Consider the following 131,110-nt stretch of genomic DNA (forward strand, 5'->3'; position numbering starts at 1 on the left):
CACCAATATGGAGGTGATGTGCAATACAACACCTCCATATCGCTGCACATAACCAAATTCATGTGGTGTGGGAGGGACTCAGGGCTGAGGTGCAGGGGGCTGAGAGCTCCGGCTAGGGGTGTGGGCTCTGCGGTCAGGCTGGGGATGAGGAGTTTGGAGTGCAGGAGGGGGCTCAGGGCTGGGGCAGAGGGTTAGGATGCGGGGAGTGGACTCTGGGGCCAGGGATGAGGGGTTTGGGGTACAGGCTGCCCCAGTGCTGCGGTGGGGAGAGAGAACTCCCCCCCCTCTCGCTGCAGCAGCTCGGGGCCAGTGGAGAGGTGCCTCTCCCCGGCCGTGGCAGCTCTGGAGGGGCTGGGCTGGGCCAAGGGAGGGGTTCCTCTCCCCCGGCCACATCAGGTCCGCACTGAGGTTGCAGGGAGGGACGCCTCTCCCTCGTCTTTGGCAGGTCCGTGCTGGGGCCGAGAGGAGGGACATCTCTCCCTGCCACAGCCCTGAGCCCCTGCACAGTGCTTAATAGGCAGCTGTGCAGCTGTGCGGCCATGCAGCTTAGAGGGAACTTAGCTGCAGAGTGCATAATATTTAGCAGTTCCAAAATCATCACACCACTGCACATAAGTCTCGTTGCACAGCTACACCATGAGTTAGGGGCTTGCAAATTACATAGTGCACCTTCCTGGATTCTGCGTCAATTATGATGAGCAAAGGCAGTTCATCACTAGTGCTGCAAAAACGGAAGCAGAAAGGCTCCATTCTAAATGGAATTATACCACATCATGGTGGTGGAAATCTCATCCAGGAAGATGATAATATAGACATCAGCACAGAGACCATTGATGGAAAAAATATCTTCTATCCAATGGCTAGAGTGGTATTTCAAGAACAGTCTGTGGGTAGTCCAGCATCACAGTGTGAGAAAGAAAAGACACTCTTATCAGGTGATGGTGGTTGCCCTAAGACTCCATGGAAACAGTTTCTAAACCTGGCATCCAGTGAGCAGTCACATGTCAAATTGCTCTATGAATCTCTGGTTCAAAACACACTGAGAGTGTAGGAGCAGGCCCAGCACACTCTTGCTGGAGGATTTTCCAGTGACGAAGTAGTAAAGACCATCCTTAGGAGAGGTGCAGAAGAAGCCAAGACCCGTACAGGACACAGGAAGAAGTGGACACATGCTATGTGTGCCAGTATTGGTTTGGGTCTCTTGGTGTCAAAGCACCATAGCAATTAGGTCACCTGAGATGGATGTTTTGGTCCTTACTGCTCACTGCCTTCCAATCCACCTGAACGGGATCATTCCCAGCACAACTGACAAATGTTGCTTCACACCTGTTCACGCTATTTGTGACACATGCGCTCCTGACTCCTACAACTTACTTCCTGCTGTACACACCAGGATGGGGAAAAAAATCTTTGTTTAAAGCTGTCAGAACAAAGGGAGCTTACTGCTTCAGAGATCTTGCCAAATTGGGAGAGAGGGGTGGACAAGCTGCAATTTCTGCTTCAGGGAAGTTGGTAGCAGCATAGGCGCCGACTCCATGGGTGCTCTGCGGCTGGAGCACCCCCAGGGAAAAATCAGTGGGTGCAGCCAAGCTCCTCACCCCGCACCACCCCATCTCACTTCCTCTTCCGCCTCCTCCCCTGAGCGCGCTGCATCCCCACTCCTCCCAGCGCTTGCTGCCGCCAAACAACTGTAGCAAGCTCCAGGAGGGAAGGGGGAAAAGTGGGAACGTGACATGATCAGGGGAGGAGGTGGGGAAGAGGTGGGGCCAGGGAGGGGATTTGAGGAAGGAGTCAGGATAGGGGCAGGGAGGGGGCGGAGTTGGGGCAGGGACTTTGGGGAAGGGATTGGAATGGGGGCAGGAGGGGGCAGGGAGGGGTGGAGTCAGGGCAGGGCTGGGTGCAGAGGGGGGTCGAGCACCCACTGGCGCCTGTAGAAGTTGGCACCTATGGGTAGCAGTGCAGTGCGATCAGAGCAAGAAAAAAAAAGGAAAGACAGAGACCTGAATTGCTTGTGCCTCAATCTAGCCGTGAAAAAGGACACGTCACTGGCCAAGCTCCCAGCCTGTAAGGGCAGTTTTCAAGAGTATGTCAAAAGAGCAAACAAAGATATGGACGTCTTTGCTCATAGATAAACCAGATATTTGACAACTACTGCAAGGTGGATTGAAAAATGTGGACGATGAACTATCTTCTATGTGCTTTAAGAGCCCAATGGCATCTCAGTTTCTATAAGACCTTACTTGTGCCTGTCCCAGTAGAGGGTCGCTGCAAAATCAACTGTGTTCGAAGTTGGAACAATCTTCCCTGCACAGAATGTGTCCATGCCAATGCAGTGAAGACTGTGGTAACCCACGCAGAGATCTCAACAGAGATCATAGTGATGAACAAGATAATGATTTTGACTAGAACTGCCACCATCGCTATTACATTTCAATAATACCTGTACAAATCTCAAAGAAATTCAATTTTATGTCGTGAAATAATACATAGAGTCATTAAACTAACAGAAATGAATGCAAACTTTTCCAAGTGGTCATTTTAACGTGTTTATCCCCGTTTCTATGGTAAAGCACCACTTGACAGCTCCACATCATACTTCATCTCCATAATAGGCTTTCAAACGATGTATGATGTGAGTATATAGAGAAGTTGCACTAAGTCAACTAAATCAGTGGTTTGGGATGTCAGCCGCTTGCCTATTAATCAAAATCATTGTCAGTGAAAGCAGGACACTGGTGTGACACTGCACCTCATATTCTTCACAGTGATATGATTATGGGATAATTATGATGCATTTTGTACAAGATGGGGCATGTGAAGTGTCATTGGAAAAGTTACGATTTGCTGAATACGAGTATCCTATTTGTATGCATGTATCATTTTTATATCTGGAGTTATGAATATTGACTGTATCTGTATTTCAAATGTGGTTGCTCCTGGGTGACACCCACTAGTCAAGATGCTTACAGTCTAGATAGGTGGTTGGGAAGGGCCTGTTCAGGGGAATGGACCTTTAGGAAAAACAATAGGCCTTGGGGAACAAACTTATCCCCCCCCCGCCCCCCGGTGAAGAGCTTTTCACTTGTTTTTATTGAATTCATCTCTTTGATTTCAAATCAATTCTCCAATTTGTCGAGGTTGTTTTGAATTCTAATCCTGTCCTCCAAAGTGATTGTAACCCTTCCCAGTTTGGTGTCATTCGTGTCATTCGTTATTAGCATGATCTTCACTCCATTATCCAAGTTGTTAATGAAAGCACTGAGAAATTTGGGATTCTGAGCTATGGAGAACCATAACAACTTGAGAGCAGAACACATCTCACATGGAAGATGGGATGGGTCCAGCTACTGCTATGGAGCTGCATAGCGTCTTCCCACTCTGGGGGATTTAGTGGCTGAGGTTTACAGTGGCACTATCTTCTGTTACGGAATCATAGAATATCAGGGTTGGAAGGGACCTCAGGAGGTATCTAGTCCAACCCCCTGCTCAAAGCAGGACCAATTCCCAGGTAAATCATCCCAGCCAGGGCTTTGTCAAGCCCGACCTTAAAACCCTCTATGGAAGGAGATTCCACCACCTCCCTAGGTAACCCATTCCAGTGCTTCACCACCCTCCTGGTGAAAAAGTTTTTCCTAATATCCAACCAAGACCTCCCTCACTGCAACTGGAGACCATTGCTCCTTGTTCTGTCATCTGTCACCACTGAGAACAGTCTAGATCCATCCTCTTTGGAACCCCCTTTCAGGTAGTTGAAAGCAGCTATCAAATTCCCCCCCATTCTTCTCTTCTGCAGACTAAATAATCACAGTTCCCTCAGCCTCTCCTCATAAGTCATGTGCTCCAGCTCCCTAATCATTTTCGTTGCCCTCTGCTGGACTCTTTCCAATTTGTTCACATCCTTCTATTGTGTGGGGCCCAAAACTGGACACAGTACTCCAGATGAGGCCTCACCAATGTCGAATAGAGGGGAATGATCACATCCCTTGATCTGATGGCAAAGCCCCTACTTATACAGCCCAAAATGTCATTAGCCTTCTTGGCAACAAGGGCACACTGTTGACTCAAATCCAGCTTCAAGTCCACTGTAACCCCTAGGTCTTTTTCTGCAGAACTGCTTCCTAGCCATTCGGTCCCTAGTCTGTAATAGTGAATGGGATTCTTCCGTCCTAAGTGCAGAACTCTGCACTTGTCCTTGTTGAACCTCATCAGGTTTCTTTTGGCCCAGTCCTCTAATTTGTCAAGGTCTCTCTGTATCCTATCCCTACCCTCCAGTGTATCTACCACTCCTCCAAGTTTAGTGTCATCTGCAAACTTGCTGAGAGTGCAGTCCACGCCATTAATGAAGATACTGAACAAAACCGGCCCCAGGACCAACCCTTGGGGCACTCCACTTGAAACTGGCTGCCAACTAGACATGGAGCCATTGATCACTACCTGTTGAGCCCAATGATCTAGCCAGATTTCTATCCACTGTGACAAAGTTCCTCCTCTACCCTGGTGGGTCCTGCGCTTATTGGCAGATTTGCTCACCTCAGTGATCTTCCCCACAGTCTGGATCAACTCCTCCTGTGTCTGATCAGGAGTTGAGAGGTTTGAGGGGAACCCGGGCCCGCCTTCTACTCCAGGTTCCAGCCCAGGGCCCTGTGGATTGCAGCTGTCTATAGTGCCTCTTGTAACAGCTGCATGACAGCTACAACTCCTTGGGCTAATTCCCCATGGCCTCCTCCAAACACCTTCTTTATTCTCACCGCAGGACCTTCCTCCTGGTGTCTGATAACACTTGTACTCCTTAGCCCTCCAGCAGCACACCCTCTCACTCTCAGCTCCTTGCGCCTCTTGCTTTCAGCTCCTCACACGCACTTCCTCTCCTCTGGCTCCCACCTCCCTGACTGGAGTGAGCTCCTTTTTAAACCCAGGTGCCCTGATTAGCCTGCCTTGATTGGCTGCAGGCGATCTAATCAGCCTGTCTGCCTTAATTGGTTCTAGCAGGTTCCTAATTACTCCAGTGCAGACCCTGCTCTGGTCACTCAGGGAACAGAAAACTGCTCATCCAGTGACCAATATATTTGCCCTCTACCAGACTCCTGTACCCCACTGGTTTGAGTCTGTCACACCACCTTATAATCCGATCGTCCAGTCCATACTTCTTTCACTTGCTGGCAAGAATACTGTGGGAGACCGTATCAAAAGCTTTGCTAAAGTCAAGGAATAACACATCCACTGCTTTCCCCTCATCCACAGATCCAGTTATCTCCTCATAGAAGGCAATTAGGTTAGTCAGGCATGACTTGCCCTTGGTGAATCCATGCTGACTGTTCCTGATCACTTTCCTCTCCTCTACGTGCTTCAGAATTGATTCCTTGAGGACCTGCTCCATGATTTTTCCAGGGACTGAGGTGAGGCTGACTGGCCTGTAGTTCCCCAGATCCTCCTTCTTCCCTTTTTTTAAAGATGGGCACTACATTAGCCTTTTTCCAGTCATCCGGGACCTTCCCCATTGCCATGAGTTTTCAAAGATAATGGCCAATGGCTCTGCAATCACATCCGCCAACTCCTTTAGCACCCTCGGATGCAGCGCATCCGGTCCCATGGAGTTGTGCTCGTCCAGTTTTTTTAAATAGTCCCGAACCACTTCTTTCTCCACTGAGGGCTGGTCACCTCCTCCCCATGCTGTGCTGCCCAGTGCAGCAGTCTGGGAGCTGCCCTGGTTCGTGAAGACAGAGGCAAAAAGAGCATTGAGTACATTAGCTTTTTTCATATCCTCGGTCACTAGGTTGCCTCCCCCATTCAGTAAGGGGCCCACACTTTCCTTGACTTTTTTCTTGTTGCTAACATACCTGTAGAAACCCTTCTTTTTACTCTTAACATCTCTTGCTAGCTGCAACTCCAAGTGTGATTTGGCCTTCCTGATTACACTCCTGTATGCCTGAGCAATATTTTTATACTCTTCCCTGGTCATTTGTCCAAGCTTTCACTTCTTGTAAGCTTTTTTTTTTGGTGTGTTTAAGATCAGCGAGGATTTCACTGTTAAGCCAAGCTGGTCACCTGCCATATTTACTATTCATATTTACTGCACATCGGGATGTTTTTTTCCTGCAACCTCAATAAGGATTCTTTAAAATACAGGCAGCTCTCCTGGACTCCTTTCCCCCTCATGTTATTCTCCCAGGGAATCCTGCCCATCAGTTCCCTGAGGGAGTCAGTCTGCTTTTCTGAAGTCCAGGGTCTGTATTCTGCTGCTCTCTTTTCTTCCTTGTGTCAGGATCCTGAACTGGACTATCTCATGGTCACTGCCTCCCAGGTTCCCATCCACTTTCGCTCCCCCTACTAACTCTTCCCTGTTTGTGAGCAGCAGGTCAAGAAGAGCTCTGCCCCTAGTTGGTTCCTCCAGCACTTGCACCAGGAAATTGTCCCCTACACTTTCCAAAAATTCCTGGATTGTCTGTGCACCGCTGTATTACTCTCCCAGCTGATATCGGGGTGATTGAAGTCCCCCATGAGAACCAGGGCCTGTGATCTAGTAACTTCTGCTAATTGCCAGAAGAAAGCCTCGTCCACCTCATCCCCCTGGTCTGGTGGTCTATAGCAGACTCCCACCATGACATCACCCTTGTTGCTCACACTTCTAAACTTAATCCACAGACTCTCAGGTTTTTCTGCAGTTTCATACCACAGCTCTGAATAGTCATACTGCTCTCTTAGGCCTGGTCTACACTACGCGTTTAAACCGATTTTAGCAGCGTTAAACTGATTTAACGCTGCACCCGTCCACACAACAAGGCGCTGCACCCGTCCACACAACAAGGCCCTTTATATTGATATAAAGGGCTCTTTAAACCGGTTTCTGTACTCCTCCTCGATGAGGAGTAGTGCTGAAATTGGTATTACCATATCGGATTAGGGTTAGTGTGGCTGCAAATTGACGGTATTGGGCTCTGGGCGGTATCCCACAGTGCACCATTGTGACCGCTCTGGACAGCAATCTGAACTCGGATGCAGTGGCCAGGTAGACAGGAAAAGCCCCGCAAACTTTCGAATTTCATTTCCTGTTTGCCCAGCATGGAGCTCTGATCAGCACGGGTGGCGATGCAGTCCCAATCCAAAAAGAGCTCCAGCATGGACCGTACGGGATCTGATCGCTGTATAGGGAGACAAATCTGTTCTATCACAGCTCCGTTACAGAAGGCAAAATGACAGAGCATTTGAAAAAATCTCCAGGCTATGATACAGAGTCCACAGCACAGTGCTGCGTGACAAGCATAACGGAAAGCCAAAGAATCAAATGGACGCTCATGGAGGGAGGGAGGGGGTACTGAGGACTTCAGCTATCCCACAGTCCCCAGCAGTCTCCGAAAAGTATTTGCATTCTTGGCTGAGCTCCCAATGCCTGTAGGGTCAAACACATTGTCCGGGGTGGTTCAGGGTATAGCTCGTCAATTTGCCCCTTTCCCCCCGTGAAAGAAAAGGGAAAAAAAACGTTTCTTGACTTTTTTCAATGTCACCCTATGTCTACTGAATGCTGCTGGTAGATGTGATGCTGCGGCAGTGAACAGCAGTATCCGCTCCTCTCTCCTCCCTGCTGGCAGATGGTACAATATGACTGCTATCCGTCGTCATCATCAGCCCATGAGTGCTCCTGGCTGGCCTCAAGTGAGGTCGGCTGGGGGCACCTGGGTAAAAATAGGAATGACTCCTGGTCATTCCCAGTAGATTCCCACCAGAACGGCTGGTAACCGTCTTCATCACAGCAACTGGGGGCTGAGCTCCATCAGCCCCCTCCCTTTCTTGTGTAAAGAAAAGATTCTGTACTGCCTGGATTATCATAGCAGCGGGATGCTGGGCTCCTCTCCCCCGCACCGTTTAACGTCCTGCCTGGACTATCATAGCAGCTGGAGGCTGCCTCCCCCTCATTTTATCTCACTAAAAAGTCAGTGTTTCTTATTCCTGCATTCTTTATTACCTCATCACACAAATGGGGGGACACTGCAACGGTAGCCCAGGAGGGTTGGGGGAGCAGGGAAGCAACGGGTGGGGTTGTTGAAGGTGCACCCCCTAGAATGGCATGTAGCTCATCATTTCTGCAGGATCTGACACGGAGAGGCTGTGCTCTCTGGTTCTCTGGTACACTGGTTCTCTAGTACATTTGGCCCATATTCTAGGCAGGACTGACTCTATTTTTAGATACCATAAAGGAGGGATTGACTAGGGGAGTCATTCCCATTTTTGTCTTTGTGCCCCCAGCTGACCTCAGCCAGGGGAACCCATGACAGCAGCAGACAGTACAAACGACTGATAACCATCATCTCATCGCCAATTTACAATGGCATGGCATATGGTACAGAACAACTGATAACTGTCTCTGCTATCTTGCAAAGGCAAATGAATGCTGCTGTGTAGCGCTGCAGTACCGAGTCTGTTAGCAACATCCAGTAGACATACGGTGACAGTAAAAAAAAGCTGAACGGGCTCCATGGTTGCCGTGCTATGGGAAAAACAACTGAGGAGAGTTGGCAGTTTTTCAAAGGGACGCTATTAAGGGCCCAAAAGCAAGCTATTCCGATGGTTAGGAAAGATAGAAAATGTGGCAAAAGACCACCTTGGCTTAACCACGAGATCTTGCGTGACCTACAAAATAAAAAGGCGTCATATAAAAAATGGAAACTAGGTCAGACTACAAAGGACGAATATAGGCAAATAACACAGGAATGCAGAGGCAAGATTAGAAAGGCAAAGGCACAAAATGAGCTCAAACTAGCTATGGGAATAAAGGGAAACAAGAAGACTTTTTATCAATACATTAGAAGCAAGAGGAAGACCAAGGACAGGATAGGCCCACTGCTCAGTGAGGAGGGGGAAACAGTAACGGGAGACTTGGAAATGGCAGAGATGCTTAATGACTTCTTTGTTTCGGTCTTCACTGAGAAGTCTGAAGGAATGTCTAGTATAGTGAATGCTTACGGGAAGAGGGTAGGTTTAGAAGATAAAATAAAAAAAGAGCAAGTAAAAAATCACTTAGAAAAGTTAGATGCCTGCAAGTCACCAGGGCCTGATGAAATGCATCCTAGAATACTCAAGGAGTTAATAGAGGAGGTATCTGAGCCTCTAGCTATTATCTTTGGGAAATCATGGGAGACGGGGGAGATTCCAGAAGACTGGAAGGGGGCAAATATAGTGCCCATCTATAAAAAGGGAAATAAAAACAACCCAGGAAACTACAGACCAGTTAGTTTAACTTCTGTGCCAGGGAAGATAATGGAGCAGATAATTAAAGAAATCATCTGCAAACACTTGGAAAGTGGTAAGGTGATAGGGAATAGCCAGCATGGATTTGTAAAGAACAAATTGTGTCAAACTAATCTGATAGCATTCTTTGATAGGATAACGAGCCTTGTGGATAAGGGAGAAGCGGTGGATGTGATATACCTAGACTTTAGTAAGGCATTTGATACGGTCTCACATGATATTCTTATAGATAAACTAGGAAAGTACAATTTAGATGGGGCTACTATAAGGTGGGTGCATACCTGGCTGGATAACCGTACTCAGAGAGTAGTTATTAATGGCTCCCAATCCTGCTGGAAAGGTATAACAAGTGGGGTTCCGCAGGGGTCTGTTTTGGGACCGGCTCCGTTCAATATCTTCATCAACGATTTAGATGTTGGCATAGAAAGTACGCTTATTAAGTTTGCGGATGATACCAAACTGGGAGGGCTTGCAACTGCTTTGGAGGACAGGGTCAAAATTCGAAGTGATCTGGACAAATTGGAGAAATGGTCTGAGGTAAACAGGATGAAGTTCAATAAAGATAAATGCAAAGTGCTCCACTTAGGAAGGAACAATCAGTTTCACACATACAGAATGGGAGGAGACTGTCTAGGAAGGAGTATGGCAGAAAGAGATCTAGGGGTCATAGTGGACCACAAGCTTAATATGAGTCAACAGTGTGATACTGTTGCAAAAAAAGCAAATGTGATTCTGGGATGCATTAACAGGTGTGTTGTAAACAAGACACGAGAAGTCATTCTTCCGCTTTACTCTGAGCTGGTTAGGTCTCGACTGGAGTATTGTGTCTAGTTCTGGGCACCGCATTTCAAGAAAGATGTGGAGAAACTGGAGAGGGTCCAGAGAAGAGCAACGAGAATGATTAAAGGTCTAGAGAACATGACCTATGAAGGAAGGCTGAAGGAATTGGGTTTGTTTAGTTTGGAAAAGAGAAGACTGAGTGGGGACATGATAGCAGTTTTCAGGTATCTAAAAGGGTGTCATCAGGAGGAGGGAGAAAACTTGTTCACCTTAGCCTCCAATGATAGAACAAGAAGCAATAGGCTTAAACTGCAGCAAGGGAGATTTAGGTTGGACATTAAGAAAAAGTTCCTAACTGTCAGGGTAGTTAAACACTGGAATAGATTGCCTAGGGAAGTTGTGGAATCTCCATCTCTGGAGATATTTAAGAGTAGGTTAGATAAATGTCTATTAGGGATGGTCTAGACAGTATTTGGTCCTGCCATGAGGGCAGGGGACTGGACTCGATGACCTCTCGAGGTCCCTTCCAGTCCTAGAGTCTATGAGTCTATGAGTCGATAGCTACGGAATAGCTACCCACAGTGCAACACTCCAGAAATCGACGCTAGCCTCGGACCATGGATGCACACCACCGAATTAATGTGCTTAGTGTGGCCGCGTGCACTTGACTTTATACAATCTGTTTTACAAAACTGGTTTATGTAAAATCGGAATAATCCCATAGTGTAGACTTACCTTTACATACAATGCAACTCCCCCACCTTTTCTGCCCTGCCTGTCCTTCCTGAACAGTTTATATCCATCCATCCAGTGCTCAAGTTATGTGATTTATCCCACCAAGTCTCTGTTATTCCAATCACATCATAGTTCCTTGACTGTGCCAGGACTTCCAGTTCTCTCTGCTTGTTTCCCAGGCTTCTTGCATTTGTGTATAGGCACTTAAGGTAACTCGCTGGTTGTCCCGCTTTCTTGGTCTGAGACAGGAGTACTCCCCTCTTGCACTCTCCTGCTTGTGCTTCCTCCTGGTATCCCATTTCCCCACTTACCTCAGGGCTTTGGTCTCCTTCCCCCGGTGAACCTAGTTTAAAGCCCTCCTCACTAGGTTAGCCAGCCTGCTTGCGAAGATGCTCTTCCCTCTCTTCGTTAGGTGGAGCCTGTCTCTGCCTAGCAATCCTCCTTCTTGGAACACCATCCCATGGTCGAAGAATCCAAAACCTTCTCTCCAACACCACCTGCGTAGCCATTCGTTGACTTCCACAATTTGACGATCCCTACCCAGGCCTTTTCCCTGCATGGGGGGGAGGATGGACGAGAACACCACTTGCGCCTCAAACTCCTTTATCCTTCTTCCCAGAGCCACGTAGTCCGCAGTGATCCACTCAAGGTCATTCTTGGTAGTATCATTGGTGCCCACGTGGAGAAGCAGAAAGGGGTAGCGATCCGAGGGCTCAACGAGTCTCGGCAATCTCTCCATCACATCGTGAATCCTAGCTCCTGGCAAGCAGGAGACCTCTCAGTTTTCTCTGTCGTGGTGGCAGATAGATGACTTAGTCCCCCTGAGGAGGGAGTCCCCAACCACCACCACCTCCTCCTTCTCTTGGGAGTGGTGGTTGTGGAACCCCCATCCCTAGGACAATGCATCTTTTGCCTTCCAATTTGTGGAGTCTCCTTCTGCTCCCTTCTCTCAGATATACCATCTACACTCTCCGCATTAGTACCTGTGGAGAGAACATGAAAACGGTTGTTCATCTGTATCTCCATTGCTGGTATATGGACACTCCTCTTTCTTCTTCTGGAGGTCACATGCTGCCAAATTTCTTCACTGTCCCTCTCACGCCTCCACACAGCCTGCTCCGATTCCTCAGGACGTTGTGCCCGTAGAAGCATATCCTGACATCTGTCCAGGAAATCTTCATTTTCACGTATGCAATGCAGAGTCAATACTTGTTGCTCCAGACCTCGAACCTTCTCTTCCAATATGGGGACCAGCTTGCACTTTGTACAGACAAAGTAGCTTCTGTCCTGTGGAAGAAAGATAAACATGGCACAACCTGTGCAGGTTACAACAGCTGAACGCTCACCTTCCATAATTTCTTGCTTCTAAAAGCTTCCTCAGCTGTTGCAGCAACTCACAGAAGCCTGCGAGCTGAAAGCCTCAGTGGGCTCTCCCCAGGCAAACTCCCTCTGTTAGCCTCTGCTGTTCGCTGCTCAGCTGGTTTGCCGCTGACTGCCTTCTTATAGCAGTCAGGCCCACTCAAGGCCCACCTGGAACAAAGCTCTCCCAATTCACACTGTTCAAGCAAACAATCAAGCTATGCCAGTAGCACCTAGAGGCCTCAGCCAATAGCACAGTCCCATTGTGTCAGGTGCTGTACAAACACAGAGTAAGAGACCATTCCTTCCCCAAACAGCTTGCAAACTAAATAGACAATACAGACAAAGGGTGAGGGGAAACAGTGGCTCAGAGAGAGGAAATGACTTGCCTAAGATAGCTCAGGAGCTCAATGACAGAGCCAGGAACAGAGCCCAGATCTCCTAACTCTCAGCCCAATGCCCCAGGCATGGATAGAAAGAGACATGTAGCTGATTACAGTTGCTGATTTAAACAGTATTACTGAGATGCTTTTCATTAGTTTTAGCCAAGTTATTTTTGAGAGGGCCTGATAACTTGGTCCCAGAAGAAGTGGTTTGAGAGACTTTGAAAATGGATATAAGGGGTTAGGCTGCCAGCTGTCCTGCCCAGCAGGAGTCACTGTTGGACAGGCCAGCTTTGAGTATCCCGACTTTTGGGTGTAGATATGGGAGCATAGACTCCTGCAATGTATATGGTCCATCAGATGTGATCCTCCAGTAGACCTAGGAGTTACAGACATTACACCGCCCGCAGCCCCACCACTGTGTATTGGGTTGCAGTTAGAATGTATCGGATAAGTAGCCGGGGGCCTGGCCAGTGGGTGGAAAGGAGACCTCATCTAAGTGCTGCCTATTGTTGTCTCTCTTGAATTAACACTCCACTCTGGTGCTATTGGAGGTCTGTTAAGATTCTGATTGTTAATAATTGATAGCACTTTTCACAGAAGTATGAACGGTGAGTGCTTGTAATAGTTTTCTTACTCCTGAAATCCCCGGTAGTTTCAGTAGCAGATGGTATACTTTGGAATGTCCTTTTTTACAATATTGCATGGTGTTGCCGTGTGCTGTTAAATAGCTCCTGTATTCCACCCCAGAGATGGCTGCAATCCAGTGTTCTCTTGAAGTGAATTGATTAACTTTTGCAAAGTGCTTTGATTACCCTGGCTTAAAGGTACAGTGTTATTATGATTACTCCAGAGTTCCACACGGTGGCGACTGTGTCCCAGCCTCTGGCCTTCCATCCGGGCCCCACTGGGAGAACGTTATTAGAGAGTTTGTAAATAAAAAACCTGGTATGGGATTATTATTGGTGCCTTGTTATTCATGGGGACTTGGGCTGCAACACCAAGTAGAAACAGCATTAGGAAGGAAGGGAAGGGAATGTGAGATTTTATTGTGATGTTACAGCCGCAGGGCACAAAGTGCCTGTATTTTGCATCTTGTGCTGACCCAAGCACATTGTCAGCACTTAATAAAAACAGAATTCATAATAAATTATATAACTTAATAATAAATGAAATTTAGCTATGGCTCAATATTGCACTTTTTATCAGAGGATTTCCAAGCACTTCACACAGGAGGTTGGTCTATTATCCCCATTTTACATATGGGGAAATTGAAGCACAGACAGGGGAATTAACTTGCCCAAGGTCACCCAGGAAGTCAGTGGCAGAGCTAGGAATAGAACCCAGGTCTGCTATGTCCCAGTCCAGTGCTCTAGCCCCTAGAAGTGACCCTCCCCTGAGTGACATTATACACCTGCCCCCCTTAGCATCCACAATGCCCCCCTCCCTCCATCCCCACCAAGATTCTCTCCCAAGCTAGCTAACAACCCCTTGGGCATCCCCACAATCATCCACTTTCCCTTTTGGTGCCCCCCAACCTCTACCCCCCAACTTTTCCCAGCCACCAACTTCATCTGCCTCCATCTTCCTCCTCCCTCTCCCTGGATAGCACCACAGTCAGCTTCCTACCACCAGCCCCCCCACTGCCCTCTGGATACCTCCACAAGCCCACTGTCCCTTAATTGCCCCTGGCTTTCCCCAGCCACCTGTCCCCATATAGTCTGCCCCCAACTTCCCCTAGTTTCCCCCCAGGTACTTCTACAAAGCCATCTGCCCTAGCTTTCTCTCCCAACCCCTCTGCAGCATGCACCAAGCTGCCAAGTTCTGTGCAACTCCCTGCCCTCCCCGGCTCAGGCAGGGAGTATTACCCTTAAACCATAGATTCATACATTCTGAGCCCAGAACTAAGGGACCATTGTGATCATCCAGTCTGACCCCCTGTATGACATGGGCCAGAGACCTGCCCTGAATTCATTCCTGCTAGAACCAGAGCAGAGCTTTTAGAAGAAAACATTCCTGATTTAAAAACTGTCAATGCTGAAGATTCCACCACAATCCTTAGTAAGTTGTTCCATTGGATAATTCCCCTCCCTGTCAAAAATGTACATCTTATCTCCAGTCTGAATTTGTCTGGCTTCAATTTCCAGCCATTGCTTACTGTTCAACCTTCCTCCACAAGACTGAAGAACCCTCTGTTCCCCATGTAGTACTTACAGCTGTGATCAAGTCACCCCTCTTCTTGAGTTAAATAGATTGAGATCATTGAGTCTGTCACTATAAGGCAGGTTTTCCAATCCTTTAATCATTCTTCTGGCTCTGTTCTCGACTCTCTCCAATTTGTCAACATCCTTCTTAAATTGTGGGCACCAGTGCTGGACACAGTATTCCAGCAGTGGTCGCACCAGTGCCAATACAGGGGTAAAAGTAACCTCACTAGTAAAATGTTTTGAATCATCAGTTCCAATTATCAGTCACAGTTTTCTGTTTAAATTCTTTCTCCCAGCTGATATGGCTCATATTGTTTTCAGTTTTGTGAAACTGACCCTTTTAAAGCACCAAGTATATGTATTCCTGGCTTGGACTTTATTCTGTTTGCACGTAATATAAGTCATATCACTTGCATGTAAACTACCACTCATTTTTAGTTCTGTGATAAATTCCTCTTTATCTCTCAAGACAAGCTCTAATATAGAATTTCCCCATGTTGGATGCAACACTTTTTGAATTAGGAAATTGTCATCTATATAATGTTTAGAAATTCTGCAGATTTTTAGTACTGTCAGCATGAGCCCTCCAGCATGTCACTCAGATTGAAGTCCCCCATGATCACATAGCTTTTTTCCCATTATAGTTAGGTGCTTAAGGAGCAGATCGTCCTCTTCCCTAGTGTGATTTGGTGCTTTGCAGCAGACACCAACTAGTACCCCTTGTGATGCTGGCAGCCCAGATGCCAGCTCTTGCCCGGGCGAACTGACAACCTCTTAGCTGGAGACCGGACTAGGTCACCTGTATGTTAGTTTTGCTCAAAATAGGTATTAATCTTATAAGAATGTATTTAGCATTTTAAACTGTGAGCTTGTGTGTTGCTGCCTGCATTAGTCTCACTGATAATATCTATATCCCGTTATAAATTTAAGTGTTTGCTCTGAAAATGTAAACCCTCCCTCCCCAGTCAGGAGAGACGCATTGCCAAGTGTAAAATACTGTTTGGCACAGGAGATGTTATCTTCTGCCCAACCAAAGAAGGCCCATAGACACCAGACAAGCCATTGTGGAACATCAGAGGAGAAAAGGTCTCCTCTGCCCATTCTTGAAGAGGAGAAGTGTATGTGAACTCGTCCCATCATCCTGAACTCTGGGAGAAGGCTCTCTCAGCGCTGTAAAAAATCTACCCCCACAAGGGGAGTAGCTACCAGCTCTGGGCCCAGCACTGGTGCACTGTCTACACTGCACTTTACAGCGCTGAAACTTGCTGTGCTCCGGGAGGTGCTTTTTCACCCCCCTGAGTGAGAAAGTTGCAGGACTGTAAAGTGGCAGCGCAGACAAGGCCCAAGGGCACAGCTACACTTGCCGATGTAGAGCGCTGTGAGTTAAACCCGCCTTCGGAGAGCGCAGCAGGGAAAGCGCTGCAGTCTGTCCACACTGACAGCTGCTTGCGCACCGGTGTGGCCACATCTGCAGCACTTGCAGCGGCATTGGGAGCGGTGCATTATGGGAAGCTATCTCAGTATGCAAGTGACTGCAACGTGCTTTTCAGTTGAGGGGGTGGAGTATGACAGGGAGTGTGTTGTGTGTGTGTGAGGAGACAGAGTGGGTTTTGGGGGGGCTGAGAGCATGTCAGCCTGCTGTCTTGTGAGTTCAGACAGCAGCAGTCTCCCCCCGCCGCCTCTCTCTCTCACACACAGCATTGCACACTAATCGTTGATTTGTCTCGGAGCAGATAAGCAGCCGGCTGTCAGAAATGGAGCTTTCAAAGGGCATTTCCACATTCCTGCACCGATTGAGAAGAATGAGAAGAGTGGCCACTTGACTTAAGGGAATTATGGGACGTTTCCAGAGGCCGATCAGAGTGCAGTAATGCAACACCTTGTCCACACTGGCACCGCGGCGCTCCAGCGAGGTGCAGCAAATGTTATTCCACTCACCGAGGTGGAGTATCAGCAGCGCTGTAGCCGCGGAGTCAGAGCACTCTACATGCCTTGCCGGTGTGGACGGGAAGTGAGCTAGGGCGCCTGGGGCTCCTTTATTGCGTACTAACTCGCAAGTGTAACCAAGCCTTAAGAATAGACAGATCACTACATGCTGTCACTTTTAGGCTCTAGATGGTTACTCATTTGTGTGTATGTTAGGTTGCTTTAACTTGTAAATGACACTTATTCCTTTCTCCTAGGTAATAAATCTTTAGACAGTTTATTACACGATTGGCTACAGGTGTTGTTTTTGGTGTAAAATGTACAGTACCAACTGATCTGGAGTAAGCGACTGGCCTCTTGGGACTGGAAGCAACCTGAACGTGATGTGATTTTTAGGTGACGATTTATCACTAAATCCAGATTGTCTGGGTAGCAAGATAGATAGGAGAGTCTAAGGCAGTGATCCCCAAACTGTGGGGCACACACCCCTAGGGAGGCATGAAGAAATGTTGGTGGGGGGGACTGCACAGCAGGGCCAGGGCCAGGGCCAGCCCCCACAGGAGGTGGGGAGAGACCATCACACTTCCAGCCTCACTTCTCTCCTCCAATCCCATTCAGCCCTGAGTCCTGATGCGCCTCCAGGCCCAGCTCCACCCTCATTCCCTCTCTGACCCCAGCCACAGCTCCACTCCATCCCTCACTCTGCCCTCAGCATTCCCCCTCCACCCTCAGACCAGCTCCACCTCTAGCCCCAGCTCCTCTCCCATCCCCAATTCTGCCCCAGCTCCGCTGCTGAGGAAGCCTTGGCTGTGCAGTGTGTGTGTGTGCGCACGCACACGCAGACAGTTTCTGTTATTGACATGTGGGGGGCACGATTGAAAAAGTTTGAGCACCACTGGCCTGAGGGGACTGTCTGTGACTCATGGTAAGACTTTTGCCCAAGAACTTTCCTAAATAATAACACCTAGCTCTTAGACAGTGCTTTTCATCAGCACAGCTCAAAGCATTTGACAAACTATTTTTTCCATAATCTCTGTGGCATCCAAGACATTTTGAATAATTTTTTTTGTTGTATCAGGCATAGCCCAAGATCCACAGAAGATCTGTAACATGCCCTGCCATTGGGGTTGTTTTAAGGGCTGTGATAACTCTCCACATTTTCACAAAGAACTCCAGATCAATAGAGTTACACATAATTAATAAAGCACATTGAGTAGACATTGGTCTGGAGACTTTATGAAGCATTTCCAAGATTCTTTCCAGAGTGTCTGGCTGATGAATCTTACCCACATGCTCAGGGTTTAACTGATCACCATATTTGGGGTTGGGAAGGAATTTTCCTCCAGGGTAGATTGGCAGAGGCCCTGTGGGTTTTTCACCTTCCTCTGCAGTGTGGGGCACGAGTCACTTGCTGGAAGATTCTTGGCATCTTGAAGTCTTTAAACCATGATTTGAAGACTTCAGTGGCTCAGATATAGGAATGGGTAGGTGAGATTCTGTGGTCTGGAATGTGCAGGAGGTCAGACTAGATGATCATAATGGTCCCTTCTGACCTTAGAGTCTATGAAGTTCAGTATTATTATCTCCATTTTACACATGGGGAAACTGAGGCACAGAGCAGTTAAAGTGACTTGTACAAGGTCACCCAGCAGGCCAGTGGTACCTGCTCTATAGGCAGGAATAGACCCCAGCTCACCTGAGTTGCACCTGAATGCGCTATCCACTCACCGCCTCTCAGGGCAGGTGCTAACCATTGCCTTTAGCGCTCCAGTCATGCTGAGCTTCCCATCAGGTTTCAGTGATATCAGCTGGGTCACACGCAGGAGCAGTTCCAATTCCCCGGGCCCCAAGCAGCGGGGTCCAGCCAGGGGAAGAATTTCTTCTCAGCTCGCCCCTGGGGTCTTCATTTTGCTCTTGACACCCTGATTCTGTGTAAAATGCTGCGCCTCTGTGTCCCCCTCCCCGCTCCCCTTTGGCGGTTAGTTTAATGCCCAGGTTCTAATTTGCATACTTTTAATTCCTGTGCAGAGATTAGGGTGACCACATCGCAAATATGAAAAATCAGGAAGGGGTGGGGGGGTAATAGGAGCCCATATAAAAAAAGGCCCCAAATATCAGGACGGTCCCTACAAAAGCAGGACATCTGGTCACCGCAGCATAGATGCCACCTGTGCACCAACGGGCCGAGCCGAGCCGAGCCGGGCCGGGCGGGGGTCGCTCAGCTCAGAGCCCGAGCCCGAGCCCGAGCCCGAGCCCAGCCCAGCCCAGCCCAGCCCAGCCCAGCTCAGCTCTCTGCTCCCAGTCCCGGCCCTGCGGGAGACACACACACGTGAGTGCCTCCGCGTATGGACGATGCTGGGCTCCATTAGTCAGGCCTGGGCAGGACGGGGCTCGGGGATGGACCAATCCGGCCTGGGGGCGTGGCTGCGGGCCATAGAGAGGGGCTAGAGTGGCTCGGCCAGAGCGGAAGCGAGGAGCGGCGGGCCGGAAGCCGGCGGCGTGGGCGGAGCTGGGGCCGGGTGGCCGTGGAGCTGAGCTGAGGTGAGGTGAGGGGGCTGCTTGTTGGGGGCTGGGCTCTCTCCCGCCCTAGAGGCGGGGTGGGGGCGGGAGAGGAGCCCCCCCCCGGTGGTGGTCCCCAGCCTGCCTCTGACAGGAGCGTCCCCTGCCCCGCCCTGTGCCCCGGTGCGCAGCTGCCAGACGCTACGTGCCCGTCCGGTGCGTCCAGCAGCCGGCGGAGCCGGGAGCCGGCCGCGAGCAGCAGGCGCGGGGCCTGGGAGAGTCTGTCGGTAAAGGGATCCCAGTGGGAGTGGGAGCTCGGCCTCTGGCCTCCCTAGCCCGCTTCTCTGTAGTGGGCAATGCCAAGGCACGTACCCACTTGTGCCAGTGGGGCCGGGGGAGCCCCACTGTAGGCAAGGTTCTAGCAGCTTGGGGCATTTTCATCCCGATCTTAATTAAACCTCTATGTGGAAACACAGTTCCCTAGTGGAAAGATGGTCTCTGGGGCTCCTTGTCCCAAGGCCATGCAGTCTGCATGTGGGGTCATTATCTTATCATGTCCATCTTTCTATATGCAGCCATCCAGACCCATGACCAGTGCTCTCCTGGCGACATGCACAGAAGAAGATGAGGTTTTGCTAAGAACGACCGCAATTCCAAGCTTCTGAAGGGTTGTTGCTAACTGTGAGTCAAAGGTATATATGCTGTTTAACCTGTTGCTCCAGATTACAGAAAGTTCTCAATTGGCTGCAGCCTTCTACAGTCCATATTATTGTCTTTGAAATCCCTCTTTGCTTTTTCATCTTAATGGACTGGAGCTGGAACATTGTCAAGTGGCTGTAGCAGAATAGTTTTGTTACTAATTTATTGTATGGCATTAGCCAAGTCACTGCTGTGTGCCTCCATTTCTTCAACTGTAAAATGGACATCATAATAATACCTGTCTCACAGGAGTTGGGTGAGAATTAATGAATGTTCATAAAGGTCTTTGGGATCCCAAGATGAAAGGTGCTATAGTCATGTGCACTGTTATTAAAGGATAGTGTGGTGTTAATGCAGATAATTGAAAGACTCGGGGCTAAATCCTTCTCCCACTGAATTCAGTGGAAGCAGGATCAGGCCGTAATGTGAAGAAGCAGCAGCAGATTCTGGCTGCATGTGAGTACCCTCATTGAAGTCACAGTCCACCATGGGCTATCAGCACTGTTTGAACCTGGAACCTTCAGCACCAAAGCTTAGATATCTACCTCCTAAGTTAAAGGACTAGGTCCTTTAATTGTCAGCAGTAGTAGGCTGTGCCTCTTCTCTGGATCACTCCCAGAGCGAGAGAGACAGCCTACTTTACAAATGTGTTATAGATTAGGACAGCTCAGATGCTGCTGGGGAGTAGAGTTCTGGTCTGTTTAGGTGCCAGTTCTATAATAGTCTCTGTCTTGAGCCAATAGCAGGGGTTGAAACCCAAAATATAGACCTTTAGCCTCCCTGAGCAGGATATATAACAAGATTGTAAAGTGACAAGGTGGGTGAGTAATTGGTCTTATTGGACCAATTTCTGTTGGTGAGAGAAAGAGAAGCTTTTGAGCCACACAGAGCTGCTCTTATGGTCGCTCTCACCAACAGAAGTTGGTCCAGTAAAAGATATTACCTCACCCACTTTGTCTCGCTAATATTCTGGGCCAACATGGCTACAACTACGCTCCATAAAAGTTTGTAAAGTACCCTGCATTATCTCCACCACCCAGAGTGTAGCTGCTGCCTGCTGCCCCCAGCTAATAGATCTTGTTTTTTAGCTGAAGTACTAGAAGCTGTGCTTTTGTACTGAAAGTCCCAGGATCAAAGGCTGCTGACCGCTTGTGTTGGGAGTCACTCTATGTGCATAATAAAGATGGCCCGCATGTGAGCACTTGTAGTACTGGGGCCTCTGTTTGTAGTGGCTGATCTTCCACATGTGAACAATTTCATAGTAAATGTTAGTGTCTCTCTTGGTACTATGGAGCTTTAAAGAATTGCTACATTAAAAAATAAAAGTAGAAAATTCATTAAAAAGCCGTTTCTGTTTGGGGACAAAAAAATAGAAGAAAATCATTAAGGATAAAGTCAAAGGGAATTTAAAAAAATACACAGCACACCACCAAATGTTGTTATGGTACAAACGCCAGTGACTGGTAATGTGAATTTTAGAAATCTCACTTTCCCTATGTGTGTGTTTGCTGCTGCCTGTAAAAAGCTGCTGTTCCTTCCCTCTATGACTCCAAATAAGTTTGCTCAGAGAGGAGAACCTTGCTACTCTGCATGCCCCCAAACTGGGAAGTTGCTACCTTCTGTGATGAGCAGGCACCAACTTCCCCCTTGTGTTTATTTTCAGAGCCCTTTGGTGACAGAATGACAGTATGGATATTGGGGATAGTCCCCTTCTCCCAGACAGCATCCTCTATGAGATTTTCCTGTACCTGGACCACGTAGATGTGCTCTCAGTGGGGTTGGTGTGTCGGCAATGGCATGCGGTGGCCCGGGATGAGTTCCTGTGGAAGGAGCTGTTCTATAGATACTACAGGGTCTCTCGGGAAGTGCCACGGCACCCAGGTCTGGTATTTTTAACTATGTTTAGTAAGTTATCAATTTTGCGCTGTTGAAAAGGGCTGGGTTAGCTGACTGTTAGACCATAGTCCTGTTAATACCCAAAACAGGAACAGCATTGGCGGCAGCAGCACAGGATTTCCTCCATGCAGCCCTGCCAGTGTGCCCTACTCTGACCTGTAGGGACCCCACCTCTGACTGATGGTATTCTATAAGGGCCCATCCCTGGAGAGCTAAGCACGAAGATGTGTGAGGGACATGCAGTTCCCAGTGGATTATTTAATCCTTGGCCTCTTGGACAGGTCAGATGTGATGTGGGGCATTGGTCCATGTTCCCTGGACTGAAATCTCTAGTTCATGTCACATCAGCCATCACATAGTGACTTAGAGGGGAAAGGGTCTATTGCCCATCAGGCCCTGTTGAAAATCGCGAAATATCATTTGCTGAAAATTCAGTTTTCTCCCCCCCCCGTCTAAAATTTAAAGATTATTTTTTTTAAACCCTTCTGCAGATTGACAGTTTCTTACAGTACTTAGATCAGGCTGCTGAGTGATTATTGTCCCTTTAAGAAGGGCATAAGCAGGTACAATGAATCTTGTGTTTATGATGGTGGCGTATTATCCACTTTTAAATGTGGGTCTCACTTGGTCTTGTACCTGAACATCTTCAATCACTGGTTGAGGACTGGCCAAGGAAGACAACAGTGCTTCTTAACCATGGGTCACCAGGTCATGTTCCTAGTCTAGAAAGACCCTTGTTGCTGAGAGGACTCAGGGACTGGGCACTGCCAACATTCATACTAGTCCCAGATTGGAGGTTCGGGCTTTATTATGACTCTGCAGAACTCTGCCCCCCACCATGTGAACTGTATAGCAGCCATGTGCTCGTCCTCCAGTTCCAGTCCCACGGAAAAGAGTGGGAAATCGAGAGGGTGCAGAGGCAGAGAATGCCTGACTTTCCAGCTGAGTGAGGCAGAAGAGTCATCCTGCAGCCTTTAGGATGTGTAGCTCCAGCATGGGGCTGCTGCCTGTTTTCTGAACCCTGAAGGTTTTCTGTGTCACCGTAGACGCTCGGATAACTGGCTTTTAGCTGTAACCAGAATAAGTAAATCCAAAATGAAAATGTGTTTAACATTTGCGGGTTAGTTTTGTTTGACTTGTGCATGTGCTTCTCTAATTCCTGTTTACTCTGTGACCAGAACTGGCAGACCTGTGTGTTAGATGCTATTAGGTCATTTGAGCCATTAGTGCAGTAGAGTAAGTCCAGGAATTTGGTTGGGTACTTCCCCAGCTCTGCTGGCAGGGGGCTGAAAACAAAGAGCTGGAGCACTTGGTGCACTGGCCTGTGCTGCTCTCCCCATGTGAAATACCTGTGACAAGAGGCTGATATTAAAGGCTACCGCCAACAAAATGAATGGCTGAACTGGAGTTGCAAAGAGATCATCCACTCCTAGGGGACTGATGGAAAGGAGCAGAGCCCCCTGGTCTGGTCAGAAGGTATGTCTGCCCGTGTCAAGCTGCCCCTGTTGAGAAGGGGCTACAATATCAGGGTTCCAGTTCAAACCTAGGGAGAAACATCATATCTGTAGGCTCAGTAAATGGGCTCCAGGGGCTGCCGTGATTAGGAGGTTAGTGGAATGGCCAGATCAGAGCTGTGACCCATCTAGCGCACTCTTCTGTCGAGCAGGGGCCAGTGCTGGATACAACAAAGGAAGGTGGAAGACTCCCTTAATGGATGGTTGTGGAATATGCTGCTCATCGGTTTCTTTCTAGCCCTCAGTTAGTGTCTGCCTTATACCCTGCAGCAGGAGAGTTGATCTCCCTAACTTTTGAGCTCCTATCTGACATAACTATGGAGGTTCTCATTACCTATGTAAATGTCAACTCCTTCTCTGGATCCTTGGCCTTGTCAGTCCTCAAACTGGAACTCACTGCCACAAATTATGCATTTTTATAAAAAAAAAATCTTTCTTTGGAGTCTTAAGCTTGTGACCGTTCATTTTCACTAAATGTCCCCAGGTTCTTATATTGTGAGAGGTCCTGATGTATTTTTGTGTACCTGTCGCATCTCCTCTCTAAATTAAACAGGTTCTGTTGTTCTCAATCCCACTTCGTATAGAAGCCTCTTCAGACCACAGATCGTTTCTGGACCTCTCATATTTTCTCTCATTGTTGACAGAGGGAACAGAGCGGAACTCTATGTTTCAGATGAGGGTCTCCAATTAATGTATATACCTGCCACAACAGTAGAACAATGGAACAGATGCCTAGGGAAGTCATGGAAGCTCCTTGACTAGAGGTTTTCAAAAGGAGGCTGGAGCCATCTACCCTGGATGGGTTAGACACAACAAATCCTGTGTGTTGGCAGGGGGTTAGACTAGCTTCCCAGACTACTGTCCCCCTGGCAAGAGTCTGATTTGTCTTGCAACCCCCAAGTTTCACCCCACTTAAAATCGACTTGCTTTCAAAATCAGACCCAAAAATACGAAAGTGTCACAGCCACATTATTACTGAAACATTGCTGACTTCTCATTTTTACCATATAATTATAAAATAAACCCATTGGAATATAAATATTGTACTTATATTTCAGTGTATATAGAGCAGTATAAATAAGACCTATGAAATTTTAGTGCGTACTTGGCTAGTGCTTTTTATGTAGGCTGTTGTAAAACTGGGCAAATATCTAGATGAGTTGGTGTATCCCCTGGAAGACCTCTTCATAACCCCGGGGTAAATGTACCCTTGGTTGAGAACCACTGGACTAGATGACCCTTGCGGTCCCTTCTAATTCTGTGGTGGTGTAATAGTCTCACTAATGTTTATCCCATTCCTTATGCATCCTAACATCTGGTTTGCACTTAACCTCTGCTCAGGGCTCAGAAGTAGGCATTCATTGGGCTCTCCATGGTGATACCCTATATCTCACTGTGTGGCTTAGAACCCACCAATGTTTCTGAGTTAAAATCCTTCCAGTAGACGTTTCCTTGTACAGTAACTCCTCACTTAATGTTGTAGTTATGTTCCTGAAACAATGTTAAATGAATCCAATTGTTCCATAAGATTTGATGTAAATGCGTGGGGTTAAGTTCCAAGGAAATTTTTGGGGGACAGACAAAAGAGATTATACTGTACAGTAGGGGTCCCCAACACGGTGCCCGTGGGCATCCAAGTGCGCCCACGTACTGGCCGGCGGATGAGCATCCGCTAAAATGCCGCCAAAATTCGGCAGCATTTCGGCGGCGACACCTTTGGATGACGCTGCTTGCCACCGACAAACAGCATCATCCAGAGGCATTGCTGCTAAATTTGTCGGCAGTTTTTCAGCAGATGCTCGTCTGCTGCCACGATCGTCTGGCACCAGATGAAAAAGGTTGGGGACCACTGCTGTACAGTACTGTACTGTGGTTGGGAAGTGCCCCTGGCTTACCCCACACAGGCACAGCCCGCTGCAGGCAAGGATGCTACGAAGCACCTTTGCAGCAGCAGCGGCAGCTTCCCCGGAGAACAGGCTTGGATTTTGCTGGGAATGCTCCAGGCCCACCTCTTCTCACCTCCACTCCACCTTGTCTCCGGAGCACACCACGTCTCCCCCCTATCCCCCTTGCCCAAGTCCTAAGCGCCACCAAACAGCTGTTTAGCAGCGCTTAGGATTTTCTGGGAGGGAGGGAGAGGAGTGGAGACGCAGCGCTTCCCTGCTCTTCCCCCTCCCTCCCAGAAAGTGCTAAGCGCCGCCAAGTTTGGTGGCGGGGCAAGCACTGGGAGGGAGGGGGAGAATGTGGAGAAGCGGAACTTGTACAATGCTCCCTTGTAAGGTCGCTGCTCGTCCACAGAATCTTACAAGCAGGCAGCCAAACGATGTTATAAGGGAGCACTGCACAACTTTAAGCGAGCATGTTCTCTAATTGAGCAGGGGCATTACATTGAAATAACACTAAGTGGGACAATGCTCAATGAGGAGTTACTGTATTTATTAAGCTGCTCAGAGCAAATCTGATTACCAGTGGCTGCGGCTGTGGCAGCCTTGTCTATCCTTGGGCTCCTGCCATTGCGAATGCTAGTGAGAAATGTTAAGTCCCTGCTGTAGACAAGTCATGTGGCTTTATGGCTTGCACCCGTGCTGAGCTTTGACTCCTCTCTCCTCTCTGTATGTGCTGTAGCTGCTGTTTCCTGGTACGAGGACTTCCAGAGGCTCTACGACACCATCCCCTGTGTTGAAGTGCAAACCCTGACGGAGCACAATGACCAGGTCTTACACCTTAGCTTCTCCCACACAGGCTACCTGTTTGCATCCTGCTCCAAGGACTGCACAGTTAAGGTAAAGGGCATGCAGCTGTTGTTCTAAGGGGTAAATTCACTCATCTAGGCTGGCCACATTCAGACTCCAGCTGTGAAACTCTTCCGTTGAGCTTTGATACGCTGCCCCTCTCTGGTTAGTGCTGTCAGGAGCTGGGGGGAGGAGTTTTGGGGCTGAAATGTCTTAATACAGAAAGCAGAGAAGGATTGATGAGCCGGTTGGGCGCATCTGAGTTTGTGGGGCTTCGGGCCATCTGAGCCTCTCAATCTGGCCCTTCGAGTGGCTGGTTATCACTGAGACTTCTGGGACCCCTTTTGCTTCCTTTGCAGGGCTTAGTGCATGGCATGGCTCTCGTCGGTGCATAGAAATCAAGGCGGCGGAGCAGGGTTGTGGGCAGGTTGCACAGTGATGAAGGTTTGGCTGGGGAAGTGGGAGTTGGAGGTAGCTTTGCAAAGCAATCTCTGGACGCATAGACCGTAAGGCCAGAAGGGACCATCATGATCGTCTAGTCTGACCCCTGCTCATCACAGGCCACAGACCCTTCCCCACCCACTCCTGTAGCAGACCCCTTGCCTAATTCCCTCACTGAGATTTCTAACATAAGTCCCAAGCCATGTGCTGTCACCCCAGCGTGGGCAGTGATTGGGCAGGGACTAGGAAAGCAGGAAGGGGACCCAGGAAACAAGTAGTGTGTCAGGGCTCCTGACTCTGCTACTGACTTGCTGTCCCCTAGGAGGAGTCATGTCCCCTCCCTGTGCCTCATCTAGGGGCTCCTGAGTAACGTCTGCACGTTGGCTGGGTTCACTTGGCCCTGACCTGGGGAAAGCTGGCTGGGTGCAGCAGGGTCCAGCCTGACAGCTGAGGTGGCCAGTGGCGATGGGGAGGTTGGAAAGTGGACTAAGTTAAGGCCAGGTGTCCCTACCTAGACACCAGCTCCACAGCCAGGGCCCAGGAGAGTCCTGTCAGACTGCAATGACTTCTGCTAGAATAGCCTGAAGGGCCTGTGGCCCAGCTCCAATCCCACTCGCATTGCACTGGGGCCCAGTGCACTCAGAAAGGAAGATGGTCACAGGTCCCTCCCCCAGCCAGTGACCAGTGTTCCCTCTGTCCGCATGCGGAATGTACTTTGTTATGGGCAGGGTCATGTCACACATCACCTTCATATTGGTGCCCATAACAAAATTCATGTGCTGGGGGTGTGGCTGAGGGATTTGGTGTATGGGAGGGGGCTCAGGGCTGGGGCAGAAGGTTGGGCGGGGGGTGTCGGGGAGGGGGTCAGACTCTAGGCTGGGGATGAGGGGTTTGGGTGTAGGAGGGGGCTCAGGGCTGAAGCAGAGGGTTGGGAAGGGGGGGTGGGCATGGGGGTGGGGCTGGGGATGAGGGGTTTGGCGTGCAGGCTGCCCTGGGGCTGCAGTGGGAAAAGAGGACTCCCCCCAGCCCTCCCTAGCTGCAGCAGCCCGGGACCAGGGGAGAGGCAGTTCTTCCTGGCCACAGCAGCTTCAGTGGGGCTGGCCCGGGCTAAGGGAGGGGCTCCTTTCCTCCGTCCACGGCAAGTCCGCGACAGGCCCACACTGGGATGGGGCCCCTTTCCCCGCCGCAGCCCTGAGCCCCTGCGTGTGGCTTACTGCTAGGCTGCGCAGTTTAGAGGGAACTTGGGATATGACTCTAAAATGAACCAGGAGACAGAACTGAGCTTTCAGAGGCACAACTGTCCTGGGTGCTGCAGAGCACCAGCCCTCTGAGGCTGAGGGAATGACAAGGGCAGTGGACTGATTGGGGCCCAATTCATCAAAGATCTTCATAGCAGTGACTACAGATCCTCTGGTTCCCTTCTGAATGGCTTTCTGGCAGCAAGGCTGGGGTTAGCACGTCTCCAGCCATTTGCTCCTGTGCCTCCGGACTGGTGCTCTGCAAATCCAGGTCACCTAATGACAGATGCTCTGAGTGAAACTGTCCAGGTTTCTTAACAGCCTGCCCTGTCCCCTTTGTCCTCAGATCTGGAACAACGAGCTGGCCATTTCCCTGCTCCACAGCTCCAACATGAGGCTGTACAACTGGAGCTACACCCAGTTCTCTCAGTTCAACTCGGATGACACCCTCCTCCTGGTGTCAGGGGTCTTTGTGGGGCCTCGTAACTCCTCGTCAGGAGAGATAGCCGTCATTAGCCTGGGTAATGCTCGTTTCAGCTTGGCTCTGCCTTGGTGTGAGTGTGGAACTGGCTGGATGGCCGCAGATTCAAATTGGCCTAGGAAAGCTGAAGGTGACAGGACGGAGGGGCTGTGACTTGGCCTATGCCTAGGAAAGGGACTTGATGGGGTTTTCATGTCCCTCTTTAAAAGGGGCTTTTGGCAGACTGTAATTGCCACAGTCAGGCAGCAGGAGAGCAGGTAGCTCAGTCATGAGGCCACCCCATCTCCCAGCTCTGCCCATAGCCCCTGACTCACAAGACCATTAACTGGTCTGTTCCTGTCATCACACGCAGCTTTGCTCATGCACGTCCCTCCTGGCCTAGATTGCCCTCTGCTGCTCCAATCCTGGGTCCCTACTAATCTTGAGTCACAGTATCTCCTGCTATCTCTATCCTGGGTTCCCTACCCAACTGGAGGCTTCTTATAGGGATGGATTGGCTCAAAACCTGTGGGCCCTGTTTCAGTCGACAGTGGTGCTCACCACGTCGAGAAAGAGACAGCCCCTATATGACCTAGGGGAATATCTAGCTGCTAGTGCAGTGGTTCTCATACTTCTGTACTGGTGACCCCTTTCACACAGGGTGACCCCTTTCACACAGCAAGCCTCTGAGTGTGACCCTCCTTATAAATTAAAAACTCATTTTTTTCTATATTTAACACCATCATAAATGCTGGAGGCAAAGCAGGGTTTGGGGTGGAGGCTGACAGCTCATGACCCCCCCATGTAATAACCTTGTGACCTCCTGAGGGTCCCGACCCCCAGTTTGAGAACCCCTGACCTAGCACCACTGAAAGGCAGTGTGTGTTGGGAATCCACACTGATCATAATCTGTAAGAGCGCCCATCCATATTTAGATCCACACTGTGTTAGGATATAGATATTCAGGCCTGTCTGCAAAGGCCTATACTTCAAGAATGTAGGTGTATTCTTATCACTTAGCTAGTTATAGAGGTATAGAAGAGAGAATTAAAGATCACTGTCTGTGTAATGGCCTTCTATTACGGTGACAGGCTAAGGCCTTCAGCTAAGATGTAGTTAGGCAGCCATAAGCTGGGAAGTGTATGGTCACGTCCTCACATTCCAAACTAGTCACATTGAAATAAGGTGCTATTGGACTATTAGGAATACAATCCTGCCCTGATATTCCTGTCGCCTCCAGAGAAAGGGAAGAGCCTAGAAGATGTAAAAGGAAACTTAGTTTGATCGCATCCTGTCTGGCAAGAACTCACTTATCAATAGACACAGCTGGAGAACCCATATGTCTGTATAGATGTAGTTGTGAAATCCTCACTTCTGTATTGTTTTGTATGTTTGTTTGCATGGTCTCTGTCTGGTTCTGTAATTGTATCTGTCTGCTGTATAATTAATTTTGTTGGGTGTAAACCAATGAAGGTGGTGGAATAGATTAAATAACCATGTTACAGTATATTAGGATTGGTTAGTTAAATTTCAGAACAATGAGGAATAGCTAAGCAAAACACAGGTTTTACTATATAATCTGCAGTCAATCAGAAAGTGGAGGGGGAATGGGAACAGGGACTGAGGATGGGGGAATTGGGATCATGTTTTGCTAAAGGGTGAATGGGAACGGGGACAGGGACACAGGCAAGGCTCTGTGGTGTCAGAACCGGGAAGGGGGACACTGAGGAAGGAAACTGGAATCATGCTTGCTGGAAGTTCACCCCAATAAACATCGAATTGTTTGCGCCTTTGGACTTGGGGTCTTGTTGCTCTCCGTTCATGTGAGAAGGACCAGGGAAGTAGGAGGGTGAAGGAATAAGACCCCTAACACACTGCTGCAGGGATCAGCTGGGCCTCTGGCTTGAATCCCTATCCCATGGGTCCTGTCTCCTGCTTCACTGAGCTCCTTTCTATGGAGCTGTATTATCCTTCCCCCTTTCTCCTTCCCTCCAGATAACTTCACGCTCCTCTCCAGGGTGAGGAACAAACCCTATGATGTGTTTGGCTGCTGGCTGAATGAAACCAACTTGATTTCTGGCAACCTGCACCGAATTGGGAACATCACCTCCTGCTCTGTGCTGTGGCTGAACAATGCCTTCCAGGTGCGTCCCAGGGCCAAGCTTCTCCAAGCTCTGGGTTGTTTAATAGCCTGGACAGCTCCCATCAGCTGGGTCTGGGGTGTGAGACACTGACTCTAGGGGTAGCTCTAGGTATTTTGCCACCTCAAGCACAGCAGGCAGGCTGCCTTCGGTGGCTTGCCTGCGGGAGGTCCCCGGTCCCGCGGATTCGGCGGCACGCCTGCGGAAGGTCCGCTGAAGCCACGGGACCAGCAGACACACTGCAGGCATGCCGCCGAAGGCAACCTGCCTGCCACCCTCGCAGCGACTGGCAGAGTACCCCCCGTGGCTTGCCACCCCAGGCATGCACTTGGCGTACTGGTGCCTGGAGCTGCCCCTGACTCGCTGACGTCACTGCTGAGGCCTTAGAGAACCCTGGGCACTGCCAGTGGTTGAGGAACGGAGCAGTCTCCCACCATCATGCCTCCTGTAGTGGGAGTTGGGGTCATTCTGGGAGCAAATACCGTGATAGCATGAACATGGGAGAAGGTTAAGAGGGATGGAGAGCTTAGCCTTGTAGTAGAGTTGGCTCAAGGTGGCCCTTCAGTAGCCCTCTGCCTCTCTGGCACAGCACCCATTGCAGTGGGCACTTCCCATGTGGCTCTGTGCTGTCTGCTCCCATGCACTCATGTCGTGTTCATGGGGATGGAGACTGGAGCCCAGCCCAGGGGCTCATTCTGGAAGGGACCAGAGGATGAGCCATGGTGAGCAGGTGGGTTAAGAGTCATTGGATGCCTTGATGGCTCCTGTGAGAGCTGGGTGCCTGGGGCTGCTGGAGTCTGTCACCCATCAGGGATGGTCTGAACAGTATTTGGTCCTGCCATGAGGGCAGGGGACTGGACTTGATGACCTCTCGAGGTCCCTTCCAGTCCTAGAGTCTGTGAATCAATATCTGGGTGCTTGGCCTTATGGGACACGGGTGCTCGCTGGACAGGGAATTAATATGGCCACAGATGGGCCAAGAATCCTCCTTGCTAAAGGAAATGAGGGAAGTGAATGTCATGTGACATGTTGGAGGAAGTGCCGTCTCGCAATTTACAGCTGCCAATGAGGTGGATCCGAGCACTGTCATGGGCTCGCTGTGATCTGTGGAATTCACTTACCCACTGTGCCTCAGTTTCCTCCTTGGTGAGATAGGGAGAACAGCCCCTCCCCCCTGGATAGGCAGGTTGAGCTCAGTCTGCTTGTTGCGCTTTGAGATCCTCATTTGTACAGCTCTCCTGACTGAGCCTTACTGCAGCAGGCACTGCTATTGGCAGGGGTTCTCCATAGCAGATGGGAGCATTGTTATGTTTGCCACTTGTGCCCCTTCCCCTCAGTTCTTCAGGCTCACGCACGCTCTGTTCCGTCTGCCACTTCTTGCATGAGTTGCTACAGACTGCCCCAGAGAAGGTGGACAAACGCTGCCTGGCAGCCCGTCGCTGTCTTGCTGCTGGCCCCGGCAGCCCTATAGGATGAGAATAGCTCCTTCAGCTTTCCCTGGGTGCTCTGAAACCTCAGTCTTTATTATACAAGCACCAGGGATCGCTCAGTGCTGAGCAAACGCTGAACTATTAACCCTCGCAGCCCCTGAGAGGTAAGGATTTAATTCCCCCATTTTACAGATGGGCGGGGGGGGAGGGGGGAAATGAAGCCTGGATGTTGAGTTGCCCAAGTTGTGAGCCAGCAATAGACCTGCAAGTCCTTTCTCTACCCATTAACTTGTTCTCCCTTTTTAGTGCTGCTGGCAATTTGCATGTCCAAAGAAGTGGAGCACTCATGTCCCTGGCAGCCTGTGTCAGTGCAGATTGCGAGAGGGAGTAGCTGCAGTGAAACCCTCCCAAAGGAAGGAAATGGAGAAACAAACTCTACTAGTACATTGGTGCCTGTTTTTCCGCTCCTAGAATGGCCAGGCAGCTGAACCTGTGGTCAGGATGGAAACTGTTTGTTAGGACGCACAGTGTCAGCTAGAGCAGTAAAGCAGAAAACACTGGGTTCTGTTCCCAGCTTTGCTGCTGCCTGGTTGTTACCCTGCGTAAGTCACTGCCCCTCTATGCCTCAGTTTCCCCACCTGTAAGATGGGACCTGCTGTACTGGCCCATCTCCAGAGGCTCCATTCACCGCCACTTGTGAAGTGCTTTGACAGCCTCTGTTGAAAGACCCTAAAGGGCACTGTGCCTTTTAGAGAGGGCTTGGGGCGCCTGTGACGTCTGTTGTAGAAGTGATCCTGAGCCCTCCCGTGCTCTTTGGTATATTTGGTCACAGCGAGAAGGCACCTGCTCACTCTCTCCCTTCTCTTCACAGGGGATAGAGTCTGAGAATGTGAACGTAGTGAAGAGACTGTTCAAAATCCAGAACTTGAACGCCAGCACCATCCGGACAGTGATGGTGGCAGACTGCAGCCGCTACGATGCCCCGGACCTGCTCCTGGACTACAAGGAGCAGCTGGCGGCTGCTGCTGCTCCCTACCAGGTCTTTGATCTTGGCAGTGACAGTGAGGAAGAGGAGGCGAAGCCCAAGCAGAAAGTGATGGCAGAGCCAGTGGCGCAGGCATCGCCAGACAGTGGGAGCGGGACAGCAGAGGACGGGCTGCAGCAGTTCCTGGACGACATCCTCGAAGGCCGTGTGATGCCCGTCATGAGTGAGAGTGAGCTGGAGACGAAGGTGGCAGAGCTGCTTGCCAGGAACAGGACTAAACCGCCTGAGCTGAACCAACTCCCCACAGAGGCCAGTAACAAGAAGAAATACTTGATCTTCACCACAGGATGCCTCACCTACTCTCCACACCAGATAGGTAAGTGGCAGAGTTCTGCCTTGCTCTGGCTCCTGCTGGCTCTGACTCGCAGCGGGCTGAGGGACAAGGACTGGCCACTTACAGTAAGTGAGCAGAGGCTCTAGTCACCTCCTAGCACGGTGGCTTTCTGCCAGGTGCCTGCTGGAGCCAAGGTTTCAAAACCACTTCCCTTATAACCCCTTCCAAAAATGCTTCCCACCAGGCTGTATTTTTCCAGGCTTGGTCTCTGCCCAGAGGTGAAACTTTCTAGGAAGTTTGTGCAAAATCCCATCAGCTGTTTTTGAGATTAAAAAAAATTCAACTTCCTAGATTTTTTTTTAAAGTAAAAAATCTAGCCACCGCTTTATTTAGTTACAACGAGAGGGGAATGCCTGGGGTTGAGATGTAAATCTCGGCATGGCCATGGGCCTGGCTGAGGGCTCGAGCCATTGCTGGGTTTAGGACCTCTGAGTGCCTGCAAGCTGCATACCAAACATGCACAGCAGATGTGTTTGTGGTGTGTGTGTTGTATTTTTTTCTTTCTTTGGCACTTAACTGGTTGCACCTGCAGTGTTTTATCTGGGAGCTCTTGGCAATCCTGACACCTCCCCATGGCGCTGATTTGGCTTGTTTGGAGATCTCACTGAGACTCGGAGCAGGGTTGGAAGAGGATCAGCTCAGATCTGAGTGCTCTGACCTCCAGCCCATTAGGGCTTTGCACATTCAGCCAATGCTCACTTGAAAGCATTCCCATGCACAGCGCTCTCTAAAGTGTTACGTCTCGAACCCCACTTTTAAGTGGTCTAATTGTAGAAGGTTCAGTGGTTCCCAGCCCCTGCCTCATTCCCTCGCTGAAATGGAGCCACGGCCACTGGCTGGTGGCTGATTGCCGCAGGCCTAGGTGACAGCCTCTTTGGAAGGGGGGTTTCCCTCCACGTTTCCATCCCCCACGCTGGAGCCTTTAGTGGGAAGAGTCCTGTGGTTCTAGGGCAAATGCTCGAGCTGTGAGGAGTGTCCCCACCAGGAAGGGGAGGGGGGACAGCTGATCCTCCCCTCACCCACCCCCCAGCTTCTTTTCGAGAGGTTCCTAAGAAACAGCTCAAGGCCAGGGAGGAACCAACAACCTCTAGTACAAGCAGAAGGGGAGGGAGGGGAAGCTGCTCTCCCTGCTCTGCATCTGTTGTGAAGCCACCAGGGTGAAGCGAACTTTGCATCTTCCTGGTTCCTTCCCCTGCCTGCATTCCCCAATGCAGCCTCCATCCCCTGCTGCTGCTGGCTCTCTTGGCTCTGATCTGATTTTACCACCTGCCTGAGCCAGAGGGGAAGGTTTTCCAGGTTTTAAGGTTGTAGAAAACAGTTAAGATGAGCCATGTGGGAAATAATCTTTGATCATATAATTGAAGCCTGACTCCTCCTGCATGGTATACACAAGGGGCAGAGTTACGGTCGTGTGTCCAACCCTAGCTTTGGCATTTTGTGACTTGTCCTGTGCACTGTAATACTGCAATAATGTAGATCTAGCACATCCATCTCTCGGTACCACCGCAAATTATGTGCGGCCCTTGGGCTCCTGTAAAGCTGCCAGTACAGCCCTCTATGGGACAAAGTTTTGGTGCCTTTGAATTCAAGGGATTTCTTAACTTGGAACTATTGTCCAAAGCAGAGAGAGTGATCCTATACCAGGGCAAACCACCAGCTTCTTCCTCTCCCAGTGGCAGTCATCACAGGACGTTCGCTGATAGGTTTGTGTGTAGAACAGGCCCCCTGCATCGGCTCTCTGCCCCAAGGACTTGGTATTTCAATTTGCTCGCTGCATGCTTGGACCACACCACTCCGATGAATTGGGTGCACTGTCGAAAGTCCGACTTGCCCCACTGGTGCTTTATTGACTCACGTGAGACCAGCGTTCAGTCCTGCTACTAAAGGTCTCGACTTCGTTCATCTGACTCTGGAAGGTGCTTTGGTAGCTGTCCTTTGCGCCCATGCTGAGGATCTCTGCCAGACCTAGGTTTGAATCCGGGAAATGAGCTCCTTAGTCTAATATGCAAATGAAACCCCTCACAGGAGCCTCTCCTTTTCCTAGTGAGGTCCAGGCAGAGTTGTGACCCAGGGCCCTTGTTACAGGCACTCACCTGTGTCTCATTTGGGCTGCTAGGATGGATTTCCCCAGCCACCTTCCAGATGGGGTCGGAAAGCTGGAATTCAGCTGTCATGGTGCTGGGCTCATTTGGTAAAACATCCCTCAGAGAAGATAGGTGTGACCGGGGTCCTAGTGGGGGCCAGCTATGGTCACTCAATTAGGATGACCCCAAAGAATGGGGCAGATAGACCCCAAAAACCTGGTGGATATTCCAATACCTAGATTCACCAACCAGCATAAAACAGCTTCTTTATTACCTCACTGGTTACTCAGGAGTCCAAACTACGCAGTTCCCTTCAAGTGATCCAGTCTCAGGCCTCCAGCCAGGCACCCACGTCAAATATGATTAAAATTTCTGTAAATCGTATTTCCTCCTATAAAAGAAAAGGTTCTACCAATCTCAAAGGATCGGACACATCACCTCCCAGGTTAATGGATGTTTCAGATCTTACCCAAATACACACTACAGCCAATTCTGATTAACTGAACTAAAATGTATTAAAAAACAAAAGGGAGAGAGTGTGTGGTTCAAAGATCAATACACATCCAGACGAGTTCATTTCCTTGAGGTGCAGATTCACAGCAGAGATGGTGACCTTTGCGGTTGCAAAGAGTTCTTTCAGAAATAGTTCATAGGTTATAGGCCAATGTCCAAATATCATAGTCAGGGCATACCAGCATAACTGGGACCTCAGTCTTGCGGCTCACACTTCCCCTGATGAAGCCTAAGCAGATCTGAGATGACAGAATCTGGACCCAAGGATCTTTTATACAATTTCATGTCTTTTGACAAGCTGGCATTCAAAAGGTAATTAGCATGACTTTGAAGGAGGTCCATCACTTAGCCATAGAATTAACATCAGGCAATTTGCTTGTTCCTCCACCATTCACAGTACACTTCAAAGAGAGATGAATATCGAGATATCCCATGTTCACAGTTCATTTAAATGCTAGGATGCCCGTTTGACCTCTGAATGATCAGAATACGGCATAGGCAGGGACTGTTGATTACGTTGTCGACTCTACTCATACATATGTAAATAGACAAACATCTCCCCACATGTCTTATGAGGGTTATTTATTTTGCAGGATGTTGAACCCCTTCTAGCTATGTGTCACAACAGGCCTTTCATGTGACTCTTGTCCTGCCCACAGGCTGATGCACTGTGGGCACAATCATTGAGGTCTTGTAAATTGCCTTGATCAGCATATGAAAGTCACCAGGAACAACCAGTGTCCCTTCATTTAAATAATAACAGTAATGCCAGTTCTTAAAGCACTTTTTCATCAGCAGATCTCAAAGCACTTTACACGCCAGCTCGGTATCATCCCCATGAGGAGTGAACTGTAAACATGGCCTGAAAAGGCTAACAAGTGGGCCACTTTCACACTTCTATGCTTCTCTACACTTTAAAGCACAGCTCTAGCGCTTCATTGAAGATGCTGCCTGTGCCGACAGGAGGAGTTCTCCCATCCGCTCCCTGAGAGGTGGTAACTGTGTTGACAGCTCTAGGTTGATGGGAAAATTCTCCAGTGTGAAGTGTAACTGTCGCTCAGGGATGGGGATTTTTCACGCCCCGAAGCAGTGTAGTTACACCTATCTACTTGTCTAGTGTAGACCGGGCCTCTACCTCTGGAAGGCCTGAAGTGTGTGTCACTGAGAACTAGTGGAGGGGGAGTCGAGTGGGATCGTCCCAGGACTGATCCAGCTTGGAGGACTCAGAGCTGTGGCTAGGGAGCTCTCTGCAAGTTACTGAAGGGGTTGGTGCGAGGTCCTTAGCACAGAGCTGCTCTCTCAACAGTGAGTTTAAAAAAGGTGCAAACCAGACATCTGACTACACCCCCTCCCCCAACTCGGTCTCCTCTGCATACAGGGACCCATCCTGCTATATTTGCCTTTGCAGGACGCCTCTGAGGAATCTGTCACCAATGACTAAGGTTAAGATTCTGTTATAGGTATTTTTAGTAAAAGTCTGAGACAGGTGTGAGCAATAAACATGCACAGAAGGCTGCATCCTGTCCCTGACTCTTACTAAAAATACGCTTCGGGGGGACTGACAGTCAGAGCGCTGCCAGGGGCTGAACTCCGGCAGCTGCTCCAGCCCCACCACTGCTCCTGCGGCAAGAGATGACGGCCGCTGCTCCAGCCCCACGGGTGGATCCAGCCCGGGCCGCAGCTCCAGCAGACAGCCCGCCAGCCAGCAGCTCTGCCCCTCCCAGGACCAGCTGATGCTGTGCAAGAAGTCACAGAGGTCCTGGAAAGTAACAGAATCCGTGACCTCCATGACAGAAATGTACCTTACAACTGAGCTAATTGTTCCTAGGCAGCAGGGAAGGGACCTTCTCTCAAGCCTGCATCAGGAAACCACCCCTGGTCCCGCCTGAAAGGAGGTGTTTTGTGTTTGCTTTGGGAATTGCTCTGGCTGTAAACAGCGGGAGTGAAGGGCCTAAACATCCCCCTCCTGGCTGCAAACCTCACTGGAAGGGCACAGATGCTGCTTTGGGCTGATGCCACAGGAATAGCCAGCAGAGGAGAGTGCCAAGGGACTGGTGACCTGTACTGTGCCATGACTCGGTCAGCACCCGAGCCAGGGTCCCCCGTGTGGGTTCCTCTCTCCTCGCAGCTTGTAATAAGGTTTTGGAGAGACGCTCTGCAGCGAGCTCCCCCGGCTCCAGTCCTTTCACTATTGCATGTTACCGACGACTCGGGCAGCAGCAGCCCCCTCTTGCATAGCGGACTAATCCCCCTTCCTGCCTCCCTTTCCCCTGAAGGGATTAAGCAGATCTTGCCTCATCAGATGACGACTGCTGGACCAGTGCTTGGGGAGGAGAGACGTTCAGATGAGTTCTTTGATTCGCTGGATCATGTCATTGACATCCACGGTCACATTATTGGAATGGGTCTTTCTCCTGATCACAGGTGGGTGAGGCAGGACGCGAGGCACAGCAGAGTGGAGGGTCTGCCATGGGGATGGGGCCACTGGCACTGGACTCCTGGCTGCCAGCTGATCACTTTAAGAATAGTTAGTGTGTGTGGGGGGGGTGGGGTTTCCAGAGCTTGGTGACTCATTTGAGACGAGCACAGGGATTGACCCCTGCCTCCATGGACTCATTAATAGGTGTACACAGGCCCTTGGTGTTTGAGATCCCTTCTCCCGACCTCTGCCACAAAGCAAATTGCATGGAACTTGGTGTGCCCGTTAGCAGGGTGATAAGCCGTGTTGGCCCTGCTGGGGTCTAACCCAGGTGCTGTAAACCATCAGCTATGGCACTGTGCAGAGGAGTCCCTCCACGCCCTGTGGTCAGGCTCAGCACGCGGGAGCTGCTCCATGCCAGGGGCTGCAATAATGGGGCATTGGACCCTGAGGCTGTTTCGGAGCGTAAATGGCTCTTGCGTGTAACCATGGTGATGCTTTGCTCGTGCCCAGAGTTGATCTGGGGTCAGGAAGGAATTCCACACTCAAGCATGTGGGGGAGAGAGTTGAGAGGACTCTCCATTAGCTCAGCTGGGTGTAGCCTTCATGACCTGTCCGCTAGTGCAGGGACCTGGGGAGCTTGGGCTTTCCTTTTGTCTTGTGTGTGTGCATCACCATGTGGGGATTTCCTGTGCTCTTCAGACTCGTGAGGCCTGAAGCCCACAGATGGCGGGGAGGGGCACTTGGTTTAGCCCCCACCAGCGAAGAGGTGGCCAGGAGTCTTGGCTGGAAGGGATAGAAATGGAATTGGGGACCAGCCAGATGCTGATTCTAGTAACTGCATGTAAGAGCTGCCTAAGGAGATGTGGGTTTCCCATATGTGTGCTCTGGCTCTGTAGCTGGGCCAGGCCATCTGAGTGGCTGGCTTGGATTGGAGTTTCCCAGCAGCAAAGGCCCCTTGTTAGGCACTTGGGGGGTTCCTACTTGCAGAACTGAGCAGGGATGGAAATGGCTTAATTGAAATCTTAAAAATAATTCATGTAAACGGGCTGTTTCCAAAACTCCAGCCTGCCCCTTCTTCTCCAGAGTGTGTAACTCAGACACCATGGCTCGGAGCTGTGCTGGAGAGCCGGGCAGTGAAACCAACCGGTGCGCCAGCACAGTCACAGCTGAGAGGTTTTCTAGACTGGATGGTGATGCTGACAGAAGTGACCCAGCAGTGTAACCTCTCCCTTCCTGGCCCCTAGGTACCTGTATGTGAACAGCCGGTCCTGGCCGCGGGACTGTGTGATCTCTGATCCCATGCAGCCACCCCCCATTGCAGAGGAGATTGACCTGCATGTGTTTGATCTGAAGACCATGAAGGAGGTGAAGCGAGCTCTCCGCTCGCACCGGGCCTACACTCCCAACGATGAATGTTTCTTCATCTTCCTTGATGTCAGCAGGGATTTCGTAGCCAGGTGCCCTGTGGGCCTGTCTCTCTTGGCCGCAAAGCTGGTGGGATGAGAGGGGAGAGAAGCCCAGTGTTCCCGACCCCTGTACTATGCTACTTAGACCCCTGGGTTTGTTGAGTTGGAGCTAGGTGTGGGTTGGAGATTCTGCAGCACAGGCCCATCCTCGGAGGCGCTCAGAGGGCGATTCCTGCAGCAGCATGACGTACCTGAAACCCTGTAGGCTTTTACCGAATGGGATGACTGGCAACCACTAGGCTAGCACAGTCAGTATGTTATGCTGCCCCCCCTTTCCCCTCGGGCTCTTGATTTGACAGTGCAGGACTGGGTGAGGGAGCTCTGGAAGGTGGTATCGGGGGAGGAGATAGTCCAGGCTTCTGGTGGTTTGGGATTGTGGAAGAAGGAGCATGTTGATGGGTCAGTTAACTTTGAACCCTAAAGACGACACTGGTGAGTGCCCATTGAACTGAGTAGCACCATTCCCTCCAGCACTAGTGCCCACTCAGACAAACACCCCTGCATCAGTGCCCCTTGGCTCTTTCTGGGAAAGGTTTTTCTCACAGCTGTGAGGACTGGACACAAACTGGGCCAGTATTTTGGGTGTAACCCCAGGCCTTATGGGAGAGGCACCTGTTTCCTCCATACATTTGTGAGGCTTTGGGGGAAGCAGGGTTAGGGCCCCTTTCCCTCTGGCTGGGCTGGGTTCTCACTGGTGTCTTCTGTTCCATGCAGTGGGGCAGAGGATCATCATGGCTACATCTGGGACCGGCACTACAATATCTGCCTGGCCAAGCTGCAGCATGACGACGTGGTCAACTCCGTGGCATTCAGCCCCATTGAGCAGGAACTGCTCCTGACGGCCAGTGATGACACCACCATCAAAGTGTGGCGCTCCCCACGCACTGTGCGCATCCACCATGCCAGGAAACCGAAGCCCCGCAAGCTGCTTTTCTCCTGGCTCATGAACCAGCAGAGCTGAACCAAGGCACCTGTTTGTGCTGCTGCCTCACTCCAGCCACACCCTCTATTGTGCTTTGGACAGTGGGAGCATTGATGGAGAGGAGCTGTGGGCACAAGGCCCTGGAAGGATCCTACCCCAAGAGAGAACCTTGCACTCCCACCAATGGCTCGCATCTGACAGAACTGTTACAGTCAGACTGCCCCCACTGTCGCTGCAGCCTGTGAGTTGGGTCACTGCAGGGCAAACTCCCCCTCCACATCACAGGTGCTGCTAGTCAGTCACGCTACTTGCAGCCAAGCTTTGGTCACTAATCAGCACAGACTGTGGCGGTTCATTTTCTTCGTGAGCTGGGGGTCTAGCCTCAGAGCTGCTGGCTCAAAGGGGAGTGTCGCAGCACTGCTCTTGTCATGACAGGGCTGTTTTATCGCTGTCTGTCTGTCTGTCCCATGCAGGAGGCGCTGACAGTGTTACTGGTCACCCTCCTCCCATCTCCTGCAGCCAGGTCTTGAATGCAGACCGGCGAGCGAGGAGACTTTCCAGAGAGGCTCTTGCTCAAAAGTGCAAAGCATTAGGGCACTGGTGCTGGCTTGGCAGTCTGCTGATGGCAGCTAGCAACTTTCTGCCCCACAGCTCCACCTTGGGCCTACCAGAGCCCTTTGGACTGCAGCCAGCTCAAGGCAAGCCTCTGTTGCTGCTTTCCATTAGCTGTGAGCCTGTGCACCTCCACCACTGGCTTCCACACGGGTACGTGGAGAGCTGGGGAGTCACATAGGATGGGCCTTGGTGAGCTGCTAACTAACATTAAGATGCTCCAGTTGCATTGCTAATGGTGGTGTTTTCCAGGCAATCCACTGCAGTGGGAACCTCAGCTTTGTGGTCACCCCTGCAATGAGGGCAGCTTATGGGCCATGAGAATCTGAGTCCAGCTGTCACGGCATGAGCCACAAACTCTTTGGTATTTGCTCTGCAGGACAGCAGGCGGCTACGCCATCCCAGCTGATGTCTGAGTTGCTCACTAACTGCCACCTGGATGAGAACTGTCCAAGTGCTCTTTCACTGTGGGTGACTTCTCCCTGCGGTGCTACTGGCCTCCCCCAGCGCCTTTAAGTTCTCATCTAAGGAGTCAGTCTTTTCTGTGCTCTGTCATGCTGCACTCTTCGTCTCACTCAAGGCTCCTGGAGCTGGGGGTGATGAGGCAGCCTGTGGAAGCCAAAACTGATGGGGGGGCTTCTAAAGCCTACAGCGGGAGATGAGAGGAAAATGTCTCACTTCCAGTAGCTGGCCCTGGGTCAGAGCTGATCCCTCTTTAAGAACTAGTCTTTGTCTCTGAAAGCATTGGCCCTAGGATTTTAACTTGGTGTTTTGAACTAGGATCCTACATCCATAGGCCTGGATTTCTGAGGTGCTGGTAACCTGCAGCTCCCAGTGACGTCAAGCTGCAGGTGCTCAGCAGCTTTGAAAATAGCAGGCTGGAATTTTTAGGCCTCTGACTTTGGAAGCAGTGGCTCCAGTCTGTAAAACAGAGAGGCGGCTGGGGAGGAAGAGGGTTGTATACTTGTTAGTTGCCTGTACACTCTGCTCAGGCAGAGGCACAAGTCAAACTAAATGGTGCTTCTGCTGCTTTCTGTTAGCCCTCTGGGCTGCAGCTTTCTGTGCTGCATGGCCATGCAGGGTTTTAATTCCTCTTAGGGAGGCTGGCAAGATTCATAGTGTTGCTACCCTCCCCCAGCAGCACACTCCAGAGAGCAGGGACGTTTTGTTTGCAAATGGTTCGGAAGACATGGATGCTTCCCATGGAGCTGTTTGATCATTAAAGAAACTAAATTCACTCACCCTGAGTGGGGATTTTTTAAATAGCTCTGCTTGTGAACCCTTTTCCTGCTCGCTGGCGTTAGGCTTAACGCACAGTGCCCCAGCCAGCTCCGGCCTGCCTGGGCACGGCCAGGCCCTGAGGGCAGCAAGGAGCTTTCTCTTGTTCAAACATTCTGTTCCTCGCTACAGCACTGAGTAAAGGGCCTGCTCTGCTGTGGCCGCAGTGTGGCTTTCTGCTACCCGGGGTTCGAGCTAGTAGCATCAAATTCCCTCATCTCTCAATGAGGTGCAAGCCCAAAACAACCCCCTCTAGCCTAGAGGCAGTGCGCTAGCTGGGTCTGTCCTTGGGATCCAGAAGGGACGGCAGCATTGCACTGCTGAGTGGGGCAGTGCCTGGAAAAAAAGACCCTCCTGACCACCCCCTTCCGGTGAGGGGCCTAGCCTCTATCTGCCCATTCAGCAGCGAGCCAGGCACATCTTAGGCTGAGACCCCCAAAAGCCAGCCCAGGAGGCAGGGACTGAACAGTTAAAAGTGGGCAGTGGTAGCTGCTGCTGGTCCTGCAGTCAGATTTTCAATGGGCCCTACTCACATAGACGAGCCCCTTGCATGCCATTTGCCCTGGTCTGGGGATTGCTGTGGGGCTTAGCATCCGCTTTTTGGGGGAGTTTCATAGATGGCAGTGGAGCCCAAAGGCAGATGTAGGTACCATTTGTGGAGTTTGGTGCTAGATGGGGAGGGGGGTGATGTGTGAACAGCAGGGAGGGCTGGAGAAATGAGCATGGTGGTGGGGGAGGGGAGTCAGAGCTGTGTTCCTGCCCCAGCATGGCCATAGCCCCATGGTGGTAGTTGCTGCCTGTTTTCCCTTCTCTGAAAGGGGCAATGCAGGTACTTCACATCGGCCATTTCGGGGGTGGGTCTTTAGTCAGGTGAGCCCCTTTCTTCTCAGTCCCATATGCACTTGTTGCATCTTATTTCAAAGTAAGTAAACTCAGCAGCGTAGGGTCTGTCTGAACAGCTCCCAACACCTCGGGGACCCAGCATGTGCGATCACAGTTGGGGGGGAAAGGAGGATTATTTGTCCTGTTCTTTAGCAAAGTAAATAGGATGAGGGCTGAGCCCCTCTCCCACAGGAGGCCGTGGCACACAAGGCGTCCCACTTTCAAACCCATCAATTTCACAGAAACAGTTTCTAGTTCCCATTCTTGGGGGTGCTGCATGTTGTCCCATTACTGTCCAACCTTCCCTTGGGATACAATACTTTATTAATGGTCTCACTCATACAACAGCCCAGAGGACATTTCATTTCACAGTTAGCGCCTAGGCCCCTGTGTTTGGACACATCCATGAAAGGTGAGAGCCTAGTGCTTAGTCTAGGGAAGGTGTTGCAAAGCTCCTAATGAAGGCAATATTGTTATGGCTATGCTAGCACACAGCAATCACCAACCAGGTCAGGCCCCTGGAAGACTCATCAGCTATATCAAACTGAAGGCATTTCCACAAGTGCCAAACAACCCGCACCCTGCGTTCTACACAAACATGGCCATGCCTCAGAGGAGACGCCGTAGAAGTAAAACCCCATCTCTGGTTTAGCTACCGAGTGGGGACAACGAAACGTATGATAATGAACCTGGACCCTCTTCTGGAGATGGCTGTATAAAAAAATGGAAGTGTTGGACAACCTTACTGCCGGGCCTCATTCCTGCTTGCCGTTCACCCGGCTGCTGCCCACTGGAAAGTAGTGTGCCAATCCCTGGTGGGAGCTGTGTTAGCATCTCCAGCCAGAGAGCACCCGCTCTGGCTCCATTGGGCTAGTGCAGTTAAAGGGGAGGCAAAACTTACACAGCCCCTCTCACCAAACTTGTTCCTTTATCATACGACCTCCTCCTCTTACCCTCAGCTACACACTGGCTGCCTGCAGTGCATGGAGCTCAGCACCTGAGCCTCTCACGCAGGAGCCTGACCTGCTGCACTTCTGTTGGATGAGCCATAGATGTGATTTGTTTGCTTTTGAATTTTGCTTCTGAGCAACCCTACAACAAACCCTCAGCACTGATTCCTCTCCCATGACAGGTGTACTGGTCTAAGGTTTCTTTCCCTCGCAGGCTCGTGGGTAAAGAGGCTTGAATTTTACAAGAATCCTCTCCTGCAAGGCTTAGCAAAAGATTCCCGTAAATACCGATATGCTGCTGGCCAGGCAGATTTGCTAATGTCTTTCAAGGCAGGACAGGTGGAGCTGTAATACAACTATTGGCGGGGGGGTGTGTGTGAAAAGGGTCATAGGCCATCACTGTTGTATCTCCCAGCTACGAAGCAGGTATCCACAGCTGGCTCAGGGACATACACCTACAGCACATTTTAAGCTGACAGTTCAGTGCCTCCATGCACAAAACAGCACCACAGCAGCAGCTGCAGCACAAGCCTCGTCCATGCATGCTTTACATCCACTGAACAGCAGCACAGGGGAAGGCCCAGCCACACCTCCACTGGCTTTCCAGCCCCCACCTTTTCACAAAGTGGGTGCTGCATGGCACAGGTGCCATTTAGCTTCTCACCCTCTGGGAGTTTGTGGATACAGACCCTGCTGCAGCTGAATGCATCGTAGCCACCAGCAGGGGGCAGCCAATCAATTTCACTGAAGGTAATTGAAAGGCGGGAGTAAGCTGCAGGGAAGTAATTGTGTGGGGGGGGCAGGTCCTGCATGGAAGAGCCGTCAGCCCTAGCACAGCTGGTAACGGAGGAGGGGGGATGGACAGCAACATGAAAAGCAGCAAGTCTTTTCAAGTGACTCCCTCAGAACTTAAGGCCCCTTCTTCTCCCCATCCACACTGCTGAGCCCAACTGTGCCCTCAGCTGGAACAGGCTTGCTCATGCAGCCGGGGGCCCTCTTCCATGAGATGGCTATAACAGGTGGTTCCTCCTGTGCCAGAGCTGGGCTCCTCTGGTCAATATTACAGCCCGGAGGGAACTGGGGGGCCCATCTGCAGCATGGGAACACTGGCTCCGGCAGGAAACCAGTGCAGGCTTTTTGGATGTTGGGTGAATGTATACGAGGGAAGGTGCAGCAGTGGTAACGCAAGCATCCCCCAACACCTTGCATGTCACACAGGGATCAGCAGCGCCTCCACACCAGTGCAGCACGGCGGAATTGCCTGCTGGAGCCACCACAATTTAGGCTTTGAACCTTGGCTAAAAACTCATCCCAACACCTCTCCACAGGGCGGGAGAGCCAGCCAGCCAGCTCTAGCACAGCACCGTGGTCTCTCCTGCCACAAGAACTGTATGGAGCTGGCTTTGGTTCCACCGCAGCCACCAGACTGGATCTTGGACAGAACCCACAGCAGATGCCAATGTACAGTATGTGCCAGAGATGCCTTTCAAACTTCTGGGGGTCCCTGCTAGAGCTTTAGGCCTTTGATAGCCTCTGCGGCCCAGGTCCCCTTACTGCCTGACCGCTCACCCGCCCAAAGGCAGCTGCGCTCTAAATCCCTGGAGCTCGCTGTGGAGGGACAAGCCTAGCAGTGACACTGAGGTTTCTCAAAGAGCCAGCCCCGGCCACTGAAGACAAAGCTAGTACTTCCCAAACCAGGGAGAGCTCACCTCCTCCTGCTGCAGCAGTTTAACTCTGCCATGGCCTTGTCGGTGGACCCTCCCATGGCTCGAGCACAGTAGTACCAAGAGTCAGGCTGGCCCCTGCGCACAGCCAATCAGCGGCTCAGTCTACAGGAACGTGTAGTCTCCAGCCTCCTCACTAGACACCTCGTTTCTCAGACAACGTAGGGAAATCTCTCTTAGCAAGCACCCAAAGGCTCAGGAGAGGCACTGCAAGGGGGATCTGGGGAGTGCACAGAACAGAAGACAGGCTCCTGGCGCCAAGGGGAACAGGCTGGAGAAACAGCTAGTTCCTGAGGGGCTGGGCTCCATCTGGACACAGTGTCTGAAACTGAGCAGCCCCCAGGCCCGTTGCCACTGGGCACGTAGCAGCGCTGCCTCAGGGCAGGAACGGTGGGTGGAGTCTATGCAGGGCTCAGAGAGCAGAGAGACTCAGACACCTTGCTGTGGAGTACTGTCCAGCCTGGGGGTCTGGGGAAGTGCAGCGTCCTAGACAGACTAGGGACTCAGACCCCCGCCTGCTCCAGTGACCCTCCAGTATCTAGATGTCAGTCTTTAAACTGAGCTGATTTAATTCCCTTTGGCTCCCATGGGGCGGCTGTTTTACATCTGTTTATTGGCAGCTGGAGATCATGGAATTGGCCCCTCTTTGGCTGGGGAGTTCTGCACACAGATAATCCTTTCCCCGCCCCCGCCCCCATCCCTAGAGAACCAGCCACCGCTCCTGGCCCAGAAACGAGATACATGTAAATAGCGGTTCAATAACAGTGGCCTCTCAATGGGAGAGTAGTGCCGTACTGGAGACCCCCACCGGCTTACTGCGCTGTGGGCACGCGCCAACTCGCACCCCTTTAGTCCTGCAGAAGCTTCCTGCCACCCTAGCCTGGAATCAAAACTCATCTCCACTGACAGATTTCTGACCCCAGCTGAGGTGTGTGGAAGGGGGCCAAGGGGACTGAAGCAGGCCACTGCCGAGGCTCGACTGGTGGCCTACGAAGAGACAACCTGTCACTGGTCCTAGCTAGGACAGTGTGAAGGCAGAAGTGCCTCAGCTCTGCAGAAGCCCCTGGGCCTGAGCCCAGGTGGGGAACATACAATTTCTCTCTTTAGAGGACACAACAGAGGGGCTATGGCCTTCCTCCACGGAGAGGGCACAATTTCACAATCTTGGATTCCCTTGCATTTGCTAACTGGTGATCGTTCCACAGAGAATTCCTTCCCCTGCACACAGGCAGCCGATCACTCATGTAACTTGAAGTGGGGCTGCTGCTCTCTGGGGGGCTCCAGCCAACCACCTGGAGCACCTCTGGCATAGGCAGCAGGGCCACCCTCTTTGCCTGTCCTCCAGGCCAGAAGAGCAGGGGAAGAGATGGACAGGGCTGGGACAACCCCTGAAGGATAGTTCAAAAAGCAGCTAGCTGGGTGCTTTGGCCAAAGAGAACCTGTGGGTTTGTACTGATGGGAGAGAGACAGAAAAACCACAAAGAATAAGGCTCCAAAGAGCTAATGGCCACTCCAGAGTTACAGGTGACCACCACAGAGTAACTCTGAGGGGCCAGTTAGCCACAATGGCAACACGCTGAGAGGGACCCATTCTCCACGAAACAGAAAGACCAGTGGGCAGCAAACGGGGTCCTGAGAGCAAGGAGCCCGGGGAGGGAAAGCCCTCAGAGCGTTTCTAACTTAGCAGCTGTAGACTGGCTGACTGCAGAGAGCACACTAAGCTGGCCACACAGCAGTCGGGGCTGCAGTGCCGGTGAGGCTATAAACAACTCACCCCCTTGACAGAGCGAAGAGCCCAAGATTTCACATTCAAGATTAGCTGCTGCCTGCTGCCTGCAGGAGGACACTCGGTGGGGGACCAACAACTCCAGGGAGGACACACCAGAAGGGGCCTGCCCGCAAAGGCAAATGAAGAGAGACGCTAAAAGCCAGGATGAGAGTCGTGGGGAAAGGAGCTAATGAGCTAGACCCTCATTCCTGGGGGCTAAGCAACTCACACATGGGGGCAGGGGAGCAAGGCTGTCCTGCCCTAAGCCCAGCTCCAGGGTTAACCATTCACAGGCAACAAATCAGATTCCAAGGCAACTCTCTGACTAGGTCAGGAACCGCTCCAGAGTTACAAGACTCATCCGTTTGGTCATTAAAACACAAGCTATGCCCAAGGCACTGGGAGCACTGGATTCTATAGGAGACCAACACGGAAAGAGAGGAGGAGAATATTCCTCAGGTGCTGTCCTCCCTTACTCTACACTTCCCCTCCCATCAGATCCCTTCCAGATAAAACGCAGGCAGGGATTGACATGCACACTGGGAACAGCTCTCTCTTGCCCTACTGACATACGGCCCCACACAAAGTGCCTCTGCAGCTATGGCTGCCAGGAGAGGTCAGTGAGACTGCTAAACTGCTTCCCTCTCACTGAGAGCTAACAACGATCTCTGCTGTGCGAAGCCCACATACCTCCTCTGCCTGCTCCTAGTCCACGTCTTCCCTCACACCCTCATGTCAAAGATCAAACCAACCAGCAACACAGAATTACAGAACCTTTAAGCAATAACACCAGAGAGAAACCAGCTCCCTCTGACACTGAGATCTCCTAAGAGCATGAAAGAGCCTGGCCAAAGAGCTATGTGCAGTGGTGCTCTGGGCAGGCTGAATGCCTGTTCCGTTGTAGGAGCTGTACATTAAACAAGTACAAAAGAGCTGCCTTCGTTTTAGCTTGAAACCCAGGTGCAGGGAGCCTGGTAGCTGATTCCTGCACGGGATCATCCAGTACCCATTGATCATGGATCAAACTCAAACTAACCTCAACACAAGCCTCTTCTCAAGGAAGATCTGCACTAGAGAAGCTGGTGTTTTGACACCAAGGGAGGGTTCCCATCAGACACTGCATTTCCACTCAGAGCGGAGCAGGTCCCTTCAGGGATGCGGCCAGGTCTGGACTTTGCCCCTGCTCCGGGGCATGCTGAGGGTGCAGCTCCAGGAGGGTGAGCCCTGGTCAGCTGGCACTGTGCTTAATGCTCCTGGTGGGGGAGGAGGCTTTAGAGGCCCGTGAGATCTACGATGGCTTTAATAAAGATGGCGTCGTCACGCACGTAAGAGTTCTTGGCCTCCATCTTGGAGACTGGGCAGAAGAGTGGGCAGCCACTGGCAATGTTCATCTCGGTGACGGGTCGCTGGAAGGACGAAGACGTCACATCGGGTCGGAAAGCGTCGATAATGTGCTCCCGATTATTCTGATCCAGCAGCATCAGGGTCACCTAGAGGTGAATACACAAGAGCTTGAAGAAATATGGCAAACATGCAACCCCCCATCTGTGACTCCCATTCATTTTTACCTTTCGAAAGCTGCAGACACACACGCAGCCTTACGCACTCATGTGGCAGCAAGCTGGGGTAATGCCTGTATTCAGGCTCAATGCCAAGCCCCAGCTAGATCTACACCCTGCAAGAAGGCTCCCTGCTTTCTCTCAATCTCTGCTGTGCCACAAGGGAAATTCTGCACTTGGTTCAGATCGAATGACAACTAGAGACTTTGCTAAATTCAATGTGAAAATGAAGTGCAGCAGCAGCCCGGGTAGCCAGCAGCTGCAGATTTTGATATTCAGTTTGATCCTGCCCCATTGCGTGCATGTCCCTTTGAGATAAGCAAGGCAGATCACGCTGCTCCAATGGGTAGTTTCAGGCTGTCTGCGGAGTCAGGCAGATGTCACTGCATCAGTTTATACCTGGTTCTTATTTTTAAGGTTTTCTTCACAACTGCAAAGGTTTAGAAATTTAATTTAGAAAATAAAGATGACAGCTCAGTCATGGAGCATCACAGTCCCTGAATATCACAGCACACGCGTGGTCAATATGAAAGTTCTGGTCATTCTCCAAACACATCATCACCCCAGTCCTGACTGTATCTTTCCCCTCTCCCCATGGCCTCTCTTGTAGTATCCTGGGCTTTCATCAGGACAGGAGCCTGCATGGAAGAGCTCCCCAAATGGCTAGTGCAGTGTTTCTCAAACTGGGGGTCGGGACCCCATTTTAATGGGGTCACCAGGGCTGGCTTAGACTTGCTGGGACCTAAGGGGAAACTGAAGCCTGAGCCCCACCACTTGGGGTCAAAGCCGAAGCCCAAATGTTTCAGCCTTGGGAGGCGGGGCTCAGGTTACAGGCCCCCTGCGTGGGGCTGAAGCCCTTGGGCTTCAGCTTCCGCCTTACCACGACCCCTTGTCAGAAGGGGTCGTGGTGCAATGAAGTCTGAGAACCCCGGGCTAGTGCATTCTCTGCCTCTGCTTGCTGGACGTGCCAGCCCTCTGTCTAGGAGAGCAGGTATCTGCACGGCCCGAGCCAAGGGAAATACATCACTAGGCCAGGCAGGCCTTTCAGGCACCAGGACTGACTCTGCGCTCACTCCCAGCACCTACCTTCTGGTTGAAGGGCCATCGCAGAAGCGCATCGTTGGGTCCTTTCATCACCACAAAGAACAGAGACAAGTGGGTCCCCCGTCCAGTGCCGTCCCCATTTAGGTACACACGCAGGCACATCCTATAGCCATATTTGCTTGTGTAGAAGGCTAAGTGATGCAAAACATCAAGAATAAACAGCTGTGCAGAACAAGGGCTAGGGCAGCAGGGGAGCCAGATGGTTCCCAAACTGTTTCAACTGTCTGTTGACTTTGGTTTTTGAAGCATAAGTAGGGGAGGGCTCCCTGAGCTGGAGGCCCACTGGAGCATCTCCTCTGGGTGCAGATAAAGGTACACGTATTTAAAAGCACACAAGACACTGGGGCCCCAGTACATGAGGCACTAGGTCTAGTTAACATGCGCCTGCTGTTACAGGACAAGAACAAGGAGCCTGCTGACTTCTCTCCACTCTTCTCCTGCCCTGCAGAGACAACTCCATGCTGCGAGACGGAGCTGGAGCCTATATCTGCTTAGGAAACAATCTCGCTGCTGCCTAAGTTCCAGTGACAGGGCCAGGCACACCCCATTAAAGGGAACAGGCTGCACAAGTGTCACTTAGGGCCTAGTCTGGCCTACTCCCCTTTATGACTAGCCATGAGTGTTCAAGCAGGAAAGAGCCCAAACTGCAGCTGAGATCTCAGGCTGGCAGACAACACCCACTCAGGCATCTTTGTACTTGTAAACTTGCTACACTTGACCTGGAGTCCAGGGCCCAGATACTGAGTTCCACTGTGCCAGGAACACTCAAGTTACTTTAAAACAGGGCAGAGGTGTAGTTTTACATTCAGCCGCCGCCTTTCATTCCCTCTTTCTTTAAGCTGCGCATCTCCTTTTCCACAAGGAAGGAGAGAGCACGTTGCGTAGCTGCGGCTATGTTGCACAGTGTGCTTTTGGAGGAGTCGTGCAGGGAACAGCCCATTCATAACAATGCACCAGTGTGGATATACAACGTGCTAACACTGGTAGAATGTGAGGGGAATGGGTAGCTTGTGTGCACGTGGAGGGTAATGCGATCAGGCCCTTCCGTAAGGACTTAGGAGAGCTGGCTGCTACTCTTGGCTCTGGCACTGGCAAGTCACTTCATCTCTATTCTCCACTGCACCATCTGTCGGTGCAGACTGTATGCTCCTGGGGGCAGAGCCTGTCACTTGCACTATGGAGCTGTGCAGTACTCGGCCCAATGGGGGCCTGAGCTCAGCTGGGGCCTCCAAATGTTACTGAGATGTTCATAATTCAAAAACAAACTGAGGGAAGAAGGGGAGGGACAGCTGAGCAAAGTACGAGGCAAGCTCAGGTGAAGACAGACCAGCCAGCAAGGTACCAGAGACACATATGCTAGAAGTCTGTACCAAGTGTCCATTCAGCTCAGTAAGAAAAACTACGCACCCAAAAGGCAATTTTTAACTAATCCTAACCTCTGTTTCTCTGCCTCATTTCTGCAGAGCTAAAGCAGCATCAGGATTGCAGCTTCCTGCCTGGTGCTGGGTCTAGGTAACATGCAGGAAACTCAGGTGCTGGCAGGTAAGTCTTTCCTTTCCTATAAACAGTCTCTTCTCAAGTGTTATTCCATGAAAAAACCTCTCTCTCTCTCATTTCCAGTCCCTTTCAAACCAAGCACAACACACTGCTTTTCTGTGGGCCTTGGGGCTTGAACAAAAAAAACAAACCTGTTTGTAACAGGATCCACAAATGTCTATGTGCCTTTTGTTGCAGCAATTTTAAAAAAACACTGTTCCTTCAGCTGTGAGATCATCAATGATCCTAGCTCATTAATAACGATGTGACACAGGTTGTAAGAATTAATATCTTATACAGCATCTCACTCCAAAGTGTTTTCGCCACACAGCACTACTAAAATGCATCCACTTCTGGGGAAGAGGCTGGGTATCAGCCAGCATATAGCATGTTATACAAGAAGGGAAGTGGGGGTGAGAGAGGAGACATTTAGGCTAAGGAAACTGGGTCAAACCCCTCCAGGGCTGTATGAGTTTAGTGCCCAGAGCAGACAGGCTGTAAGATTTTAAGGTCTCATCTCAAAGGTGCACACAAAATGGCATGCAACTCAGTGTGTCTGCTTGGGAAATATGATGGGCAGAGTTGACCCTGCAGAAGGTGAAGCTCTGCTCGCAGGGGGCCTAGGGGGTTTCAAGGCTGACCACTGTTTTTAAGAGGAAGTTCCAGTGACAGGGCCAGAGTTGTTAGAGCAAACGCAGTTATGGGAAAGCTTCAGTTCCACTGAAAAACTGGAAGAGAAAAGGGATTTTCCAAGGGGCAAAAATGTTTTGGATAGAAAATAAAAGACACCATACAATAGACAAATAATCACAACTGGCGTTTTAGAACAGTTCTTTAGATTGTCCGTTTAAACTAGTCTGTCTCTAGTTTATGTGCAGTTCCAAGGACTGGCTGCTTTAAAAAGGAATTGTCCTGCTGGTTTAGAACCAGAGCTAGTCCCGTTGGCACAGACCAAGATTCCATGTCCCTCAACTATGGCACTAGCAGACTCCATGGCTTGCTCAGCACTGACGTCCTTCAAAGAGACGGTGTCTGGAGTGCTGGGATGCTGCTGCTTTAGCAAGGTCACAGCTCAGACAAGAACATGGGGAGTGATCTGGAGACTCTCTAGAAGATCTGGAATGCTGCATGGCTGGGGTGAGCATGCTGACTTTATCTGAAGAGCAGGCAGCTGCACAAGGCTCGCTGGAGATATGCATGTTTCTCAGCCCCTGTGGACACACTCTCTATTGTCATATTATGCTCTAGGTACCTCGATTCCTTCCCTTGCTAACCATCTCCCTGATGGCCCTAATTTGGGTTGTACTATGTAAAAAGGGCTATTATTGCAGGGCTATTTCTGGGCCTAGGAGGGCTACATTTCCTGTTAGGGAAAGAAAAATCTTCTATATGCAGGGAAAAAGGGATATCTTATAGCAATGCAGTTTCACTTATCTCACTGTAAAAAAATCAGTCTCTACTGCATTCTTGGGGGGTGGGGGATGAGGGAAAGAACTTGGAAGAAACAATCTCTGCATGCCACACGTCATTTCAACACTACTCAAATGACTGGACACAGCTGGAGCTTTGCACTATTTTGCTAATTTCTAGGAAACAACCTGGAGAGAAGATGGCAGGACAGCGGCCGGCTATCGCCTCCTGACGTTTTCTGGCAAAGTCTGTAATCTTCCAGATGAAAACGCCATCATATGTCGAAGCTTCCATGTCACGGATCTTTTGCTCCATGTCAGCCATGGCCAGATCTTTCAGTCCAATGCTCCTTTCCAGCTGCCGGACCTGATCAGTGGCATACACAGAGCACCTTGTTTAGAAATATAAGCTGCTAAGGGACCCAGGAAAGTCAAGGGATCCTGTGAACCTCATTCAGGCCTGATCTTTAGCGGGAAATGCTCTCCAGATGTAATGGTGGCCAGGAAAGGGAAGAAATCCACCACTGTTGGCCAACTCACTAAAAATAATTTGAGATCGCCCTGCTGCTCTTGAGCAAACAGTTAACCAACACCTCCCTTCACTGCCAGAGCAGGGCACTTTCCAGCTGTGGATGGCAGAATCCAGTCAATGAAAGATGAGGTGTTGGTCTCCACTCCATTAAGAACATTAAGGGAGGGGGGTGGAAAATCAACGTTTATGACAAAACTGAACTGAGGGACAGAGAAACGGACAAATTGAGTCAAGCATGGTTCCAAACAGCTATTTGCTGTTGTGAAGTATCGTGGCCTCTGCTTTGCGAGATCATTCCTCTGGAAAACAAAGGTGTGCTCCCTATCAGAGCTCCCATGGACACCGTGTCTAGAGTACAATGAATATAAACCTAGAGCCAGACAAAGATTGCAGAGCATACTGTAGGGGCTCAGTTCTGTACTGTAGGAGGATGACCTACATAACAGGTTTTTTCCCACTCTAACATGTATGCGATTTTGAGATGGCATCTAGATACTAGGGTGATGGGCACCCTGGAAATGTCTAACGCTTACTCTGCACTCAAAAAGTTGTACTTGTGTAACTATGTCAGTTGGAGATGTGAGTTTTTACCAATACAGCTATACCAGTATAACCTCTAGTGTGGACACATGTATACCAGTATAGAGATGCCTTATTAGCTTACTTCGGTTCCCATCCACACTAGTGTGGGGAGATTTGTTGCTTTAACTAGGCTGGAACAGTTAAAGCAACAAACCTTTCTAGAGTAGACAAGCTGAGGATGCAGGTAAGACTGTAGAAATTCAGGTTCTCCCACTATAAGGGTGGGGAGCTGACCAGGCTCAAGGATCTTTCAGCATCCAGAAAGCTGAAATGGTGCTTCCTCTGTACACCTCACAGGAGTACATGTCCAGAGAGCTTTTCCTCAGAACATCTCAAATATACTTATAGGTTGGCTCCTGATAGCCATGAGGCCATATCACAGACCCCTGCACGCATTACACCTCCACTAAAGCTAAGCACTTTAATTACTGGGACAAATGATTTGAAAGATGTTCACAGAATATAAAGAATCAGAAGTCCAAAGCCAGAGGTTACAGACCTTGTTACCGAGCATTTCAATTTTCTCCTGATCCAGCCGATGCTGCCGGCTATACGCCTCTGCTGTCAGAGACACCCTTTCCACTTCCCGATTCAGCACGCACACAATATTCTCAAATGTGATCGTCTTCCTCTCCAGGGCCTCGCACCTTCCCCGCAGCTCTAAGGACTCAGAGAGCTCTGATTCAGAGCACAGCGAATTGGTGGTTAAGAGCATGGAGTTGTCCTGCGCTGACGTAAGGGTTGGGTGGTGCTTTAAGTCTCCAGACTCAGCCTTGAGGCTGAGCACAAAGCCCAGCAACATATACAGATGCTCCCCCACACATTTGCTTTCGTGCTCCAGCAGCTTTTCATTTTCCACCTGCAGAAAAAGAAATACACATTCCCATTTGCAGCAAGCCAGCTTCCCACTATGGCACGAGATCCACAGGACACATTCATCCCCTGCGGGTTACAACTGTAACTGATAAAAGCCGAGGGTAATGCAAAGAAAGAGACAGTTACAAACTGTCCAACAGCAAGCAGGTTTTTTTAAGGAAAATTCTAATCTTACACAATGACAGATGTTGAACATTCACCCCACTGTAGAACTGATAAAGCTTTGTCCCCCTTCTATAGCACCTTCATTCCCTCAGAAGCAGTTTACAAACATTAGTGAATGAACCCTCCCGAAACCTCCAGGAGGGGATGTGTTACTATTATTATCCCCAAGCCACGAAGAGAGGAAGTGACTTGCCACAGCGAGTCATGGGTAGAGCTGGGAACAGAATCTATGTCTGCTGATACCCTGTCCTGTGCTTTACCCATAAGCTCAGTCATCATACAGAATCAGGAGACCTTTATTTACAAAATCACATCTGTAATAACACCATGCTCCCAGCTACTCAGGAATTACATGAAAGCCATCTGAGATCTATCCTTTGGCATGTTCTAAACAGAGACATTTACTACTCTCCCAGTTCTCACTCTCTGAAGAGCCCATGTTATGAAAGACTGCCCCATTCCCCCAACACACACGCACCCGAGCATGGCTTACTCCTCAGGCATTACAACCTCCTTGCAGCAGTGTGCTATGGCATGCTACTGCATAGCTGAAAGTACCACTCGGCTAAATTACTGCAGGCAGACGCCAAAAGCATTCCTCTGGGTTCTGGCTCCAACACCAAAAGGATCTTATAACCAATCCTGGTCCTGATCCAGGAGGTCGTCTTTACTGCACTCAGGCTGATTCTTACTTTCAGCATCTAAAGGCTGCTGGGCTGCCTGGACTTGGATCTAGTGAGTTACAGACAGGCTGAAATTATTTGCAATTGTGTAGGGTCAAGTGGAGGGTCACGTGCAAAGTGCTTGCAGGTTAGGGCCCAGAATGAAATATGTGTCCTATTCCCAGGGAGATAAGCCCCATTGGGTAGAGCCTTACAGTCTTTAAAGGCAGATTATCAGCGTGGTTTGGCATCCATCAGCAGCAGTCTGACTTTAAGCATGGGGAGTTTGCTATTCACCGCCCCAGCGAGCTTACTGAACGGCTTATCTTCCATTCCCCACAAGACCCGGATCCAGAGACAAGAGTGACTATTAGCCTTCATTGGTCAAGCTCAGAAGCCTAGACACACCTCCCCACAAAACAGTCTATAAGGACAACCCCCGAACCATGTACCCAGGGAACAGGAGAGTCTGCTTTCTCTGTATATTAGCATTCTGCTACGAGGTATTTTTCTGCACTGAGGAAACAATCACTTCAAGTCAGTTAATTCTCTAGATACATCCAGCTCTGGATACTGGATCAAAATAGTCTCAGACATAAGTTGCATTCCCACTGCTTAGCTAGAGCATCAGCAGCACTCAAACTTCAACCCTCACCCCCACCACAGGCCAGCCAGTTTCACTTCACTCCATCTAGAGCTCTGTGTGTGTGGATGCAAGACGAGCTGGGGCGACACAAAAGTTATACCAAAGCTAACACTGCAGTGAAGACAAGGCCCTAGACAGATATTAAGAAATTGGCCTTACCATCTCAGTGCAGCCGACAACCTGAAATCTGCAAGGCACTTTACATTTGCCACAAGTCTTCACATGGTCCTGAAACTACAGAAAAGGTTAAAACAACACGTCAAATATAAGCCTAATTCTTCCATTTTACACACCCCAAGAAACTCCACGCCCTACACCCAAGACAAGATAGGAAGGTGAAGATGAACTAGAGGATAACTGACCCTTTACTGATCATGACACAGTTGTGGTCCATGAAGCTAATCCAACAGTGCTTAAGAGCCAGACAGTTGTTTCACCCAATGGTATTGATCGGGCAATTCCTCTTTAGGTGCCCCAACAGCACAGGATACAATGCAGGGATTGGCAGGGCCCAGGGGGAGCAGGGATAATCCCACCTGCCACTTGTGCATTTGCTCCTTAGTGAAGATACAATTGACCATCGCCTGCATAATGAGATCTGTCTTCAGTGACTGTCCAAGGGAACACACAAACATGGCAGCCTAGCATCTGGCCAAGCAAAGCTGCACAGGAAGCCCTGGGATTACTTTGAAGTGGCCAGTTAAGACAAGAAGCCACCTACTAAAGGTGGGGACCTCAGTGCGGCTCTCAGCAGAGCTCAAACATCCCTTTGTAACTGAAAATGAAGCTCCTTTAAAAAAAATGGCTGCAAGGTCTTGCTCCTTCCCAGGAGCACACACAAAATGTGCCAGCTCAATGGGCATGAGCGTGACCGATGCAAACCCCTTCAAAGTGGTGCCACGTGGGAAGCTCATACACTTTTCGGGGTGGACTAGCCATTTGGACAGATGGACACACTCTTTCAACTTTGTGCAGGTTCCACAATGACGTAACTGAGCAAGAAAACAGAGTCATGGCTGTGTCAAGCCAACAAAAGCCAGGAGGTTTCAAGAGGAAGGGTGCCATTCCACCCTCGGCTGCTGCCACGGAGTCTTAAAGCTTCCCCTCTCCCCTGCATATTTTCCAGTTCACTTCTCTGGTGTAACTGTGCCTGGGGGCTGTCCAAGATGGTGCAATGTATCAAACTCATGACTTTATACAATTATGGCTCCCAATGCAGTGTGGTGAGATCACATCACAGCCTGACATTTTTATTTCCAGCTAAGTGTTAAAGACCTAAGAACCAGGAGCATGCTCATGTTATTTCTTGTTTGAGTCCTTACTGCAAACACTCTGCCACAAGCAGGTGCCCTCTTGCTGGGTCCAGCAATCCTTCGTGGAGATAGGTACACACCAAAATCTGCTGCTCGTCAGCATGGCAATGGCTTTTTGGTAGCTGTCCTCCAGGACCATGGCTGCTGGCAGCATACCCTTTGTAGGGAAGTGCCAACAGCCTACACTGGAGCATGGAGTTGTTAGTGCTAATCATACCGCACATGGGAGCCCAAACAGGCACTGGCACACATCATCCTGTTTTTAAATCTTCCTTCTACCAATTAGATATGCTGGGCCTTTACTGGGTGACAATTCACAGCCACATGCCTCATTATGTGGTGCTATGCGTACTAACTGGCTGTATGGACCCTATTGGTGCACACTAAAAGTGCTCTAGTGCACGCTAAAAATTCCCTAAGTATTACACTATGACCTCGGGGGGTGAGGGGGGAACTTTTACTGTGCTCCAGCAGGGACAACGTGGACCATTTAGTGTGCAACATGCTAGTGCGCACTAGAATTTACACCCCTCTAGTGCAGACTAACGCACCGTGTAAATAAACCCTTAGCGATTCAAGTTATTTTCTGAGTTACATGCAGCAGCGTGGTTATGCTGGGACAATGTCTACTGTGGAGCAACAAAAAGTTTGGAGGGAGAGGAAGTTAAAACTTTAAACCACTGAAAGTCCCGCTCCCTATTGGTACTAAGTCTGGGTCAGCTGTAATGGCTTCAGATTTCAGAATCAGGCAGATTAGCGTCCAATGATCACAATGCCAAGGCTATAGGAGTTGAGGCCTCTGCTACTGTCCACTCTGAAGCCTTCTTTACCCAACTTTTCACACTCTCTCCTGTTCCCATTTCAGCTGCCCCAAGGCAGCTCTCAGTTATTAGATGGGAGAGTGACCGAGGGGTACACTTTTCCACAGGGACTCACAATCAAGGTTTTAGAACTTCAGTGCCTCATCACTTGTCCCAAGAGTCACTCTTTGGGCAATTGATGTGGAGTCTAATGCTAGGTCTGAAGGGTTGTAGATCTTTCATTTGGTGGGATAGTGGCGTTCTTTCCCTACCAACTAGAGCAGTTAACACAACTGTATCACCTAGGGTAAGTGTTGTTCTGGCCATGTTGGTCCTAGGATATAAGAGACAAGGTTGGTGAGCTAATATGTGTTATCGGGCCAACTTCTGTTGGTGAAAGAGACAAGTTTTGAACTCTGTGTAACCTTGAAAGCTTGTCTCGCTCTCCAGCAGAAGTTGGTCCAATAAAAGATGTTTACCTAGGCTACGTTACCCACTGTGCAAGGAGGAAAGAGTTTCTCCGGTAATTGTGGTGAGCACCCAAATATAGCATGAATCAGACTCTGATTTAGATGGAGTTACTCACTACTCATGAAAAAAGATTGAGTCATTACAGTGCATCACAAATTGAGACAACACCAGTGCTAAGAGCGTTATGGAACACTGTAACTGGGTGTGAATGGTAGCTGCCTCTCAAAATTAAATGTGTTCAATTGTTTTCCTTCACTTCTTAATAGAGACTGAACATTCTCATGGGCTAACTCAAGGGTCCCTCTTCTACGCTCATAGAATTCAAGTCACATTCTGTTAGAACTCAAACTACATGCAGTGTGTGCTGTGAAACAAGAATGTTCAAATACCTTCTCTCTTGGAATCTTCTTCTTCCCACAGCCCTCACAACTCAGTGGAAATTTAGGGCAGATCTCATCGTGAGCCTGTAAAAGAAATGACAAGAGGCCATTTGTACACCTACAACAGCTTTGATAAGGCCACTGTGAAGAATGAAACTCAATGGATCCAATATTTCATTACAAATACATTTTACTAGCAAAAGGTCTGTCATGTGACAGCACATAAATCCTGGTTTAATCATGGTGTTTTTGCATGTCAGGTCATGTTTCTACATTGTAGTTTCCACACTGTTATGGTATTTGGGTGCCTTTGCAAGTACTCAGCTTGATTTAGGAGTGTTAGTTTCAGCTCACACTAATTGTGAAAAAAATCAAATTACTTCTTTGATGGAACGACATAATCAAGAGGAAACTACAGTTGTAGCTTTGCCAGGAAAACACATGTTCAGGAGAATTATGTGAAACCCCCCAACTCTCCTGGTAAGAAGTTTCCATGATCTACCAGTCGTGATGGACACCAGTTGGCTGAATTAAAACCCCAAAGCCACACTTGACAGCTACAGATGATGAGCTTTCCAATGTTGCCTCCATTGTCCAGATCAGTTCACCGAGCAAGTGCTTCTCAGCCAACCAGAAAGAGAATCATATTTTAAAGATAATTTTTAAAAAACCACACATACCACATTTGTTCTGCAGTAAGCACTTTGTTTTAGGATGGAAAAGAGAATACACAAAAATGACCCTAGAAACCTTATTTTTTGATTCTTCAACAGATAAACTATCAGTAAGAATTAAAATGAGAACTCTTAACATCTTCCTCTCTTCTTTTCATATCATTCCTGTAGTGCTTAAATCCTCTCTTCCTACATTAGTTTTATGATAAGCAAAATGTCTAAGCACTCAACCTTGTGTAAGTTAAAATCTTCTACCCAAAAAGGAAATCTAGACAACGTGTCTTAGTACTCCTCTTATGTGCCAGGTAGGTTGTGACATCTTTTCTGATATTCTACTGGAGTTCTATTGCTTATACATAGATTGCAAGTCAGATTAAAACAGATTAAATATATAGGATTGTTCACTTAGCACTAGAAACTCATTCATTTTTTCATAGATTCTAGGACTGAAAGGGACCTCGAGAGGTCATCAAGTCCAGTCCCCTGCCTTCATTTTAATTAACTTCCTTTTATAAATACAAAGTTTTCTGCTATCTAAAATCTGAACTATTTGTGAACCTTGCTGGTCAAGTTCATAGTGTACAAACTCACACTCTTAAAGACTAGTTTTGTTTTTTAAAACCACTAGCTACATTTCTACCACCACATCAGAAACCGAAAAAAGAAATCCATTTGCTAACTCATATTCATGTTTCAATAATTACTCTCTCCCTTCCATAGGTTAAAGCAGGGGTAGGCAACCTATGGCACACATGCCAAAGGCGGCACGCAAGCTGATTTTCAGTGGCACTCACACTGCTCGGGTCCTGGTCATCGGTCCGGGGGGGCTCTGCATTTTATTTTAATTTTAAATGAAGCTTCTTAAACATTTTAAAAACCTTATTTACTTTACATAGAACAATAGTTTAGTTATATTTTATAGACTTATAGAAAGAGACCTTCTAAATATGTTAAAATGTATGACTGGCACGCGAAACCTTTACTCAGAGTGAATAAATGAAGACTCGGCACAGCACTTCTGAAAGGTTGCCGACCCTTGGGTTAAAGGAACGGTATTTGATCCAAGAGAGCTGCTGCAATGTCTCTGGAGATGTGAATGCTACAGTCTGCTGACAGGCTGGGTTAACTGTGTATGTCAATACCAAGGATTAGTGGAATTCTGTAAAAGTTGGTGGGGGGGGGGAGAAGGGTGATTTCAACCCACTCACAACAGAGGGGTTGATTTCCTCCCCACCCAGCAATTGCTCCTATCCTAAGAGGGCTCCAGACAATTTCTTCATTCCCTTCCTTATCCCATAAAATCCTGGTAACAGCACCACTTCACTTCAGTAAAGGGAGGAAGGTTTGACCTCAAAAGCAACTATTTCAAAAGGGAGAACGTATACAATAGAAGATCTGATGGGGTGGGGCTGTAGCCTCCCTCTAGTATGCCATTTACAAACAAGTCTCATTTCTACCTCCTCTCCCCTCCAGCCACTCTCCTGTTCTAGCCCTCTCATTCAATCCCTACCCAGCTCCCAGCCAGTCTAAGACTGCTGCACAGCATTTATCTTCCATGAAGGATAGAACATTTATGTTCTAAGTAGCACCAGCAGATTGACCACCTGAGGTCCCCTCCAACCCTGATATTCTGTGATTCTACTGAATATGCACTAAGAGATACACTCTGTTCATGCCGGCAGGAAGGGAAGTACTGACTGAGCACAAATCTGCTGTTACGCTGTAAATGAAACAGCACTGTGCTGTGCAGTATCTCTTCAAGACATCTACAAATATTAGCTTTAACAGGAACATTTCAAAAAAATTCCATACAAATATTTGAAATATTTTTCTGGATTCTCCACTGGTTTTCCCTGCACCTTATCCTTCTCCGCTCAAATCATAGGTACCATGGAAAGCTGTCCAAAGCAAAGCTCTTTGTTTACTTCCTATAAAAGGAAACTGCCCCGCCCTTGGGCCAAAGAGGCAGGGGGATGTCATTCAAGAATGATGCATTACAATCTAACCCCACAGGGATGGAGCAATCATGGCATTTACAGTCCCTGTCAGCAGGCAGCTATGCTGCCACAAAGGCAAATCTGTCTTTTTAACTTAGAAACATAGAATATCAGGGTTGGAAGGGACCTCAAGAGGTCATCTAGTTCAACCCTCTGCTCAAAACAGGACCAATCCCCAGACAGATTTTTGCCTCGGATCCCTAAATGGCCCCCTCAAGGATTGAGCTCACAACCGTGGGTTTAGCAGGCCAATGCTCAAACCACTGAGCTAAATCCCCTTGAATGGTCAAGGTTTCATCTCCATCACTTTTAGGCAGCTTGCAATTACTGTCAGAGTGGGCTGTATAACAACAGTCTCCTTTCCCATTACATTATCGTTCTGCAAGCAGACTGGGAAAACCCAAGAGAACAGGGGAAGTGGAAAGGCTTTAGTCTTGCTTAAACACTGAGGGGCTGATCTTGCAGCTATCGAATTCCCACCAGTCAGTGGCAGAACGGCACACATTCTGGTTTCATATCAGACGCTAAGAATGCAACAGCACCAGCAGTACAGTGACAACACTGGATCAAGTTAGCATCTTGTAAAACAACACCTAACTCCTCTCACTCAAGTAAAGCCGGAAGTATTCACTAGTTTGCAAATAACTTCCTTTCTCTAAAAGTGACAGTGAAACAGCCCAGTGATTGCTCCATTGTACAAGCCACTTCGAGGATCTCTACACTGGAGTTTGTGGTCTTCTTTTAGCTTAATTGATTGGCCAAGTCACTCAGGATAACTAAGACCCTTGGAAGTGCCAATCTAGACACTCTATGAACATTTGTTCAGGACACAATTGATTGTGATTCACACTAGCAGCTAGTTACAACAGGACCATAAATTTCAGACTAGAAGATCCTTGCATCTCTCAAGAAGTGCTAATACAATGATCTACCCTAATGGAGAGTACTCCACACTTGCTCCCTTGCCTCTGGGTGCATGTCTAGGTGGGTCTTGCTGTAAGGATACCTGCAGTGTGCTTATGCTGTGACACTCATACCTTAATGTCAGGAAAGTAGAAAAGCGATTTGCAGTATTTGCAGTTGAGGCTTCTCTCGGGGCATTCCCGCTCCGAATGGCGCTCCTTTTCATTCAGTTTGATCATTCCCTTACATGCCAGGCACTCAATCAGCATGAATGGGCAGTCCCCTTCATGGCAGCTCTGTGACAACAAGAGCAGCACATTTCAATACAACCGTATAAAAAATCCACAGATGCAGATGCGTAAAGCCCGTTTCCTAATGGATCTCAGGATGAAAGGCTCTTCTGGGCCTACACAAAGAGGGCAAAGGAAACTAACATCTTAATTCTATTTTCACTAAGGCTGTGTCTACACTACACACCTTTTAGCGACATCTGTGCCGCTACAGCCGTGCCTTAAAAGGCGCGCAGTGTAGCTGCTGTATGTTGGCAGGAGAGAGCTGCCCAACAAGCGGCAATAGCGTTGTTGGCAGGAGGGCTCTCTTGCCGACAAAGCGCTGTTCACACCAGCACTTTTTGTTAGCAACCTTTTGTCGTTCGAGGAGTGTATGTTTTTTTTCACATCCCTGAATGACAAAAATTTTGTCATTAAGATTCTAGTGTAGACAAAGCCTCAGTGTCATATCTGAGTGTTATCCAGATTGGGGAGGGGGGCTGCCAGAGGCACATTGGACACAGCAGAGTACTGGGGTGGAGCAGTCTGCAAATGTTCTCCCCCAGCTGCAGGTTGCTCCTTGAAGACCATACCATGCTGCCCCTGGAGTGCCCTACTGTAGCTGTCCACAGGAACAGCGTGCACACAAAAAGCTGCAGGCTCTGCCAGCAGCCCGATGGCCCAAGCTTCTCTTCTTTGCTCCCATGGCCCTCAGTTCAGCCATGAGATTACATGTGGCCCAGCCTCATGGAGCCTCCTCCCCACCCTAGAGACCATGTGGCCTTCTGGAGACAGTGGGGAATGCCATCAGGAGCAGAAGCCACCATGGGAGGGAAAGAGAGAGTGCAATAAGAGGAAAGAAAACTAACAGAGTGATTGCAACAGATATTCTGTATATTCACCCCTTTGGCAGAACTGTGCTCCAGAATCCCAGCTTTCATTTAAAAAGTTTCTAGTCCACATAATCGTGGAGAAAAATCTTGAAGAGGTTCCCAGTATAATCTGCAGACAGATGTCTGTCTTAGTTTGCAGAGAGGCTGAAGCAATAGCTCGACGAGGTGGGACTGGCCTCATTTATCACAATCAGGGCCCCAGGGACCCCCAGATTCTCTGGCTCTGGCATGTGGCATTTTTCCCAAGATGCCAAAACAAAACAAAACAAAAATCAGCATTTTTGCCATGGAATTTGCCACTCTGCAACAGCCAGATGCTTGATATTTTGTTTTCTCTCTCCCTCCTTGCTGTGGCTGCCTCTCCCACTTTCCTCACAAGTGGATATTAACTAGATTACAGTGCATAGTCCATGCACTGCTGCATGGAGTCTGGCAGCAGGCGGTTGGTGAGCTAGAGCCCAGCTTGCAGCCGGATGTGTCAGCTGGTGAATGAGGCTACCTAGAGAACAGCAGCACAGCAGCTGATACCAGCAACAAGCTCTCCCTTCCCTGGGGCACTCAAGCTACGCCATTTGGAGGGCATGATGAACAAGCCAGCCTCAGAATGAATCACTGTCAAAAAGAATCAGAGATTAATTTTATGTCGTGTTTTCAACAGTGAGCTTTGGTTGTGTGTGGTAGGGGGATGGAAATGGACCTCCATCTATCACTGTAGGATCTGAATGCCTTCCATGTAACATCCATAGCAACAGCAAAGTCCATAGAGTCTCTGGCTCTCCCTTTTCAGGGTATACACCAGGGGTCTCAAACTCAAAATGACCACAAGGGCCACATGAGGTCTAGTGTACTGGCCCAAGGGCCGCATCACTGACACTCCCACCCTCACTGCCCCCGACCCCCACTCCACCCCTTCCATGAGGCCCCGCACCTTCCCTGCCCCTTTCCAACGCTGCCCCTTCCCTGTCACCAGGCGGTGCAGGGTGTGGCAGGGGGATCAGGGCAGGGAGTTGGTGTGTGGGGTGCAAGAGGGGTGAGGGGTGCGGCAGGGGGTCGGGGTGCAGCAGATGGCTCAGGGCAGGGAGTGCAGGATGCGGCAGGGGGCTCAAGGCAGGGAGTTGGGTGCAGGACGGGTGTGAGATGCGGCAGGGGGCTCAGGGCAGGGAGTTAGGTGCAGGAGGGGTGTGAGATGCGGCAGGGGGCTCAGGGCAGGGAGTTGGGTGCAGGAGGGGTGTGAGATGCGGCAGGGGGCTCAGGGCAGGGAGTTGGGTGCAGGAGAGGTGTGGGGTGCGGCAGGGGTACACACACTGACGGGAGGGTTTGGGTTTTAAATTTTTTAGATTTTATTAATTTCGTTTTAGATTGACTTTTGGTATAGGGGGCTTTTAGGTTGGTTCGGGTTTATTGAGCACAAAGGAGTGTCAGCACTTTAGTGTTGTGCTCACATGGAAAAGGCCTTTTTGAAGAGGATGGGTTTTGGAGCATTTCCCAAAGCCCGTCAGACTCTGGATTTGCCTAATCTCCACTGGAAGTTCGTTCAAAACTAGGATCCCCTGGACAGAGAATGCTTTGTCCCTAGCTCTCATGTCCTTTGTCCTGCATTTTGTCAGCTGCATTGTCCCAGAGGAATGCAGCTGTTGCAGTGGTTCATATATCAAAACATGGTCTTGAACTAGCTAGAGTTTGAGCCATGAATTGCTTTGAAGCTTAGGACCAAAACCTTAAACTGAAGCTGACTAGGAGCCAGTGAAGGGACTTGAGCACAAGCCTGATGTGCACACGGTGGCCTAAATGGAGAAGGCAGGCAGCCGCATTCCGGACCAGCTGGAGCCTACACACTGTCTTCACATTCAGCTTCAGATACAGTGAATTTCATTTCATGGACAAAGATTAAATTAAACTTGCTAAGGAAACTGGGAATCAAAGGTACAGAAAGCACAAGACCCTAGATATAGGACATAATAGATAGCACCCATCTATCACCTGAGGGAGCTCCAACCAAAGACATTGAGAACTACTGGTCTAAAGGGATCTGCTCTGCAGACCATCACTGTGGTTACATTTAACTGCTACAGGTCACAGTTCTTTGGAGACCACCATCTCAGTCTCTCCTTTGTTGCTAATGAGGACACGCTGGTCCCAAGGTTCTTCTAACAGCACCGAGATTTCTCACACTGCCACTTTCTGGTTTTAGCTCAGCATTCAATGGTTATCTCCACCAGCAAAACAGTATAGCTTAAACGCACCCAAATACTGCAACTCTGAGAAGTTCACAGTCAACGTGCTGAAAGCCCAGCAGCGCTGCCTGCTTTGAATAAAGGAGCAAGCCTCCTCTTTTAAACACAGAGGATACTCCAGGTCCTAGCATGCAGTGCTTCATCTTGATTGAAGCTGCTCAATCACTTGAATCAAATTGGAGCATTCCATGCTGGAACTTTTCATCTCTATTGGTCTGACCTCCATAAGAAAGACGAGGTCACCAACAAGCCATAAATTAGAACTCTGTGGACCACATCTGGCCAGCCCTGACAGGACACAGCTCCCACCTTTCTTCCAGATTTATGGGAAGGATGTGGACAAGGTGAATCAGCCAAATCTGTGCCCCAGAAGTATAGAAGTTTGGACATTAAATATTAATTTTGTTCTTACTTTAGTCTGAGGATGGGGGGGGCTTTCAGGAAAGGAAATGTGTGAGGGAAGAAAATGCAAACATAGTCAGGACTGGTGCCCTTTACACACTGGAAAATCCACACCAAACCAGGTTTTCCCCAAACAGGGTTTACTTTAGATCTCAATCTTTTGAGTTTCTTAAACTCATGAACCAAAAGCATCAATTAAATTCCATCAGCTTTTACACAAAAGTGTGTGATAACAGCCTTGGCATTTCTCTGAAGAAAGTCTCTGAGAGTCCAAAAATTTCAATTCCCAACTGACTGTCAAATGTTGTCTGAAAACTTAAACAGAACTGTGCTCAACCTAAGGTTGTGGGGGTGGGGGTGGAGGGTTGTCTCATCAAAGCTTTAGAAGGGACATGTGACTGATCTGAACATCCAAGATACTGAACTACAGCTTTACATTTTCAGAGAGCCAGATGCTAGAAGCATTAATTAGCAAAGCCACAATATCACAGAGTTGTTTTGAGAAGTAAACACTGACATGGCAGACCCTTTCAGATGGGGCTTTCCAATCCCCTCCCACGCACATTTTCTGGCACTCCCTGTAGCTTACCTCCCACACAGAAGTTGGACAGGAAACAATCTACATCAGAGGTGGGCAAACTACAGCCCACAGGCCACATCCAGCCCCTGAGCTCCTGGCTGGGCAGCTAGACACTGGCCCCTCCCCTGCTGTCCCCCCTCCCCCATAGCCATGCCGCCACATGGGCAGCGCTCTGGGTGGCTGGGTTGCATGCTCATGCAGGGCAGCAGGGCAGTGTGTCTGGCTCCAACTGGGAGGCGTGGCGTGGTAAGGGGGGCAAGGGGTCCTGAGGGGCAGTCAGGGGACAGGGAGCAGTTGGATGGGGCAGAGGTTCGGGGGGGGAGGGGATGGGGAACAGGGGGGATTGGATAGGGGTGGGTCCTGGGGGGCCTGTCAGGGGGTGGGGGTGTCAACAGGGGTTGCGGCAGGCAGGGGACAGGTTGGATGGGTGGGGGGTCGTGAGGGGGCAGTCAGGGGGTGGGAAGTGGGAGGGGGTGGGAGGAGGCGGATAGGGAGCAGGGGCCAGGCTGTTTGGGGGGCACAGCCTTCCCTATCCAGCCCTCCATACAGTTTTGCACCCCGATGTAGCCCTCGGGCCGAAAAGTTTGCCCATCCCGATCTACATCTAGGCAATCAGCTATGCAAACTTTGCCGCTCCAACTTTAAGGGAGGCCAGTCTTGAAGTCTGTGGATTTCAGCCCCAGCTCTAGAGTCACTAGGCCTTCTCTCCAGAATCGGACTTCCTCGCACCACCTCTACCTACAAGCACCGAGCGCTGCAACACGCACTTCCACGGAGGACAGCAGGAACTGGCTGAAAATGGTGCCCCAATGCTATAACCCAGCTTGGAACCAGAAGCTTCCAACAGGGAAATACAACAGAAGTTTCTTCCTAATTTCAAAGACAGAACCCTGGTGTCCTGCCCAGCATCACAGGGCACTCCAGCCACAAAGCTTCAGATGCAATATCTTACTATAACGAACACGGACGGTGCTGCGGAACCTTTAATATCAATTTCCAAAGAGGAAAAAAAAAGTTGAAGCAATTCCAAGGGCCAGCAGGTCTGAACTACATTCCAAGTAAAAACCATTAAATTAAGACTCCACCCACAGCACTGAAATATCTCTAGCAGCAAGACCACTCTGTCCAGCCACAAAACTTAAGAATCACAGAATATCCGGGTTGGAAGGGCCCTCAGGAGGTACCTAGTCCCACCCCCTGCTCAAAGCAGGACCAATCCCAGTAACTAAATTATCCCAGAAGTAATCCTGAAGCCTGAACTCTGGGGGTAGAGATGGGACGTTCGCTTCCCCTCTACCAATTGAATTAAATTCTGGAGGGGGGAGTCTTCGCCACACACACAGATATTCAACTGGATTTTTTATTCTCTTCCACAGGTTCAGCTGAGCTTTGGCAAAAGGCTCCAGGCCTACAAAACTATTAGTAATGCGAAGTCCAGGGTATTAACAAAACACAATCTGAATCCGGACCAGGACAGGTTATGATTCCAACAGACAAGAAAGCTCATCTATACTTATTAGCTGAACTCAACTGACAAGGAAGATTGAATTTCTTTTAGACCAATTTACTGCCTTCTCCCTCCTGGCCTCTATTTTATCTGAAAACAGACCAGCTAGCCACAGAACTACCTGGCAGACTAATCCAACCTCTCATTTAGTCTATTTAAATAGTGCTCTCAGGATTAGAAGGGCAGATCCTGTCGCTCCATTCAGGTCTCCCTAGCCTTCAAATCACCCTATATTCCCCAAGAAGGAGCTTAACTTCAAGCAAGCCCTTATGTCCCTATCAACTTATTTTAAAATCCTGCTGATGATTAAGAGACTCTCTCTGTAGCTGAAGAACATTCACTTCCCTCATCACTCTGTTGCAAGGTGGGAGAGAAGTGCCATTTTATTGCTGTGTGAAGAGCTGGGGACTTAGATGATCCTTAGAAGTCTGTCTGTACCTATTCTAGGTACATATTTGGCTCCTATCACCATCATATCTGAGCACCTGGAAGTCACAAGGATATATTTTCTTGGTTATTTCTCATGCTCCAACTGCCTAACTTCACAGTCTTTGCATCTCTCATCTGTAATTTTTTTCTCCTTTCTGTAAAGCACCTGTTTTTAAAAACTCTTCGCATGTTCCAAGCATTTACCAGCATATTCAAAACACAGCAAGAAGAAAATTGTATTTAAAAATTCAGATCTCTTGTGACAGTGCTGAACATTTTAATAATTTTCCCAATAGGAAGAGTTGAAAGAGACAGCATGAACTTTGCCCACACACGCAGTTAAAAATATGCTGCATTTGAGACACGACCTCTGGTTGCTTAAACAGAAAACAAAACTTGGAAAGCTGAGGAAGGTCTTCAAGGGTGAAGGGCTGAAAATTTTCAGCTGCAGAAGCTGGTGCTCTTCCTCTCCCACCCCTGTGAAATTACTAAAATACCAATGACACAGTCTCCTAGGTAGCCAAATGAGTTTCTCTTGATATCAGTGGCTGCAAGCTTTTAAAATGAATACACAGTGAATTATCTTTTAGGTACTTTCCATGCTCAGTCTGAAATAGCACAGCAAGGGGCTTTCCGTGGTGGGAGTGTTGCTGCTGCTGAAGGCAGCAACACACATTGCTGCTTTCAGATGACACAGCAGAGCTTTAGACATGCTATACAGAAGAGCTGACACACCCACAGCCCCCTTCTGCAACCCTTGCTCACCTAATGACTGTGTCTGTACTAGCCAGAAATGTACACAGGTATGTAGTATGCTGGTTAGACGCAGATTTGACATATTTATTGGGCACTTCCCTTCACCCTCAGTAACAATCAATCCAACACCTTGCTACAATGGGGCAGAGATATGAGGTATCAGATAAATCAACTACTACAGCTGCCTTGCAGAAAGTGATGGAGAAGCCAAGGTGGGGGTGGGAGGGGCAGGGGATGCCCATGGTGTAGTTTTGAGGAGGCACTGCCCCCCAAACAGAGGTGAGGCACGGGAGGCACATGGAGTCACATGCCACTGCTCCCCCGCCCCCGTTTCTGCGAGTGCAGAGCTGCCTGGCTGAAAGAGGGTGCCGCTCGGTTCAGCTGACTTTGCAGCTGGTTGCCGCCTCCTGAGTCCTAGTGCCAGTTGTGCTAATCTTCTGTGTGCTGGGAGACATCCTGTTTTCTGTACAACAGTGAGGGTCTGCAGTGGGGCAGGGAAAAGGGGCTGGGGTATGGGAAAGAAGCAGTGGGGAACGAAGGGGGATGAGATGGGGAGGGCGTGGGGCAGGGTGATAGGATGAGGAAGAGAAGAGGACAGGGGAAGCAGGATCCTGCCATGCGGCATCCCCTTGGCAGCAGCTGAAGTTGGGGCTCCCCTGTTAAGCAGGCTCATCAAACCCCCACCCCAACGAGCCCCACCGTCCCTGCATGTGGACCACCCCACTGAGCCCCAACCAGCTATACCTAGACCCTCACCCTGACGAGCCCCTCCTCTCTTGCACCTGGACCCCCCCTGCTAAGCCCCAACCACGTTCACCTGGACCCCCCTGCAGAGTCCCATTGCCCCTGCACCTGGTACCCCCCAACAAGCCCTTCTGCATTCAGATCCCACACTGAGCTGCCCACACCCAGACTGCCCCATACAGAACCCTCTTCCCCACACCTGGATCCCCCACATTAAGCCCCTCTACACTTAGATCCTGCTCGGCTGAGCCTGCCTGTCCACCCACACTTAGTGTGTCCGGTCTAGAGCCTAGGTTGTTTCTGAGGCAGGCTTGGCCGTTGCGCTGTGTCAGGGTCGGGTGCAGCCTCACTGCTGAGTTCCTGTCAGGGGCGGAGAGGAGGAGGGAGAGCAGAGTGCTGGAGGTGGGAGATCACCCTGCATGCAGCCAGTGACCTGTGCTCCCCACTGCCATGCTGGAGCCTCCACATATATGTATTGACAAATAAAATTTTCAGAATGTTGAAGAATTTTAAAATATTGTGCACAAAAATTTTATTTTTTTGGCAGATAATTTAATTTTTTGGCACAGAGTTTCCTCAAGAGTATTGCCTGTCCCTCAGAATAGAGTTCCGGGCTCAGAACTGCCCAGCAGCAGCCCAAGATGCTTCCACTGGACTGCCTCCGATGGACTTGACTTTATTTTAGCAAAATAATCTTTAGTATTTTCTGATTGTTAAGAGCAGAGTAAAGAAGAAGGCTAGTGCTTGTCAACTAATATCTCACATGCATACAGCACATTCCATTCAGAAGGATCCCAAAGTGCTCTCCCTCCCCCTTTCCCATGAATAGCTTCTCTCACTACTGGAGCGCAGACACTTCTGGGGTGAAGTTGGGTAGTTATCTACAGTCCACAGCAATACTACAGAATAGTTTGGGACAGGAGAATCTCGTATCCCTCTTCACACGCAAGAAGGAATTAAGAAGGTAGAACATAAGTACTCAAATTGGAATTTAACCAGGACACCTTGGCTAACACCCCTAATCTTCCAAGAATGCCGTACGATTTTTAAATGGCAACCAGAGGTCAGCTCTTCAATTTAATGTCTTATCCAAAAGAAGTTACTTCCAACAGCAAATACTCCTTATCATGCTAGGTTTTGGTACAGCACTGACTGGCGAGGGAAAATGCTATCTCATGAATCACCAACAACATGGCGTGTGGCACCTTTTCCTTGGAGGTCTCTCGTCCAAGTACTGACCAAGTCCAACCCTGTCTAACTTGTGAAATCTTACAAGATTACACTGACATATGGCTACAGAGGACACTTCTTTGGCCCTACAGGAACTGCCCTCATGCCCTTTTTTGGAAATCCAATGGAATTAAAGTTCTCAAACATATTTCCAAACTAGTCAGTAGCTGTTTAAAGTGAGGGGGCTGAAGACCTTGCTGCCAGGCATAGCTCCATTTGCCTTAATTGAGCTGGGCTCACTTATGCCACAGTTGAATTTGGCCCCACTTGTTAAATTGGGGCACAAAACTTCATGGTAACAGCTGCCAGGCATACAGCACAGAACTGAACTCGGAACCCAGCAATCTACAGGCATCAACAATGCTAATCTGAATCCTCAGTAAACACACTGGTATACTGAAGCTGCCATCTCTAATCTCCTCCCTATAAATAAGAAACACTACCAACAAGCACTAGGGTTAGAGCTTGAATTTAACATTTATTTCAGTCAACTGCAAAAATACACCATGACACTCATGGATCTAGGGGTGAGATTTTCACAGCAGTCTAAGGGAGCTCAGCACCCAACTCCCACTAAATTTCTAGGCTGAAATCCAAGCCTATAAGTATTAAAGTATTGGCCAAAGTGCAGATGAAGTTCTCTACTAGTGGCCACAAAAGGCAAACCAGAGGACTGAGACAAAATCAGAAGTAAACATAGTTCTTCCTGCCTCCCGATAATGGCATTGCTAATAGAATCAAGATGTCATACTAAACAGATTCATCTTAAATGCTTTGTCAGGAATAAAACATCACTTCCTCACCCCAACTCCTTAGGACTCACCAACTGCTCTTATCTCAGTCCCTTCACTCAGCGGTTCTCACAGTCTGGGCTATGATTCCAGTGTTTCCAGAGGGTTGTAAACATTTCCCAGCAGACCAAGTTTTCTTTTATATTTATTTTTTGTAAGTGGTTCCTAATTCATCTGACTGCAAATAAATCCTTACAATGCAAATTACTGCAGTAGTCTCTATTCACTGCAGAGTGCTGGGAAATGTGCCATTCATGAAATTTTCAATAGGAACGTATCTTTCCAATGAGATTGGTACCATATGTACGTATATGTGCTAATGGTCCCATTCACTGGGCCATAAAAACTGCAAATGGCACTGAACACAGAATTGGTGCAGTTCTGATGCTAAGGGGAAGAGGCAGTGCAGAGGCCATTTTGTCTAGCAAGCTGATGGAAGAGGTTATTTGGAGGCATACCCACTGAATCCATGACTCTGTGGACCTCTTGACCAGGCCTCCTGTGTGTTGGGGAATGACCTCACCTTCTCAATTACTATAGGCCCTGAATACAAAAGAGCAGTGGGCAGGACAAGAACTATATCCATGCCAACATCCCCAAAACAAATCCATTTATTCATGCCTGAAGGTAAATGCCTATTTTGGGTAGGGTTCTGTGGCCTGCTTTGTGCAGGGGGTCGGACTAGATGATCACATTGGTCCCTTCTGACCCTAGAATCTATGAATCTATGAATCTATTTTGGCCATAATATATGGCAGAGACAAATTGGAGAGAATCCAGACAGCAACACAAATGATAAAGGGTTTAGAAAACCTGCTCTCTGAGAAAGGTTCAAAAACCTGGGTATATTTAGTCTTGAGAAATGGAGCCCGAGGGGGGATGGGGGGGCCTATAACAGTTTCCAAATATGTTAAGGTCTGTTATAAAGAGGACAGTTCTCCGTGTCCGCCAAGGGTAGGACTAGAAGAAATCAGCATAGTTTGAAACAAGGGAGATTTAGGTTAGATATTAGGAAAAACCTGCTAACTCAGGAGAGTTAAACGCTGGGAATAAGGTTCCACGGGAGACTGTGGAATCCCTATCATTGACGGTTTTTTAAGAACAGGTGGGACAAACATCTGGTAGGGATTGTCTAGGTTTATGTGGGCCAGCCTCAGCACAGGTGGCTCAACTAGATGGCCACTGGAGATCCCTTCCAGCCCAATATTTCTAGGATTATAGTTTTTGGAGGAGTTATTTTGGGCTGATGCAGTGAGGAGGATTCTGGGATATGGCGTATCTTGGAAGTAAGAAGTGGGTGATTTTGGAGGTCATAGAAGGAAAAAGTGGTTGGTTTGAGGGATCATATGAAGTATTAGAAAACTTCTCCAGTCTGTCTACACCCTCACTAGATACACAACCACCTAGGTTAGACTGGAAAGCTCTGAAAGTTCCAGGAGGCCAGAGTTTATCTAGGACTGAGCTAGTGCAGCTGAAAGCTCAGAAGCTGACGGCTAATGCCAGCAGGAACTCATTTAATTCCCAGTGCCTTGCCCATCACCACTCACATGCAAAAGGAAAGAGAAAGCACAATGAAGAGATACATGGAGAGACTCTTGCCTTTACCTCATATTCTTTAATAGTCCCTTTCCATGGGCAACCATCATTGATACAGACAGCCGGCAGACTTTCCACCTCCCGACGCGCTGCGTTATCTGGGAAAGCCTCAAATGGAAAAAAGCAAAGACATGTTACTCTGGGATTGCAGCTTTGATCTAGTCTCCAGATTCTTCACAGGCCACTGCTAAGAAACAAACAGTCTCCCCAAACTTGTTGTCCCACGATACCCTTAGAGATGGATCTGTGACTCTTGTAAAGCAGCTCCAGCCACGGCTGTAGGAATTAGCTAAGAATGCATAGCTTGAAACCAAACCAGCTCACCTGTATGTTAGTGTTGCTCAAAACAGGTATTAGTGTTATACGAATGTATTTAGTGTTTAGCCTCTATGAAATGCTTATAAATTGCTGCATGTATTAATCTCACGTGTAATGTCCATATTCCAAACTATAAGGAAATATGTACATTTTGCTTCAAAATTTTGAAAATGTTTGCTCTGAATTTGGGAATCCAGACACAGGAATCATGCCCCCCTCCCATTAAAGAGGCCTATCAAGATTACACGGGCCATTAAGGAACATCACCACAATGCATAGGATTGGTGAACAACCCTATCACAAGGGAGTTTGTCTCATGGACTGGAAAGCTAAGGCTGTGTCTACACTAGCAAGTTTACAGTGGCACAGCTGTATCAATGGAGAGAGCTCTCCTACTGACACAATAAAACCACTTCCATGAGTGGCAGCAGTTATGTCCGTGGGAGAAGCTCTCCCAGGGACACAGATGCCAGTGAAACTTATGTTGCTCAGAAGCATGTTTTTTTTCACACCCCTGAGTGACATAAGTGGTAATGCAGACATGCCCTAAATGTAAAAGATAAAACAGGGTCACAATTCATTTATTTGCTGTTTGAACTCTCATACCAAACTAAGGCCATGGCTACAATGCAGAGCTTACATTGGTGCAGTTGTGCTGCTGGTAATGCAGATGCTCTAAGCTAACGGGAGAACTCTCCCATCAACTTCATTACTCCAGCCTCTGCAAACAGCAGTAGCTGTGTCGGTGGGAGACGCTCTCCCACCAACATAGCACTGTCCACACCAGCGCTTAGGTTGTTGTAACTAGCGTTGCTCGGGGGGTGGCTTATTCACCATAATGTATACCGATCTAACCTGTAGTATGTACATAGCCTTAGGCAGACATCCCCAGGGATTACTCCTTGGCCTCTCCTGAACGACATTTTGAATTGACAGATTACTACACCTGTCACCTTTAGGTACCGTAGATGGCAACTCATTTCTGTGTACATGCTTCCTTGCTTTAACCTGTAAATAACTCTCATTTCTTTTTCCTAATTAGTAAACCTGTAATTACTTTAGTACAAGATTGGCTATAGGAGTTGTCTTTGGTGTGAGATCTAAGATACAAATTGATCTGTGGTAAGTGACTGGTCACAACCTGAGTATTTTGTGATTTGTGAAGTAAGTGACCATTTATCATAAGTCCAGCTTGCCTGGGTGGCAAGACAGACTGGAGTGCCCAAGGGGACTGTGTGTGACTCCATAGTAAGACTGTTACAGTGATCCAGGAGTTCACATTTGTTACTAGGCTGGTGAAATTGAATTATAGAGCATATCACCAGTATGGGGTAAGGACCCTGTTTCTGATAGTCTGCCCTGAGGTAGACACTCATGGTCGTGAGCCACTCCAGACTGTGTGACAGCATCTATGACAAATCTTTATTGCAGAGTTTAAACAAGTAAACTGTGTTGTAAGATGTCTTGAATTTTAGAAGTTGGGGAATCAATTACAGCACTAATTATTACACTCGAGATACTGAATTCACAACTTCTTAGATAATGGATTCCACCATTCTTAGGTACCTCTCACTCTAAACAAAAACAGGAAATGTTTATGAATGACTTCAATGTTTTCTACTTTGGAGAGGTCTTACTTACCGTATTTGTTTCTAAAACAGAAACTCCTTCTTCATATATTCCTTCTTGAATACAGGCTGCACACTTCTGAGGCCCAGAGCTAATGAGGGTGGGGAAAAAAAGTCAGCCACAAAATAGAAAGATTCATGCTGAATTTGTGATTCAGTGACAAGAGGCTTCTCAAGAGATCCTTCAGAGCCAAAGGTGCTTTATTTACACAAGCAGATTTTTAAAACAGCAAATGGAACCCTTTACTAAAACATTTTTCATTAATTGATTGATCTTTTTAATGGATATACATTTCTGCTCTATTTTAGTTATTTCTTCCTTGTACTGATCTTTATTCTCGTTTTCTTCCTCTCATGATTAGCTGTTCTTACATTTAACTTTCCCCCAAGCCCTAAAAAGTGAAGACAGAGAAATTAAAAAGGTCAATTGAAACTTCTTTTGCAAGCATAAAATGTATTTTTACATTTCACACATGTGGTATTATTGCCAAGCAGGGACCTCCAAACAGCAAATTTTTTATACGGCCCCGATAGTCACTTACAACAGTACTTAATAAGAGTGGACCAACCCAGATGGACCACCTGGTCTTTTTCATACCCAAGAATCTCCTGGGTTTCGGCTTGACCATACCATCTGAAGAACACAACAAACTCAGGAAACTCTGGGTATGTCTACATAGCATTTTGGAGCCCACGGGAAGGAGCCTTCCAGCCAGATCAACAGACTGGGGTTAGCGGGGCTTCTGCTAGCGCTCTAAAAAGACCTGTGTAGACAGTGCTTTGAAGTTATGGCTGGGACTGAAGCTCAAGCTCTGAAGCCTGGAGAGAGCAGCTTCAGAGCCCAAGCTCCAGCCTGAGCTGCAACTTAAGAACTGTCTACACACTATTTGTAGAGCACTAGTGCAAGCCTTGCTAGCCCAACTTGGTTGACCTGGGTTGGGAGGCTCCTTCCTGAGAATGGCAAAATGCTGTGTAGACATATTCTCTAGGGCAGTAGTCACCAACCTGTCGATCGAGATCAGCTGGTTGATCCCGGAGCCTCTGCCAGTTGATTGCAATCTCAACGTCACTAAAAGCCAGGCAGTGCAGCGAGGCTCAGGCAAGCTGCCTGCCTGCCCTGGCCTGGCCCCACGCTGCTCCCAGAAACAGCTGCCTGCTAGCACATCCCTGCAGCCCCTGGGGGGAGGTGGGGGTGAGGGAAGGCAGCTCCATGCACTACCCCCATCCCCAGCAGTGTCCCTGCAGCTCCCATTGGCTGGGAACCAGGGCCGCAGAGACATGCCAGCAGCCAGCCGCTTCTGGGAGCAGCGTGGGGCCACGGCACGCAGGCAGCCTGCCTGAGCCTTACTGTGCCGACGGCCGGGAACCACCTTTGGTTAGCACTTCCTGTCCGGAGCCTACAGCTTCGCACCCCCTCCCGCATCCCAACCCCCTGCCCCAGCCCGAAGCCCTCTCCTGAATCAAACTCCCTACTGGAGCCCACATCCCTCACCCTCCTCTGCACCAGCCTGGAACCACTTCCTGCACCCAAACTCCTTCCCAGAGTTTGCACCCCTCACCCCTGCACCCCAACCTCCTGCCTGAGGCTCAGCCAATGCACACCCCACAGTTGAGAACGTTACACTGATTTGTGACAATCCCTGAAGGATTTTGGATCTATAAATCACAAATGACACTGAGATTAGGTGCAGTTTGACCATATGTTCCCTGCACCCAAACTCCCTCCAGAGCCTGCACCCCCTCCCCCATCCCGGTGAAAGTGAGTGAGGGTGCGGGAAAGCGAGCGACAGGGAGGGGAGCAATGGAGTGAACGGGGTGGGGCCTCGGGGAAGGGGCGGGGTAGATCCTGGGTTGATCTTAAATTCAAAAAGCGATCTTGTGTGTAAAAAGGTTTCAGACCACTGCTCTAAGGCCTGAAGAGAACCAGGTGCTGAAATTAAGAGACAGATATAAAACATGGCCTTTGCTCACAACCCACTGAAAATAAGGCTGTATTTCCTTTTTTGCTTTCCTTTGCTTCTAATCATTTTGTTTCAGACCGGAGAGGGATAAATTACCTTATAAGTTTCTTCAGGCAGTAAGAACAATAGCGGTGTCCACACTGAGCTTGAAATGGTCTTCTCAGAATATTCTTGCACTCAGAGCAGAGGTATTTGCCCTCCAATTTAGTCCCCAGTATCTCCTTTGAAAATCCCGGCTGGTTTAAATCCAAAGAACCAGGTGGAGTCGAGTTTGCTGCTGCCATGTGAACCAAAAACCCCAGATGTGCCTCACGAGCCTGAAAAAAGAAAAATGTTTTGTCCCAGTTGATTATCTTGTTCTCAGTTGGACAAGGTTCACCTTTCACTACCTTAACTGCATTTATCACCTGGAAGCTAAACTTGTTATTCCTAAACACAGGTTTGCAGTGTATTATACACACTGAAACAGCCACCTGGGCAGATTTTGTCTTAAATCATAGAATAGAATCATAGAATCTCAGGGTTGGAAGGGACCCCAGGAGGTCATCTAGTCCAACCCACTGCTCAAAGCAGGACCAACTCCAACTAAATCATCCCAGCCAGGGCTTTATCAAGCCTGACCTTAAAAACCTCTAAGGAAGGAGATTCCACCACTTCCCTAGGGAACCCATTCCAGTGCTTCACCATCCTCCTAGTGAAAAAGTTTTTCCTAATATCCAACCTAAACCTTCCCCTACTGCAACTTGAGACCATTGCTCCTTGTTCTGGCATTTGCCAGGGGCAGGGGCTCTAAAGTTAAACATGAAACAAGGAAATGGGGTGGGGTATTCTTGCATAGTTCCCCCATCCACCTTAATTATGGAAAAATAAACTTTGGACAAATTGCTGCCTCCAGTCCAAAACAAGAGAGATCCAAGAGGAGAAAGCTTGCCTAATGTCAAACTGATCAAGAGAATAAACAAACAGCCTCCTGAAAACTTCCTACACATCAGGTGACACAGCCATGATCCAGCGTCACATACTTCCATTTCTGTCAGTTGTCAAAATTCACTGTGATTCTATATAAGGCTAGTGGCTCACCTGTGTCACAGAGAGAACCTATTTGAACAGGCAAGAGCCAAGATTTACAAATGTAATCTGAGGTGTCGGAGGTTTCCAGGTTTCTCTGAAGGTCTGTAAAACCAAGAGGCAAAAATGGTATAATCTAATGAAAGGAGTAACACACTGGGAATAAAAGGCAGTATGATGATTTATTTTTACTGTGTGCGCCATTCAGAAAACCTCCCTTCCAATGCTGCCATGTACAGACTAGACTGGAAGGTACCTTAACTCCATGTATGTTATCTTTGTATCAAAACAGCCAAACAAGCCGTAAGCTGGGCTTAGACTGAGTTCCATGCTTTTAGCATTTAAATCTGATGTATTCTGAGACCATATTTACAATACAGCCACTACACTGACACAGGTATAGAGCTGCGGCTGTAGTGTTGTAGTGTAGATGCTTCCTACACTGATGGAAGCGGTTTTTGCATTGATGTAGTTAATGAGAGGTGGTAGCTAGGCTGATGGAAGAATTCTTCTGGCAACACAGTCGTGTCTATACTGGGGACTAGGTCAACCTAACTACAGCCCTCAGGGTGTAAACTTTTTCAGCCCTGAACAACATAGCTAAGTCAATCTAACTTGTAAACATAGACCAGGTGTTGCCTGATGACTGACTTTAACTAGACGTTTTTAATGTAGTCTATATTTATTAAGAGAAATAACTTGGTGTAAATTTTGGCTATTGAGCATCTATCAAGACAGTAAAAATGTCTCCCTGAAAGATAAATTAACAGTTCTAGAAAAGTTTAGGGCATCTTGCAGGATCTTTCCCTCCACAAATGTCCAATGGCACAAAAGTAATTAAGTGTAGCTGAACCATGGAGAAGATATGAGGCAGTGGTGCCTTGGGGAAGGCAAGGAGTTACAACCAGCAATGTCAGGAGGCTTAACTCCTCCATAGGTAATAAGGAGAAGATTGCTGGATATTGCCTCTCACTAGCCCAAGACTCTGCCCTTGTTCCAATATGACATCCTCCCACTTTGTGGGCAGTGAACACTGCCAACAACGGCAATCACAGCAAATAATGGATTGGAGGATAGGGGGTGTGAGGGGAGAATGGGGGAGATAGAATGAGAGCAGTGCTCCTTCTGATTGCATGCAGTTATGTAGGGCCAGAAGAAGGGTAAAGCTGTGCAGGTAATGCCCTAACCTCATTGCCAATATTCATTGATAAGAGAGCCGACATCAAGGCAGGTGAAAATGCTCTTGGTTCACAAATTCCATTATACGTTTACAGCAAGAGTTGAATAATCAGAGTCTCTCTGGAGAAAAGGTAAAATTTCAACGAGAATGTTCCCAACGCAGAGGAATCAGTGTATGAAAAATTAAGCACACTGATCACAGAACATGTTCTTAAGTGTGTGTAAAGGGTCCCAAATGGCCACAATTTGACCTAGAGGTTTGTATACACGACTGGAAATCAGCAAGTCTAATCTAGGTTATATTCCTGGCTCTGCCACAGACTCAAAGTCTGATCTTGAACATATAAATCCCCCTCTACACCTCCGCTGTCAAATGGAGTTACCAGTACTTAGCTACTACACAGGAGAGTCCTGAGGGTTAATTTATCAATGTTTATAAAGGGCCCTGAGGACCACTGGTAGAAGGCACTCTATAGCAGGAGTCTCAAAGATGCGGCCCGCAGCTCCCTGCACCAACCCGCAGTTATTTCCTGTGGCTGCCAAGCTCCCCTCACCTGCCACCCCCCGCACGCTGCGTCCCCGCTCCTCTGCCTACCTCTAGGTGCTTCCCACCACCAAACAATTTAGCGCTTTCCAGGAGGGAGCAGGGAGGAGCAGGGAGCCATGCGCCCAGGGGAGGAGGCGGAGAAGAGGCAGAACAGGGGCAGGGATTTGGGGAAGGGGTTGGAATAGGGACGGGGAAGGGGTGGGAAGAGGCAGGGCAGGGGTGGGGTGGAGTGAGGGGTGTGTGATTGTACCTTTATTTGAAAAGGTGTCAGTGATGCGGCCCTTGGGCCAATGTACCAGTCCTCAGGTGGCCCTCATGGTGATTTGAGTTTGAAACCCCTGGCTCCATAGGATGTGGAGACCATTATTAATTACCCTGTTCCAAGTGGGCTAACAGACTAGTGGTTTCTTTCCCTCTACTCCCAGTAAAACTACCCTAACCAAAAGCAAGGTGGATTCCACTGCCTACATACACTAGCTCTTGCAACTACCAGCATTTCTGGGGAGAAGAGGCATAACTTATAACCAATCACTTTTAGTTCTGTATTGCTGCCTTTTTCCCCCCTGCAAGGCAAACTTAATGGCACAGCCTGTTAAAAAGCTTTCTGGATTGGCCAGACATTGCTGTGATGGAACAGTTCATGTAAATGCCACATAACTCAGAATCACTAGCTAAGAACAATTCAGAAGTCAGTCTGACATAATAGCAATAAGCCACTCCACTGCTGGTTGCATTTAATTTAGCCAAGAATTTTGACATTCACCTTCAGTGAAAACCCTGACTGTTTCATGAAGGGAAAAAAATATGCTCTGGCTAAACCACAAGATATGAGCTTGATGCAGGAATTACTGGGTGATATCTTTTGGCCTATGTCACACAGGAGGTCAGACCAGATTCTCTTAATGATCCCTTCTTTGGTCTTAAAGTCTATGAATCCAGGGTGCTGCTGAGTCTGCACTTCCCTCTAATGGAATGCTTAGCCAGGAATTAGAGGTAGTCAGGGACTTTTCTACAAAATGTGTTTTCATCAGAAAATGCCAATCAAAACCAAAATTGTGTGTGGTAATAGACCAGTTCCAATTAAACTGTCTTCTGAAAAGTTTCTCATGTCCAGGACAGAATTTCTGGTCAGACAGAAGCTACTGAACCAGAATAGCTTGATGGTTAGTCACATCCCAGCTCCAAATTAGGTAGAGCAGAGACTTGAACCTTGGGTCTCCCACATCCCAAGAGAGTGCCATAACCACCAGGCTGCTCTGGGGTGAGTTCTCGCTGACTCTCCACAAAACATTTCAAAAGGTTTTGGATTTGTCCCAATGCAGAAAAGAAAACTTTTCGATTCTCAAAACCGTTCATTGACAGCCGTTACCTGTGCAGCTCCACCAGTGACCCGGAGGAGGGATACGCAACTGGTGGCCCAAAAGACAAATCTGGCCTGTTAGATCATTGTAATGGTCAGGAAAGACACAGGGCTTTGCATGGGCCAGGTCCTTCCTGCGCATAAATCTGCGCATCACATGATGCTGTAGCAAGAGCCAACAAGCTGGCGCAGGGAACCAGACCCAACTCCATGGGACAGGAGCTGTTGCTGTGAGGTGAGCACAGAACTGGCTCTTTCTCCAGCCCTGCACCAGGACCAGATTTCCCCCTCCCTGCAACCACTCAAGGCAGGACTCTATTTTCCGCCACATCATACACCCCTGCTAGCCAAAGGATTTTAGTGGATTTTGTGGCCTTCTACTACCTTAAAGTTACCCATCCCTGACCTAGAGAGATGCTAGAGCATACCATGCTGCACTTTCCATATCAGCTGAGATCTGAATCCAAGGATTTCATTGCCTGTGGTCATCAAAAGGTCACAAGGCAAGCTTAAAGAGCTGGCGGGTGAATGTGTTCTCATGTGTTCAGTTTAAATAAGTATGGGGGCATCTGTGGGGCACTGTAACTATAAATAAATGGACCTGTACATTTTATCCTTTATTCATGTTATGCCTACCTAAACATTTGTACTGTGCTCATCACTACAGTAGCTGTATCTTTCTTCCACACCCCACTCAGTTATCATCATGGAAAGACTAGATCAGCAAAGCAGTTTTTACATTCTGATCAGAAGATTGAAAGAGTTGCATTAATTCTAACTCTTCTAAGAGCAAGTTCCCACAATCATGGGCCAATTACTGAGAAAATTGAGTCTTACACTCAAGTCTCACTCTTCTGGTTGACAGCTGCATTATTAACCACTTTCATTCCTTCAGTGGAATATAGCTAGAATGGAAGACCATAGTCTGAGAGAGCAAGGCAATCCCTCAGGTACTTTGGGTCAATCCCATGAAGAGCTCTGAAGACAAGGACTGAAACTCTGAGACACACACACTTTAGTGTTCAGGTCTAGTTTAATTATAATATAAATGTAGTGCCCTTTATGGACAGATTAACTCACAAAATTGTTATTTCTGCCAAAAGCACCATAGAATATCAGGGTTGGAAGGGACCTCAGGAGCTCATTTAGTCCCACCCCCTGTTCAAAGTAGGACCAATCCCCAACTAAATCCCTAAATGGCACCCTCAAGGATTGAACTTGCAACCCTGGGTTTAGCAGGCCAATGCCCAAACCACTGAGCAGGGTGTAGATTATACAACAGCTGCACAGAAAACAAAAAATTAGTGGGGCTGGCAAGTGGGGGAGCAAGTGTATAGGTCTGTGGTACTGCAATTTCTCTCATTAATAAGAATGTAGCCCTATTACACCAACATATTCATGAGGCTACAGCGGCTGAACAATAGTAATGCGAGAATATGGATTCTACAATCCATACAGAAACTGATTATTTTTAACCGTTTTCCTCCTTTTATAATTTTTGGGTGAATTTCATACTTGAAAACTCTGAAGGCTGAATCCGCACAGGACTGCAGTTCAGAATCCTGCTCATTGTGTTTAATCACTGACACAATTTAACCCATGGCCATTCTAATGAGAATGGCCAAGCAAGTGTCAGCTAATGTGTTCCATAAAGGTTTTTGCAAGACCATCTCCTATCTGCTGGGAACTAGACTGACATTCGCCCACTAAGTTGACAGGTTGTCAGGGACTGTGGGGCCCACCTTTCTGACCAGCACAGTTCTGTACGCTGCCTGCAGTGGTATTTCCCAGCATTTCGGGCAATGCTAAGAAGGATGTGAATCAGCGGTGGTTTATCGCTGGTTGGCATTTCCAGGCTGGACTGCTCTGTAAGATCTGGGGATCGCCCATACAGAGATAACAACGGGAACGACAAGGCGCAGCTTGGTAAGAGCAACCCCAGACTTCAGTCCGCCTGCTCCCCCGGACACACCTCAGCTGGAACCAGCCACAGTCCCGCAGCCCCTTCCCGCCACGGCCAGAGACACGCACAGGAACCCGCCAGCGAAGAGATTTCCCAGCGCGCAGCGCCCGGGCTGCCAGCCTGGGATTTCCCCGACGGCACTTCCCGTCTCCACTTCCTCCCGCCAACGGCGCTTGCTCCAGTGCCCGGGCGGGGCTCTCCTCGCTGCCCCCCGGACTCGGCAGCCAGCCCCGGGCCCCGCACGCGCAGGGACCAAGCCTAGCCTCCAGCGGGACGCGACGGGACGGGACCGGGCCGGGCCCCGCCGCTCGGCCGCTGCCACGCGCCCGCCGGCCCTGGGCCAAGCTCCCCGGGGCCAACACCCCGCCACGGGCCGGACACGGGCCAGGCACGCAGGGCGCCGGCCGGCCGGCCTGGGAGAGGGGGGGAGGGGGTGACTGCCTCACTTACCGGCAGCCTCGCTCCGCTCCCCGCCAGCCACACCGGAAGCACCCCCATAAGCCACGCCCACCGGACACGTCCTCAGGCCACGCCCCCTGCCGGCTAAGCCCCGCCCTCGCCTTCGTCTTCGCCTCCGCTGGGTGCCGGTGCCAGAAGCGGCAGTTGGTGGCGGTTGAGGGGCAGTTTTGTCACGCGAGACAGCTGGCACCTCCCCCACGGGGCCCCGCCCCTCTGTCACCCCCAGACCACAACACCCCGCCCCCCCGGCCCCGTGCCTCTGTCACCCCCAGACCACAGCACCCCGCCCCCCCCGGCCCCGACCCTCTGTGACCCCCAGACCACAGCACCCCGCCCCCCCGGACCCGACCTCTGTCACCCCCAGACCACAGCACCCCGCCCCCCCGGCCTCGATCCCGTCACCCCCAGACCACAGCACCCCGCCCCCCCGGCCCCGCCCCTCTGTCACCCCCAGACCACAGCACCCCGCCCCCCCGCCCCGACCCTCTGTGACCCCCAGACCACAGCACCCCGCCCCCCCGCCCCGACCCTCTGTCACCCCCAGACCACAGCACCCCGCCCCCCCGGCCTCGTGCCTCTGTCACCCCCAGACCACAGCACCCCGCCCCCCCGCCGGCCTCGATCCCGTCAACCCCAGACCACAGCACCCCGCCCCCCCCGGCCCCGTGCCTCCGTCACCCCCAGACCACAGCACCCCGCCCCCCCGCCCCGACCCTCTGTCACCCCCAGACCACAGCACCCCGCCCCCCCGGCCTCATGCCTCTGTCACCCCCAGACCACAGCACCCCGGCCCCCCGGCCTCGTGCCTCTGTCACCCCCAGACCACAGCACCCCGCCCCCCCGGCCCCGATCCCGTCACCCCCAGACCACAGCACCCCGCCCCCCCGGACCCGACCCTCCGTGACCCCCAGACCACAGCACCCCGCCCCCCCGGCCTCGTGCCTCTGTCACCCCCAGACCACAGCACCCCGCCCCCCCGGCCTCGTGCCTCTGTCACCCCCAGACCACAGCACCCCGCCCCCCCCCGGCCTCGTGCCTCTGTCACCCCCAGACCACAGCACCCCGCCCCCCCGGACCCGACCCTCTGTCACCCCCAGACCACAGCACCCCGCCCCCCCGGCCTCGACCCTCCGTCACCTCCAGACCACAGCACCCCGCCCCCCCGGCCCCGATCCTCCGTGACCCCCAGACCACAGCACCCCGCCCCCCCGGCCTCGTGCCTCTGTCACCCCCAGACCACAGCACCCCGCCCCCCCGCCCCGACCCTCCGTCACCCCCAGACCACAGCACTCCGCCCCCCCAGCCTCGTGCCTCTGTCACCCCCAGACCACAGCACCCCGCCCCCCCCCGGCCTGGTGCCTCTGTCACCCCCAGACCACAGCACCCCGCCCCCCCGGCCCCGCCCCTCTGTCACCCCCAGACCACAGCACCCCGCCCCCCCCGGCCTCGTGCCTCTGTCACCCCCAGACCACAGCACCCCGCCCCCCCGCCCCGACCCTCTGTCACCCCCAGACCACAGCACCCCGCCCCCCCGCCCCGACCCTCTGTCACCCCCAGACCACAGCACCCCGCCCCCCCGGCCTCGTGCCTCTGTCACCCCCAGACCACAGCACCCCGCCCCCCCCGGCCTCGTGCCTCTGTCACCCCCAGACCACAGCACCCCGCCCCCCCGGACCCGACCCTCTGTCACCCCCAGACCACAGCACCCCGCCCCCCCGGCCTCGACCCTCCGTCACCTCCAGACCACAGCACCCCGCCCCCCCGGCCTCGTGCCTCTGTCACCCCCAGACCACAGCACCCCGCCCCCCCGCCCCGACCCTCTGTCACCCCCAGACCACAGCACCCCGCCCCCCCCGGCCTCGTGCCTCTGTCACCCCCAGACCACAGCACCCCGCCCCCCCCGGCCCCGATCCTCCGTGACCCCCAGACCACAGCACCCCGCCCCCCTGGCCTCGTGCCTCTGTCACCCCCAGACCACAGCACCCCGCCCCCCCGCCCCGACCCTCCGTCACCCCCAGACCACAGCACTCCGCCCCCCCAGCCTCGTGCCTCTGTCACCCCCAGACCACAGCACCCCGCCCCCCCCGGCCTCGTGCCTCTGTCACCCCCAGACCACAGCACCCCGCCCCCCCGGCCCCGCCCCTCTGTCACCCCCAGACCACAGCACCCCGCCCCCCCCGGCCTCGTGCCTCTGTCACCCCCAGACCACAGCACCCCGCCCCCCCGCCCCGACCCTCTGTCACCCCCAGACCACAGCACCCCGCCCCCCCGGCCTCGTGCCTCTGTCACCCCCAGACCACAGCACCCCGCCCCCCCCCGGCCTCGTGCCTCTGTCACCCCCAGACCACAGCACCCCGCCCCCCCAGACCCGACCCTCTGTCACCCCCAGACCACAGCACCCCGCCCCCCCGGCCTCGACCCTCCGTCACCTCCAGACCACAGCACCCCGCCCCCCCGGCCTCGTGCCTCTGTCACCCCCAGACCACAGCACCCCGCCCCCCCGCCCCGACCCTCTGTCACCCCCAGACCACAGCACCCCGCCCCCCCCGGCCTCGTGCCTCTGTCACCCCCAGACCACAGCACCCCGCCCCCCCGGCCCCGATCCTCCGTGACCCCCAGACCACAGCACCCCGCCCCCCCGGCCTCGTGCCTCTGTCACCCCCAGACCACAGCACCCCGCCCCCCCGCCCCGACCCTCCGTCACCCCCAGACCACAGCACTCCGCCCCCCCAGCCTCGTGCCTCTGTCACCCCCAGACCACAGCACCCCCCCCCCCCCCGGCCTGGTGCCTCTGTCACCCCCAGACCACAGCACCCCGCCCCCCCGGCCCCGCCCCTCTGTCACCCCCAGACCACAGCACCCCGCCCCCCCCGGCCTCGTGCCTCTGTCACCCCCAGACCACAGCACCCCGCCCCCCCGCCCCGACCCTCTGTCACCCCCAGACCACAGCACCCCGCCCCCCCGGCCTCGTGCCTCTGTCACCCCCAGACCACAGCACCCCGCCCCCCCGCCCCGACCCTCTGTCACCCCCAGACCACAGCACCCCGCCCCCCCCCCGGCCTCGATCCCGTCACCCCCAGACCACAGCACCCCGCCCCCCCCGGCCCCGTGCCTCCGTCACCCCCAGACCACAGCACCCCGCCCCCCCGCCCCGACCCTCTGTCACCCCCAGACCACAGCACCCCGCCCCCCCCGGCCCCGATCCTCTGTCACCCCCAGACCACAGCACCCCGCCCCCCCGGCCTCATGCCTCTGTCACCCCCAGACCACAGCACCCCGGCCCCCCGGCCTCGTGCCTCTGTCACCCCCACACCACAGCACCCCGCCCCCCCGGCCTCGTGCCTCTGTCACCCCCAGACCACAGCACCCCGCCCCCCCGGCCCCGATCCCGTCACCCCCAGACCACAGCACCCCGCCCCCCCGGACCCGACCCTCCGTGACCCCCAGACCACAGCACCCCGCCCCCCCGGCCTCGTGCCTCTGTCACCCCCAGACCACAGCACCCCGCCCCCCCCGGCCTCGTGCCTCTGTCACCCCCAGACCACAGCACCCCGCCCCCCCCCGGCCTCGTGCCTCTGTCACCCCCAGACCACAGCACCCCGCCCCCCCGGACCCGACCCTCTGTCACCCCCAGACCACAGCACCCCGCCCCCCCGGCCTCGACCCTCCGTCACCTCCAGACCACAGCACCCCGCCCCCCCGGCCTCGTGCCTCTGTCACCCCCAGACCACAGCACCCCGCCCCCCCGCCCCGACCCTCTGTCACCCCCAGACCACAGCACCCCGCCCCCCCCGGCCTCGTGCCTCTGTCACCCCCAGACCACAGCACCCCGCCCCCCCCGGCCCCGATCCTCCGTGACCCCCAGACCACAGCACCCCGCCCCCCCCGGCCTCGTGCCTCTGTCACCCCCAGACCACAGCACCCCGCCCCCCCGCCCCGACCCTCCGTCACCCCCAGACCACAGCACTCCGCCCCCCCCAGCCTCGTGCCTCTGTCACCCCCAGACCACAGCACCCCGCCCCCCCGCCCCGACCCTCTGTCACCCCCAGACCACAGCACCCCGCCCCCCCCCCGGCCCCGATCCTCTGTCACCCCCAGACCACAGCACCCCGCCCCCCCCGGCCTCGTGCCTCTGTCACCCCCAGACCACAGCACCCCGCCCCCCCCGGCCTCGTGCCTCTGTCACCCCCAGACCACAGCACCCCGCCCCCCGGCCCCGCCCCTCTGTGACCCCCAGACCACAGCACCCCGCCCCCCCGCCCCGACCCTCTGTCACCCCCAGACCACAGCACCCCGCCCCCCCGGCCTCGTGCCTCTGTCACCCCCAGACCACAGCACCCCGCCCCCCCCGCCCCGACCCTCTGTCACCCCCAGACCACAGCACCCCGCCCCCCCGCCCCGCCCCTCTGTCACCCCCAGACCACAGCACCCCGCCCCCCCCCGGCCCCGACCCTCTGTCACCCCCAGACCACAGCACCCCGCCCCCCTGCCCCGACCCTCTGTCACCCCGAGACCACAGCACCCCGCCCCCCCGGCCTCGTGCCTCTGTCACCCCCAGACCACAGCACCCCGCCCCCCGGCCCCGATCCCGTCACCCCCAGACCACAGCACCCCGCCCCCCCGGCCCCGCCCCTCTGTCACCCCCAGACCACAGCACCCCGCCCCCCCGCCCCGACCCTCCGTCACCCCCAGACCACAGCACCCCGCCCCCCCGGCCCCGACCTCTGTGACCCCCAGACCACAGCACCCCGCCCCCCTGGCCCCGACCTCTGTCACCCCCAGACCACAGCACCCCGCCCCCCCGGCCTCGTGCCTCCGTCACCCCCAGACCACAGCACCCCGCCCCCCCCGGCCTCGTGCCTCCGTCACCCCCAGACCACAGCACCCCGCCCCCCCCGGCCCCGACCCTCCGTCACCCCCAGACCACAGCACCCCGCCCCCCTGGCCCCGACCTCTGTCACCCCCAGACCACAGCACCCCGCCCCCCCGGCCTCGTGCCTCTGTCACCCCCAGACCACAACACCCCGCCCCCCCGGACCCGACCCTCTGTCACCCCCAGACCACAGCACCCCGCCCCCCCGGACCCGATCCTCCGTGACCCCCAGACCACAGCACCCCGCCCCCCCGGCCTCGTGCCTCTGTCACCCCCAGACCACAGCACCCCGCCCCCCCGGACCCGACCCTCTGACACCCCCAGACCACAGCACCCCGCCCCCCCCGGCCTCGTGCCTCTGTCACCCCCAGACCACAGCACCCCGCCCCCCCGGCCTTGTGCCTCCGTCACCCCCAGACCACAGCACCCCGCCCCCCTGGCCCCGACCCTCCTTCACCCCCAGACCACAGCACCCCGCCCCCCCGGCCCCGACCCTCCGTCACCCCCAGACCACAGCACCCCGCCCCCCCTGGCCCTGACCCTCCGTCACCCCCAGACCACAGCACCCCGCCCCCCCGGCCCCGACCCTCCGTCACCCCCAGACCACAGCACCCCGCCCCCCCTGGCCTCGACCCTCCGTCACCCCCAGACCACAGCACCCCGCCCCCCCCGGCCTCGTGCCTCTGTCACCCCCAGACCACAGCACCCCGCCCCCCCCCGGCCTGGTGCCTCTGTCACCCCCAGACCACAGCACCCCGCCCCCCCGGCCCCGACCCTCTGTCACCCCCAGACCACAGCACCCCGCCCCCCCGGCCCCGACCTCTGTCACCCCCAGACCACAGCACCCCGCCCCCCCGGCCTCGTGCCTCTGTCACCCCCAGACCACAGCACCCCGCCCCCCCCGGCCCCGACCCTCCGTGACCCCCAGACCACAGCACCCCGCCCCCCCGGCCCCGACCTCTGTCACCCCCAGACCACAGCACCCCGCCCCCCCGGCCTCGTGCCTCTGTCACCCCCAGACCACAGCACCCCGCCCCCCCGGACCCGACCCTCTGTCACCCCCAGACCACAGCACCCCGCCCCCCCGGACCCGACCCTCTGACACCCCCAGACCACAGCACCCCGCCCCCCCCCGGCCTCGTGCCTCTGTCACCCCCAGACCACAGCACCCCGCCCCCCCGGCCTTGTGCCTCCGTCACCCCCAGACCACAGCACCCCGCCCCCCTGGCCCCGACCCTCCGTCACCCCCAGACCACAGCACCCCGCCCCCCCTGGCCCCGACCCTCCGTCACCCCCAGACCACAGCACCCCGCCCCCCCGGCCCCGACCCTCCGTCACCCCCAGACCACAGCACCCCGCCCCCCCTGGCCTCGACCCTCCGTCACCCCCAGACCACAGCACCCCGCCCCCCCCGGCCTCGTGCCTCTGTCACCCCCAGACCACAGCACCCCGCCCCCCCGGCCCCGATCCTCTGTCACCCCCAGACCACAGCACTCCGCCCCCCCAGCCTCGTGCCTCTGTCACCCCCAGACCACAGCACCCCGCCCCCCCGGCCTCGTGCCTCTGTCACCCCCAGACCACAGCACCCCGCCCCCCAGCCTCGTGCCTCTGTCACCTCCAGACCACAGCACCCCGCCCCCCCGGACCCGACCCTCCGTCACCCCCAGACCACAGCACCCCGCCCCCCCGGACCCGACCCTCCGTCACCCCCAGACCACAGCACCCCGCCCCCCCTGGCCTCGACCCTCCGTCACCCCCAGACCACAGCACCCCGCCCCCCCGGCCTCGTGCCTCTGTCAACCCCAGACCACAGCACCCCGCCCCCCCGGCCTCGACCCTCTGTCACCCCCACACCACAGCACCCCGCCCCCCCGGCCCCGACCCTCTGTCACCCCCAGACCACAGCACCCCGCCCCCCTGGCCTCGTGCCTCTGTCACCCCCAGACCACAGCACCCTGCCCCCCCGGCCTCGTGCCTCTGTCACCCCCAGACCACAGCACCCCACCCCCCCGGCCTCGTGCCTCTGTCAACCCCAGACCACAGCACCCCACCCCCCCGGACCCGACCCTCCGTCACCCCCAGACCACAGCCCCCCGGCCCCGACCCTCCGTCACCCCTAGACCACAGCACCCCGCCCCCCCGGCCCCGACCCTCCGTCACCCCTAGACCACAGCACCCCGCCCCCCCGGCCCCGACCCTCCGTCACCCCCAGACCACAGCACCCCGCCCCCCCGGCCTCGACCCTCCGTCACCCCCAGACCACAGCACCCCGCCCCCCCGGCCTCGACCCTCCGTCACCCCCAGACCACAGCACCCCGCCCCCCCCGGCCTCGTGCCTCCATCACCCCCAGACCACAGCACCCCGCTCCCCCGGCCTCGTGCCTCTGTCACCCCCAGACCACAGCACCCCGCCCCCCCGGCCCCGACCCTCTGTCACCCCCAGACCACAGCACCCCGCCCCCCCAGCCCTGTGTCTGGGTCACCCCCAGACCACAGCATACTGCCCCCCTCCCACCAGCCCCGTGCCTCTGTCACCCCCCAAACCACAGCACCCCACCCAACCCGGACCCCATGTCTGGGTCACTCCCAGACCACAGCACTCTGCCCCCCTCCTGCCATCCCCATGCCTCTGTCACCCTGAGACCACAGCACCCCGGCCCCCCCCATGCCCTGTGTCTGGGTCACTCCCAGACCACAGCACCCCGGCCCCCCCCCATGCCTTGTGTCTGGGTCACTCCCAGACCACAGCACCCCGCCCCCTGACCCTGTGTCTGGGTCACAGCACTCTGCCTACCCTCCTGGCCCTGTACCTGTGTCAGCCCCTGTTCCACAGCATCCTGCCCTGTGTCTGGGTCACCCCCCACACCCCTGACCTGTGCCTGTGACACCCCCAGACCACGGCAACCTGCCCTCCCTGGCCCTGGGTCACCCTCTGACCCATCCCCTCATGCCCATGGCATCCTGCCTCCCCAGGTCCTTTGCCTGTGACCTCCCCCGGACCCATGCCTGTGTCACGCCACCCCGAACGGCACCCTGCCTAACCCTAACCCTAACCCTTCACGGCACCTTGCCCCCTCCCCGCAGGCCCACAACACAACACAATCCCCCTGCACCTCATGTTTATCCATCCCTGTGTTAAGGCTATCTTGGATGCAGATCATAGTTCTCTCCCGAGAGCTCCCAGGAACCACGTTCTCTACTCCTCCTTCCTCAGAACAACTAGTGAGTTCTTAAGAGGATGATCTAAATCTCGCTTCCAACCTGCCGCCTCCCACTCACAGATCACCAGCCTCATAGAGGGCCCTCCATGCTGCCTGCTTCCATGGGCTAAATTTCACTGGGTGAAATTGAATGGCTTGTGTTAGATAGGAGGTCACACTAGATCAATGGTTCTCAAACTGGTGGGGAGCCCTGACGGGGGTCGGGAGCCCTGAGGGGCTCACAAGGTTATTACATGGGTGGGTCATGAGCTGTCAGCCTCCACCTCAACCCGCACTTTGCCTCCAGGATTTATAATGGTGTTAAATATATAAAAAACTTTTTAATTTATTAGGGGGGTCGCACTCAGAGGCTTTCTATGTGAGAGGGGTCACCAGTACAAAAGTTTGAGAACCACTGGACTAGATGATCTATTAGTCCCTTCTGGCCTTAAACTCTCTGAACCTAAGAATGGAGGAGAGGGGAGAGCTGTGTGCAGTCTGCAGAGTCCACAGCTTCCCGCACACATCCAGAGACGAGCCCCCTCTCCCCACACACAGAGTTTGTAAGCTCCTCAGGGCTGGCTCCTGTCATTTCGCTGAGCTGTAAATGCCAGGCACATCCATTGCGCCACACAAGTAGACAATACTAAAACATGAATAATTAATAAAGCTTTTCAAAAGCCCCTGCTGTCATAGCTTCCCCCCACTCTCCACCCCCTTGCTTCAAGTTAATAAAGAATCACAGAAATTCCACTCCCTGCACTTTCCGGAATCAGACACCTCATGCAAAACACCACTTTGCCTGGCTTGGGGCAGCTGAAGCAGCCACAGTTCTTCCCAGCATCATTCAAAAGAGAAACCCCTTGCTAGACAGAATGGAAGTGAGATCTGAGGTTTCATTTCTCAATTCCCTTGGGGAATGAAATGCTCTTATCTGAGATGGCCTGACTCAGAAGAACACCTGGGTACTACTACTTCCATTCATCCCAACCTCATCACTGTGGGATCCCAACCCCTTACCAAGGTACAGAAATTAAAGTACTTCCCAACAGCTTGTGATCTTACAGAAACTGAGGTGCCCAATAGTATAGAGTCAACAGCAAAGCTGGGAGTATAACTTACATTGTGTGTCCCCCAGTCCTGTGCTGTAATCACTAAACATACTACCTCCACCCTGCAGAGCCCACAGCGTTTACTCTGTGCTTGAGAACAGCATGGCCCCTATTGAAAACCCATTGAAGGCAATGGAGACTCACAGACTTTGGATCAGGCTCATTCTATAATCCCCTAGGGCAAAATCCTGACCCTATGGACTTCAATGGAGCCAGGATGTCACCCCTACAGTACATATGTGTAATCCTTCAAAACAACAGACTTTTCAAATGAATTCAGACTGCTAGAAAACCTTAGTCCAAGCCTTTCAGCCCAAGGTTCCCAGGTCAAATCCAGCCCAGTGTGGCAGTGGCTCGAAATCAGTGACTCCTGTCAAATGAGTTGCTGATCTTGGTCCAGTCCTTAGTGGACAGTTGGTGCCTGCACCACACAACCCGCCACCATGGGCGGCGGGTATCAAAGGCCAAGGAAGGCTAAGCCTCCCCTAACCCAGGCCATTGCCCCACCCATGATCTGCCCTGAGGTCTTGCCAACCTCCCCCTCTCCCCTGAAGCCAGCAGAGACACTGGTCCAGCCAGCAGCCTGGAGATGGGGTCGGCCGGGGCAGGGATGGCTGGGCCAGGGCTTCACCGGCCATGGGGGGGAGGGGCTAGCCTACCCAAAGATGGGGTTCATGCCCACCATCAACTGGCCCCTGTTGGCAGCCTCAGCAGAGGGAGCCACGGACTGCATAGGCACTGGAAAGTACTCACCCCCCTGAGGGGTTTTTAGAGGTCCAGTTGATTAGCAGGGCAGTTTAGCTTCTGTCCAGTCTATCTGTGCAGGCATCTGTATTACATCAATAATGCTGCAGCCCATGCTGTGCCTGTTGACTGAGCACATGATGAATTTCACTCCGCATAAGACAATCTATCCACCACTCGAGGCTCTCTGCTAAGAACTCCAGGCAATGCACCTCTTCTCCATGCCACACAGGACACCTGCAGACCACTCTGAGGCATGTGGGCTAAACCCCAGGATGAGCACTGGCCTCCAAAGACTCTTTAACACACTTGATTGCCTTAAACAAAGCAGCAGAGCTCCCTTACCTTTGAAAAGAGTGACATAGCTCATTCCAGCTCTGAGAATCAGCTCTTGGCTGGGCAGTGATTGCTTAGAACAGAAAGCGGAAGTGAGACGCATGCCTAGAGAAGAGTCAGAAGGGGGCTGGCTTTGTTTTAATAAGAACTGAGGAGAAGGGAATTGAAAACCAAAACCATATGTGAAGTTCCAGGCCAGCAATAGCCACCCAGAGGTGCTTTCACAGGGGGAACTTGGCTTTGCTAAAGGTCAGGCCAAAAGACCTGTGACTTTTACAAAGACAGGCATACATTTCAAAGCAAATCATTATATTCCACCTCCCTAACCACCCCATAGAGATTATTTGATACAGCTTAGCAAATCCAAGTCCTTTTGGGGCAGTGCAAGGGGCTCTTGGATCTCTTCATTGTGTCATAGTGTACTTAGATTTCCAGAAAGCCTTTGACAAGTTCCCTCACCAAAGGCTCTTACATAAATTAAGTTGTCATGGGATAAGAGGGAAGATCCTTTCATGGATTGAGAACTGGTTAAAAGACAGGGAACAAAGGGTAGGAATAAATGGTAAATTTTCAGAATGGAGAGGGGTAACTAGTGGTGTTCCCCAAAGGTCAGTCCTAGGACCAATCCTATTCAACTTATTCATAAATGATCTGGAGAAAGGGGTAAACAGTGAAGTGGCAAAGTTTGCAGATGATACTAAACTCTCAAGATAGTTCAGACCAAAGCAGACCATGAAGAACTTCAAAAAGGTCTCACAAATCTAAGTGACTGGGCAACAAAATGGCAAATTAAATTTAATGTGGATAAATGTAAAGTAATGCATGTGGGAAAAATAACCCCAACTATACATACAATATGATGGGGGCTAATTTAGCTACAGCTAATCAGGAAAGAGATTTTGGAGTCATCATGGATAGTTCTCTGAAGATGTCCATGCAGTGTGCATCGGCAATCAAAAAAGCAAACAGGATGTTAGGAATCATTCAAAAAGAGATAGAGAATAAGACTGAGAATATCTTATTGCCCTTATATATATCCATGGTACACCCACATCTCAAATACTGAGTAAAGATGTGGCCTCCTCATCTCAAAAAAGATATATTGGCATTAGAAAAGGTTCAGTGAAGGGCAACAAAAATGATTAGGGGTTTGAAATTGGTCCCATATGAGGAGAGATTAAAGAGGCTAAGACTTTTCAGCTTGGAAAAGAGGAGACTAAAGGGGGTTATGATAGAGGTATATAGAATCATGAGTGGTGTGGAGAAAGTGAATAAAGAAAAGTTATTTACTTCTTCTCATAATATAAGAACTAGGGGCCACCAAATGAAATTAATGGGCAGCAGGCTGTGAGGGGAGGGATAGCTCAGTGGTTTGAGCATTGGCCTGATAAACCCCGGATTGACAGTTCAATCCTTGAGGGGGCCATTTAGGGAACTGGGGTAAAAATGTGTCTGGGGATTGGTCCTGCTTTGAGCAGGGGGTTGGACTAGATGACCTCCTGAGGTCCCTTCCAACCCTGATATTCTATGATTCTATGAAAAACAAATAAAAGGAAGTTCTTCACGCAGCACACAGTCAACCTGTGGAACTCCTTGCTTGAGGAGGTTGTGAAGGCTAGGACTATAACAGGGTTTAAAAGAGAACTAGATAAATTCATAGAGGTTAAGTCCATTAATGGCTATTAGCCAGGATGGGTAAGGAATGGTGTCCCTAGCCTCCGTTTGTCAGAGGGTGGAGATGGATGGCAGGAGAGAGATCACTTGATCATTACCTGTTAGGTTCACTCCCTCTAGGACACCTGGCATTGGTCACTGTCGGTAGACAGGATACTGGGCTGGATGGACCTTTGGTCTGACCCAGTATGGCCGTTCTTATGTCCCCACCCCAAGAATGCCATGTCTCAGTGCCACAGGGCTGAGGTCTTCCGTGCTCTTTGCACTGGCAGGGTGTGAAGTAGTCAGATTGCCCTCTTCCCAGGGAGTTCAGGAGAGTCCCCAGCAGGCACAAAGCTGGCATAGTCAGGTCTACACCACTGCCCTCATGGGAGCCACCAGTGCAGGGGATCTATGCCACAGCTATTCTGAGACGTTAGATTGGCTCAATGGAAGAGTGTGTGTGTGTGTAGGGGGGTGATGTTGCAGCTAGAGTGCAAGTTATGGCAGTCCCTGAGGCAGCTATAACCTACACACTAAGGACTGAATTGGCCCCTGGCAAGCCCTGGGAGGGTGCTGCTGGTCCCCACACTGGGGCTTAGTCCAGAACGGGAGTCACATACACACACCCTGGCTCCTTCAGCATCCAAAGGGGACTGCGTGCTACTCTGGAGCTTGTCAAGGAAAGCTGCTTCTTGTAGGACTGGGCCAAGCAATTCTGGGACCTCCCACAAAGCCCCCAGCTGCAATGCTCAGGGTTCATTCTGCAACCTGCTCCGCAGCTGGTGATAGGAGCAGGTAGCTGGCCTACAGCTGAGGGAGCTGATAAATGACAGGAAGAGTGATTAGCCAGAATTGGGGGGTGTTTGTGCAGTGATTTGGGGGACTAGTGGATGGAGGTTGTCTGTAAACAAGAGAGAGCCTCAGCCAGTGCTCCTTGCTTCTGTCACCCCACACGGGCTGGACTGACCCCACTGTGAGAATGTACTTGTAGGTTTCCCACTCTCAAGTCTGAGGCAGCTGGCATACAGAAAAGGTTGGCCAGCCTCCTTTGGGGGCCTCTGTGTACAGCAGGCAGGGGGCTTTTGCCCTGCTATAACCTGCTCCCGTGCCTCAGCTGTTCTCCTCCCCCGGCACAGCCACACTTGGAGCAAGGGGTGTAATGCCCAGCTAGTGCAGATATCCTCTCGCTAGAGCACTAACAGCAGTGGTGGAGTTGTGGTAGCACAGGCAGCAGCGAGGGGTAGCACTCTGAGTACAAACCCACTTGCACTCAGGATGGCTAGCTTGTGCCACTGCTAGCGGCTGCCCAGGCTATTGTGGCTACACTACTATTCTTAGTCTATAAGGTGCCACAGGATTCTTTGCTGCTTTTACAGATCCAGACTAACACGGCTACCCCTCTGATACTATTCTTAGCGCACGAGCTTGATGAAAGTTAGCGTGAGTCTGTCTGCATGAGCCAGGAATCACCCTGTGATGGGTTTGACCCGTTGGGAAGTCACCTGATGCGCTGAGATTCCACTGAGTTTACCTGTTCTGCTTGGGCCCCCTGTAACCTGTCTTGCTGAGCCAGGCTATTAAAGCCTCCTCTAACATACACACACACAGGCAGGGCCACATCCAGCTGCAGATCAGCTCCGGGAAGACTGTGGGTATGGCTACACTTGCAGCTGTACAGTGCTGGGAGTTAAACCTGCCTTCGTACAGCTGAGTAGGGAAAGCACTGCAGTCTGTCCACACTGACAGCTGACAGCGCACTGGCATGGCCACATTTGCAGCACTTGCAATGGCATTGGGAGCGGTGCATTATGGGCAGCTATCCCACAGAGCACCTCTCCCCATTCTGGTGCCGTGAGTTGTGGGAAGAGGGTGGGTGGGAGGCAGGGGCATTCTGGGTCCTGTCCCAACACCCTGTGATGCATCGGTTCACATCCCAGCAATCCCTGTGTTTCCATCCACATTTGGCGCCATCTTTCAATGGTTTCTGTGCAGTGCGATCTGTCTTCCCTTTCAGCCTGCAGGAAATGGAGCCCGAACTGCTGAGGAGTATGCTGACGAGTCTCGCCAGCACGTCACATTTGGCAGTCGAGCTGTTCCTTAACATCCAGAGTGACAGTGAGGAGTCTGACAATGATATCGAGTTGCGTAATGCGTACGACGCAAAATTGCTTGTGGCATTCACGGAAATGCTCAGCACCGTGGAACCCACTTTTGGGCTCGGGAAACAAGCACTCAGTGGTGGGATCACATTGTCCTGCAAGTCTAGGATGACAAGCAGTGGCTGCAGAACTTTCGGATGAGAAAAGCCACTTTCATGGAACTGTGTAAGGAGCTCGCCCCTACCCTGCAGCGGAAGGACACGAGATTGAGAGCTGCCCTGCCAGTGGAGAAGCAGGTGGCTATTGCAATCTGGAAGCTGGCAACTCCAGACAGTTACCGATCTGTCGCAAACCAGTCTGGAGTGGGAAAGTCGACCATTGGAATCGTGTTGATGTAAGTATGCAGGGCCATTAATCGCATCCTGCTAAGAAGAACCGTGACTCTGGGGAACGTGCAGGACATTGTGGATGGCTTTGCACAAATGGGTTTCCCTAACTGTGGAGGGGCGATAGATGGGATGCTGCAGCGAGGCGGTGGGATACCCCACAGCCCCGCTGAGGGACAAACCTCCCCTACCACCACCGTGGGCGGAGCCACTGGGTCCTGCGCCCGCCCCTCAGAGGTCATGGCGCAGACCCAGAAGTATAAAAGACCGCCTGCAGAGCTCAGTCAAGGCCCAGCCACCGCAGGGGCCAGACGTCTGCAGCCACTGCCAGCCAGAGCTTACACCCGGCCAGCCGAGCCTGCCCCACGCTCGCTACCCCGAGGAGGACTGGCCAGGACCACCCTGCTCCAGCTACCAGAGGAAGACTGGCCGAGCCTGCCCCACGTCAGCTACCCCAAGGAGGACTGGCTGGGATCACCCCGCTCCAGCTACCCCGAGGAAGACTGGCCGAGCCTGCCCCACGCCAGCTACCCCAAGGAGGACTGGCCGGAACCACCCCGCTCCAGCTACCCCAAGGAAGAGCCGAGCCTGCCCCACGCCAGCCACCCTGAGGAGGAGCAGAGCCTGTTTCTTGCCAGCTACCCCGAGGAGCCGCTGAGCCCACCATTGGCTACTTACCCAGAGGAGCTGATGGTGTTCGAGACCACCGGTGACGCTACGACGACTCGGGTACCTTACAATGGGGAGTGCAGAAGTAGTCCGGGGGCAGCCGACCCCCGTCTGGCTGCAACACTGCCAGAGCCAATGTCAGTGTGTTGTGGCCAGGATCCCCACTGACAGCAGCGAATCTCTGCCACTGTTAGGGCCCCGGGCTGGGATGCAGTGGAGTGGGAGGGCCTGCGTCCCCCCTGCCACCGCATTCCGGGGTGGCAGACTCCCCCTTCCCCTGGCCTGAGGAGGCCAAAGCCTGTGATTACTGCTCAGCCCTGCCTGAGGGCCTGAGCATCCTGACTCAGTGTTTGGTGCCCTGCCCTGCCCTAGGGCCTGAGCAGGTTTCGGACTATTGACTCAACCCCGCCCGGGGTCTGAACCCCCCTAACCGAGTGTGCGTTAGTTCCTAGGACAGCAGGGCCACCAGCCGGCGAACTAAAGAGAGGCGGCTGGATACCCCACAGCCCCGCTGAGGGACAAACCACAGCTGTGCCGCTCCACACATGGTACCAGAAGTGGGGACTCTGCCCAGAATGTGGGCACGAGCCCTTGACCCCTGTGAGAAAGGGTCTGGGGAAGTGCGATTCCTCACAGGAGATATGATTTGGCCAAGCTCGTCACCTTTCTGACGGAGAGCAAGAAGCGACAGCAGGCGGCCCAGCTGCAGCAGCAGCAGCCACAACAGGCCGCCCAGCTCCAGCAGCAACAACAGCTTGTTGAGCAGCTGGGAGCACAACAACAGCAGCTGATCCAGGACCTGACAGTACAGAACCAAGAGTTCCAGCGACAATCTCTGCAGCAGCTAGCAATGGCGCTGCCCCGGTCCTCGGACAGGACCCCTCGGCTAACCCCGCCCGTAAGACTGACTAAGATGGGCCCACTGGATGACCTCGAGGCCTTTCTGGTGACTTTTGAAAGGGTGGCTCAGGTTGCCGGGTGGGCCCCCGATCAGTGGGCCACTCTCCTGGCCCCATACTTGATGGGGACGGTGCAAACAGCGTACCGGGGTTTATCCACGGAGGATGCCAGGGACTATACCCGGGTGAAAGCGGCGATTTTGGACGCCCTAGACGTCAGCCCGGAAACCTTCCGACAGCGGTTCCGGAGTCTGGCCTACAACGTGGGCGCCCACCCCAGGTTGGTGGCTCAGGATCTGAGAGACCCATGTAAGTGGTGGCTGCAGTCCGACAGGCAGAACCCCGAAGAGCTTATGGAATAAATTGTCCTGGAGCAGTTCCTCCACATCCTCCCATCGCGGGGCAAGGCCTGGGTCCTCCGGCACCGGCCCCCGACCGTGGCAGCCGCCGCCACCCTTATGGAGAACTTCCTTGTGGCGGAAACCCCGGTCGGGCCGGGTACGCGGGGTCACCCTGCAGGGCTCGAGCGCCCCAACCCCGAAAGACGAGTGAGCACCCGCGCTGAGCCACAGACTCCCCCGCGGAGTCAGGAACCCCGGTCTAGGCGTCCCAAGGGTCCGCCTCGACAAAACCCTATGGGCCCCGAGACCGGGACTGGCTGCGCCCCGCGGAGTCCCGCTACGAGCCAGAAGAGTGGTTCGACCCGGCCTGGGTGGTCCGAAATTAGGCCCTGTTTCTCCTGTGGGAAGCATGGGCACCTCCCACGGGACTGTACGGAGATGGAGTGCAGCTTTGGGCACGTCTGCACCAGAGAAAACTGTGCCCGACGGCCACAGGCTGCCAAAGTCACCATGCCCATAGTTGTCGGGGACTGCCAGACGCAGGCCCTGGTTGACTCTGGCTGTGGGCAGACACTCATCCGCCAAAGATTCAGCTTCCCTGAAGACCATCAACTGGGAACTATCCAGCTGCAGTGTATACATGGCGACATTTGATTGTACGACAGTGCCCAGGTCCCACTTACCATGGATGGAGTCACGCAAATCATCGTGATCGGCCTGGCCCCATGACTCGCCTACCCCATGATCTTGGGGCGGGACTGGCCAGAGTTTCCGGGCATCCTGAGGGCACATACGCAGGAAAACCCTGAGGTACCCCCGCATTGGAAGGAGACTGCCCCGAGGACCCCACGGAGGAGGCTGAAGAGGCGGGGACTAAGAGGCAGGAAGGTGCGTCGGATGACCTCCTGCTGACACCCACTGACAACCCCACGATCGACACAGACTTCTGCCGGGACCAGAGGGAGGACCCCACCCTGGGCCGGGCGTATGAACAGCTCATGGCGGTCGACGGCGCCCCGACTGATCTGGCCCGGGCTAAGAGCTGGCCCCACCTTGAGATACGTCGCGACCGCCTCTATCGGGTGCATCGAGATTCCCGCACCAGGGAGGTCCAGACACAACTGTTGGTGCCTCCATGCCACCAACGAGCAGTAATGAGGCTTGCACTTGACGTCCCAGCGGCCGGGCACTTAGGCCAGGAGAAGACCTTCGCCTGAATTCTGTCCCAGTTTTTCTGGCCCAGGGTGCACCAGGAGGTGTGGAACTATTGTAGCTCCTGTTCCGAGTGCCAGCTGGCCGCTCCCGCACGGACGGCCCCAGCCCCCTTAATACCCATGCCTATCATGGAAACACCTTTTGAGCGGGTGGCGATGGACTTGGTGGGACCCCTCCCGAGAAGCCGGGCCAGGTTTCTATACATTCTGGTCATCGTGGACTATGCCACCCACTTCCCCGAAGCTGTCCTGCTTAGAGGCATCACTGCCAGGACCATTGCCGATGAACTGGTCAAGATCTTTGCCCACGTGGGCCTGCCCCGGGAAATCCTTACCAACCAGGGTACCAACTTTACCTCACGGTTGCTGCGGCAGGTCTGTAAACTCCTCGGGATTAAGCAGCTGCGCACCTTCGTGTACCACCCACAAACCGACAGCCTGGTGGAGCGGTTCAACCAGCCCCTGAAAGACATGTTGTGCAAGTTCTCTCCCCAAGACCTGCGCCGATGGGACCAGTTGATCCCACCGTTGCTCCTGGCCGTCCTCGAAGTACCTCAAGCCTCCACCAAATTCTCCCCCTTCGAGCTGCTGTATGGCCGGCATCCGAAAGGGCTCCTGGACCTCATGAGGGAGACCTGTGAGCAGACCCCGTCACCCACTCAGGGCCTTCTACAGTATGTCCTGCAGCTTCAGGGCCGTCTCACTCAAGCTAGAACGCTAGCCCGAGAGAATTTGAAGGCGGCACAGGAAGCTCAGGCCCAGACCTATAATCGAGAGGCTCGGGATCACGAGTTCCAACCGGGAGACCGGGTGCTGCTTCTCTTGCCCTCCAATGAGTCCAAGCTACTGGCCCGGTGGCAAGGGCCCTATGAAGTGGTTCGGAAGGTCGGGCCAGTCACCTATGAGATTAACCAGCCCAACCATTGGAGGAAAACCCAGAGGTACCATATCAACCTCCTGAAACCTTGGCGAGAACGAGAAGGCCTGCTGATCAACCTCTGCCCACCAGAGCCTGAGCTAGGGCCCTGGGCTACCCTGCCCGAAGACCCCATGACACCTCAGCTCAGGGAGCCTGTCATAAACAGATAGTTAAGGGTTAAGGTCTCTTTTACCTGTAAAGGGTTAACAAACAGGGTACCAAACACATGACCAAAGGGACCATTCAGGAGACAAAATACTTTCAAATCTCGGTGGAGGGAAGCCTTTGTTTGTGTTTTTTGGGTTTTGCTTTGTTCTCTCTGGGCTCTCAGAATGACCACACGTACCTACAAGCTCTCTAATCTTCTATTCCAATTTTGTGAGTACAAAAGTAGAAAAGTGGTATAGTCTTTTTATTTGTTTTCCTTTATTTGCAAATGTGTAGTTTGCTGGAAGTATTTTAAATTGTATTTTGCTAGGAGGGAGGCTTCTTTCTAGTTTCTATAAGCTGACAGACCCTGTAACTTTTTACCATCTAAATTGCAGAGATAAACTTTTACCTTTTTTCTTTCTTTTTTATTAAAAGCTTTGCTTTAAGACCTGTCTGATTTTTTTCTCCTAGTTAAGGCTTAAAGGAACTGAGTCTGTGTACACCAGGGAATTGGTGGGGAGAAGGGAAAGAGAGCAGGGGGGAGAAGGGAAAAGTGAATTTCCTCTTTGTTTTAGATTCACAGAGTTTGAATCTGGATTGCCTCTGGGTGAAGAGAAAAGAGGAGGGGGGAAGGTATCATTCCTCTCTGTGTGGTGATTCAAGAAGTTTGAATCACGGTGATCTCCTAGTGTATCCAGGGCGGGAAAGATCTGGGAGGAAGAAAGGAGAAGGGGGAATCCCTTTGTTTTGATTCACGGAGCTTGAATCTGTATATCTCTCCAGGAGCCCAGGGAGGGAACACCTGGAGGGGAGGAGGGGCAAGGGAAATGGTTTATTCCTCTTTGTTGTGAGACTCAAGGAATTTGGGTCTTGGGGTCCCCAGGGAAGGTGCTGGGGGAGATCAGAGTTTATCAGGCACTCTACTCTAAGTCCTGATTGGTGGCAGCACTACAGGATCTAAGCTGGTAATTAAGCTTAGGGGAATTCATGCTAGTACCCATATTTTGGATGCTAAGGTTCAAAATTGGGAATTATATTATGACAGAGCTGCTAACGGAGGAGCAACGAAAACAAGCCGGCTACCTCCTGCAGGCATTCTGTGGGACATTCACCGCACAGCCAGGCTACACGACCCTCGCGTACCATACCATTCAGACCGAGCCGAGGGTGATGATCCAAGAGTCCATGAGGCCCTTACCCAATCGGATGCGGCAGGTCATCGAGGAGGAGTTTCGGGCGATGCTAGAACTGGGCGTTATCAAACTGTCACAGAGTGAATGGGGTAGCCCCGTAGTCCTGGTTCCCAAACCGGATGGCACCCAGTGCTTCTGCATTGATTTCCGCCGTGTCAATTCTATTTCAAAATTTGACGCGTACCTGATGCCACGGGTAGATGAGCTGTTGGATCGGTTGGGCAAGGCCCGCTTCCTCACGACCCTCAACCTCAGAAAAGGGTACTGGCAAATCCCCCTCTATCCCGTGTCTCGGGAAAAGACCGCCTTTGCCACGGCCTTGGGCCTCTACCAATTCACCCGGATGCCCTTCGGTCTCCATGGTGCCCCTGCAACGTTCCAGCGGCTCATGGATCGCCTCCTTCGTCCTCATCAAGAATATTTGGCCATGTACCTGGACGATGTCGTCATTTACAGCTATCGCTGGGAAAACCACCTGGAGCGAGTGGCGGCGGTCCTGCAGTCCCTATGGGCCGCAGGATTGACCGCCAATCCAAAGAAATGCCGTATCGAGTGGCAGGAGACCACCTACCTGGGGTACACTATTGGGAGGGGACAAGTGAGACCGCTCGTGGGAAAAGTCCAAGCCCTAGCGGCCTGTCCACCCCCACTACAAAGCGTCAGGTACACCAATTCCTCGGTCTGGTGGGCTGCTATCGGAGATTCACCCCCGATGTTGCCTCCATTGCAGCCCCTTTAATGGGACTCTTGACTAAGACCAGTCCCCGATGGGCGGAGTGGACCCCAGAGTGCGACCATGCCTTCCGGGCCCTCAAAGACTGCCTCTGCCGTGAACCCATCCTGCACAGTCCCGGCTTTTCCCGAGGTTTCGTCCTGCAAACAGACGCCTCAGAAGTAGGATTAGGAGCGGTCCTATCCCAGGAACTGGAGGGTGAGGAACATCCCGTTATATATCTCAGCCGGAAATTATTTCTGCGAGAACGGCACTATGCCGTGATACAGAAGGAGGCCTTGGCCGTAAAGTGGGCCTGTGATGCCCTGTGGTATTACCTCCTGGGGGCCCCCTTCATACTTGTCCCCGACCAAGCTGCGCTTTGGTGGCTGGCCCAAATGAAAAACAATAATATGCGGTTCATGCGGTGGTATCTGGCACTACAACCGTATGCTTTTACCGTCCGCCATAGGGCCGGTAAGGACCATGCCAACGCGGACTTCTTGTCCTGCCTGGGGGAAGCGGATGGGTCTGACCTCGATGGACGGGATCCAGCTTTGGTGGGTGGGGGGGGTGTAGCGAGGCGGTGGGATACCTCACAGCCCCGCTGAGGGACAAACCTCCCCTACCACCACCGTGGGCGGAACCACTGGGTCCTGCGCCTACCCCTCAGAGGTCACGGCGCAGACCCAGAAGTATAAAAGTTCGCCTGCAGAGCTCAGTCGAGGCCCAGCAACCGCAGGGGCCAGACGTCTGCAGCCGCTGCCAGCCGGAGCTCACACCCGGCCAGCCGAGCCTGCCCCACGCTCACTACCCAGAGGAGCACTGGCCGAGCCTGCCCCGCACCAGCTACCCCGAGGAGGACTGGCCGGGACCACCACACTCCAGCTACCCCGAGGAAGAGCCAAGCCTGCCCCGAGCCAGCCACCTCGAGGAGGAGCAGAGCCTGTCTCTTGCCAGCTACCCCGAGGAGGACTGGCTGGGACCACCACGCTCCAGCTACCCCAAGGAAGAGCCAAGCTTGCCCCGAGCCAGCTACCTCGAGGAGGAGCCGAGCCTGTCTCTTGCCAGCTACCCCGAGGAGCCGCTGAGCCCACCATCGGCTACTTACCCAGAGGAGCCGATGGTGTTCAAGACAGCTGGTGATGCTACGACGACTCAGATACCCGACGAGGGGGTGTGCGGAAGTAGCCTGGGGGCAGCCGACCCCCGTCTGGCTGCAACACTGCCAGAGCCAATGTCAGTGTGTTGTGGCCAGGATCCCCACTGACAGCAGCGAATCTCTGCCGCTGTTAGGGCCCCGGGCTGGGATGCAGTGGAGTGGGAGGGCCTGCGTCCCCCCTGCCACCACATTCCGGGGTGGCAGACTCCCCCTTCCCCTGGCCTGAGGAGGCCAAAGCCTGTGATTACTGCTCAGCCCTGCCTGAGGGCCTGAGCATCCTGACTCAGTGTTTGGTGCCCTGCCCTGCCCTAGGGCCTGAGCAGGTTTCGGACTATTGACTCAACCCCTCCTGGGGTCTGAACCCCCCTAACCGAGTGTGCGTTAGTTCCTAGGACAGCAGGGCCACCAGCCGGTGAACTAAAGAGAGGAGGTTGGATGCCCCACAGCCCCGCTGAGGGACAAACCGCGGCTGAGCCGCTCCACAGATGCATATTCCTTTTCTGGCACCACCCCACCTAGCATCTGAGTACGTTAATCGAAAGGAGCATTTCTCTATGGTTCTCCAGGCACTTGTGGATTACTGTGGGCATTTCATTGACACTAATGCAGGCTGGCCCAGAAAGGTGCATGATGTACGCATCTTTCAGAACACTGCCCTGTTCAGGAAGCTGCAGGCCGGGACTTTTTTTCCCAGACCAGAAGATCACAGTAGGGGAAGTTGAAATGGCCACTGTGATCTTTGGAGACCCGGCTTACCTGTTAATGCTGTGGTTCATGAAACCCTACATAGGGAGCCTTGACAGCAGAAAGGAATGGTTCAGCTACAGGCTGAGCTGGTGCTGAATGACCGCGGAGTGTGCTTTTGGCCGTTTAAAGGGCCGCTGGCAATTTCTGTATGGAAAGCTGGACTTGGCCGAACACAGCATCCCTGCGGTTATATCTTTGTGTTGTATCCTCCATAATATTTGTGAAGGGAAGGGTGAAAGCTTCAGTCAGGCATGGTCCTCCAAGGTTCAACACCTGGAGGCTGAATTTGCACAGCCAGAGAGCAGGGCTATTAGAAGGGCCCAGCACGGGGCTGCAAGGATTAGGGATGCCTTGTGGGAGCAATTTGAGGCTGAAAACCAGCAGTGATGTCTGGTGCCCAGCACGGGTGTGAAGTGCAGTGGTTACAATGTTAGTAGGAATCTCTGTTTGCTAAGCTGATTTGCAGTGCCTGTTTCTTTCCTGGGCTAAGGTATCTTTGACTTTATGCAATAATAAAGACTGTTTTCAAAGCCAAAACATCCATTTATTGAAAAGAAAATTCATTTATTGAAAAGAAACACAACTGCTTGGGAAACAGAAAGGGCAAGGGGGTGGCGTGGGAGTGGTACACTCACAGATTTGCATGTGTCCTGTCTGGAGTGCTGTGCAGTGAGTGCTGCACTTCAGGATGCCTATACTGCATGGTGATGGGGGCTGAGTGCAGTGGGTAAGGGTTGTAGTTTTCAGGCCTAGGTGGTGAAGCTACAGAGGGCAGCTGGTGGCAGTAAGAACCCGAATGTTGGGGAAAGTGGGTTGGAGGTGAAATGGGGGCACAAGAGAAAGAGTTTTGGGACAAGGGCTGCTGGGGGAGGGTGGGGAGAGCCATGGCAGTGCTCCACCTGCACGGCTACGAGCACCTGGATAGAGTCCGCTTGGTGCTCCATGATGCTCATCAGCTGCTCCGTGCTTTGCTGCCGGTGCTCCGTGCTTCGCCGCCGGTGCGCTGCGTTTTCCTGGCAGATCCTGCTTTTGCTCTCCCTCCACTCCTGTGCTTTTTGATTCTCTTTGAGAGATTGATGCATCACTTGTTGCAGCATCTCTTCTTTGCTTTTTCGCAGCCTCTTCCTGAGTCTTTGCAATCTCTCAGCCGGTGATAACATGGACTGCTTAGATCTCAAGGTTGCATCTGTAAAGGCAAAATGCAACACTTAACAGAGGCAGCATTGTTTATACTAGACAGAGTAATGATTCTCCCGCACTTAAGGAGGGCACACACAGTCTACACAATAGCATAATTTTCCCATCCCAAAAAGAGTGCACATCACCCACAGGAGCCCGAAAATTGTGAATAAGGGGGACTGATTATTTCACTGCTGTACTGTCCTCTGGGTTTCGTTTCACTGCTGTACTGTCCTCTGGGTTTCTGTGCCTTGGGGAGAGCCAACAGCTGCAGAGGGCACCTATACTGAACACTGTCCCCACGTTTTCCACAGGAGTTCATCCTGGAAGATACCTCGCTGGTGAGGGTGACCTGGGAAGCGAGGGAGGGTCTTCTATTGCAATGCGGCTTCTGCCCTGGCCCATATGCAGCTTGTCTGTGTGCAGCAATGGTCCCTCTGTCCCTCACGGCACAGTGGCGTGGACATGTTAGCCTGACTGGGACAAGGACCATGGTGGCTCTCCCTAGAAACCTGCACAAGTGCATTGCCCACGTTCTGGATGAGACTTTCAAAGAGATTACCGAGGCCGATTACCGCGATGTGATAGACCACATCAATGCGCTGTTCCACATCTAAGCATGCATGCAGCTCTAACCCTCCTCTCCCAAAGAACCTGCACTGAAAAAAATCCTTCCCAAAAGAAAAAAGCTGCTTATCGCGAACCCGCTCTTCTGTTTGTCCTCCACCAAGTACCGGCTGCTGCGACTGGCTACCTTCCTCCTGGCTATAGAAGAGCTCCTGGCTGCATGCCTCCAGGGAGTCCGAGGTGTCTCTCCCCACCCCAGCACCCTCACTCCCGCTTTCCTCCTCATCCTAATCCTTCTCTTCCCCCGGCTCTGAAGTGTCCATGGTGGTGCTCAGAGTGGAGGTGGGGTCACCCCCAAGTATCGTGTCCAGCTCTTTGTAGAATCAGCAGGTTGCGGGGGCAACACTGGAGCGGTTGTTTGCCTCATGGGCTTTGTGTTAGGCATTCCGCATCTCCTTCACTTTAATCCTGCACTGCAGTGCATCCTGGTCAGGGCCCCTTTCCATCATGGCCCTTGATATCTGCCCAAATTATAATTCCTACGGCTGGAGCACAGCTGGGACTGGACAGCTTCCTCCCCGCAAACACTGATGAGGTCCAGCAACTTGCCATTGCTTCATACTGGGGCTCACTTGGCACGTGGAGGCATGGTCACCTGGAAAGATTCGCTGATAGTGCTCTATGCCTGGCTGAGCAAACAGGAAGGGGATTTTTAAAATTCCTGGGGAACATAAAGGACGGGTCTGACAGTTGATCACCTGAAGTCAGGGCAGTAGAGTTCGAACTGATGACCAAAGTGTCTAGAACAGGCATTGTGGGATACTGCCGAATATTTCTGGAGGCCAATCAGAGCGCATTGGGCGGCTATAATGGCACCGCAGCACAGCAGCGGCAGTGCAATAATCTTTATGCCTGTCGGGGAGGTGGAGTACCAGCAGCGCTGTAGCCACGGAGATACAGCGTTGTACGTGACTTGCCAGTGTGGATGGGGAGTGAGGTACAGTGCTGTGGGCGGCTTTATTGTGCTGTAACTCTCAAGTGTAGCCAAGGCCTCAGTTTAAGGGACTTGCTCCAGCACTCAGACGTCCATCTCCCTTGGAGTGCAAACCCAGAGATATAGTATGAAATTCACCTCTTCCCTCAATGTGGAAGAGGGTATGCACAATTTCTCACCCCCTTTCCTGATAGAAATCACATAAACTGGGTTGTATGATAAACCAGAAATAAATGTATTAACTAGAACCAGTATATTTTAAGTAGTTAAGGTGGTAGCAGACAGAACAAGGCAGATTATTAAGAAAATAAAACAGAGTATGCAAACTAAGCTTAATACACTAAAGAAACTGGTTATACGTGAGTTCTCACCCTAAATGTGGTTCTAATAATCTTCTTCACAGGCCAGATGCCCTTCCAGCCTGGGTTCAGTTCTTTCCCCCTGTTCAGTCTTAGTTGTTTCCAGATATCATCTTGGGTCGGGTAGAGAGAAGAACTGATTACCTGGATTACGTCACTCCCCACCCTTAAATAGGGTTTTCATAAGGAAGGAGCCCTTTGTTTCCTAGTTTGACACCCCCCCTTCCCTTATAGTGGAAAGTTACAAGAAGTCTCAGGTAACGTTTTAGTATCAGGTGACAAGACCAACTGACTCTGTGGGGCCCTTGTAGCCATTCTTCACAGGCTGACCCACATGTTTATAGGAAAACTAAGCTTTTTTATAGTCCATTGTCCTTGTTGATGGGCCATTCACCCTGTCTGGCTTTTCCATTGTTGTACCTGAAGTGCTGGCAATGGCATTACCCAAAGTAGCATCATTGAAATACAGATACATAGTCACTATACCTAATTTCAGATACAGAAATGATACATGCATACAAATAGGATAGCTGCATTCAGTAAATCATAACCTTTCCAATGATATCTCACATGAGCCATCTTGCATAGAGTACATCTCAGTTATGTCATATTCATAAGCAGGGCCAGCGCTACCATTTTAGGCAGCCTAGGCAATCGCCTAGGGCGCCAAGATTATTCAGGGGGCGGCATTTTGCCGGGGGGGGGGGGGCGGCAGGTGGCTCCGGTTGACCTGCTGCAGGCATGCCTGCTGAGGGTCCGCTGGTCCATGGCTCCGGTGGAGCTGTCGCGGTCATGCCTGCGGACGGTCGGCTGCTCTCGCGGCTCCGGTGGACCGCCCGCAGGCATGCCTGTGGCAGCTTCACCGGAGCCACGGACCAAGGGAGCCTCCGCAGGAATGACTGCGGCAGCTCCACCGGAGCCGTGGGATCAGCGCGGGGGCGGCAAAATGGCCATGCGCCTAGGGCGCGAGAAACCCTAGCGCCGGTCCTGTTCATAAGCATATTTTCATATAGCATATGGAATGTCACCTCCCATGCCCCCTCAGCTCCAAGGGTCTAGGTAACTTGAGACAGCAGATTGGGGCAGAAACAGGGAGAGTAATCAGAGAACAGGCAGCAGCTGCCCCGCCGAAATTTGGGAGTGACGCCTCTCGATGACATAACTTGTCGACCGCAAGTGGCGTCATCGAGAGGCGTCCCTGATGAAATTCAGGGACGATGCCTCTCGATGACATCACTTGTTGGCGACAAGCATCGTCATCAAGAGGTGTCCCTGCCAAAATGCCGCTGAAATTCGGTGGCATTTCGGTGGGTGCTCTCCCGGGGTCCAGGATACGGGCGCACTAAGATGCTCCCGCGGGTGCCATGGCACCTGCGGGCACCGCCTTGGGGACCACTGCCTTACGCTCTGGGTCTGCAGGGTCTTTTAACAGTGAAAAATCCTTACACAGTAATATTCTACTTAACTTCTTCTGATGAAGTGGGGTTTTCCCCCTTGTTATGTTGCATGTGAATGCTACTGTCCTATATTAACACTGTGTGCACCTTGGTGTGCCTGTGTACTGTACCAATGGCTAGGTGGTGGGAATAAGGGTGTGTGGCTTTTGCTAAGACCCTTGGGGGCAAGTGAGGCTGCCCAGCTGCCTGCACGTAAGCTATGGCCGATGTCCTTCATAACCTAGGAATCAGGAGGAGGGTGCAACCAGGTGACATTTTGCGCAGAAGGCAGAACAAAGCCTGGGGGAGGAGCAATGTGTGTCAGTAGTCAGGTAACGAGGTCCAACTCAGGCTTCTGTGAGGGACTTGAAGGGTGGGAGACCAGGGCGTCTGGCCTGGGGTTCCCCCCAGGATGGACTTGGCTGAAAGTCACTGATTTCTGTGCTAACAAGTTATATACACAGCGGAGAACAGGTCAACTAATAAACATTCCATGTTACACCCTGGCTGAGAGTCACAACTGACTGTGGAGCTGGGGTGCAGGGCCCTTTGGCTTAGGCGGACTCACTGCAGAAAGCGCATTGTGAACCAGCGTGCTGAATGCTCTGAGGTCAGATCCAGGAAGGCCAAAGCTGTGGAGACTTCTTGCCTGGGCAACGGTGAAGGTGGGGGCACATACACACCATGTCTAATAAGGCAGATGAACTTTTCTTGATGGCCAGTCAGGATCAGGTCATCTGGGGAACTCCAGCTTCTGCCTGGTGTCACTAGCAGAGTGTTGAGGTCTGGCAGCTTTGATTGTGGGGCTAGGGCCTGGAGTTGGTTCCCAAGAATTTCCTTTTGGACCACAATTTATATAGTGAAATTTGAGTCTTGCTTAGCTGTACCTTAACCAACCATTTTACTAAATTATTAAACAATTTTCTAGCCAATCCTAACATATTGTATAACCATTCTTTAACCAATCATATCCCACCACCTTCATTGATTTACATCCAGCAAAATTAGTTATGCGACAGACAGAAACAATTAAAGAACCAGGCAGAGGCTCTACAGATAAACAATAGAGAAATGGGGAAGTAGGAATTTCACAACCACAACTTATTGATAATTGATTTCTTGCCAGACAGATGCCATCAAACAACGTTTTCTTTAACCATCTGAAGATTTGTTTCTTTATCTGGTGGTGGTGATACTATTAGGTCAGGAGCCTTCTTAACAGCTCAATATTACATTGTTTTAATGTCATTTAGATGGACTGTGAGATGTAACCTTCTGCTTTTTAGCTCATGGCTGCAGCTCTCCTAATATGGCTGCTGACAAAGGCCTCAGACCTCACAATATGGCTACAGGAAAAGGCCTTATCCTTACACCTGAGTATCGTATTTGTACTGCTGTAGGTTTGTCGTGTAGACCTGGCCTCAGCCACATGGACAGAGCAGTGCATGGGCCTTAATAAAGTCCCCCTTGTTTAACTAAAACTGCATTCAGCTTCTCTTTGTAAACGAAATCTCCACCAGCTCCCCACAACCACCTGACTGCAGGTGACAGCCTCATTCCCCCCAGTACTTCGGTGTATGGCTGAGGAAGGGGGCAGACAGAGAGGTGCAGATAGCCCATTTCTTCACCTGGATAGGGCTGAGTCAGGAAGAGAGGAGACTTATGGGGATAGAGGGCTGTTATAAGGGGGATACAGAGAGGTGGCAACACCCCAAAGCCTCCTATCTCCATCCTCTCCTCATCCACTGGCAGGAAAGGGAAGGGAAGCTGCCTCCAAAGACTCAAAATGAGAGAACAGGCTTGCCATCCTCCCCTAAACATGGAGGAGTGGACTAGCAGGCCCTTGGACTGGCTACCACCCAAGAGGCCATCTGCAGGCAGGGAGGGAGGATGGTTGTATGTCTCCCAAAGGGGACCGGATGCTACTCCAACCTTCAAACTTTTAGTGATCCTTCTAATTAAGCAATTTCTATTAAAACCCACTACAGTACTTTACCAGAATGTGCACACTGGCCCCTGGTGGCTGGAACCTAGAAGCCAATCTCCATCATACAACTGGCCCTGGAAAAAGGTTACATGTTGGTAGCTGTTGGGCTAGGGGATGGGGGAAAATATTGTGAATCTCTTCCAAGCTCGATCAGGACCAAATAGCTCCCACTCCATGCAGCTGAGGCATGTGATGTGACTAATAAAGCACATATTAGCATCCTAACCTCAGAATAAGCAGGAAAATATGTATCCCCCAAAGGTATCTTGTTTTGGAAATTTATGTGTGTCTGAAAACAGAGGCATATAATGGCAGTGTTTCCTTCATCCTAATAGCATTGCTATCACAGTGTTATAGTTAAGGCTAAGATTGTGTCATGGTTATTTTTAGTAAAAGTCACGGACATGTCACAGGCAATAAACAAAAATTCACAGAAGCCCTGATCTGTCTGTGACTTTTGCTGCTTCTGCTCCATGGTTTCTCCTGCCACCATGGTGGCAGGGAGCTATGAGGTTCCCCCTCTGCCTGTGGCAGCTGCAAGGTGACAATATTTCCCAAAGAGAAAATGAGACACCCCCAGCTGCTCATCCGAGGCATCTTCCTGCCCTCGGGTGAGGTCGCCTGTCACTGGAACCCTGAGGAGGGCCCCCTCAAGAGTCTGTCACCTGTTGCTGGAAACTTGCAGGGGGCCCGCTGTCACCTGTCACTGGAACCCTGCCAGGGCCCCGCTGGCTGCCAGCTCCAGAGTCCTGCAACCCCTGGGGCTGAAACAGAGAACGTCAGGGAGGTCTCTGGACCACACAGATCCAGATCCGGTGACTTAGTTATAGTGTGAGCCATGCCTGCTTGGTGTGACACTCTGTCCCTCTCTAGTGGCAGCTAGCTCAGCTAGAGGCTGGTGAGCCCACTGCAGCCTGGGCTACTAGAGATGTATCTTTTAGCTCATGCAGTAAAGGCTCCTGCATTAAGCTCCAGAGATACTGTTGGGTTAAATCTTGTTTTGGTATGTTTCTCCTCTAGTCTCCATGTTGTTTTACTAAAACAACAACTAGGACTCCATTTTGGATGCCCTCCTTTACGGAGAGCTTCCCGCCCCTCCTCCCTGCCTTTTTCAAATTAGAGCGGGAAAGGCAAGGAGTGGTTAGAAGATGTGATAGTGTAGTTTACCTAGCAACAGCAGACTATGGTGGCAGCCTCACTGCTGCTCGAGGCTGTCCATCCTAGTGACAGTCAGTGTCTCCCATGTTACCAGACTGTGGAAGGAGTCCTAGCGAGGCCGGGATTGTAGTGTATGGTACTAGGTTCCATCTGTGTCATACACTGCATGCATCCATTCCATATCCACCTGCGAGTCCGAATACTACCACTCAGGACGATGCATAGGGGACGGAAGACAGAAGAAAGGAGAGGAAAGCCATTTACCTGGTGATCATCACTGTGCTGCTCTATACTTCGGGGGAAAACCCTACACCCCCATGTTCATCTTTATAAAATGATTGTGTGGAAACCAATGCAAAGTTTGCCATGTTTGGTGTCTTCGGAAGGCTCATGATGCACTGAGCATGGTTGTTATAGTGATGTTATAGTAATTGTTACAGTAATGTTATAGGTTATAATTCCATGTATATAGTTATGAGGCTGAAAATGTATCCTCATGGCTTAAAATAAGCCCAGACAAAAACTCTCCAAGAGCAGAGAGGCTGTTCACACCTCATCAGGGCAGGTATGGGACAAACCCAGCCCAGCCTCACAAGAACAAAGGACGCTGGCCTAGGCAGCAACAAAGGATCTGTTACACTCTCCAGGGAGTCACTCTCCTTCCTTTGGTCAGTTTGGAACTGCGATAAGGTAATGCTTACCTGACTCTGAAGGGGGTGGGGGCAAAGCCAAGAGGGAAGAAAGAACATGATAAAAGGCAGAGACGTTGGCCATGCTCTTCCTCTGTCTTCTACCTACATCTACAGACACCACTCCAAGCGACTGAAGTGCTGATCAAAGGGGAGAACCTGGCTGAAGAGCAACCAGCCAGTCTGTGCTGGACAGTATCTAAGGGTACGTCTACAGTATGAAATTATTTCAAAATTGTTCTATTCAAATTTTCGGAAGTGATTTTATACATTCGGTCTTGTGTGTCCCCACTAAAGCACATGAATTCGGCGGAGTGCGTCCACAATACTGAGGCTAGCATCGAATGTCAGAATGACATTATTGGCATTACTGAAACTTGGTGGGATAATACACACGACTGGAATGTTGGTGTGGATGGGTATAGTTTGCTCAGGAAGGATAGACAGGGAAAAAGGGAGGAGGTGTTGCCTTATATATTAAAAATGTACACACTTGGACTGAGGTGGAGATGGACATAGGAGACGGAAGGGTGGAGAGTCTCTGGGTTAGGCTAAAAGGGGTAAAAAACACAGGTGATGTCGTGCTGGGAGTCTACTACAGGCCACCTAATCAGGCGGAAGAGGTGGATGAGGCTTTTTTCAAACAACTAACAAAATCATCCAAAGCCCAAGATTTGGTGGTGATGGGGGACTTCAACTATCCAGATATATGTTGGGAAAATAACAGCGCGGGGCACAGACTATCCAATAAGTTCCTGGACTGCATTGCAGACAACTTTTTATTGCAGAAAGTTGAAAAAGCTACTAGGGGGGAAGCTGTTCTAGACTTGATTTTAACAAATAGGGAGGAACTTGTTGAGAATTTGAAAGTACAAGGAAGCTTGGGTGAAAGTGATCATGAAATCATAGAATTTGCAATTCTAACGAAGGGTAGAAGGGAGTACAGCAGAATAGAGACAATGGATTTCAGGAAGGCGGATTTTGGTAAGCTCAGAGAGCTGATAGGCAAGGTCCCATGGGAATTAAGACTGAGAGGAAAAACAACTGAGGAAAGTTGGCAGTTTTTCAAAGGGACGCTATTAAGGGCCCAAAAGCAAGTTATTCCGATGGTTAGGAAAGATAGAAAATGTGGCAAAAGACCACCTTGGCTTACCCTTGAGATCTTGCGTGACCTACAAAATAAAAAGGCGTCATATAAAAAATGGAAACTAGGTCAGATCACGGAGGATGAATATAGGCAAATAACACAGGAATGCAGAGGCAAGATTAGAAAAGCAAAGGCACAAAATGAACTCAAACTAGCTATGGGAATAAAGGGAAACAAGAAGACTTTTTATCAATACATTAGAAGCAAGAGGAAGACTAAGGACAGGGTAGGTCCACTGCTCAATGAGGAGGGGGAAACAGTAACGGAAGACTTGGAAATGGCAGAGATGCTTAATGACTTCTTTGTTTCGGTCTTCACTGAGAAGTCTGAAGGAATGTCTAGTATAGTGAATGCTTACGGGAAGAGGGTAGGTTTAAAAGAGAAAATAAGGAAAGAGCAAGTAAAAAATCACTTAGAAAAGTTAGATGCCTGCAAGTCACCAGGGCCTGATGAAATGCATCCTAGAATACTCAAGGAGTTAATGGAAGAGGTATCTGAGCCTCTAGCTATTATCTTTGGGAAATCATGGGAGACGGGGGAGATTCCAGAAGACTGGAAGGGGACAAATATAGTGCCCATCTATAAAAAGGGAAATAAAAACAACCCAGGAAACTACAGACCAGTTAGTTTAACTTCTGTGCCAGGGAAGATAATGGAGCAGGTAATCAAAGAAATCATCTGCAAACACTTGGAAGGTGGTAAGGTGATAGGGAATAGCCAGCATGGATTTGTAAAGAACAAATTGTGTCAAACTAATCTGATAGCGTTCTTTGATAGGATAACGAGCCTTGTGGATAAGGGAGAAGCGGTGGATGTGATATACCTAGACTTTAGTAAGGCATTTGATACAGTCTCTCGTGATATTCTTATAGATAAGCTAGGAAAGTACAATTTAGATGGGGCTACTATAAGGTGGGTGCATAACTGGCTGGATAACCGTACTCAGAGAGTAGTTGTTAATGGCTCCCAATCCTGCTGGAAAGGTATAACAAGTGGGGTTCCGCAGGGTTCTGTTTTGGGACCGGTTCTGTTCAATATCTTCATCAACAATTTAGATGTTGGCATAGAAAGTACGCTTATTAAGTTTGCGGACGATACCAAACTGGGGGGGATTGCAACTGCTTTGGAGGACAGGGTCAAAATTCAAAATGATCTGGACAAGTTGGAGAAATGGTCTGAGGTAAACAGGATGAAGTTCAATAAAGATAAATGCAAAGTGCTCCACTTAGGAAGGAACAATCAGTTTCACACATACAGAATGGGAAGAGACTGTCTAGGAAGGAGTATGGCAGAAAGAGATCTAGGGGTCATAGTGGACCACAAGCTTAATATGAGTCAACAGTGTAATACTGTTGCAAAAAAAGCAAACATGATTCTGGGATGCATTAACAGGTGTGTTGTAAACAAGACATGAGAAGTCATTCTTCCGCTTTACTCTGCGCTGGTTAGGCCTCAGCTGGAGAATTGTGTCCAGTTCTGGGCACCGCATTTCAAGAAAGATGTGGAGAAATTGGAGAGGGTCCAGAGAAGAGCAACAAGAATGATTAAAGGTTTTGAGAACATGACCTATGAAGGAAGGCTGAAGGAATTGGGTTTGTTTAGTTTGGAAAAGAGAAGACTGAGAGGGGACATGATAGCAGTTTTCAGGTATCTAAAAGGGTGTCATCAGGAGGAGGGAGAAAACTTGTTCACCTTAGCCTCCAATGATAGAACAAGAAGCAATGGGCTTAAACTGCAGCAAGGGAGATTTAGGTTAGACATTAGGAAAAAGTTCCTAACTGTCAGGGTAGTTAAACACTGGAATAGATTGCCTAGGGAAGTTGTGGAATCTCCATCTCTGGAGATATTTAAGAGTAGGTTAGATAAATGTCTATCAGGGATGGTCTAGACAGTATTTGGTCCTGCCATGAGGGCAGGGGACTGGACTCAATGACCTCTCGAGGTCCCTTCCAGTCCTAGAGTCTATGAGTCTATGAGTCTATAATGGTGCACTGTGGGTAGCTATCCCACAGTTCCCGCAGTCCCCGCCACCCATTGGAATTCTGGGCAAAAACATTCTCACGGATGTTTCTGTGTGTGTGTTGTCAGCCGCTCCTCCCTCCGTGAAAGCTATGGCAGACAGTCATTTCGTGCCTTTTTGGCGTGCAGATGCCATACTGCTTTCAGCAGATGGTGCAGTACGGTGCACCGCTTCTCTCTTGGTACTATGAATCCACCTCGCATTTCCTTTCATCTTTCTACATAATCTCTATAAGTATCTACTCTTTCTCTTCCTCACCGATCGCTTCCGCTGCCAACTCTGCTCGGCCATCATGAACCGAGCGTCACAGCTTCCGCTGCCAACTCTGTTCTCCTGCTCTTGCTGCGCTACTGAGCTTCTCCATGTTGTCTGTCCTGGGCTCCCACCTCCATGAAAGCTACAAAAGACAACCATTTCTCGCCTTTTTGGGCTATCGTGAACCAAACAGCACCTCTTCTGCTGCCACTCTGCTCTCCTATGTTTTACGCCTTTTTCCAGAATTACCCATGCAGGCGCCATAGCTCAGCAAGCATGGAGCCCGAATTAGATCTCCGCTGCAGTTTTGACCCCTGTAAATATCTCGCGCATTATCCAGCAGTATGTGCAGTACCTGCAAAACCGGGTGAGGAAGCAACAATAGCACAATTACTATACTGATGAGGACATGGACACAGATGTTCCTAGAAGCACGGCATTTGGCAATTGGGAGATCATGGTGGCTTTGAGCCAGGTTTATGCCATGGAACACCAATTCTGGGCCTGAGAAACAAGCACAAACTGGTGGGACAGCATAGTGTTGCAGGTCTGGGATGATTCCCAGTGGCTGTGCAACTTTCATATGTGCAAGAGCACTTTCATGGAACTTTGTGTCTTGCTTTCCCCTGCCCTGAAGTGCAAAGACACCAAAATGAGAGCAGCCCTCACAGTTGAGAAATGAGTGGCCATAGCTCTGTGGAAGCTTGCAATGCCAGACAGCTACCGGTCAGTCGGGAATCAGTATGGAGTAGGCAAAGCTACTGTGGGGGCTGCTGTGATCCAAGTAGCCAATGCAATCATTGACTAGCTGCTATCAAGGGTAGTGACTTTGGAAAATTTGCAGACCATTGTAGATGGCTTTAATGCGCTGGGGTTCCCTAACTGCAATGGGGCAATAGACAGAACGCATATTCCTATCTTGGCCGCGGAACACCGGGACGGCCAGTACGTAAACCGCAAGGGGTACTTTTCCATAGTGCTGCAAGCACTGGTGGATCACAAGAGATTTTTCACTGACATCAACATGGGATGACTGGGAAAGGTGCTTGACACTCGCAAATTCAGGAACTCTGGTCTGTTTGAACAGCTGCAAGACGGGACTTTCTTCCCAAACCAGAAAATAACCGTTGGGAATGTTGAAATGCCTATAGTTATCCTTGGGAACCCAGCCTACCCCTTAATGCCATGGCTCATGAGGCCATACACAGGCACCCTGGACAATAGTAAGGAGCAGTTCAACTATAGGCTGAACAAGTGCAGAATGGTGGTAGAATGTGCTTTTGGATGTTTGAAAGTGCGCTGGCGCAGTTTACTGACTCGGTTAGATCTCAGCACAACCAATATTCCAATTGTAATTGCTGCTTGTTGTGTGCTCCACAATATCTGTGAGAGTAAGGGGGAGACTTTTATGGCGGGATGGGAGGTTGAGGCAACTCGCCTAGCAGCCAATTTCATACAGCCAGACAACAGGGTGATTAGAAGAGCGCAGCAGGGCGAGCAGGGCATCAGAGAAGCTTTCAAAGCCAGTTTCATGACTGGCCAGGGTACGGTGTGACAGTGGTGTTTGTTTCTCTTGAAGTTACCTGCCCCCTATATATATGAAAGGAAATAAAGTCACAATTGTTTAAAAAACATTCTTTATTATTTGTTGCACAACAAAGTGATAGAAATCAGAAGGTAGACTGGGGTGGGATGGGGGTATTGGGTTGGGAGATGGAGGAGGAGAGGACAAGTCCAGAAACCAAATCAAAATTTCAGATATTCCAGCTTTCTGCTGCTTGTGCAGTCCTCTGGGGTTGAGTGTGTCGGTCCCTGTAGCCTCCCCCTCCCCCCCCCCCGTGCTCTTGGGCATCTGGATGAGGAGGCTATGGAACTTGGGGAGGAGGGAGTGCAATTATACAGGGGCTGCAGCGGCAATCTGTGGTCTTGCTGCCTTTCCCGCATTAGATCCACCATACAGCACAGCATGTCAGTTTGTTCCCCCATGAGCTTGACCATAGCACCCTTCCTGCTCTCATTGCGCACGTCCCTCCTCTCTTTGTGTTCATTTAACACTTTACGAGACTCCGCAATTGTTTGCCTCCACGCATTCAGCTGGGCCCTATCAGTGCAGGAGGACTGCATGAGCTTGGCAAACATGTCGTCCCGAGTTCGTTTTTTCCGCCTTCTAATCTGGACCAGCCTCTGGGACGGAGTAGATGGGGCTGCGTTGAAACATTTGCACCTGCGGGAGGAGAAAAAGGGAGGGTAGTATTTTAAAAGATACATTTTAGAGAACAAAGGGGACACTTTCTCAGTGAAACAGGCAATTCATAGTACACAGCATATGTTCTTTCTGTACAAAGCTGCATTTTGCCTCTTATACTGAAGTGCCTGCCACTTTGGTGTGAGTAAGCCATCGCACGCGGCTGGGCAACAGAAGTCAGCTTGCAGGCAGCCATGGTAAGCCCTAGGGGCACACAGGGTTCTGCTTCTTCCACATTCATTTCAATGCTTTCAAACTGCCAGGCCACCTTTCCCATAGCAAGCATGCCTGGTGGGTTTGCCATATAAAAGGAGGGCCTGGTGGACTCTCTGGGATGATCGCTTCACACAATCACCACACCTACCTCCCTCTACACACACACCTTATAGACACCTTATAGACTAAAAGATGTATTGGAGCATGAGTTTTAATTTCATTTGGCCAAATCTGACTTGTTATGCTTTGATTTAAAATCTATCTTTCATCATTAATAAATCTGTTTGTTTATTCTACCTGAAGCAGTGCATTTGGTTTGGAGCATGTCAGAAACTCCCCTTGGGATAACAAGCCTGGTACATATCAATTTCTTTGTTAAACTGATGAACTCATATAAGCTTGCAGCATCCAGCGGGCATAACTGGACACTGCAAGACAGAGGTTCCTAGGGTTCTGTCTGGGACTGGAGATATTGGCTAGTGTTATTTGGTTGCACAATCCAAGGAGCAGCTTACATGCTAGAGGCTGTGCATGGACAGTCCGGAAGCGGGAGTTCTCACAGCAGAGCAGGGTAAGGCTGGCTCCTAGAGTCAAGGATTGGAGAGGCCTAGTAGATCACCAGTCCAGATAACACCAGAGGGGAACGTCACAATCGCATCCTGTTCCAGCATTGATAGAATCATAGAATATCAGGGCTGGAAGGTGTGATGCAGTAGGGACTGTCTGTGTGGGGAGTGGGAGAGCAGGGGAGGACTTTAGGGGATGGACGATGCCAGGGCCTGTAACCTGAGCTAGGTAAGGGAGGGGAAAGGTCAAACACCTTTGCCCGGGAAGGGGAACAAAGGAAGGGAGCGGCAGGTGGGAAGCAGTTGGAGTTTGGGCTTGGGGCTGTGTGGGTGGAATTCAGGGTATCCTAGCTAGGATCCAAGCACCCTGAAAGCCCAGAAGGACTCGGTGGAGGGGTCCTGACTGTGCCTGCAAGCTCTGCTGTAACCTGTGTTCCTGTTGTCCAATAAACCTTCTGTTTTACTGGCTGGCTAAGAGTCACTGTGGGTCCCAGGAAGAGGGGTGCAGGGCCGGACTCCCCCACACTCCGTGACAACTGGTGGCAGTGGTGGGATATACTGCACCCCGTGGACGGCGCTTCCTGCAGTAAGTGACTGGGGAGCAGTAAAACGAAGGGGTAGTTAACCCCTGGGAGTGTGTGCCCAGTGAGAAGGACTTTGCAGTAACAGGGTCCCCCGGGGGATTGCAGCGAGCGGTCCCAGGGGCGGAGGAGTCTGCAGCTCGACCCTGGCAGAGAGGTGGTGACCTCACGAAGGGCTGGTGCACTAGGGGTCCCCCTGGAAACCGTGGGGAGCGGCGAGCACCCCAGCCTGTGAGTGGCCAGCAGGAAGATGTATGCCAAGCGGCGCAAGTGTGACCTGGTGGAGCTGTGTAAGCAGAGGGGGCTGCACCCAGGGAGGCTCAGCAAGGACCAGCTGATTGCCCAGCTGGAGCAGGGAGACCGCATGAATGAACGGAGCCCTGTCTCTGAGGGAAGCAGCCGAGCAGATGCAGCGCAGGCACCAGTGACTGTCCCTGCTGGGAGTGGTCAGCCGGCAGACAAGGGCTTCCCGAGACCCCCCCTTCCTAGGCGTAGAGGAAGGGCGGGGAGGAGCCCAGTGTATACCGAGGGCACCGTGACACCCCCGGCCAGCAGGGGAGCCTCACGGCGAAGCTCACCCCCCAGCAGGGGATCCTCCCGGCAACGCTCGGCATCCGTGGAGCGGATGCGGCTGGAATATGAAAGGGAGCTGGGATGGGAGGAGCTCGAGTTAAAGAGGCGAGAGCTGGAGGAGAAGGCGAAACAACGTGAACATGAGCGGGAGGAGAAGGAGAAACAGCGTAAACATGAGCTGGACCTGGCCCGGCTGAGGAGCAGTGAGGCTCCGGCTGCGGTGAGTGAGGGGAGACCCAAGCCTACAAAGAGCTTTGATAAGCACTTGCTGCCCCGGCGTAAGGAGGGGGAGGACATAGATACCTTCCTGACGGCTTTTGAGAATGCCTGCGAGCTGCACAGGGTTGACCCTGAGGACAGGATCGCAGTTCTCACCCCCTTACTGGACTCCACAGCCGTGGAGGTGTACAGCCGACTGAAAGGGGCGGAGGCAGGGGACTACGAACGGTTCAAACAGGCCCTGCTCCGCGAGTTTGGGCTGACTCCTGAGATGTACCGGAAAAAGTTCCGGAGCCAGCGTAAAACCCGTGAGGTTACATACCTACAACTGGTCAACCGGGCGCAGGGGTATGCTCGCAAGTGGACAGCTGGGGCCCAAACTAAAGAGGACCTGCTTGACCTATTTATACTGGAGCACCTGTACGAGCAGTGCCCGTCCGACCTGAGGCTGTGGTTGATGGACCAGAAGCCGGAGAACCCGCAGCATGCAGGCCAGCTGGCCGACCAATTTGTGGACAGTCGGGCAGGGGATGGCAGGGAGGAGTCTCGAAGGAGCAGGCCTGCCTCAACGCAGAGAGAGAGTCATCATGGGACCTCCCAAAGGGGGCCTATGGAGAACCCCCCCAAAAGGGGAACATCCAGCGGCAGGTCCCTCCGACCCACTCAAGGGGACCCACCAGATATGGGCTGCTATCGCTGTGGCCAACGAGGTCACATACGGGCCCAGTGCCCCAAGCTCAGGGACAGACCAAGCAGACCCAACCCGCAGAGGGTGGACTGGGTAAAAACCCAATCGGAGGAGGGGCTACATTCCCAGGAAAGGGGGGTTGGCAACATACCACCTGTGGATGCTCCCGGTTCCGGGTTTTTGGTTTACCGGGTGGGCGTGAGGCTGCCCCTCCGGAAAGAGTGTATTGTTTCCCTGGAAGTGGATGGGAGGAAGGTCACTGGGTACTGGGACATGGGCGCAGAGGTGACGCTGGCCCGGCCCGAGGTGGTGGCCTCAGATCGGATGGTGCCCGACACCTACCTGACCCTGATGGGCGTGGGTGGGACCCCATTCAAGGTACCCGTGGCAAGGGTACACCTGAAATGGGGGGCCAAGGAGGGCCCCAAGGATGTGGGGGTACACCAATATTTGCCCACTGACGTGTTAATGGGAGGGGATCTTGAGGACTGGCCTAGTAACACCCAGAGTGCCCTGGTCGTGACTCGTAGTCAGAGTCGGCAAATGGCACTGCTCCCCGACAACGGGGAAGGTACTCGACCTGAGGTGCAGGACCCTCACTCAGGGAGCGGGGAACGCCCAGGGGCACGGTGCAGAGAGGCTGCGGCCTCAGACCCAGCCAGCAAGAGAGAGCCGGTCCCCATTCCTGTCCCAGCTGCTGAGTTCCAGGCCGAGTTGCAGAAAGATCCCTCCTTGCGGAAGCACAGGGACCGGGCTGACCTTAGTGCGGTACAGACCATGAGGAGAGGTTGCAAGGAGAGGTTCCTGTGGGAGAAGGGGTTCCTGTACCGAGAATGGGCTCCCCCAGGGGAAGTAGAGTCATGGGGGATCAGGAGGCAGCTGGTGGTTCCCCAGAAGTTCCATCACAAGCTGTTGTACCTGGCCCATGACATCCCTCTCGCAGGGCACCAGGGAATCCGGCGCACCAGGCAGAGGCTGCTACAGAACTTTTACTGGCCTGGGGTCTTTACCCATGTCCGACAGTACTGCCAATCCTGTGACCCCTGCCAGAGGGTGGGGAAGGCCCGGGACAAGGGGAAAGCGGCTTTGAGGTCTTTACCCATCATAGAAGAACCTTTCCAGAAGGTAGCCATGGACATAGTGGGACCTCTCAGCAAGACGACCCGGTCAGGGAAGAAATACATCCTGGTGGTGGTGGATTTTGCCACTCGCTACCCCGAGGCGGTGGCCTTGTCCTCTATCGAAGCAGACACAGTGGCAGATGCGCTGCTGACAATTTTCAGCCGGGTGGGGTTCCCCAAGGAGGTCTTAACGGACCAGGGGTCCAACTTCATGTCGGCCCTGCTCCGGTCCTTATGGCAGAAATGTGGGGTCCAGCACAACTGGGCCTCAGCGTATCACCCCCAGTCCAACGGGCTGGTAGAAAGGTTCAACGGGACGCTGAAGATGATGCTAAAAACATTTATGAACCAGCATCCGCAAGATTGGGACAAGTACTTACCTCACCTGCTGTTTGCGTACAGGGAGGTACCCCAGGAATCTACTGGGTTTTCACCTTTCGAACTGTTGTATGGAAGGCGGGTGAGGGGCCCCTAGACCTGATGAGGGACGAATGGGAGGGGAAGGCCGCTCCCGAGGGAGAGTCAGTGGTGGAGTATGTCCTGACCTTCCGGGAAAGACTGGCCGAGCTCATGGGCCTGGCCAGGGAGAATCTGGCCCGAGCCCAGAGGAGGCAGAAGGTCTGGTATGACCGCACAGCACGAGCCCGTACCTTCGCCACCGGGGATCAGGTGATGGTTCTTATCCCCGTGAGGAGAAACAAACTCCAGGCCGCCTGGGAAGGGCCCTTCAAGGTTATCAAGCAACTGAATGAGGTAAACTATGTGGTGGAGCTGTCAAACCGGGCACATCACCGTCGGGTGTACCACGTGAACATGATGAAACCATACTATGACAGGGGGAATGTGGTGTTGGCCGTGTGTGGACATTGGGAGGGGCAGGGAGATGACCCCTTAGTGGATCTATTCCCTGGGACAAAAGCTGGTTCCCCCCTGGAGGCGATTCCCCTCTCTGAGCAACTGACCCCGGGCCAGCATGCTGAGATCAGAGGGGTGCTGCATCTGTACCGACAGCTGTTTTCCAACCAGCCTGGACGCACTAATTTGACTGTCCACTGGGTGGAGACTGGGTCACATCCCCCTATAAGATGCTCCCCTTTTCAGGTCACTGGTAAAACTGCCCAGGATCTTGAAAGAGAGGTCAGGGACATGCTGGCTTTGGGGGTGATCCAGCCGTCTTCCAGCCCTTGGGCCTCGCCAGTGGTGCTAGTCCCCAAGAAGGATGGGTCAATCCGGTTCTGTGTGGACTATCGAAAGCTCAATGCCATCACCGTATCTGATGCCTACCCTATGCCCAGGCCTGACGAGCTCCTAGACAAGCTAGGAGGTGCTCGGTACCTCACCACTATGGATCTTACCAAAGGCTACTGGCAAGTGCCGCTGGACACAGATGCCAGGCTGAAATCGGCCTTTATCACCCCTCTGGGGCTCTATGAGTTTCTGACCCTGCCCTTCGGCCTCAAGGGAGCGCCAGCCACCTTCCAGCGCCTGGTGGATCCGCTACTGAGGGGGATGGAGAGTTTTGCCATGGCGTATATTGACAACATCTGCATCTTCAGCCAGACCTGGGAGGACCACATGTCCCAGGTTAAACAAGTCCTAGACCGACTCCGAAAGGCTGGGTTAACAGTAAAGGCTGAGAAGTGCAAGGTGGGGATGGCTGAAGTATCTTACCTGGGCCATCGGGTGGGGAGCGGCTGCCTGAAGCCGGAACCAGCCAAGGTGGAGGTGATCAGAGACTGGCCTGCTCCCCAAACCAAAAAGCAGGTACAGGCCTTTATTGGGATGGCGGGGTACTATCGAAGGTTCGTGCCCCACTTTAGTGCCATAGCCGGCCCCATCACTGAACTATGCAAAAAGGGGAAGCCAGACAAGGTGATCTGGACTGAGCAGTGCCAGGAGGCTTTCCGGGCGCTGAAGGAGGCTCTGGTTAGTGGCCCAGTTCTGGCAAACCCAGATTTTGACAAACCCTTTATGGTGTTCACTGATGCCTCAGACACGGGACTGGGGGCAGTGTTAATGCAGGAGGATGAAAAGGGGGAGAGACACCCCATCGTGTACCTGAGTAAGAAGCTGCTACCCCGGGAACAAAGCTACTCAGCCATCGAGAAGGAAAGCCTGGCCATGGTGTGGGCCCTTAAGAAACTAGAGCCATATCTCTTTGGGCGACACTTCACCGTGTACACCGACCACTCTCCCCTGACCTGGCTGCACCAGATGAAAGGAGCCAACGCCAAGCAGGTGGAGCCTGCTCCTGCAGGACTATGACATGGACGTGGTCCATGTGAAAGGAAGTGCCAACCTGACAGCGGATGCGTTGTCCCGGAGAGGGGGCCCTGAACTTCCCCAGGTCACTGGGCAGAGTGACCCCGCTCAGTTCAGTCTCGAAGGGGGGAGAGATGTGATGCAGTAGGGACTGTCTGTGTGGGGAGTGGGAGAGCAGGGGAGAACTTTAGGGGATGGACGATGCCAGGGCCTGTAACCTGAGCTAGGTAAGGGAGGGGAAAGGTCAAACACCTTTGCCCGGGAAGGGGAACAAAGGAAGGGAGCGGCAGGTGGGAAGCAGTTGGAGTTTGGGCTTGGGGCTGTGTGGGTGGAATTCAGGGTATCCTAGCTAGGATCCAAGCACCCTGAAAGCCCAGAAGGACTCGGTGGAGGGGTCCTGACTGTGCCTGCAAGCTCTGCTGTAACCTGTGTTCCTGTTGTCCAATAAACCTTCTGTTTTACTGGCTGGCTAAGAGTCACTGTGGGTCCCAGGAAGAGGGGTGCAGGGCCGGACTCCCCCACACTCCGTGACAGAAGGGACCTCAGGAGGTCATCTAGTCCAACCTCTGCTCAAAGCAGTATCAATTCCCAACTAAATCATCCCAGCCGGGGCTTTGTCAAGCCAGGCCTTAAAAACCTCTAAGAAAGGAGATTCCACCACCTCCCGAGGTAACCCATTCCAGTGCTTCACCACTCTCTGAGTGAAAAAGTTTTTCCTAATATCCAATTTAAACCTCCTCTACTGTAACTTGAGACCATTACTCCTTGTTCTGTCATCTGTACCACTGAGAACAGTCTAGAGCCATCCTCTTTGTACTCCCTTTTCAGGTAGTTGAAAGCGGCTATCAAATCCCCCCCTCATTCTTCTCTTCCACAGACTAAATAATCCCAGTTCCTTCAGCCTCTCCTCATAAATCATGTGCTCCAGCCGCCTAATCATTTTTGTTGCCCTCCACTAGACTCTTTCCAATTTTTCCATATTCTTCTTGTAGACATAGTACTCCAGATGAGGCCTCATCAATGCCGAATAGAAGGGACTGATCACGTCCCTTGATCTACTGGCAATGCTCCCACTTATATAGCCCAAAATGCCATTAGTCTTCTTGGCAACAAGGGCACTTTGTTGACTTCTCGTCAACTGTAACTCCCTATGTCCTTTTCTGCAGAACTGCTGCCTAGCCATTCGGTCCCTAGTCTGTAGCAGTGCATGGGATTCTTCCATCCTATCCTATCCCTACCCTCCAGTGTGTCTACCAGTCCTCCCAGTGTAGTGTCATCTGCAAACTTGCTGAGGGTGCAGTCCACGCCATCCTCCAGATCATTAATGAAGATATTGAACAAAACCAGCCCCAGGACCGACCCTTGAGGTACTCCATTTGATACCGGGTGCCAACTAGACATGGAGCCATTGATCACTACCCATTGAGCCTGATGATCTAGCCAGATTTCTATCCACCTTATAATCCATTCATCCAGCCCATACTTCTTTAACTTGCTGGCAAGAATACTGTGGCAGACTGTATCAACAGTTTTGCTAAAGTCTAGGAATAACACATCCACTGCTTTCCTCTCATCCACAGACCCAGTTATCTCCTCATAGAAGGCAATTAGGTTAGTCAGGCATGACTTGCCCTTGGTGAATCCATGCTGACTGTTCCTGATCACTTTCCTCTCATCTAAGTGCTTCAGAATTGATTCCTTGAGGACCTGTTCCATGATTTTTCCAGGGACTGAGGAGAGGCTGACTGGCCTGTAGTTCCCCAGATCCTCCTCCTTCCCTTTTTTAAAGATGGGCACTACATTAGCCTTTTTCCAGTCATCCAGGACCTCCCCCAATCAGCATGAGTTTTCAAAGATAATGGCCAATGGCTCTGCAATCACATCTGCCAACTCCTTTAGCACCCTCGGATGCATTTCATCCAGCCCCATGGACTTGTGCTCATCCAGATTTTCTAAATAGTCCTGAACCACTTCTTTCTCCACAGAGGGCTGGTCACCTCCTCCCCATACTGTGCTGTCCAGTGCAGCAGTCTGGGAGCTGACCTAGTTCGTGAAGACAAAGGCAAAAAACCCCAACATTGAGTACATTAGCTTTTTCCACATCCTCTGTCACTAGGTTGCCTCCCTCATTCAGTAAGGGGCCCACATATTCCCTGACCTTCATCTTATTGCTAACATATCTGTAAAAACCATTCTACATGTTACTCTTAACATCCCTTGCTAGCTACAAATCAAGTGTGATTTGGCCTTCTTGATTTCACTCCTGCATGCCTGAGCAATATTTTTATACTCCTCCCTGGTCATTTGTCCAATCTTCCACTTCTTGTAAGCTTCTTTTTTGTGTTTAAGATCAGCGAGGATTTCACTGTTAAGCCAAGCTGGTCGCCTGCCATATTTACTATTCTTCCTACACATCGGCATGGTTTGTTTCTGCAACCTCAATAAGGATTCTTTAAAATAGCTCTCCTGGACTCCTTTCCCCCTCATGTTATTCTCCCAGGGGCAGTAGCGTAGCTAAGGGTAAGCGGGGTAGCGGCCATTCTCCCACTGAGCACAAGTAGTGCCTTTTCAATTTCTTGGCGCCTTTTTAATTTTTACTCACCCAGCAGCACTCCGGGTCTTCAGTGGCACTTTGGCAGCGGGCCCTTCACTTGCTCCAGGCCCGCTGCTCTTCACTCGCCGAAATGCCACTGAAGACCCGTGGAGTGAGTGAAGGTCCCACCACTGAGGTGCTGCTGAAGACCTGGAGCGCCGTCTCATCAGTAAAAGTGCCACTGGGTGAGTAAAATCATTGCAGCGGGTGGCGCCTTTTTTTGTGATCGCTCCCCCTGTTCCCTCCACCTGGCTACGCCACTGCCCAGGGGATCCTGTCCATCAGTTCCCTGGGGGAGTCAGAGTCTGCTTTTCCGAAGTCCAGAGTCCGCATTCTGCTGCTCTCCTTTCTTCTTTGTTTCCGGATCCTGAACTCGACCACCTCATGGTCACTGCCTCCCAGGTTCCCATCCACTTCTGCTTCCACCACTAATTCTTCCCTGTTTGTGAGCAGATGATCAAGAAGAACTCTGCCCCAGTTGGTTTCTCCAGCACTTGCACCAAGAAATTGTCCCCTACATTTTCCAAAAACTTCCTGGATTGTCTGTGCACCGCTGTATTGCTCTCCCAGCAGATATCAGGGTGATTGAAGTCCCACATGAGAACCAGGGCCTGTGATCTAGTAACTACCTGAAGAA

The 131,110-nt window shown here is 51.6% G+C and overlaps 2 protein-coding genes across 7 annotated transcripts; one reads left to right on the forward strand and one right to left on the reverse strand.

Annotated features, from left to right (window-relative positions):
- Positions 1-19,704: 19,704 nt before the first annotated feature.
- On the forward strand, positions 19,705-42,318 carry FBXW5 (F-box and WD repeat domain containing 5). 4 transcript variants are annotated; one of them, XM_050926508.1, is made up of 9 exons: positions 19,705-19,824; positions 21,495-21,712; positions 25,867-26,024; positions 27,999-28,173; positions 30,108-30,256; positions 32,555-33,044; positions 37,936-38,083; positions 39,326-39,538; positions 40,262-42,318. In XM_050926508.1, exons 2-9 carry the CDS (start codon positions 21,520-21,522, stop codon positions 40,506-40,508), a joined length of 1,773 nt encoding a protein of 590 aa, XP_050782465.1. In that variant the 5' UTR covers positions 19,705-19,824; positions 21,495-21,519; the 3' UTR covers positions 40,509-42,318. The 4 variants fall into 4 exon arrangements, with proteins under 4 accessions (XP_050782465.1, XP_050782466.1, XP_050782468.1 ...); XM_050926509.1 differs by having other exon boundaries at positions 19,705-19,813; XM_050926510.1 differs by lacking the exon at positions 19,705-19,824 and adding an exon at positions 23,886-24,043 and having other exon boundaries at positions 21,619-21,712.
- A 6,125-nt stretch (positions 42,319-48,443) lies between these two features.
- On the reverse strand, positions 48,444-85,264 carry TRAF2 (TNF receptor associated factor 2). 3 transcript variants are annotated; one of them, XM_050926513.1, is made up of 12 exons: positions 85,198-85,212; positions 79,711-79,803; positions 78,727-78,947; positions 76,683-76,761; positions 74,733-74,831; positions 63,427-63,588; positions 59,728-59,802; positions 56,914-56,988; positions 54,905-55,264; positions 53,481-53,658; positions 50,329-50,477; positions 48,444-49,173 (listed from the first exon to the last, which is right to left on the reverse strand). In XM_050926513.1, exons 3-12 carry the CDS (start codon positions 78,912-78,914, stop codon positions 48,955-48,957), a joined length of 1,584 nt encoding a protein of 527 aa, XP_050782470.1. In that variant the 5' UTR covers positions 78,915-78,947; positions 79,711-79,803; positions 85,198-85,212; the 3' UTR covers positions 48,444-48,954. The 3 variants fall into 3 exon arrangements, with proteins under 3 accessions (XP_050782470.1, XP_050782469.1, XP_050782471.1); XM_050926512.1 differs by lacking the exon at positions 79,711-79,803 and having other exon boundaries at positions 85,198-85,264; XM_050926514.1 differs by lacking the exons at positions 63,427-63,588; positions 79,711-79,803 and having other exon boundaries at positions 85,198-85,264.
- Positions 85,265-131,110: the final 45,846 nt, after the last annotated feature.

The sequence above is a fragment of the Gopherus flavomarginatus genome, chromosome 17 (genome assembly GCF_025201925.1).
Source record: "Gopherus flavomarginatus isolate rGopFla2 chromosome 17, rGopFla2.mat.asm, whole genome shotgun sequence".
Classification (NCBI taxonomy): domain Eukaryota; kingdom Metazoa; phylum Chordata; order Testudines; family Testudinidae; genus Gopherus; species Gopherus flavomarginatus.

What these genes read in the sequence shown, in the direction of transcription:
- FBXW5 (XM_050926508.1), top strand. Translation starts at nt 21,520, where the DNA reads ATGGATATTGGGGATAGTCCCCTTCTCCCAGACAGCATCCTCTATGAG. An exon ending in CCAAGGACTGCACAGTTAAG is followed by an intron (nt 26,025 to 27,998) that starts GTAAAGGGCATG and finishes CTTTGTCCTCAG; the next exon opens with ATCTGGAACAACGAGCTGGC. An exon ending in GGCTGAACAATGCCTTCCAG is followed by an intron (nt 30,257 to 32,554) that starts GTGCGTCCCAGG and finishes TTCTCTTCACAG; the next exon opens with GGGATAGAGTCTGAGAATGT.
- TRAF2 (XM_050926512.1), bottom strand. Translation starts at nt 85,245, where the DNA reads ATGGGGGTGCTTCCGGTGTGGCTGGCGGGGAGCGGAGCGAGGCTGCCG. An exon ending in AGAAGATTCCAAGAGAGAAG is followed by an intron (nt 56,989 to 59,727) that starts GTATTTGAACAT and finishes CCTTTTCTGTAG; the next exon opens with TTTCAGGACCATGTGAAGAC. An exon ending in TTGAAATGCTCGGTAACAAG is followed by an intron (nt 53,659 to 54,904) that starts GTCTGTAACCTC and finishes GCCACTGATCAG; the next exon opens with GTCCGGCAGCTGGAAAGGAG.